Source organism: Eumetopias jubatus, unplaced genomic scaffold (genome assembly GCF_037043125.1).
Source record: "Eumetopias jubatus isolate StellerSeaLion01/CBP00866 unplaced genomic scaffold, mEumJub1_p1.0 scaffold_13, whole genome shotgun sequence".
Lineage (NCBI taxonomy): Eukaryota > Metazoa > Chordata > Mammalia > Carnivora > Otariidae > Eumetopias > Eumetopias jubatus.
In genome coordinates this window covers 28,326,749-28,470,927 of record NW_028274819.1, presented here as the reverse complement: position 1 = coordinate 28,470,927, position 144,179 = coordinate 28,326,749, and the positions used below count along the sequence as shown (strand labels likewise).

The 144,179-nt window shown below is 45.1% G+C and overlaps 1 protein-coding gene across 12 annotated transcripts; it reads right to left on the bottom strand.

Moving 5' to 3' along the window:
• Positions 1 to 75,546: 75,546 nt before the first annotated feature.
• On the bottom strand, positions 75,547 to 121,757 carry WT1 (WT1 transcription factor). Of its 12 annotated transcripts, XM_088017434.1 has the most exons (11): positions 120,946 to 121,390; positions 119,071 to 119,073; positions 115,381 to 115,503; positions 114,823 to 114,925; positions 104,588 to 104,665; positions 103,505 to 103,555; positions 85,526 to 85,622; positions 82,424 to 82,574; positions 78,874 to 78,963; positions 78,175 to 78,267; positions 75,547 to 75,668 (listed from the first exon to the last, which is right to left on the bottom strand). In XM_088017434.1, exons 1-11 carry the CDS (start codon positions 121,388 to 121,390, stop codon positions 75,547 to 75,549), a joined length of 1,356 nt encoding a protein of 451 aa, XP_087873560.1. The 12 variants fall into 12 exon arrangements, with proteins under 12 accessions (XP_087873560.1, XP_087873561.1, XP_087873562.1 ...); XM_088017435.1 differs by lacking the exon at positions 119,071 to 119,073 and having other exon boundaries at positions 120,946 to 121,757; XM_088017436.1 differs by lacking the exon at positions 119,071 to 119,073 and having other exon boundaries at positions 78,184 to 78,267; positions 120,946 to 121,603.
• Positions 121,758 to 144,179: the final 22,422 nt, after the last annotated feature.

Below are 144,179 nucleotides of genomic sequence, written 5' to 3'. Positions count from 1 at the left end.
GAAATGAAATAATCCATGTAAAAGACTAGAGGACACCTGACATGCAGTGAGTGCTCCACAATATTTAGTTTTTATTATTAGAACTAAAATATAAAATAGACTGCACTAGCCTTAGCTACCTGGCTGCCAGGTAGAACACCACTGCTGATAAGGGAGAAAAGATTCTAAGGTACAAACCACGGATTTACAATGAACTCTTTTTTTAAAAGATTTTATTTATTCATTTGAGAAAGAGAGAGAGAGAGAGATAATGAGGGGGAGAGGGGCAGAGGGAGAAGCAGACGCCCCACTGAGTGAGGGGTCGATGCAGGGCTTGATCCCAGGACTCTGAGATCATGACCTGAGCCAAAGTCAGATGCCCAACGGACTGAGCCACCCAGGCACCCCTACAATGAACTCTTGACAATTTCAGTTGTTATGAAAATAAGAAGTTACCACTGAACTCTTAATCAGCTGGCTGTTAGAAAAAGATTGCCTTTTTTAAATCAATGCCAACATGTGGGTCATGTACCAAAGACAGCGTAGCAACATGCATGATCTTTTCCTTCATCCAATGAGTCCAATGTGATCAATGCTTAAAAAAAAGAAAGCATGCCTCTCACAGCACATGTCAAAAGTTTCTTAGGTTCAGGGTGTAAGAGAACCTCGCCACCACCAACCCACACCCCAAGGGCCTACTCAGAGTCTAAGTGGCATCAGGGACCTTCATTCAGCAACTGCTAACAGCTACATTGCTAAAAGTTAGATACGTTTCTCAACACACAGCTGGGGTCAGAAAGAAGAGCATTTCTTCCATTTACCATATAGGTCAGAACTTCGCAGGGATGCAGCCAAGAGGCCCAATCCTGGTCTCATCTCAGGTGGGAAGGGGAAAGGTCAGGGTTCTTCTTGCTCAAAAATATCTCCCCCGTAATCCTATCAATTGGTTTCACTGAGTCTACCAAATTCTCCTCTTAAAAATGAATACTGCATAAAGAAGGAATCTAAGAGGAGATGCTCCATAGTATACACTAGTTTTCCCTAGGTGGTGGGATTGTGAGTGATTTGGGTTTTCTACTTTTTTATCTTTATTAAAAACGTCAGGTTTTTTTTTTTTACAGTGAACAATTAAAAGTTAATTTTGATTTTAAAAAGACTTTTCGTAGATGGATTAAATAAATTATATTTGGCAGGAATCCCCCTTAAAAAGGAAGAAAGGAAACCACAATGAGATATCACTCCACACTCATTCAAGTGGCTGTTTGTGTTACTGGAAAATAACAGGTGTTGACAAGGACAAGGAGAAACTGGAACCCTCGTATCCTGCTGGCAGGAATGTAAAATGGTGCAGTCATTTGGAAAACAGTCCAAGTTTGACATTAAGTTACCATCCAGCCCACAACACCCTACCTAGGTATATATTTAAGAGAAATGAAAACATATAACCACATAAAAATCTGTACACAAATGTTCACACAGCAGTATTCATAAGGGCCAAAAAGTGGAAACAACCCAAATGTCCACCAGTGGATAAATAGATCAATAAAATGTAGGCTAGCCATACAATGGAATATTATTTGTCCACCAAAAGCAATGAAGTGCTGTTACACACTGTTACATGGATGAACCTTGGAAACATGCTAAGTGAAAGGAGTCACAAAAGGCCACATATTCTATGACTCCGTTTACACAACACATCTAGAAAAGGCAAATCTGCTGGGACAGAAAGCAGATCAGTGGTTGCCTGGTGCTGGGAGATGTGGCAAGCGATGGAGGAATGGTAGCCAGAGGGTACAGCGTTTCTTTGAAAAGAGATGATCGCACTTATTTGTGAATATGCTAAAAACCACTGTTATCCACTTTAAATGGGTGGATTGTATGAAATGTCAGTGATACCTCAATAAAACAGTTACCCCAAAATGAAAGAAAGCAATGCAAGTAGGACTGGATTATTGACTTGTATGAGGAGGGAGCTGCTTTGGGTCAGGGGCACATGAGGGAGGTCAGAAGTCCCTGGAGAGAGGGCACCAAAGACAGGGTATGCTATGCAGACAAATGATCAACCTGCGGCAGAAATCACCCTCGGGCCTTGGTACAGGCCTGGGCTTCCTCTCCTACACACCACCCAATCAGTAACCCAGATCATTCCCTGCAGCTCACCCTGATCACTACAAAACTACTGGAAGGAGAAAGGCAGAGTCAGGAATCAGAAACCAAATCCACCATAATCACAGGACATCAGCCAACTTAGCAGTGATTGCCCAGACCTGGCTGTTCATCAGAATCACCTAGGAAGCTTGCTTGACTCTCTGCTTGTTTTGAAATATAGACCGTTGGGCCTTACAACACAGATATTCTAATTCCATAGGTCTGGCAGATACCTAGGAATCCTGTAGCTTTTAAATGTTTCCTCCATGTTTCTGACCATAAACCAGGCATAGGAACTTCTGGATGGGAGGATAACCCCTCTTAAGACATTTTTGAAGAAAATAAGAATAAACACGCTTTTAAATCTTAATAAAAGCCTTTAGCTTCCATGCAAAGGCAATACATAGAAACTGCTTAATAATATGTTTTTTTAATCCCTGGTATAGCTACAAAACAAAGTTTTAAAAGAATAAAAATATTCATGTCTCCACAACTCAGCAATTCTCAGACTGAGTGAGGTGTTCCAATCGATTCTCCTAAATTGTTCCTAAGCTACTGCTTAAACATCATAGAATTTAAAAGCTGAAGGAGATTTGGATACAGCTTCAACTTTCTCATCACAGACAAGAAGAAACATCAGCCACACAGATGAAGGATCTTTCCCACCCGGCAAACTGACCCAGATTAGAACCCAGGCAGGGGTGCTCACAGTCCTGCCCTCTCTCTGACATCGCAGGACATTCTGCAAGAATAGCTCACACTGAGGTCTGCCATTGCAGTAAAATTAGTCTCTGCAGATGTGAAGAAATGGCATTTAAGCAATAACGCAAACTATGGAATCCGAGGCGCATTCTAACGAGAAGGAACCTGCAGGTCACAGAACCAGAATCTACCAGGTACAGGTGACCCGGTTCCATAAACCACAGTGAACCAACAAGAAATGATGCTGGAGGATGCGGACTTGAGTCTGAGCCTTCTGAGAGAGATGAGTATTATACTCTCAGACCCAAACCTGATGTCCACTGTGAATTATACAGGGGATGGTTAGGGGGTATCACTGGAAATATTGTTGCCCCTGCAAAGATTGAATCACACTCCCTGTCCAAGCTGATGTCACATGTACGTTTTCCTAAGACAGCCACATTGTAGCAGCAAGAAGCCCTCCCCTGAATGCAAATACAGTGGAATATTAGGTTTGGGTTTTCAAGATTTGTCACAGGCATGATTCTAACACCCCTGCCAAAGCCCTGCTAACTTCACCCCTGTCTGCCTGCCTGCCTGCCCCTGAAACTGGGACACCAGATGTGGCCCCGCCAGTGCTCACATCAGGACGCAGGTGGCTGGTGGTGTTCTGATTCCTAAGAGTAACGACCATTCACTTACAGAAGCGAGGAGATACTCTCGGCCTAAGAGTAAACTGTGGCACGATAAGAAGCACAAGACATCAGGGTGCCTAGGTGGCTCAGTTGGTTAGGCGACTGCCTTTGGCTCAGGTCATGATCCTGGAGTCCCGGGATCGAGTCCCGCATCAGGTTCCCTGCTCGGCAGGGAGCCTGCTTCTCCCTCTGACCCTCCCCCCTCTCATTCTCTCTCTCTGTCATTCTCTCTCTCTCTCAAAAGTAAATAAAATTAAAAAAAAAAAAAAGCACAAGACTTCAATCAAAAGATTGAACCTGTGTGCTGATTCCCCTTTTATTCACTCTAGGAATTTGGCCAAATCTGTTAACTGCTCCAATTTTTGTTTACTCCCCTATACGAGGGAAGGAACAGTTGCCCTACTTACCTTCCAGCTCAGTTGAACTCTTATTTGTAAAAAACATAGAAACTTTGCTAAACTCTATACTCCATGCACATAAGCTGTTAATGGTTACTACAGGGTTCAGTGTCAGGGGAAAGGTGATCATTACCAGAAAAACAACAATGTCCGCCAGGTGATAACAAGAGCTACCAATCATGGAACACCTCCCAAGAGCTTGGCCAAGTTCTTTACATTCCCTCCACCCCAAAATCTTCTAAAGAAGGCATATTATTGTTCCGTTTGCACTGGGCCCCCCTGCAAGCAGCAGAGCCAGATTTTGCCCGAAGCAGTCCAACAAGCCTGCCAGACAGTCTTTTACTTTTTAACTCCTCAAATGGATAGACATCAAATGCAAAGCTTAAAATGAACAGTGGTGGTGGAACTCTTCTTATGTTTGGGGGTATGGGTTTTTTTTGGGTGGGGGGGCTTCTCTTTACTGCAGTTTCAAACAACTGCAAACAACACGGCAAGAGGCTGCATGCCCAGATGCTCTCTCTCCTCTCGGTAATGGAGCTAACTAGAAAGCACACGCCCGCCCCTGGGTGCCTGGCTCAGCGCTGAGTCTCCTATGCTCCAACACTGTACTTTCACCAAATTGGCAGTGGCTTCCCCAGATCTGCTTGTTAGGAAGGAACAGGCTACTAGGAACAAGCTGCTTGTCTCTAGAATGGCACTGACACGGTCTGCTCAAATTAGCTACAAAGTGAAGAATGTCTGCAAGAAGAAACAGGCCCATGGTTTTTAATCCACAGGAATAGCTCCTGAGATTATGCTTCCTTGTCCAAGCAAGAAGCTCAAAGGGAAGAGTCAGCTTTCACCAAAAAAAAGGGGGGGAGGGGGATTTGTGAATCAACATCTGAGACCACAGTGGGACCCATGCTAGGCACAGTCATTGGCCCTCCCCCTGCCTCCGGCTAGAGGGGCAAGGACATTTATCATTAGAGCCTCAAGGGGGCCTTCAAGTGACCAGATTCAGGAAAATTCCCTCACAGGAAAGGCCCCAACAGGGACTGAGCTGTTGGAGGAGGGCAAGTACATCCCAAAGCCTCCATCCTTCCCACAATTCTCCTGATCTCAAAGCTTTCTTTTTTTTTTTTAATTTTATTTATTTATTTGAGAGAGTGAGAGAGGGGTGAGGGACAGAGGGAGAAGCAGGCTCCCCAGTGAACAGGGAGCCTGATGTGGGACTCGATCCTGGGATTCTGGGATCATGACCTGAGCTGAAGGCAGACGTTTAAACGACTGAGTGACCCAGGTGCCCCTCTTTTTTTTTTTTTTTTTAAGGAAAGGTTTTTGTTTGTTCTTTTAAGACTCCATTTTTAATTAATCTCTACACCCAACGTGGGGCTCGAACTCACAACCTCGAGATCAAGAGTCACATGCTCTTCCAACTGAGCCAACCGGGCATCCCTTAACCATTGCCTGCTTATGGGGGGCAGCAGCATGAGCAAACTCTTCAGTCCTCGGCAAGGCCCCCGAAGCCCCTGCAGGAGGCCCTTGGGGAGAGAGGCCAGCTCATCAACGTCTCACTTCTTTCCCACCATCACCACTACACACTGCAGCCTGACCAAGCAACTGTCTGTCCAGATCACTTGTCACATGCCTAGCACAGAGGGGGTACCACGAGGATCGTGTGCTGGATCCGTGAGTACCTGCATTTCCCTAAATGAACCGTGTTCTTTCCCTTCTCCAGGTCTTGATTCAAGCTACCCTCTCTGACTGAGTTGTCCTTCCCATTCCTCTAACTTCCTCTCTGTTTACAAGAATCAGCTTTAGAGTTTTGCTCGCTTGGGAAATCATCATTGACCTGTCCCTGAGCCCAGTGAGGGACACCAATTACCAAAAAGCTCCTGTGTGTGATGAAGAAATGGGAACGGTTTTTACTTAAAAAGCACACCCAAATTTACATTCCAGATGAGTGCTGTCCCCTTTAAAGAAGTTATTTAGTCCACTTTAAGACATCAACTGAGTTTCTGATGTTCGTTACCCCCTCTTCAAAGGCTAAGGAATACATTACATTTCCCAGAACATCAGGCCACTAAGGCTGGCTTCACTTTTCCCACCTCTCAGGATTCTCAATGAGTCAAAAACTCAGGGCCAGGAGGTAACTTGGAGATCAACTCAACCCCTCATTTTACAGATGTGGAAACTGAGTTTCAGGGAAAGTTGAGGTCATCCCAGAGATCAAATAGGAAGTGAATGGCAGAGTTTGGACAAGACCTCAGCTTATCCAAGCACACACTCAAGACTTTCATCTTTTTCATCTCACACTCAGAAGAAAAATATCTCCCAATTCCTACTTTGAATCACATTCCATGCTTTGTTTTCCTTTTTGCTTCAAAAGTTAAAGAATAATATTATGCTGAAAATTTAAATCAAAGGTAGAATATTGTAAGAGCTCCAGATGGTTTTGCCATAAGACATATTCCGTCAAGACCGGCGGCCATCCCCAGTGAAGAAAAGCTAATCCCAAGGTTCCAACCAGTTTTTAGTCCAATGTTCTTTAAACATAACTAATTCGCATATCATTATCTCAATTTTTGTCAGATTTGACCACCACCTTTACAATTATTCACTTATTTCTTTTCTTTGACTCACTTTTCTTTAACTCACTTTTTAAAACATAAATATCTAAAGTGGCAGGATATAAAATCAATCCACAGAAAGCAGTGGCATTTCTATACACCACCAGGACAGAAGAAAGAGAAATTAAGGAGTCGATTCCATTCACAATTGCACCCAAAACCATAAGATACCTAGGAATAAATCTAACCAAAGAGACAAAGAATCTGTACTCAGAAAACTATAGAATACTCATGAAAGAAACTGAGGAAAACAGAAATGGAAAAACATTCCATGCTCATGGATTGGAAGAATAAATATTGTGAAAATGTCTATGCTACCTAGAGCAATCTATACACTTAATGCAATCCCTATCAAAATACCATCAACTTTTTTCAAAGAAATGGAATAAATAATCCCAAAATTTGTATGGAACCAGAAAAGACCCCCAAATAGCGAGAGGAATGTCAAAAAAAAAAAGCAAAGCGGGTGGCATCACAATTCTGGACTTCAAGCTCTATTACAAAGCTGTCATCATCAAGACAGTATGGTACTGGCACAAAAACAGACACATAGATCAATGGAACAGAACAGAGAGCCCAGAAATGGACCCTCAACTCTATGGTCAACTAATCTTTGACAAAACAGGAAAGAATGTCCAGTGGAAAAAAGTCTCTTCAACAAATGGTGTTGGGAAAGTTGGACAGCCACAAGCAGAAGAATGAAACTGGACCACTTTCCTACACCACACAAAAACAGACTCAAAATGGTTGAAAGACCTCAATGTGAGACAGGAGTCCATCAAAATCCTAAAGGAGAACACAGGCAGCAACCTCTTCGACCTCAGCGCAGCAACTTCTTCCTAGAAACATCACCAAAAGCAAGGGAAGCAAGGGCAAAAATGAACTATTGGGACTTCATCAAGATAAAAAGCTTTTGCACAGCAAAGGAAACAGTCACCATAACCAAAAGACAACCGACAGATTGGGGGAAGACATTTGCAAATGACATAACAGATAAAGGGCTAGTATCCAAAATCTATAAAGAAGTTATCAAACTCAACACCCAAAGAATAATCCAATCAAGAAATGAGCAGAAGACATGAACAGATATTTCTGCAAAGAAGACATCCAAATAGCCAACAGACAAATGAAGAAGTGTTCCGTATCACTCGGCATCAGGGAAATACAAATCAAAACTTCAATGAGATACAACTTCACACCAGTCAGAATGGCTAAAATTAACAAGTCAGGAAATGACAGAAGTTGGCGAGGTTGTGGAGAAAGGGGAACCCTCCTACACTGTTGGTGGGAATGCAAGCTGGTGCAGCCACTCTGGAAAACAGTATGGAGGTTCCTCAAAAAGTTGAAAATAGAGCTACCCTATGACCCAGAAACTGCACCAGTATCTGGGTATTTATCCCAAAGATACAAATGTAGTGATCTGAAGGGGCACTTGTACCCCAGTGTTTATACCCACAACAGGCAGACTATGGAAAGAGTCCAGATGTCCATCAACAGACGAATGGATAAAGAAGTGGTATATATGTGTGTGTGTGTGTGTGTGTGTGTGTGTGTGTTTACACACACACACACACACATATACACACAATGGAATATTACTCAGCCATCAAAAAAATGAAATCTTGCCATTTGCAATGATGTGGATGGAACTAGAGGGTATTAAGCTACACGAAATACGTCAGTCAGAGAAAGACAATTATGATATGATCTCACTGATATGAGAAATTTGAGAAACAAGACAGAGGATCATAGGGGAAGGGAGGGAAAAATGAAACAAGACGAAACCAGAGAGGGAGACAAACCATAAGAGACTCTCAATCTCAGGAAACAAACTGAGGATTGCTGGAGTGGAGGAGGGTGGGAGGGATGGGGCGGCTGGGTGATGGACATTGTGGAGAATATGTGCTATGGTGAGCGCTGTGAATTGTGTAAGACTGATGAATCACAGACCTGTACCCCCGAAACAAATAATAAATAACATGTTAATTTTAAAAATTAATAAAAAATATAAAGCATAAATATCTAATTAACCTCAGCCTAAGCAAAATAAATAATAAATAATCCAATAAATTATGTGTTTTATAAGTTACAGTTTTCCTAGCACATTTAAGATAAATACATAACTATTAAAAGAAAAAATATTCACGTGCCATTTAAAATTACTCTGCAAACTACCTCCAGCATGCATATAACATTATAGGAAATTTGCTCTTAACTCTAGAACACAGCTGATTCCATCCAGAGTGAAACCGCTTACTGGTATTCTCTGTAAGTTCCTATTCAGTCTTCTGTACGCACCTATTTTATCTGAAATGCCAATCAGTAGTAGCAAATGCAGATCCCAAATGAAAGCTTATCTTTACGCTAATAGCTTTTATTATCAACTGCTAGATCACTATGCCCTCCACACATTTGATCTGTCACTTTGTTTGAAATAATCCTTTACCCTAATGTTCTTCACTGACTATTAATAAATTATGAACAAATAGCAAAAATAATTACCCTTTCACCTAGGAAAACATTGGTGACTACAACTGAATGGTCTACCAGTGACATAAGGCTTTACCCAGCATAATGGATGCAAATGTGTAACAGGATATGGGTAAGTTATTTTCACACAAGCTGTCACTTGTCACACAAATTACATGGGCTTCTTAGCTGTTTAATTCACAGATTTAAAAAAAAAAAAAAGGATCCACTCACAATACCTGCATCACTCCTAAGCTCCTGGGGAGAGCAGAGCCAACCCACGAAGCCACCAAAGAATAAAAGACTATGACAGCAGGACATTGTATGTATGAAAATTCTGCTGAGTGGTGGAAGGAATGTTGGTCAGAGTCACCAAACGATTCAAAAGCCTTCAGGGGCGGAGAGGGAGACCCGTGATCAGGAGCAAAGCCCAAATCTGGTTGCCATATCACAACAGGAACTCATCGAGCCAGCCGCGTGGTTTATGGATCTGCCAAGCCTGGACAAGGTGAGGCTGGGGGTGCTGCTGGCGCCATACAAAGGCAATGTTAAGGTCGGCTGCTTTACATCATCAATCTACACCAGACAGAGCCCTCAGCACAGTGCTCTCCACGCACATTCCTGAGGAGCAGTGACTGGGGACCGAGGGCTGAGCAGTCTGTGTTGCCGGGGGCCCTGGGGCCTGAGGCTGCAGCTGTGTGGCCAGCTTCGGCTCAGGGCTCTGTTACCATTTTAGGAAACTAGCAGATGCTTTTGCAAACTGACCTGGTTTTAGTCACTACTCTTATATCTGAGAGCTGGCCCATTTTACATTTTGCCTCCTTATAACAAATAATGATATTAATAGTAGCCAATACTGGGGCACCTGGGTGGCTCAGTCGGTTAAGCAGCTGCCTTTGGCCCAGGTTGTGATTCCGGGGTCCTGGGATCAAGCCCCACCTTGGGCTCCCTGCTCGGCGGAGAGCCTGCTTCTCCCTCTACCTCTGTCTGCCGCTCTGCCTACTTGTGCTCTCTCTCTATCTCTGTTAAATAAATAAATAAATAAATAAATAAATAAATAAATAAATAAATAAATCTTTAAAAAATAATAATAGCCAATACTGATCCAGTCCTTAGCATGTACCAGGCACTGTTCTAAGCAAGTTTCCATGTATTCACACATGTAGAATCATAGAAACTTTGACCTGGAAGGAGCCTTAGCTATTGCGGGGGAAGGAGCCCTGGACCGATGCCAGGAGAAATGAGGACTTTGACACCTATTGTCCAGGAGATTTTGAGTGAGTCCTGCCTCTCCCCAGGCCTCAGTTTTCTCATCTGGTAAGGCGGTCAGAGGGATGAGAGGTGATGAATAGGTTTCTAAAGGAATGCCAATTCTGAGCCTTTTGACCTGTTTGGGACTATGGTGAGTGGGATTCTGAGCCACAATCCGTTAGCTATGTCTGCTACCATGGGCATAGGAGCAGGGAGTAAGCAAGTCATCTGTTGCCATCTCCAACAAAAGCATCTCTAAGGTCCTTTCCTGCTCAAATTACTTGAATTCGTAGTTCCAGTCCAACTGTGTCACTAAGTGCAGTCTCCTTATAAATTAAAAAGAGAAAGAATTCGCTTTGGGACCTGGATGCCTCATTTCTGTCATAGAGCATGTGACCTTTACAAGTAATTTCATCTCTGTCTCAGTTTATTCACCTACAAAGTTAAGGATAAAAATATTTAACCTGCCTCGCTGTCTCAAGGATGAAATAACGGTGTAAAGCATGCAGCACAGTACCCGCACACAGCTGATGTTCAGTGAAGTAGAAGCTACAACTGCTATTTTCCTTCTACCCCTCCTCATTCTCCTCCTCCTCATCATCAGTCTATCAGCCCCAAACTGGATTTACAACACGTTCTGACCCATGATTTGTAATTTAAGGAACATATACTTACAACAAAAACTGATTACTGTAATTTTCCTTGAGAAATAAACTTAAGCCCCTTCCCAAGGAAAAATCATTTAGATATTTCATTATGGAAAATTGCTCAAATATACAAAAATAGAAGATATTATAATGAACCCCCATGGATCATCACTAAGCTTCAAGAATTATCAATTCATGGCTACTCTTGTTTCATCTATATTCCCACCCACTCACCCCTCTTTCAGACAACCTGTATTTTTTTAAGCAGATCCCAGACATTTCATCTGTAAATATTTCCGTGTCTACCTCTAAAAAATAGAAACTGTTCATTCTTCATAATTTTAAAAGTATTTGTTAACTGAATGACATGGCAATTGCAAGGCACAATTAGGAAATTATTTTCTCACATCTCTAATAATATTCCATAAAAGTCACTAACAAGTGTATGCATTAACAAAATAATAATAAGGGGCTGGCTCACGAGGCCACGTGGGAACTGTGGTATGCATGATTTATTAGAGCTACACAAAGTGAGTTATTTCATTCTTTCAGATATTTATGACACCGCTAAAACACTGAATACATCAACATCAGAATTAATCATGAATAATATTTAATTAGTGCTTGACAAGGATCAATTTGGCAACTCTTTTTGTTCTTTCTACTTCCCCCAAATAGAAAACTAGTCATAAACTAAAGTGTTTTATTTTTTCCATCTGCTTCTGGTAAAGCGCATCCCTGAATTGCAAACTTAGTTGAGATCTCCTGAACTTTCATATACCCAGGTAATTAGACTCAGATGCTGTCCGGACTAGGATTATAAATCAAGTCTGTATATGTAAGCAGAAAACAGACTGCTCACACCAAAGTGGGTGTTGCTGTTTCTCACGGACCTGCCCGTGGAGCCAACAGGCCCCACATCTGAGCAGAGCAGAAAGACGCTTTCATGCATAGGTCCCATGTCAATGGACGACCCCTTCTCTCACCTCTGCAACCCCCAGAAAGCACTGATTATAAACTGAATTCTTTATTTACAAAAGAAAAAAATCCTTTGGGACACTCAAGCAAAAATTCTGCCAGAGCGATGCATTCGTAGATACAAGCCAAGAGACTAAGGCACACAGAAGGTACACACCATAACATCTTCCCAAACAGACTGTTAACATCCAAAGCACTTGGTGCCCCGAAGAACTTCCCAATCAGGGAGTTGTGTTCTCCTACAGAATGATTAGGAGAACTTTCAATCCATTGTTCTGTAACAACATCCGCATTCATTTAATTTTAACAGAACAGCAATATTTGTTTCAGTTGAGTTAGTATTTTAAATTGCAGAGCCAAAGGCTCCTGGGTTCTTGAAGATATCTGAAAGAAAGTATTAAATGGTTGTTTTTAATATGGGGTGGGGGTGGTGTCATTCTAACAGATCCCTTTTTCTTTATCTCTGGCTCATATCAAGTGAAACTAGGGTTGAAATGCCTAGTGGAGACAACACACGGCATCTTAGAAGACTTGGAGGATGGGAAATCGGCTAACACATGTTAGGCTCCATGTGCCAAGCACAGTACACCCTGTATCTAACAGAAGCCTCACAACAGCCCTGGGGCGGACAGACATGGTCATCAACTTATGGAGAACACCAAGGCTTGTGTGGTTAGATGAGGCTCCAGGGTAGCTAACAGTGATGAGTTAGGAGCCCAAACTCAGGCCTTTCTGACCCATAGTCCAGGGTCTGTACCATATAAACTGATCCCCTATAATGGATCTTCCAGCTTCATAATTATAATAACTCATATTACTGAGCACTACATGCTGCTAAGTGCTTTAGATGAATCACCTCATTTATTCCTCACCTGTGTTACTCTTATTCCCATTTTACAGATGAACAAAATAAGGCTTAGAAAAGATATGTGAGGTGTCCACCATCACACAGGGAAGTCATCTGACCGCAGGGTCCTCTCTCATCCATTTTGCTATATCTACCTGAAAGGCAAGCTGGGCCACAATACTGATTATATGCCAGGGACAACACTCTGAAGTTCTGAGTTCCCAGAGATTTGTAAAGACTGTGGACTGCCTGGGTAGGGTTAAGAATTCTAAGCCCTCCAACAGAGAACGCTCAACACACACACACACACACACATGCACACACACACACACACACACACACAGAGCATGAGGTCACAAACAAAAAATGGGTACAAACTACAGTTGAGTGATTTTCACAAGGGGGGGGAGTGGTAAGAAGGGAAACGGCCAGAGTTTATCATAAAAAGCTAGGCTCTAAGAAGATATGACAGAGATAAAAATTCTATCTGGTTCTACCCTCCCTGGGCCAAATGCTAAAATTCCCTCCTCCATGGCTTGGGAGATGAGGTCAGTGGATCTTGTTTCTGCTCCACTGACTTTTCCACGCGCAACCTGATAGCTTCTGGAAACAAACCAATGATTACGAGATCATTAAAGTATGTTATTTTAATTAAAGGAGGGTCCTCTGGAGAGGGGCAGTAAACCTGTTATTGGTCAACCCAAGCACCAGGTGAGCATCTACTCACCCAGGCCTATGTCGCCATCCCTCCTTCCCTGTCTACCTCCACATCACAGCCTGACTGGGCCCAGTTCTGCTTTTGTACCCACATCAAACTGGGTCAGCCCACCTAGAACCTCCCATGTGATATTCTCCAGATATGCCTCGAGAGGTGAAAAGTTAGTGCATTAAAGCAGTAATCACCGCAAGAGCTAAGACAGAGGCTTGAAATTCAATAGGGCTTTGAAAAAGAAAAAAGAATGAAAGTCTAGACTGCCAAAAAAATAAATTGGCATTGTTGTAAAATTGTGTTGCACAGCGAGAATACAAATATTATTCATGTTAAGGAAAGGGCTGACCTACGATGTGATTTATAGGCACTTCAAATGCAGTACAGGAAGTAAACGGAAAAATTAGGGTGCAAGGTCACCGAGTAGGCAAGAGTCAACTTAAGGGTAAAGTTAAAAACTTTAGGAAGAGAGCACACAGTTCAGCTTGCCATATAAATTAAGATCTGTCTTCACTTTGAAGAAATGGGGAAAATTGAATATTAAAATGGCTACGTTACTAAAGGCATTTTCTTCCCAATGCACAAGAAAACAGGAATACTTGTTAGAGTGAGAAACACTAAAGGGATATTTCATAAAGAAACAAAGAGGAGGTTGATGCAATCCCAGAACCGACCTTGTTATCCATCAGTAATGTAAACAAACAGGGCGACAAATAAAAGGGCTCTCAAGGCACTGTCCTGAGCAAGAGGAATCAAAACCAAGTTTTGTTTTCAGGGATGTGTTGCTTCATTTTTTTATTAAAACAGTCTAAATGGATTTGGACGGCTCCTAAAAGTCTTAACGGCCAGGAGTGACAATTGAAGCAGAAAGGGGTTTTCAATTCTGGAGCTGCAGGGACTCTGCTCTCTCAAGTCATCTCGCTCTCTGGCCATTCTGTTTTAAATACAGCTAGCACTAAAGGCTGTCTTTTGGGGGGGTTTTGGTGTTGTTGTTTTTTTAAAGATTGTGAATGTTTCCCAAAGAACCACTAGAGGGCAGAGCTTTGTGATGTTCCGAAATTACTAATCGCTAAACCAGCCAAGACCTCGGAAGGGCACGTATTTCTCCTGGTAGAAGAAAACAGGGCTACGGCAGGGCGGAGCTCAAAACCGCCTGATACAGAGTAGCCCAGAAGGGGGCGCTCCAAGCTGAAAGGGATCAAGACGGAGCATAGGCTCAGAGACACCCAACGGCCCGCACCGTCCACTGTCTCTTAAACAAACCGCACACTCCACCCCCGCACCTGAGGCTACTTTCACTGCAGTCCTTCCCTTGACCAAACCCCTGATATTCATTTTACTGTGATTTCACTGGCATATAAAATATTGGGTGAGGGGCGCCTGGCTGGCTCAGGCGGTAGAGCATGAGACGCTTGGTCTCAGGGTCGTGAGTTCAAGCCCCACAGCTGGCGGGGAGCCTACTTTAAAAAAAAAAAATACTGGGTGAGAAGAGGCGGCAAATCAACTCTGGGCCTAAAGCATCCCTTATTTTCAGCGCCCATTTAAAACTCTGTCTTCTGTTGGGCTGTTAGACTGCAGCAACCAGAGTCGAAGATGAAAGGTGAATCCTTAAAACTGCTGTAATGCAGAGAAAACGGGCCGGGAGAAATCCCTGGAGCAACCCTGAATCAGTCCTAGGCTGCCCCTGAGGGCTCCCACAAAACCCAGTCACTTCGGCCTCTGAGAGGCTTTCTCAGGCTGGAAGACAAGAGAATGTCTTTGCGGGGCCCTAAGTCCCTGCACAGCCCCTGTCCCGTGCCTGAGAACCCAAACACAAGCGAATTACGTCCTCATCACCCACTCCTGCAGGAAGGGTCCTCATTAACCCGTGTCCGGTGTGTCTAACGGACAGAAATCTGATCTCAGCCAAGGGTGTGGGAAGAGGCGATGGCAATTTTCTCTTTCTTTCCAACTTTGAGTTAGAGATCCATTAATAATTATTGCCATTATGAAAGCAGGTACCTGGACTACTTGTTAGTTGTCTTCGTAAAGATACTCCTAAGGAAAGAGCATGGCTTTTGAGGCTACACTAGGGCTCTGGAGTTATCAGTGGATTTCAGTAGTAATTCAGGGTGGGCTCTTTTGCTTGCTATCCATTACCCCTCACACCCCACTCCCAACAGAGAGAGAGAGAGAGAAAGGACTCTCAGAGCTTTCCATCAGAGTGGAATAAGCCTTGAAATCTATCCAACGCTGGCTCTGGCGTTTACTACCTGTATGACCGTGGGCAAATCAGTGGGACTATCAAAAGTCTACTTCAGTAGGAAGGTTGTAAAGATCAAATGGGAAAATACATGGAGAAGAAGACTTACAAATTCACAAGTACAATTACAACGCTCCCCCGCCCCGGCCACTGCACACATAAAAGCAGCCCCCAAAGAAAAGACACACTATAGGGTATTTTGTTAAGGGACAGCCTGGTGAGGGAATTGAAATAAGCCTTTTGTAAAGTAGTATGTGTTATTCATCCTAGTCCTAACTGAAATCTGGGTTTAGTGACTAATGACCACACCATTTCCCTCTTTGCAGCCTCCAACAGGCATTCACGCCAAACCTGGTCAACCGCTGGCTGTTTTTTATTGTTGTTGCTGCTGCTGTTTTAGGCCAAGTTCTCTGCTGGGATCTGCCAAGACGGAGGAAAGCCCTGGCAGTGCCCTGCTAGTGCTGCCCGGTCACGGGTTCGCTCCTGGGGGCTGAGAGCGCGCCCCGTGGAGAGGACATCAGCGGGTGAGGCCCCCCCCACGGCCAGGAATGTGGAGGAGCGTACTACCATGGCTGCTAGCACCGGCTAAACAAACCATCAGTGCTCAGATACCTAACACAGAGCAAAAAGGGTCTTGAGATTCTTCAAGATTTCCTCCCAGGGCCATCCTTACAATAACCCAGGCAGTGGTTTCTGTAAAAGCCGGATTAGATCATCTGTGCCCAGCCTTTTAAGAAGTTTTCACAACAGATGGAGGGACACAGCTTTAGAGGAAAGCCCGGCTCACATCCGTCTACATTCATTATTGGCCCTGTTCTCCGAAATGCTATATGTTATCTTGAGCCTGTTTGTTTTTATCTGTCAGAGTGGTTTATTGTTAGGGAAATGTGGTGTCAGCTGTCTCTTCCCCACCATCAAAGCCGCTTCATTAAAGTTAATAGTGTTTGACTTGCAGAGATCTCTTACTGAGGTAACCCAAGAAAGCCCCTGCTGGCTGTTATTTTTCCGGCAGTAAAGGCACCAAATGGACGCAATAACTGCATTAATCTTTTAGGAAGAAGGAGAAAAGAAAAAAAAACCTACCACATGACTCTATCTAGTAGCTGCTTAATAAATGCACCTTGAATTCATGAGGCTAATGCAACCCTTCGGTTCAGGACAGGTCGAAGAACTAAATGGCCTATGTCCTGACTCTGCCACTCAAGGCTCCGTGGCCTGGGTAGGGCTTGTCACTTCCCCAGACTGAACTTCAATTTGTTAATCTCAGAATTAAGGGGGTTAGATTATAAGGGAGTGTTTTCTTTAAATCGGGGAACCCTCTGGACAAAAGTAATCTTGCAATGAAGCCTGACGTATAAAGCAGATAAAAGCAAACTTTTTCTAGCTAAAGGAAGAGAAACCAGAAGTCCCACCTTCTCAGCATATCTACCTCCCTCCACACCGCCTCGGTCTACGCCCACCCTCATCCCTCCCCCAGGGATCCTGCCCAACCTCTGAGGGCCGCCACCCCCACCCTGGACTTCCTGGAACAGCATCTGAAATCTACTGGCCTCAAAGGAATTACCTTTAAGGTCTTATCTGCTCCAAGTCTGGATTCTGTGATTAAGCAACTGGAGTCAAACCACATGGGGACAGTTTCTAATTAATGTAATAACTTCCTGAAAGTCTCTGCTCAGCGCCACACAACACTGAACGGTTTGGCTTTGGCTTTGTTTTCTCTCTATCTTCTAATCACTGCTTTCTCTTGTGTGCTGTCAAATTTCCCTTCACCATTGGAGTAGTGGGTCTCAGGCAAGCTCGGTCACCTCTGGGTCACTGTCACTTAGTGCTAGTTAGTTCAGTTTCCAAATGTCAGTGGGACTCAATTTAAATCTCGTCACCTCCCTCCCCTGCAGGGCAGGCTGCAGCTGCGTGTGACTCTCGAGCATGCTTCCTCACCCAGTGGGCCACCCTTTTGGGCCAGAAAACCAGCAATAGAGTCAAAGCCAACAGCCCTGCACCATAGCACGCACCTGACCACAATCCACTGGCCGCCAGCCCCGCAGCCTCCTGCCATCCTTCTCAGGTCCTCTCCTCTACGAAGCAGGCCAGCGGACAAACCTGCAAGGCTGCTGCTACCCAAGCAGGTATCCAACAGGGCACCTAAAGCCAGTTTTCCCTTCTTGCAAGCAAGAGGGAATTTCTCCCCTCATTTAATTTGTTGAAGGAATTACCCCCCAGCCTCTGCCGCTCCCTCATAGAAAGCGGGGAAAATTTTGAACACTGTTGCTCCAGAAGGCTACAGCCAATAAAACTCTCCCCTCTCTTCCTTCCCCCAGAACCTCCATCAAAGGCCTTCGGGATGAGAGAGAAGGCCTGAGTCAATGACTGGAGGTAGGAGGACGTAGTAGGCTGCCTCATAGTAGGGGGAAAGGTAAGGGATGGAGAAGGGAAGGAGAAGGGGGCACGTTGTCATTGGCTTTCTTTAAAATGTTGCACCTGCAACTACACTTCTAGTACCACAGAAAGAAATGCCACCAAACATCCTGTACACATGGACCACCAGGATATCTACCAGCCTCTATTTGTATTTATACCTTTGGATGGGTACCAGCACCGTACACCTGTGTAAAACTCTGAAGAATCCCAAACCACACACACGGTTTTATTTTTTTGGCCCAAGTCTCTGCAGGAGAGAATAAAACAAGAGCAAAGAGAACCCTCCCTCCCTCCCTCCCTTCCTTCCTTCCTTCCCTCCTTCCTTCCTCTCTCCCTCCCTCCCTCCCTCCCTTCCTTCAGCTCTGTCTAGGGAGACTTTCCTTACACCAGGCAGGTGCTAGGCACTTGCTTGAGGCCATGGCAAATAAAACATGTTCCCTGCCTGGCCATGGTTACCTAGAACCACAGAAATAATTCCACTTGTATAACACTTTAGCTTTACTTTTCCAGAAGCTTTTATACCCAAGAGTTCATTAGGATCCTCACAATAATGGTTATGGTAGATATAATCACTGTTTACAACAGAGAAAATAGAAATACAGCAAAGTTAAGGGACTTGTCTAGTCCCACCACTAGTTAAGTGCATCTGACTTCTGGTCTTTGGCTCTTTCTGTTTGACCAAACCGTACCCAAATGTATCCTGTGATTTCCTTACAACCGCTATTACATTGACTATACATTCCAGATTTTCCAGGATCCTTTCAATTTTAAATATTCTGTTCCTTTGTCTTCCAAATTATGCTTATCAGACCACTTGAATTAGTTCTGAAAATACAGTCACTTATATCAATTTTAGGTTTGAAAAATATAGCCATCGTGGGCTCTCTTACTTTAAACATTCTGAAGTGAGATTTAGACCTTATAGCATTACGACTATGCAAGAGTCACCGTTTTTCAATCAAATTATCCTTTGGTGTAAAAGATTATTTCAGTACACACATTATTTAAGCTATTCTGAAAACTACTCTGACATTCTTTTTATTAATCTTTTTCCTGTTTCAAATGCTTCCATCAGGCATTTCTGTCAGGCTTCTGAAGGGTCCCATATGCACACTTCCAGTGCAGAAATGTGTTCTTTTTTGGTTCACTGGAATCTTTCAGAATGTCTGGCACTGAAACAGATTGGCTTTAATTAAAAGGCTATGATTTCTGTGAATTCCCATTAAGCTAGTGAAAGAAATCTGCATTTAAAAAATACAGTTAACACATTAAGGCACACTTATACTGAAAAATGCTTCATGTTTAAAAAACTACTTAAGCAGATGAAACTAAACTGCCTGTGATAAAAATGTGCTCATTTTTAGTAAAATCCTTCACTTCTGAAGAGAGGGGTTAGTTCAGTACATATGTGCCCAATTAGCCATAAAAACTCAACTAGACATGAACCATGCAATCCTCCAATCCACCCGTTGATGTTAAAACATAGATCCTATTAACAGGAATGTAATTTAAATGGTTAAAAAGTGATAAAGTACACAACTATAATCTGATAGGGTTTGAAATATGATACTGCTGGACACCGATGACAAACCAGTTTTGAATTATGACTCCAGCAAAGTCTAAAATAGCTCAAGCATGTTAATTAGTGATCCACAAATTCAAGAACTGCATTATATTATGTTATATATTCTATTCAGTCACACCTCTTTACCCACCAGCAAAAGCATGTCCTCTAATATTCAGAGAGGAAAGCCAGGTGAAGCTTTTTGAGTTCTAGATCCTGGATACCCTAGGAACACCTGACATAACTTTCCCTCATTCAACTTACTTATCTTTCAAATGTGATCTAACTCAAGCTAGTTTCTCAAGGAACAATATTCCAGAGGGCCCATGAAGTGCAGAGAAGTTCACGAGTTACTGGGAAAATGCATGAAGAGCAATCAGTATGATCACTTCTTGCCACATCAGTGAGCCCCGAACTGTGTAAGGGACACTCCCACATAAGCATGGGAAAGCCCGTGATGAGCAAGAACTGGGAGGAAGATATCTGAATCATTTGTTATTAGCTTTATTAGAGATACATGTGAGCTGATGTACCTTACTTTTTATTATAAAATAACACCCTATACATTTATGGGATACGCTTGAGCCTATCAAGAAGATCCTGATGGCTCACCACTGACCTGGTGTCCTTGCTTTGAGAATCACTGCACTGGGTGCTTATTAAGGCAGGATTTCTTTGATAACCATTTATAAATAAAATAAAAAGGATTATTTTGGAAGGCAAACTAAACTCCCATCATCTCGCTTGACTGTCTCACCTTTTTAAATGGCCACAAAATAGTGCACTGCAGGCCCCTTGATGGTGCAATTCGTTATCTCCAGTTATCGCCCATCCTTAGAATCAGCTCCTACGGCCTGATGCAAGCCCAGTTTGCACAGGTTCAGCGAATTCCCTCTGCTTTCATATTCATTGGAAAAGAGAAACATATTGTAACACCATTCTCCAAATACCATGCCACGATCGCAAATTTAGCAGATGGCTAGGAATAGTGCACCCTACAGAGGACCTGAGCTCTGTCAAAATTACCAAATGAGAGGCCGAATAATGTGTTCTAGCTGGTGTCCCTAAAATAACTAGTTTCTTGGAGGAGAAGGAGGAAATCAGCATGTGAACACTGGCCAATCAATCTATGAACCACTGGGTATGAAGACCTCCATTCAAAGTTCACCAAATGTTACTGTGGCTTTACATCAGTAATTAAACTCTGAAATTCAAGAAATAGATGCTGCCATTGCCACCTTCCTAACCAAGCTCAGATTCATGTCTCCTTTCCATTTTCTACTGCACTTCTTCTGAGCGGCATTTTATCTTGCCTGGACCATTGCCGTAGCCTCTCATCTTTCACACTGCTGAAAAGTTAATCTTCCAAAAGTCCAGCTCCGATAAAATTGCTCCCCTGATCAAAAAACTTGAATCATTGGTTACCATCCCTGTCAGCAGAATTAAGGTCACATTCCTTAGCCTGGGATTCGAAGCACTTGCCTCTTTCTGATGTCCTTTCCCACTTCACTCCGAGCAATCTGCAAGGCCCAGTCCTCTCTGTACAGACTCTCCCACATTTGCTCCTGCAGCTCCCCCCACCTAGGGTACTATCCCCTGCCTTCATTCCATTCCCTCATCACCCCTCTGAGTCCAAATCCTTCCCTTGGGTAAAGCCTAGAAGAGAGAAATTCCATCTTTGCTATAAAAAGTGCAAAGAACAATATCTGGCCTAAAAGCACTCATTAAACATTTTCTGTTATTATTGTAGTTACCACTGCCCCTGTGAGTGTGCCATGAAGGCCTTAATCTTCACAGACAGATTAACCCCTTGCTCCTATGGGATGTTTAACTGTAGCTCTCTTATGATGTACCTAATTACTTTTTCTTTCCTCCCATAGTTATTTAACTGTACATTTCATCTCCTATTATGGATTGTGAGTTTCTAAAATAGATCCGATTTCATTCACTTTTGTATTTTCCATGTCAGTATACAAGGCCTTACACGCAACCTTTGAAGAAAAATGTTAAATATCATGTCGAGCCACAAGGGGGCATGATTGAGCTACTGTAACAGTTGAATCCTCTTAGCAATAAATTAGGTTTTAGAATTGAGAGGCTTTTTTCCCTTGAAGGTCTATCTGTAAATCTGTTTAAAGTAAATATATATGCATTATGTATGATTAAAAATCTATTCATGTTGACATGGAAAGAAAGCTGTGATACAGTGAATTTGAAAAAGGAATAAGCAAAATAGAATGTCTATGATCCAATTTTTGTATAACATCTAATCTTAAATATACGTGAGAGAAATAAAAGTCTGGAAGAATATCCACCAAAATATTAACAGCTGTTATATCTGGGAAGCGGGGGGGGAGAAATAGGGGATGGGAACATGGAGGTTTTATTTTCTATTTTGCACCTTTCTGGATTTTCTTTAAAATAAACAATACATATTAAATTTTATAATCAGAAAAATAAAGCCATTTACTTTAAGAAATCTCCAAGCAAACTGTTTATTTTATTTCTCTTGTTACCTCACCTCCAGCCCCATGATATATTTAAAAGTAAATATTTCGGGAATTTTCTGATAAATTAAAGCAAAGAATCCCAAATTCTCTTGGTACATGGTACCCTTTAGTATCTCGGTAATTTTTTTATAGCATCCCTTGGATGAAAGAAATACTTAACAGTTCCATTTATTAAGTGTCAAAGTCCAAACAACTTAGGAAGTATTTATGTCCTAACAATTTTGTGGCCATTTGAAAGAATAATACACATAAAGTGAAAAAATTTATTTTTATTTCATTCTTAAATGGTCACAATTACTTATTAATGGACTGTGTACACCTCTCGGGCACCATACAACTTCTTAAACTTTGGAACCAGATTGGACACTGCCACTCTCATCTCCTACTCCACACTGATTTTCATTAGGTACTCAGTTTTTATCACAGCTTCCAACCACCAAAAACCCAGCTTCACAAAGATATGACACCATCGGAAGGAATGCAGCGTGACCTAATGTTGAAACTATGAGCACCTCGAGCTAGTAGTTCTTGGGCATCCCACAACTGTCAAGTACAGTTGTTTCCCTTAAAAATGTAATATATCTCACGGTACCCCTGTGTGTTTACTGCAGCACCCCTGGGCGCCATGGTGCACAATTTGGGAACCAGTAAATTCAAATGATAAAACTGATTCCCTGTAAGGCTGGCAAAGGAAGAGAAACTCATTAACCTAGACTTGAAGTTATTCCAACCTAATAACTCAGTCAAAACTATTTTGTTTTCTCTAAACCAAAGTCTTCGGGGAAGGAGAAAAGGATGGTGTGGGAAGCTGGGCTGAGCGCTGGGTTCTGGTGGTTTCCCTATACCCCCGTTCCACCAAAGTCCTCTGCCACTGATTCTGGTGCTCAAAACTAAGAACCAACAGGAGCCTCCAAAGCAGCATGTTCCTGGGAAACACCCACATTCTCTTCCGCAGTGTCTAGGATCTCCAACCACCCTACTTACTTTTCCACCCCTCCACTCCAAAGTTTGAGGCTTTACAAAAATGTAGGAGAGCACAGCAGGCCCCAACACTGAACTGCTAACTGAGTTGACCCTCATCTTTCCCTGGTGAGCTTCTGGGACCAAGCTCCCCCAGTCAAATACAGAACTGCTGCTATCTAAATCCATTTGCAGTCTGGATTTAAAAGTATTTTTTTCTCTAAAGTTTAATGAGCTCAATTTCACATCTTGATTTAGTGAGATGGCTTGTGATTTTCTATTATCAATTAAAACATAATCAAAACAGACTCAAAAGGCATCTCCAACCTGTGGGGAAGGAAGTTCCAAGCAGGGAGTGCTTAAAGAAGTTCATCAAGACCAGAGAGAGGTGGAAACAACACAAAAGTCCATATGCACATAAATGAATAGGCAACTGTGGTCTATCTATCCATACAACAGCATACTATCCCGGCCTTAAAAAGAAAGGAAATTCTGACCCATACCACAACATGGATGAACCTTGAAGACACTGGACTAAGTGAAGCAAGCTAGCCACAAAAGGACAAATACTGTGTGATTCCACTTATATGAGGTCCCTAGAGTAGTCAAATTCATAGAGAGAAAACAGAACAGTGATCACCAGGGGCTGGTGGGGAGTGAGGAATGCAGAGTTATTGTTTAGTGGGCATGGGGTTTCAGTTTGGGAAGATGAAAAAGTTCTGGAGATAGATGATGGTGAATGGTTGTACAACAATGTCAATGTACTTAAGGTCACTGAATTGTACACTTAAAAGTTAAAATGGTAAATTTTATGTGGGGTATATGATTTGATTTTTAAAAAATCACAGTAATAAGGGCACATTCTGCGTGGAGCACTGGGTGTTATGCACAAACAATGACTCATGGATCACATCAAAAACTAATGATGTAATGTATGGTGATTAACATAACAATAAAAATTATTTAAAAAATCACAGTAATGGCTTTCTGGTAAGGGAAGCCCTTGATTTAAGTGGAATTGCATCCTTCAATGTCACTTCAACAGCTTGTAGCAGACCTAGAGATAAGTCCATTTGGATGATCTGGTATTAAATGCACACATGATGTTTCAAAACCCAAGGACCTGTTCTAAAGGAAACAATGTCTAAAGGAGAGAGGTAGCAGAGCAGAGATAATGGAAAAGAGCTCCCACCTCCTCCAGGCCTTCTTCCTAAGAAAATTCAAATTTCCCCACAATTTCCCAACCCTTCAGGCACAAGTGTGAAAGCCTCACTCCTCGTCCTCTCAAGTTGATAATGCACTTTCCCTATGCTGTAAATCCAAGGCATGACGAAATAGGACCGAGAAGAACTGCTTGAAGAGATAGGCAAACGCAAACTGACCCGGGTTCCAGAACGCAGTGTCCTGGGAGCAAGGCTTCCTGCAAGATGTTCTCCTGTTATCACGTAGGACTGATGTTGCTAAAGGTCCAAGGCACTAGGCTTGCTCCTTACCTGAAGTCTGGGGAGGAGAGGGGGTTTCTGTGGAAAACCTGGGAAATGCTGGAGGATACATTCTCTCTAAAGGCTCAGAGGAGTCCTATAAGACAGAAATTTGAGTTCCGCAGATCCTCACCCATTGATCATTTTTAAAATATGCCTAGCTCCTCCCCTCTTGACTTCTCTATTTTGTAAGTGGCATCCAATCTCAAATCTTTAGTCTTTTTTATTTCTCCCTTTGTCAACACATTCCATCAGTCATCAGACTATGAATTCAGCTCCAGCCATACCTCTTCCATCAACCTGTTTTTCCTTGTCCCCTGCCATCATACTAGTTTATGTCCTGATGACTACCCCAGTAGCCTCCTCCCTGGTATTCGTATTTCTATTTTTTTCCCTCATAACAGTCAGCATCAGAAGAATGTTCCAGATCACAGCGCTGAGCATGTCACAACTATGCCTAGAACCCTTCAGTGGCTCCCCATTACCTACTGGATAAAGAAGAGCAGACCCCTGAGTCTGGCATGTGAGATTGTTTGTGGTTCTCACTCCAACCTGCCCTCCTAGCCACATCTCCCACCACAGGGAACCTAACCCTATAGTCAAAGTCAACTATTTTCCATTCCCTGAATGGACCTCAAGGTTTCCCATCACATCCAGCACTCCCTCCCCACCAGCCTCATCCTCAATCAGTTTTGAAACCACTCCTCTTCTCCTTGTCTTTTTTTAAAAAATGATTTATTTACTTATTTAAGTGGGGGTGGGGGGGGCACTCGAGAGCAGGGAGAGGAGCAGAGGGAGAGAGAGAATCTCAAACAAACAGCCGTGTGAGCACAGAGCCTGACTCGGGGCTCAATCCCACAACCCTGAGATCATAACCTGAACTGAAACCAAGAGTCCTACGCTCAACTGACTGAGCTACCCAGACACCCCTCTCCTTGTCTTTAGCCATCTTTGAAGTCTGGCTCAAATGCTGGGACTTTGTGAAATCATTGATCTTTTCTTTGAATTCTCCCAAACACTTCGATAGTAGGAATCTCATAGTTCAGCTTGGTTTAGTGTCCTAAGTTTCAAAATAGTCAATAGTATAGTTTTGACCCTTAACCAACACAGGGGTTAGGGTTACTGACCCTTGAACTGTGGAAAATCCAAGTAAGCTGTAATAGTCTATGAACACGTGTTTGGTACGGTATATGTATTACATACTGTATTCTTACATTACAACAAGCTAGAGAAAATGTTATTAAGAAAATCACAAGGAGGGGCATGCCTGGGTGGCGCAGTCCGTTGAGCATACACCTCTTGGTTTCAGCTCAGGTCATAATCTCAGTGTAGTGGGATCAAACCCAGGGCCAGGCTCTGCACTCAACGCAGAATCTGCTTGGGGTTCTCTCTCCCTCTGCCCCTCCCCGCCATCACTTGAGAGCATGCGTGCACTCTCTTGCTCAAATAAATAAACCTTTAAAAGAAATCTTAAGGAACAGAAAATACATTTACAGTACTGTATTTATCAAAAAATATCCACATTTAAGTGAACCCACACAGTTCAAACCTGTATAGTTGAAAAGTCAACTATATAATAAAGTATCCCACACTGGAGGACTACAAACAAATTTGAATATAAGACTGTGCTATCATCTCTTAGTTTCCCCAAATGCCTAACATGATGCTTTTATACATAAAAGCATTTAATAAATGTCTGTTGAATAACATTTAACACACACCATCAAATTCCTAAACCTAAATTATATCCTCACGCCAGTGATAGTATTCTTTTTTCTTTCTTGCATCACAGATGTTTTTTCTAATGAAATCTTAGATGGAATCCCAATATGTGTTTTATAGGAAGATTTTATATGTGTTCTATATACAGAGTAAAGCACATGTAAGTGGCATCTCATTTTATATACATTTATTTTAAATTAAAATTTACAGCATTTCTTATTATTAAGTGAACTATGAGAATAGGAGGCTGTTTCAGTGAATATAAAATTTGAAGCAGAGGGTTAGGAATGGTGATTTGCACTCAGCCATTTCTCTATCCAGCTTATTTCTGTGTTTTGATTGGTTTCACATGATTCAGAAAATCCTGATTCACACAACTAAGCCACAGTGTGCAATTTTATGTGAGTGCACATTGGCAGGGTAACGAATTCCATTTTTTTAAAGCTCAGATACGACCTGCTATATCTGTGACACATTAAGAAAGCCATACACAGCAATTAAGAACCCAGAGTCAGATTTAAATCCTGGCTCTCCTCTGTTTAACAATGCAGACCTTAAGCAAGTTATTCAGCCTGTTTCTGCATGTGAAAACTGGAAATGATAATAGTTCTCCCCTCATAAGAAGTCCTTCTTGTACAAGAACAAGATAGGCTGCACAAATTAATGCCTCAATAGTCTTCAGTGTGTTAAAAGGCTGTACAGGATACACTGAGGTGTGCACAGTTTTCATGTTTTATTATATACTGAACCGTTATTAAAACATTTATGTGTGTAAATGTTTAAACTGCATAAAGAATAGCAGCATAATGAAACCCATGATCCCAATTGGCAATTACTGTTGAAATCCCTAGTGTGCCCCTCCCTGACCCCGTTCCCTGTCCTCCCCCCGTGAGGACTGTTACTTTTGCCGTACTTTTTTTTTTTAAAGATTTTATTTATTTATTTGACAGAGAGAGACAGTGAGAGAGGGAACACAAGCAGGGGGAGTGGGAGAGGGAGAAGCAGGCTTCCCGCGGAGCAGGGAGCCCAATGCGGGACTCGATCCCAGGACCCTGGGACCATGACCTGAGCCAAAGGCAGACGCTGAACGACTGAGCCACCCAGGCGCCCCTGCCGTACTTTATTTTTAATTTTTGTTTAGCACTTACCCTACTACTACATAGTAGGGTAAGTTCAAAGTGCTTTCCAAAACATCCACATCTCCCCCTCCCCACAACCCCACGAAGTGGAGAGCATTATTGTCTGCATCCTACAGATGCAGAGCGTGGGGCACAGGGAACTATATAATAGCAGGCTCACAGTTTGTACACGGAGCTGCCAGGATTTGAACCCAGGCAGTAGGCCTCCAGAGTCTCTGTTCTCCGACACACCCAGGCTGGACACAGTGTGAAGGGCACTCTCACACTCCCTACGTGACTGAACACAGACTTAACAGCCACCATGTGCCAGGCACCCTGCTGGGCACTGCAGAGCTTAAGGAAAAGCTTCTTCCTTACTGGCACCTGACAGTTCCCAGAACATTGGTTCCTCCCACAGGTGCTGACTCCAGCTCTCTTACAGGCCCAGGCAGCCTATAAGGGCCTGGAGGGGCTGTGTGTGGCCTTGAGGAAAAGGCAAGCAGGCCCAGCCACTTCACCTTGGTGTTGGCCAGGGTGGTTCTCTACAACAATCAATCCCCAAGGAACCACGGGGAAATTCCAAACTTTCTGCCCCCACTCCCAGCCTCTTCCTCATCAAGGCTTCCTCTGAGAAGTGAACCACGTAGGGCTGCGCAGGAATCTGCAGCCTTTGCCAGCAAGCAGGCCAGTTGCAGCCTCATGGCCCAGCCCACAAGGAAAAGACCTCAACTTTGCGCATGTCACTCCCCTAATTATTCCCTGTGCCTGGAGTCCAACAATAACAGAGCATTTTTTCACAAGCAGCTCCCACCACGAACCTTGCAGCCTCATGCATGCAGCCGAGCACTAAGAAGTGCTAAAGGGTCAGGGGGTTTGTGTGGCCAGCAGTCCCAGGCCTCTGGGGGAGAATCCCGGCCACTTTCTAGTACAAAATCTGGCCCCAGAAAAACTGCCTGAGGCCTCAGCTGCCTCCAGGGCCTACTTCCTGGGGCTGGACTGGGTCACTGTGGGTGGGGCCCTAAAGAAGGGCCAGCAGATCAGAAAGCAGCGGCTCCCAAGCCACTAAGGGAAAGAAGCAAGGGGTGGGGGACAGGAGACTAAAGAAAGATATCTCCGGGGCGCCTGGGTGGCTGAGTCGTTAAGTGTCTGCCTTGGGTCGTGATCCCAAGGTCCTGGGATCGAGCCCCTGCATCGGGCTCCCTGCTCCGCGGGAAGCCTGCTTCTCCCTCTCCCACTCCCCCTGCTTCTGTTCCCTCTCTCGCTGTGTCTCTCTCTGTCAAATAAATAAATAAAAGCTTTAAAAAAAAGAAAGAAAGAAAGATGTTTCCTCCAGGGTCACATTCACCAACTGCTCCCAAGACTATGTCAAATATTGGTTTTTTAGTAAATTTATTTACTAAATACCAGTCCTGCAGATACTGGGATTGGGAGGTACAGTTCTGGGATATAACAGCAAGTAAAACCGCAAAGTCCCCTACATTATTGAGGTGGGGGGAGGCAGCAATAATCAAATTAATAATTCCAGATCGTGATCAGTGCTTTGAAGAAAATAAAATATCATTGTCCCATGGGGGTGGACAGGGGAATGAATATGAGCTAAGCTCTAAATAAGGAGGAGCTAGCAAAGCAAAGGCAAGGGAAAAGCATTCCAGGCAGAAAGAACAGAAGTGCAAGACCCCGAAGCCTCTGATTAAATGCTGATTAGGGGTTTAAAAAAACGTTTGATGAAAAACCAGTGCTCTCAAAATTGTACTACATGGTAGAGTTATTTCCTTAAAAGCATAAAGATCAAAGTGCTATGTTGGAAAGAAATTTGTCCTTGGCTTTAAGTGAAGATGCAAAAAGAATGTCTGTGAATATATATTTACATTTATATGTCTCACAAGGATCTTTTTAAAAAGCCTTTCATGTCCTTTATCCTTTAAACTTTTGTAATATAGGTTGAAAGCACGATACAATCTTTAACTTCCAGCTCCTCATGCACTGAAAAGATCTTTCTCCTAGAACTAATGAAGACATCCGTTCTGTCCGGATGTAATTTACCTCCCTTGTTCCAGAATTTGAAATAAGAATGCCATGTACCTCTAACTGCAACTATGTAAAAAAAAAAATTCGTGGGCACATGGACTAAGGCGATGGGAGAATAGGAAGGGGTGGCGGTTGTTTTTCAATATTCCTTTGTTGTTATTAAACCTGGGAAGAAAAGAATACATTGTGCATAACCGTGCAATTTTCTTGTCTTCAATCTTAATAAATGTGTTTTTAACTGCTGTTTCTATCCCAGTTCCACCATCACCGCCACCTCCAACCTCTCCCGGCTACAGGCTACAAATAAGTTGGAAAGTGCACGAGGTCTTCACAAACCCTGGTACAGTGAGTGCGTCGGCTCACGTACAATCCATGTGCACCCTTCTTTCTCTCTGTGGACGGAATTTCTTGGGGATCCTTCGGGATCCCGGCCACATTTCGCCCCAGGCGCTTATTAAAACCAGGTGTGCGGGAAGCGGGCGTTTTGCACAGAAAAAGGCTTCGCCTGGCCCAAAGCTCCCCCTTCCGGTGTGTTTTCTAGAAGGGAGTCGTGAGCTGAGCAAAGAGAAAGCTGGCAACTCGTCCGGGGCCGGGCAAACGGGGTGTACTTATCAAGACAGCCCCGCGGCCCGGCTGCGCCAGGGCGAAGTGTGCAAGGGCAGAAATTAAAGCCGGGGCGTAGAGAGCCGGGGACGAGGGACACTGCGCCTCCGCCCCCCAGGAGTGTGGTCCGCGCGCGGGTGAAGCCCCAGAGCCGCAGCTCGCCTCGCCGCGCCGCGGTAGCGAAGGAGCGGAAGGGCAGCCGCAGGGCCGCCGCGGATCGGCGCTGGAAAGCGGGGCGCGCGGAGGAGGCGGCAGAGCCCCCGACCCGCCGGGGTCGCGCGGCACTTACCGTCGGCGGCCGGTGGCGCTCACGTCTCCAGGGGCCCGGCGGGGACAGGGGCGCGTGACAAGCGGCGGGCCGGCGCGCTGCGAGCTGGGGTCGCGGGGCTCGGGGCAGCGCGGTGCAGGGTGACTGTGGGCCTCTCAACCCGCGACCTTTGACCCGCGGTCAGGCCTGGGCAGGCGAAGACCGCGCCCCCTCTCGAGCGCGCAGGGAAACTGGTGAGGGAGCTGGGAGAGCTTCGCCCCGCTCCGCCTGAACCCCAACTCCAAGCCCAGCCTCTGGGGTGAAGGCGTTGGCTACTTGTGGGGGTCAGAGGTTTGAGTGTGGGCGCTTTCATCAGACTCTGTAGTTGTTCAGAGCAGAGACCACGGGACTAGAAGAAAGAGGGGCATTATTGGGTTACAAACAGCTAAGGGGCAGAGAAGAGGGAACCCCAAAAATATGATTCCACCTTTTTTTAAGTTTGTTTGTTTATTTGACAGCACAAGTAGGCAGCCTGGCAGGGAGAGGGAAAAGTGGACTCCACCGAGCAGGGAGCCCGATGAGGGGCTCGATCCCCGGACCCTGGAATCATGACCTGAGCAGAAGGCAGCCACTTAGCCAACTGAGCCACCCAGGCGCCCCTGGTTCCACATTTTGAGCGGACACTTCCTATTTCTTGGATCAAACGGCAAGCCAACTTACTTTTTCCTTTTCTCTAATTACTGTTTTTAAGAGCCCTTTACGAGGCTCTGTAGAGCTTCCATCCCGGCAGCCTTGCATGAATTTTCAGTAACCCCAGGAAACAGCTGGCCAGACAAGAGGATGAGAAGGCCTCCCATCCTAAATGTTTGCCTGCACACTCAGCTCCATGAAAACCACTTCAAATTGGGCCACCCCAGCATGTCTTCTGGGCTTGGTGCCCTGTTCAATGGGAAAAAGTGTTCTCAGCCCCAACCCCAAGATCCTGTGACAGCCAACAAAGGGAATTCTAGAGATGTTTCCAGATTCAAGCAACCCTAGTAATTTCTGGCATTGTCTAGAGCCAGTTTCTCAAATCGTGGTCCAGGGACCACCTACATCAGATATCCTGGGATCCTTGGTAGAGAGATTCAGGATCTAGGGCCTACACTATAGATGATAAGTTGGATTAAGAGTGATGAGGCCCAGAAGGGGCGCCTGGGTGGTTCAGTCCTTAAGCATCTGCCTTCAGCTCAGGTCATGATCTTAGGGTCCTGGGATTGAGCCCCGCATTGGGCTCCCTGCTCCCTGGGAAGCCTGCTTCTCCCTCTCCCACTCCCCCTGCTTGTGTTCCCTTTCTCGCTGTGTCTCTGTCAAATAAATAAATAAAATCTTTGGGGAAAAAAAAAAGGATGATGAGGCCCAGAAATCTGCATTTTAACAAGCTTGCCTTGTGAGGTTTCTGCTCACTATGGTTTGAGAATTACTGGATTTGGCCCTTTATTTGACAGTGCTGATATGCTGCTTGTTTTTGCATCTGGAGCACTCCCTCAAAACTCTCAATAGTGTTAAACGTTATTTTTTTTTTTTTTTTTAGTGTAGGCTACAAAATTTGGCTTCCAAACAAACTGCCTTATTTCATGAATTTTTAAAAGAAAATTATGCCAAAGCATTACTTCCCACTGTATAGGACTCTGAGCACATCCTGATGATTAAAAAAAAAAAAGTAAGTGGATTATGCTGAGTGCCTTCTACAAACGTTGGGCTGTTTGTCATTCTGAGCCACACCTACTCCTGCCCTGCTGCTATTTACTGAATGTTTGCATCCCCCAAAATTCACATCGAGACCTCATCCCCAGTGTAATGGTATTTGGAGGTGGGGCCTTTGGAAGATGATTAGGTCACGAAGGCAGAACCTACTGGGATTAGTGACTTTATAAGATCTTGGCTTGGGAAAGTTATCCTCCTTCCATGTAAGACACAGATAGTGGATGACTGTCTGAACCAGGAAATGGGCTCTCCAGACATCAAATCTGCCAGTGTCTTGATATCCTAGCTTCCAGAACTGGGAGGAATTTCTGTTGTTTATTAGCCACCGAGTCTATGGTATTCTGTCATAGCAAGCCCAAATGGACTAAGATACCTGCTGGTTTTTCTTCTGCTTCACTCAGGCCTCCATCAGGGCAGCTTTCCTGGGTAAAATGGAAGCTGAGTCTATGATCATGGTGGTTTCCAGACTACACTGTACAACAAAATCATCTGTGGAGCTTTTTAAACTACTGACCCACACAAAATGTCAGCAATCCCAAATATACTTGCTTGCAGAAAATTTATTTCACAAAGCATCTCATGGAATTAATGAGCTATCTAAAGTGGTACTGTCAGAAGGAGCAGTGAATTGAAGTTGAGGAAATAATTAAGGGGGTAAACAGAATTTTTGCAACAAAAATGTTTAACACATTCTTGCTTGCAATATCAAGAATTTGGAAATAACCCAAATTTGTCCAGCAGTAGAAAGTTGGTAAAATAAATATGGTACATTCATATGAAAGAATACAAGACAACTATTAACATAGTTCAGAGAATATTTATTGACCTGGAGAGATGTTCTTGGTGAGTAAAATGAAAAGAGCAACATGAACAATTGCTCCCTTCTTGTTTAAAAAAAAAAAAAAATGCTTAGTGGTAACTGACAGAAGACCCACAAAAGCAAACTCCAAAGCAGGTGATAGTGAACACAGAAAAGAATCCCTATTTGAACTGCAGAACTGGGGAACAGAGCAGAAAACAGAGCTTTAGTTTGAAATGTATTGAAGAACCAATTAGATAGCCTCTCCAAGTCATTATAGCTGGGTGACTGCCCCCCACGGCTTCAAAACACTGCAGGTTTATTCTCTGGAGAGGATGAGTGCATTAAAAACAAGGGCACCTGGGTGGCTCAGTCGGTTAAGCATCTGCCTTTCCGCTCAGGTAATGATCTCCGGATTCTGGGATTGAGCCCTGCATCAGGCTCCTTGCTCAGCAGGGAGCCTGCTTCTCCCTCTCCCTCTGCCGCTCCCCCGCCTGTGCTCTCCTGCTCTCTCTCTCTCTCTGTCAAATAAATAAGTAAAATCTTAAAAAAAAAAAAAAAAAAGAGGATTCAATGAAAATTTAAATACTGCCCAAGTCCTCTTTCCCAGCAGGCTGGAAGCCTGACATACATCCTCCAGAGAGGAGATTGCAAGATTTCTTCTCTATGTCATGAAGGGCTCCTGATCAGATCCAATAAAACTGCCCTCTGGTGAAGCCCATAGTGGACAAACCCCGTCCACACACATGGAGCTTCTAATCAGCGTTTTTGTGCCCACTTGGCAGATACCAAGAATCACCAGATGTTAGAAGGAAGATTCTAATGTCTTTTTTTTTTTTTTAAAGATTTTATTTATTTGACCGAGAGAGGGAACATAAGCAGGGGGATCGGGAGAGGGAGAAGCAGGCCTCCCGCTGAGCAGGGAGCCCCATGCAAATGTCAAAGATGTGGTAAGAGCAAACAGAAAAAAACGAAGACTATGAAAAAGAAGAAGAAAAACTATTTTGTTAAAAAGATTTTATTTATTTGAGAGAGAGAGAAGAGAGCACATGAGAGGGGGGAGGGTCAGAGGGAGAACCAGACTCCCTGCTGAGCAGGGAGCCCAATGCAGGACTTGATCCCGGGACTCCGGGAGCCTGAAGGCAGTCGCTTAACCAACAGAGCCCCCAAAAATCATTTTTTAAAATTATGATTCTCAGAGAGATAAAAGAAGATACAAATCCATGAAACAAAAAGTGTGTTAAAAAAAAAAAAGGAACTAGGAAGAGACGGAGCTCTTCAACATTATATATATGAAACTATAAGGCATAAAAGACATAGGTGAAAATATATGAAAATAAAGGAAAGACCAGATCAACTAAATGATAGGTATTCCAGGGAGAAAGGACCGAAAAAAAAAAAAATAGATGGGAGGCTATCATTAAATAATTAATTAGTTGATTAATCAATAGGATTTCCACCCCCACATTGAAGGCCGTGAGTTTCCTGATTGAAAGGACCTCTTGAGTGCTCAGAAAAACGGTTTAAAATAAACCTACACAAAGGAACATCGCTATGAAATTTCAGAATATTAGTACAAATAGATTTTAACCACATCTAAAGAAAAAAAAATGAGTGATCTAGAAAGGATCAAGAATCAAAAACAGCTTCAGACTTCTCAACAACAGCACTAGAAGTTGGAAGGCAATGGTAGCTAATATTTTAGACTAGACTTTAACTCTATTGGACTACAGTAAGTGCTTTACAATTCATCCTCACCACAACCCTATGAAATAGGTGCTCTTCTTACCTCCATTTTACAGGTGAGAAATCTGAGGTACAGAGGAGCAAAGTACAAACTTGCCCAAATGCTCTAGGTAATAAATGATAAGAGCTGGGATTGAAACTAGGCAGTCTGGCTCCAGAGTCTGAGATCTAATTGGTATATCATACTGAAACAGTGCTTTCAAAATTAAACGTGAGAAGTACATCCAACGCAGAATTATATATCCAGCCAAATTATCAATAAGTGAAAAAGATATTTTTAGACATGAATATCCTCAAAAAATCTACCTTTCACATATCCTTTCTTAAGGACAAATATATGATTCCAGCTATATTAGGTACCAGGGTGTGTGGAAAGGTGAGAACAAGGAGTTGTTTAATGGGTACAGAATTTCACCTTGGGAAGATGGAAAGAGTCTTGGAGGTGGATGGTAGTCATGGTTGCACAATAATGTGACTATGCTTAATGCCATTGAATTGTACACTTAAAAATGGTTAGAATGGTAAATGTTAGGTGATGTTTACCAAAAGAAAAAAAAAAGCCACTAGAGGAGGAGGTATGCCACCCAAATGAGGGAGTGGAACAAGAAAGAGGAAAGTTGGGATACAAGAAGCAAGAAATCTAACTCAAAAGCAAGGCAAAGGGATCGCCAGGATAATGATGGAGGGAGGGCCAAGGATAACAGCTGTCCTGTAGGCGCAGAGAGCAACATTCCAGAATGGAGCAGGTCAGAAGGTTCCAGGAGTGATGTCTCCAAAAAGAGGAATCGATGAAAAACATGTCTTTTACTGAGAACATACATAGCCAACTGGGAGATAACTGGAGGCTACATTAATAATGACATGAAAACCTAAGGAAACAAACAAATAAGATGATCGTTATTTCTGGGAAAAGTTCAAATTGGCATAGAAATTAAAAAATAATCTTGGTATTCTTTTATACTGCGTGGCTCAGCAGTGAGTTGCATGCATTTCATCATGAGAATGTGACCACGAAACATTGATCAAACCAAAGCTATGACAGAATTGCCCCCAAGAAGATGGGTGGTGTGTACCAGGGCAGGCAAATGATCACGAAAGCTAAATTCTTAAGAATCAGTAGATAATGCCTACTAGAGAAAAACCAAGAAGTGGCTTAGACACATGCATTAAGTACCAAAATAAACAACTAAAAGATTTAAAAGCAGTTGTCTCTGAAGAAGCAGAAAATTGAGGAGGCGGAGTGGTTTGGAAATTGCTATTTTTTGTGATAAGCCTTGTTGAACTATTTGACTCTTCAAACCACATGGATGTGTAAGTTTGGTAAAAATGAAAACAAACAAACCAAAAAAAAGACAAACACAATTCTGAAACTCCTCCAGATGATTCAGAAAAGTCTGTTTCTATCTCCTTGTTTTCTCAAATCGAACTCACTTTTTTCCAAGCAGCAGTTTTCTGCATGACTCCTCTATTATTCTCTGCCATTGTACACACATTTTCATAAAATAAGCTTTTGTGAGCTAGCCTGGGAATTCAACCATTGCTTATATTACTTCTCCAGAGACGTGTAGCTTCTAACCAAACAACTTCCAAAAAAACTTTCAGAACTTCTGTTTATTTATTGGGGACTACATTATCCATTCCCATAAGACTTTACATTACAACTGAAAAGCCATTTGAAAAATCAGAGAATATTCTGACTGCATGAAACACCATGCAAATTGTTTGGTAGAGTCAGTGAGTGGTGTGGCTCCTGGAAAGAGTAATGGGCAGGGGGCAGTCCCTGGGGAAGTCTTCATCAAAGAGGCTCAGTTCAAGCTGAACCTGCCAAGATGGACTGTAGCTTGTGTAAATGGTGGTATCGATCAGGACTCTTGATGCGAGTGATAGATACTCAAGCCAAACTAGCTAAGCCAGAAGTAGAATGTTTTAGTCCGCCTAACCAGGACATCCCAAGAGACCTGGATCCTGGGTCCAGGAGTGGCACTAAGCTCTCTCCATCTCCATTACTCCCCCTCTGCAGCTCTAATCTTACCCTTTCAGCTTCGCAACATAGGGTGCTGATGGGATGAGTGGATAACTTTACTGGTTCTGTATCAAAATCCCAGGTTGGAAGACCCTGATTGGTCCTCCAGCAGTTCAAGTGAATGGATACTATGGTGGGCCAGGCCTGAATCAGCTGCCAGAAAAGGGAAGATGGGGAATAAAGTGCTGGGGTGCCAAAAATAAAACCTATTACATCCCTGTGTAATTGTACATACCAAATACGCTCTAGTGGAGATTTATTAGAGCTTGGGCCAATTATCAGTATAAGTAAAAATGCCTCATAAATGCTAAAACACCATGAAATGTTGGTTGCGAGTCAGTGCTAAATGTAAGTCTACATCGGCCCTGCCCAGCCAAACTGCAATTACTCCTGGATCTTTAGCTCTCTGAATGTTTTAAGTTTTTCTTTCCTCCTAGCAGATTCATTTGTCACAGCTTCCCTGAATATTGGCCTCTTTCTTCTCAGAGTCTGCTTCCAACTGCAGTGAAAAATTTGTTCATGTGATTTTTCAAAGGAAGTCAGAAGGAAAAAAAAAAATGTCCAAAGTTGGAATAGTTTGAAACTGAAAACATAATGGATGTATGTGTGTGTAATCAGATTGTTCTCAGCATCTTTCACTCTACCGTTTCCCTAATCTATCGAGTCACTTTCTTGGCCTCGTTGCTCTAGTCCTCAAATAAGCCAAAAATATTTTGCTGATACTAGCTGCAATTTATTGAGTGATAGGATATTTGTAATGTACTTTGAGACTGAGCTTGTAGCCCTGAAGATTAGGCAATTAATTAACAGAGAAATATTTTTGCCATCTAGAGAAAAAACCGGTTTCAGAATAGTTAACAGTCTATTTTGGAATTTCCAGTCTTTATAAGGCTACTTTAGACATCTGATTTTTAATTAGGTGTGAGGTGTTCATTTACTGCTGACAATGTGAAGTAGGCTGCTGCCTAAATTTGCTTCTGATAAACCTCTCAGTGATGTCAACACTTGAATACCTAAGGTTACATTGAGTTTTGTATTTGAAGGTAATATGGATGAAAGCTAACTACCTATAAGTCTGAGTCTAACTAAAAAGACCTTAAGCCAGATCCTGATAATATTCCCTATAACGGACACTAGCAGGATCTTAGGACATGGGTTTTCCTTAGTTAGCACAAAAGTATCCGAACAAAACATTATCAGATGACTACTCGAGGCCATTCTCAATCCACTTCTTCCTCACCAGCTTCCCACTACAGAGATTGAAAATTCCGGGTATTTATTTTCCAGCCTCCTCTGCAGCTCTATGGCCATATGATCCAGTTAAGGCCAGTCAGATGGAAGAGAAAGATGGTTAGGGGATTTGGGGAATGATTTTCCTATCTCAGTAAAAGACAAGACGCATGGGGAGAGGACCCTTTTGTGTCCATCCTTCCTGCTTCCTTCTTGTTTGGGTCACATTGAGAATGTAATACCTGGAGCTCTAGCAGCCATGTGTAACCATTGTTGAAACACTGAGTATAATAAAGCAGAAAAAGCCCAGGTGCCTGGGGCCATCACTGAGCCACTACACCAACTGGAATGGCTGGACTTCACATTTCATACTAAATGTGACTAATAATCTCCTATATTTCAGCCATTGGGTATTCTATCACTTTTAACCAAGGACATGATTATCTTTTTTTTTTTTTTTTTGAGAGAGAGAGAGAGAGTGAGGGGTGAGGGGCAGGCAGAGGGAGAGGAAGAGAGAGAATCTCAAGCAGGCTCCATGCCCAGCACAAAACCAAATGGGGTTCAATGCGGGGCTCAATCTCGCAACCATGAGATCATGACCTGAGTCGAAATCAAGAGTCAGATGCTTAACCAACTGAGCCATCCAGGCACCCATTATCTTTAAATAATTCAGGGATATAAATTATTTACCCACTAACCATTCTCCCCTTCCTGACTCTACCAGATTTTTATTTGGGTATCCCGTCTTCCTATGTATTTCATGTAGCCAGTGGATGCAGATTCTGCCCCTACTTCCAGAGGTGATCACCGGTTGACTTAAGTCAGTCAACAAATTCCACTCCCCTGGCTTTGAGGGTGATTGATTCAAGGATTAGCTGCAACCTAAGTTATCCAACCAGGGTGAACTTTGGATTTGTATTTGGAATGCTAGGAAAGAAGTGCTCTCTCACCTTCTCAACTACTCACATTTGAAGCCTGGAAAGCAAACAGAAGGCAGAACAGAAAGATGGAAAGAAACTGAGTCCATGATAATGTCCTTGAGGTGCTGGATCACCCTGGTTTTGCCATTACATGAGCTCATAAATCTCCTTTATTAAAGTCAGTTTGAGTTGCATTTTCTGTTCTTTGCAAGTTCAGAATGCATTCTGATTTGATACACCTCCTATCTGGACTGATGGGCAACAAAGAGGAAACACCAAATGGCGGCCTTTTAATAAGTGACAGTGAAAACATCCCTCCATCCACATTAGGTAGGTGTATGGTCATTCGTCCTTTTTTTTCAGTCACCAAAGCTGGAGAAAAATGACTCGCCAAACTGTCACACGTAATGTCACATGCCACTTACCCTGTTGGGCTTTGAGCAAGTTAATTAGCCTGTCTGTGCCTTGGCTTCTGTATACGTAAAATGGAGATGATAATTGTCTCATAAGGAGGCTCTGAGATTAAATGAGTTAATGCATGTCAAGTGCCTCTGACAGGGCCTGTTCATAGTAAAACGCTCAGTAGATGTTGGTTTTCATGATGATCCGGAATCCCCTGTCAACTAGGGATTGCACTGGGGAGACCAATATCTCCTGCCAAATATTCCCAATGATCTTTGTACAAGATATCGTCTTGTTGTTGAAGAGCTCACTCCTCTTCTTTCAGTCAAAAGAGAGCAAAATAAGATTCCTCAAGATTTCTGAACAGGCCCCACAACTCCTTAGCTCACACACAGATCTCTTATTCAAAGCTCCGTCCTGCCTTTCAGAAGGACCTGGAGCACTTAAATGCTATTGATTCTCACCCTCTGTGAAAGGGGGTTCTCCCCCTCTGTATCCTCTAACCCCAGGAATCCAGAACTAGCCCTCTTCGTGACAGCACACCAGCACCACACCCAGCATGAGAAGAAAGACCAGTTGGGGCATGTTTATATTTGGCAATTGCCACCTCACCCCTCAGTCCCCTGGGAAAGACCAGGATGGATTCGTAGACCCAGAGGGAAAGAGAGAAACCAGGAGACTGAGAAGCAGCCTCTGTAAACAGGGTTCCTGGAACAACTGCATTGGTGACTTCATCCCTGGTCAAGGATGCCATAAAAAAGAGAAATATTCAATGATCCCCATTTCATATCGCTGTAAAAGACTTAGAATCAGGGCCCAGAAAGCTTGGGTTCCAGCAACATTCTGCTTTGACAGGACCTTAAAATGCCTTCTGGAGTCAAGTCAGGGAGAAAAATTCTTAAGGTAACTGAGTGCAGCAAATAAACCAAGTATGAAGAATTTACTCTAATTGCCAAAAAGGAATATGGCCAAGGCTTCTCAGGAAAGGGGGAAAAAAGTGAAAAAGAAAGCAGAAACATTATGATAAGAAGAGAAGGGATGTTCATTTTCAAACAGGAGATAAGATATGGATTAAAGTTCATCCTCAGAATAGTGTAGGAAGAAACTTTATAGCCAAACTGACTCCCAACCGGAAAGGTCCCTGTTTCTCGGATCTCTTTGAATTATAGGGAAAACTAATTGGATCTTCATGTTTACCATGGAGGAAACCAAGTGTTACTCAGGATGTAAATCCTGGAGGTACTTTAAAAGGACAATGTTGACCTTTACAAGCCTCTAAACTTATAGATCTGTAAGGAGAAAAAAATTGATTTCCTGACCTTTGACTGGTTCCTTGTCATTTTCTTTCTTTCTTTTTTTTTTTTTCTCTGCACAGGGGCCTCTATTCCCCTAATTCTCTCCCTGGTGTTATTTTTTCTGACTGTGTCCTCTGTCCCTGGTCAGACCCAGTGGAAGGGAATAGGCCCATTTCCCAGTCCAGCCCTGGGAGAGGCCAGCATGGGCTGAGGTGTGACTCCTCTATACAATGACCCTGGGTGAAGCCTGCTGCCCCTCAGGGGCCTCCACTGTCTCCAGAAGCTGGCTCACCACTTCAGCAATCCTATGACAATAAGACTGGCTACCACCTTGGGCACCTACTGTGTGCTGAGTATCATGGTAAGACATTTTCAGCCAATATCTTAATTAATCCTCACAACAACCCTGTGCGTTTGGGCCTCTAAATGGCTACACACAGCTCTCTCATTTCACAGGTCAGGAAACTCCTGTTGTCCTCACCCCATCCTTTGTCCTTCTTCCTCCTTTCTTCAGCCCACCTTCCTGTAAGCAGAGAGGTAAGGTAAATGGAGGGCAGATCATTGGAACTCAGAATTTCAGGGCTGGTGGGATGGCTGCTGCTAAGAAAGGAAACTGAGGCCTAGAGACAGAGCAACTTGCCACACAAGGCTCATCCAGTTCCCAGGAGGCAGGCCCAGGGGCCCCCACACCAGCATTGTTTGTTTCACTATGGTACGCAGCATTTTTTTTCATTCACCTAAGCCTGATCAAGGAGGCCACAGTGAATCACCATTCTTCAATGTGAAGTAATTCCCTGTGAGTTGTCTGCCATCTTTAGTGTCAGAATCTGTAGGGAAAAGAGAGGGGAATTTGGAGGCCATCGTCGGATTGGAGGGAGAAGTGGGGAGGGAGCAGGGAAAGAGATGAGCATACCATGGGGAAGCCAGACTGTGGGAATGGCAGTATCAAGGGGCAGGGGGTGGACGATGCTAAGTGATTCATCAATTTATCCCCAATCTTCAAGCAAAGATGACTCTTCTCAAAACAGGCAAGGGGATAGGCAGTGTGATCTGAGATATGTTTACCTCAGGGACCTGCATAGGGGCCCCAGGCCATTGCGCTTTGCCATTCAAATGGTTTACAGCCACATCTCTTGCTTTTAAGGCATTTGCTTACCATCGTGAAGATTTTTGTCGTATTTGTGAACCATCTGCAATATTATTTGCTTAACAATTTAGATCTACTTTTAAAAAACAAATAGATAGGTTTTAGGGAAAAGTTTGCATCAGTAGTATAAATGTAAAGTCAGTGTCATTTGCCAAAAATAGAGGCATAATAATAAATACAATGAAAACAAAACAATGTTATTAGATGCTAGCTAGCTGGTTGTCTGTCAAAGGCTCTGAGCCTCAGCTTTGTTCTCTTTTTGTTAAAAAGAGAGATTACCAAGCGTTAGGTGTTAGGTGTTAAAGAGAGAGCCAAATGGAAATTGTCTCCTTGACCTAAACCAGAAGGATTGACAGAGAAGTTAAAAGCTGTTGAACATCATCTAAATTATCTTAGGAACTAACAGTGGTCTTCATCCCAGACTCTGGGGAGTTCTGTGGGCCCCTTTCATGTTTCTCCAAAAACCAACACAGTTGCACACAAGAATTAATCAATTCATCAGAGACCTATTATCCAACTCTGTGAGTTGGGGTGATTCACTTCTCTGGACTTCAGTTTTCCTCATCCACAAAGTGGGAGAGAGACCAGATCATGTCTCCCAGTCTTTTCCAGCTCTAGAGCCTACTTCCAGTATTATCTAAGGAAACAAATATCAGATCTAGGACACAGGACAGCGTGGATGTAACAGGCAGCCAGATGGTGGCTTGAAAGGTGATACAGAAGGGGCCTGAATGTTGGGGAAGGGGTGGGGTGTGGAAGTATCACAGATGATAGTCATCCTGTTCCCAGCCTCGCCAGGGGCCACTGAAATAACATGTTCAGCCCCAAAAATGCTCAAATCGTAAAAATGTAAAACTCTGATCTTTGCCTCTTCTACACTCGGATTTCAGAACTAAATTGCATAATTTGTAGGGAGAAAATTTATTTCATTTTCCTTTTAAAAAATCATTATCTACTTTCTGATATGAAGCAGAATAGACTGGTTTCTGTTTGCTTGAGAGGTGGTTTGGGCAGTGGTTAGAAACTTGGCCTGAATTCCTTCACTTACTAAGGGTGTAACTTGGGTAAGTAAGTCTCCATCTTAAAAGGGGGATTAATAATGATACCCACTGTGGTACCCATTTGTGGTGCATACCACTATTAAATTGCAGTGATTGGGTAAGAAAATCTGGGTAAAGTGTTTAGCACAGTGTCTAGCAAACAATAAATGTGTAAACAAAAATACTAGCTCATAGTGTTTCCTGCCCATCTTGGCCCTTCTACTTGCTGTCCCAATACAGACCCCTTCCCCGCAACGCCTGCCCCACTCTGGTCCTTCCTTCCAGTCTTGATGATCACTTTTCTCATGCTCCAGCTGGTACCTCTTGGTATGCCTGTCTCCATGTCTTTCTCCAGACGCAGTCAGCACTCAATAAATCTGTTGAATTGTGTAGAGCCCCTTTTGAAAATAATGGAAGCACCCTTTCGCAGAAAACAGGAAAGATTTTACATGGAGATTTTTATACTGCCTTCAGGTTGGCTGCTGGAAAACCTAACCCCAAAGTGTGTTATACACGAGGAATATCTGTGCAGCATAAGCAACCTTTACAGGACTTGGTTGAAACAATTCCTGGTTTGTTAAATTAAGATGGGGAAGAGAACATAATCTCCCACTTCTGTTTCATTTCACCCCAGGATCAGGAAGAGAAGAGGATGCAAGTTTCCTAACTGTCCTGGTTTTCTTCTTGGATTCATGTAAGTGTGTTTACAAAATAGACTCAGTGGATTCCTTAGTAACACACACAAGATTAGCCCCTTCTGATATCTGAAAGATATATGAATTGCTGAACTGCTGATGAGAAAGATCCGTGAAGAGTTTTTTTAATTGGTTTAGTAAGATTATTTCCAGTCAACAATTCCCTAGTTTAATGGCAGAAGATAGATCTGTTTTCCATTAAAGTTAGATGCCAAACTTTTGAATCACTCCAAATAAAAACTATTCCCTTAAAGAGCCACTTGCTATCATTTGTTTTACAGCAAAAAATAAAAGTCAGGATAGAAATTATTATCACAGAACAGCACGCTGAAGAGGCACCAGCAATGATAAGAACACAAAGAGCTCCTATACCAGTACTCAGTTTCCAACTACGGAGGCAGGATCCTCCAGGCTTTGTTGGAAACAAATAAACAAACATAAGCCAACTGGCCCTCATCTGTTTCTATCAGCTCAATAAAAACAGCTGCCTCCTACTTGAGAGTTAGAAAATGCTTTCTTGTCTAATTTTTTTTGGTCCTCAGGACATCCCTGGGAGGCAACTAGGGCGGGTAAGAGAGATAACATCGGAAACAGCCCCCATGTCCTTAGACTGAGGAATGGATAAGTACCATGTGGTATAACCATACAATGGAATATTACTGAGCAGTAAAAAAGGAGCGAAGGACTGAACTGTGCTATGATATAGCTGAACCTTGACAACATTAGACTAAGTAAAAGAAGCCAGTCACAAAGGACCGTATGTGGTATGATTTCCTTTCTATGAAATGTCCAGAATATGCACATCTATAGAGACGGGGAGTAGACAGGTGGTTGCCTAGAGCTGAGGGAGTACGATGGGGTTGGGGTGGTAGAGCGCCAAAGTGGGGGTAACGAAAATATTCCAAAACTGAGTGTGCTGATAGTTACACAACTGTGACTATACTAAAAGCCAGTGCATTTTAAACAATAAATGGACCTATTGTGTGGTTTCTTATATCTCAATAGAGCTTTTTTTAAAAAGAGAGCTAACATCACGGAGTCTATTTTTGGCATTGATGTGGGTTCCATCCCAGGTCGACCACTTAGTTCCTGTACGACTTTAGCCACATTACTTCAACTTTCTGAATCACAAGTGACCTCTCTCAGAAATAATACTGCCTCCCTTGCAGGGTGGGGCAGAGGATCCGATCCGTGCTCGCCCACAGATTGCCTGGCTGTGTGCTGAGGGTGTGCCTTGTACTCGATACATGGTGACTCTCCTTATGACCATTTTGACGTTGAGCTCACTGAGGCTCAGAGGACGAAACGCCTTGGTGATGGATGGAAAATGGGTTTGACTGGCCTCCTGACACATGGCACAGATCTGCCTTCTCGGTTACCTTCTTTGAGGCAGAACAGAATGTTTAAAAGAACATCCAGTTTGGAAGCAGACACAGCAGGCACTTACCCCCTACCATGTGCTAGCTCCGTGCTGGTAGTGAGGACGCAGTGGAGGGCTCAGTGGTCCCTGTCCTAATGGGGTTCACAGAAGAATGACTAGGAGAACCCGTTCAGGAGTTGCATTGACCAGAGGTAGACCATAGGCACTACCACTGATGGGCTTCAGAATCCTGGGCAGGTTATTCAACTTGTCTAAGATTCAATATCTGCAAGTATCAGATGAAAATCATCATAACACATAATCTCTGTGTCAGCTATATTCAAAAAAATTTTTTTCTTTTGTTGTGAAGGTGTTATTTATTTATTTTTTTATTAAGTTTTTTTTTTTTAGTCCCAGTGTTGTTAGCATATAGTGTTATATTGGTTTCATGTGTACAATATAGTGATTTAACAATTCTATACGTTACTCAGTGCTCATCATGATCAGTGTACTCTTAATCCCCTATTTAACCCCCCCAAAATTTTAATAGTAATACATAATCTATAACATCAGTATGACCATTTAATCAGATGATCTATATGAAGTATTAAATGACACATACTAAACACTAAAGAAATATCTATTATTACTATTTTATTTATTATTATCACTAAGAATAGTATTGTATCTCTGGCCAGAGGACCATCTTATTCAACTTCTATTAGCTTATTCCCTTATTTATGAACTGGAGATATTCATGATTATCTCTAGCTTTTTATGTAAGCCAGACAAGAAAATCTGTGTACAAAGTATTTTTGACTCGGGATTATTATTTAATCCCAGGAAAGTAGCACCACTCAGAACCCCGAACGAACCAAAGTAAGGCTTTGTCTTGCCTCCAACAGCAAGCCCTTCTAAATTACAGCTCTGGGAAATCAGGATGATAGTAAATTATCTGGGCCATCCCCTGGCCTGGGGGACTTCGGGTTAGGGTTCAGGTAGTAAGTCCTAGAGTAAGTGGACGTGTAGCCAGGCTGCAGATTGATGAGGGCCGAGAGGAGCTGGTTATTTGATCCCCAGGAAATGTTTCTGTGCTGGGGTCACTGTTACCAGCTTTTGAATCAATAAGGCAGCACCTTTCAGACCAGAAAGTTCAATTCTATTTATCAAGTCAAGAGAAGTGAGAGAAGCAGAGGCATTGATGAAAGCAGGGCACTGGCTAGGCTGCGGTGGAGGCCAGCCAAAACTGTACCCCTCCTAGAAAGGGCAGGACGAGGCAGAGCGTCTCCCGGGTTTGCATGGGCTTCCGGGGGCTTCCAAGGGTGGCAGGGAGGGGGTCTGCCTTCAAGAGCTCTACCACCTCTCTAACCTCTCCGGAGAAACAATCACCAGACACCAACTCATCCCAAACACCTTTATTAAACACGTACCAGGGGCCAGGCACCATTCTCGGCACAGCTAATATTCATTCGTGCGTTCGTACAACGGTAAATATTGAGCACTTACTCTGTGCCAGACACTGGGATTAAATGGAACAAGGAATGAGACATGGCCACTCACCGAGTTTCCAGTTTCGTAGGGGAGAGGAAGAAATCAGCCATTACAGAGTGATAAACAGTAGGAGCAAGGACTCAGCAGGGTGCTCTCAAAACACATAGGAGGGAAACCAGACCTAGAGGAATCTAGGGTGGCTTCCCAGAGGAGGTGACACTTCCGTCAGGCACTGAAGGATGAGTAGAAGTTACCCAAAGGAAAAGGAGGAAGAGACTGCAAGCAGAGGGAGTAGCATACCCAAAGGTCTAGATGTGAAACCCAGGGTAGTTTTGCAGAATAGAAATTGTTCCATTTGGCTGTAGTAAAAAAAGTACATGATGGAGACAGGCCAGAAACATGGCTAAAAAAGATTAACTGAAGCCACGTATCACCTACCTGCTCAAACTATTCCGTGGTGTTTCTGACCTGGCCAAAACACTCCTTAAGAATCCTGGCATGTGGCTCAAAAAACAAGGCCAAGAAGAATTGTTTGAAAGAGTAACGGTCCCTTGCCACGTGTGCCACCATCTGGGGACTGTGCAACAACAGAGGCTCCTCCCTCGATTCCCACTGCTAGCTAGCGAGGCTGCCTCCCGAGTCTGAAGTCCTGCCAGCCAGCTTCAGTCCCCCAGGCAGTATCTGTGCCCCAAAACCTAAAGCGGGCACACTGTGTAAATCATGACACAAAAAAGCAACCATCATCGAAATGTGGGTTCTCTTGGTGACCCTACGTTCATAACTTGAAACCAAAACACCCCTTCCACCCTCCCCCTACTCCCTTTTCCACTATGTTGACTTGGCCTTTGAAGTCACTAAGAACTCCCCAAAGGGAGAAACCCCTGGAGGCAGGCTGGCCCCATAGCAAGGAAATGAATCAAACTCACCCTTTTATGTTATGGCATCATATCCCTTGGGTACTTCTCCCAATTTGCATGTTACCTGGCTTCCATGGGTTCCCTCGAGTACTTGTCACCTGTGGGTCTGGGGCAAAGAGGAAGGATGTTCCCCCAAGCAAGCTACATGGCCGCCAAGGTGGGGTGATGGGCGGAGGCTCTGGTTTCCTTGGTGAAGGGAAAAAGACGGCCGCGGAAAGGAAGGACACAAGATGAGCTAACTTAAAAGGCTTTCCTTGGGAGATATACATATGTATTTATATGTGTGTTCTTGACTAAGAGTGGAGCAGCTTAGCGTTTCTCAAATTTAACGCGCATATGAATCACCTGGGGGAGTTTGTGAGCATCCACCTTCTGATTCAGTGCAGCTGGGGGGAGCCTTGAGGTCTGCATTTCTAAAAAGCTTCCAGATGATAACCACATTAGTTATCTATTGCTGCATAACAAATTGCCCCAAAATTTAGCAGTATGAAACCACAATAATTTACTGTCTCACATGGTGCCCGAGGGGCAGCCTAGCCGGAGGATTCTGGCGTGGGCTCTCTCAGGAGGTGACAAGCAGGCTGTCATTCGGGCTGCAGTCTCTGAAGGGACTGGCATCTCGGCTTCCAGGTGCACCCTGGGTGGTTACTGTTGGCAGGAGGCTCCAGTCCCTTACCGTGTGAGGCTCTCCAGAGGGCTGCTTGTGTGTGGTATTGCTTCACCTGAGATGGAAACCACAGTCTTTTTACACATAACCCCAGAAGTGACATGCCATCACATCTGCCATATTCTGTTTGTCAGAAGGCCACACAGAAGGTGAGAGGAATGACACTCCACCTCTGGCGAGGAAGAGAAGCAACCCATGGGGCCATATTTTTAAAGCCATCACGGGCCTCAGTCCACACTGAACAGTCTCTATAGGCCTGCTGCCGAGGTTGGAAAGTCACTTAACCTCTCAGTACCTCATCTGTAAAATGGACATAGTGATGGAACCCATCACATAGGGTCTTTGCCTTATGAATGAGAGGAGGCACAGAAACCGCTCAGCACAGTACCCAGTGTGTGGAAGTGCTTGATTAATGGTAACCACTGGGATTATTATCCATAATGTTGTCACTTGAGAGGCTGACTTGTCTCCCGATGCCGGGGGATTCCAGGCTCTGATCTCTTGCTCCTTGGTCCCAGTGCTGCTCAGTGCACGTTGCCTTCTGTCCCCTGAAGCAACAAGGCGAGTACTGAATTGTGCCAGAATCCCAGAGACCTTCACCCTGGCCTCCAGCCTCCTGCACAGGGGGCTGTTGGGTGGGTGGGACAGAGGGGAGCAATGCCTGGAGAGCATGAAACCAAATGGCAGGAATGCAGCACACACAGTCACAAGGTGGTCATGGGTGGATGTTAAGGGTCATCTTAGAACTCGACCCACTGAATCAGAATCTTGGGGTAACCTGCTTTTTAACACCCTCTGTAGGAGAATTCCTATGTACATTGGAGTTTGAGAGGCACTGCACACAGATGTAAGAGATTTATTTATTCACCTACCCCCCCCCCCCCCCCCCGCCAAAAGAACAGGAAGGCTTGACTGTGAGTTCCTGAGAACAATAATGAGCTGTCCTCCTGGGCCTTGTCTGAGGCCAGAGCTGGACTGGCCCTGGGGTTGACCCGGTGCAGAACTTCTGTCCTGGTGACTAATGATGCAGCACGGCCCAGCCTGACTGTGGTTTGTCTACAGGCCCCATGACAGGCCCATCCACCCAGATAACCGCAATCTTGCTTTGTGGGATCAAATACTGGCTCAGGATTTATGAGTCCAAGAAACGACAAGGCTGTGCTAGAGAGGGGGCGGCGGAGGGCAGGGGGTGGCCTCATCTCCCTCCAGAGCCTTGGCTGCCTCACTTAGCTTCGGGCTGCAGGGCAGGCCGAGAGGACAGGCTACTGAGCATCTTGGGTCGGAACAGGGTCAGGGTGCCAATGAATAGCCTAGCAGCTGCTTCATGTCTGCACTCAACCCCTTCCACCGCTGCTGGACGGTGAAATCATTGCATGGTACATGCTGGTGCATCTTGTCATCCTAAAACTGAAGATGAGGTTAAAAAGAAAAAGAAAAGCAGCATTCTCCCATTCTGGAATCAGGGAATGGAAAAGATGTTTGTCTTTGTTATCCCCTCCACAACGAGAATTAACGGCCCACTGAGTGCTGAGAGGCTGCGGGCCTGAGTTAGGAATTCCAGTAGGCATCTTTCTAGCTTGGTTCCTCCTTTAGGAGCTTGAGCGTGTGGCTCCCATGGCTTTGGAAAGTTAGGAAGTGTGGGCACACGCCAACCAGCATGTCCAGGTGTCCGGTTCTCACAGATGACAGCAGGGCAGCGTTCACGCACTGATTTATCCATTTATGCCTTCATTTGAGGGATTTGATTAAATGCTCTTTGCCAGACACTTTCTTAGGCAACTGAAGATACACCAAGACTGATGATGGAGCTTACATTCTGGGCGGTGCCAATGGAGACAGATAATAAACAAGGAAACATACGAATTAAGGTAATTCCCGCGTGTGATGAAGCAGGACTGGAGGTGGCTAGGAGCATTTCGAACAATCATTTAACCTGTGTTGCGGTTGGAGAAAGCAAAGAATTAGAAATTGACTTGCAATCTAGGCTTCCAGTTCCTTTATTGTTCCTCTTCTAAAAGGGTTACCTGACGAAGGACTGTTGTCCTCTTTCCCTCCATTTTGTTTGGCTAGAACATCGCTCAGCCTTACAGGACAGGGACCCCATTAATAGCGTGGTTGTTACTGCACAGATTTGTCCAGGTCAGATTTTATTGTTTTTGGCTTGAGGCTGCTGCAAAATTTACAGAGCAAGGAGAGGTACAATGTGGTCTACTGAGCAGGTTACTGAGTTAGAGTGAGTTTCTATGCTTGAAGGTACTTAGCATTTAAAGGCAATTTCATAAAGTCACCATTAGACTAATATATCACAATGGCAATTCAACAACGACGTCTAAGGATCATAACTGTGATTTTTGGAGCAGCCAGTACAGAAAAGCCTTGACGGTAGGATTGGGGTGATTTTGCTTAAACACTTTGGGGGTGATAGAACTCTCTGAGCCCTATGGAACACTGTGAACCCGAAAATGCACACATCTGCATTCACATAAAATTTCAGGGTCCATGAACTCTTGAAGTCCATCCAGGGATCTCCCAGGGGATCCATGGACCCTAGTTTCCTGCTCCAAAATTTATATTCAGGGAATGGTGGCCAAGATATTTTTAAGTGAAAAAAAATAAATTGCAGACAGTATATATAGCATGATTTCATTTTTCTTTTAAATGTTATATATAAATTAACATTTGATACCTGCAGGGAGTGGGATCAAGTGAAAAGTTTCCTTTTTACCTTTTATTTTACATACCTCATTTTGAAATATTTTATATAGCAAATGTATTACTTTTGTAATAATCTTCTTAAAAATTAAGCCTTAAAAAATAGAAATCATGACCATGAATCAGACAGTGCAATTATCCTTTCTGGGAAATTGATCTTGACTGAAACCAATACTTCCAGAAGGCTCTAGTGTGGATCAGAATATAAGGGGCTAAATACAAGGTTATGCGGAAGGTCTGTCTCAGGGCGCTTTAGATGTAGGGTTTTTGGACTTAAAGATTCAACTGGGTAGCAGTGGAATAATTTAGAAATGTATTTCTTTTTTTTAAAGATTGACAGAGAGAGAGAGAGAGAGAGAGAGAGAGAAAGCACAAGCAGGGAGAACAGGAGAGGGAGAAGCAGATTCCCAGCTGAACAGGGAGCCCGATGCAGGGCTTGATCCCAGGACCCTGGGATCATGACCTGAGCTGAAGGCAGACGCTTAACGGTCTGATCCATCCAGGTGCCCTAGAAATGTATTTCTGAAAGAATTTGTCTCCAATGAGGAAAGAGCAAATTAGTCTGGAACGTTCTCCTCAGATCATTTTAGGTTACCTTGGAGAGGTCTACCACATAAGGCATTAGGATTAAAGATCTCTGTTCTTAGAAATCGGTTGCCAGTCTTCTGCTGAGTCCTCATCAGAAAGGAGCAGAGCTGAAATAAGCAAGGGGAGTGATAAACTCAACTCCCACAGTTCCATACCTGGGCACGGATCACAGGGAAAGCTTACATTTGCGGGCTATTTGATCATGCACACGTGGACCCCAGTAGAGAGGTATAGAAATCCTGTCTATCATGTTTTAAATCATGACTCCCTTCCCATCTGTACTCCCTGCTAAGGGAGCAAGCAGAACATATTAAGAATACTAAGTAAGGCACTTTGCGTTCAGGAATCATTTACCACTCTAAGGGTAGATTTTTGCAAAACCATAGAGCTTAGCCCATCACATGGTATATTAAAGGTGGCTCAGCCATGCAGGGAAGAAAGAGACCAAGCCCTCCTCTGAATTAAGTCCTGGCCTGTCTCTGCTGTTTTCCTCCCCGCACGAAACCACACGCGTTGAGAACAGGCTTGGGCCAGCTCCTGCTGCATTTTCCCTGTGGCCTTGGGGAATGGAGGCCAGTTACATTTGCTGGAGTCATTCCATCTGCTGTGCCCTTGGCCAGCCCTCTTGAGCTTGTGCTGGACTGGTTAATTGCCACACCTCAAAATGGCTCTTCTAGGGGAGGTAGGAGAATGCAGTGATTATGTTAGCTATTATTAACACAGTTTTAGTGATATAATCAGAGCTACTACAAGACAGAGACTGGTCCTGCAAAGACCTACTTGGCATCTATGGGTGAAGGTGACACTTCTGTCCCACCTCCAGGGAGTAAAAGCATGTACGGGGTTGGGATCATTCTGACCCCTCCTATCTTGAGACCGAGGCCATCAGAGGGTACCAGGACAGCCCATGACATCAATAGCCCACATGACTTCATTGTTAGCCGCTGCCACTGCCATGCTCCTATATTCACAGCGTGCTTTCTGGCCATGCAACACAGCCACATGAATCAGTTATCTAGTTTGATCCTTAACGATATATCAGTGAGGCCCAGAGGAGTGACCCCCCTACAGGTTAGAAAAGTGAGGCTTGTAGCAGATAAGGAATTCTTCCCAGGTCTGCTCATCTCAATAGCAGAAGAGAAGGTGTTGGAAGCCAGGTGTTCTGACCGCAAGTCCAATGTTCTCTCCCCTCCACTAGCTGAGATTAAGCAAGTAACCACAAAGCACATTTCAGCATTGAACCAGTGAGCATCCTGGGGCGTGAGCTGTGTTTTTCTTGGACCCAGCAAAGGAAGCAATCCTTTACCCCCCAAAACAAAAATAATAATAACTAGCTACCATGTTCTTAGCCCTCACTCTATGTCAGACACTTCATAAATACTATCTCCTGATTCCCACAACAGCCCTACCTAGAAGGTACCATTATTGTTATGAATGAAGAAACCAGGGCTTGGGGGCATCCAGTGTCTTGTCCCAGACAGAAAGTGGTCACGCCAAGACTTCATCACCCAGGCTGCCACTGGGGAGGTCCGGATTCTCAGCCACCACGCTTGCCTCCTTCCCCCAGCGGGCTTGTTCCTCGATGCATTTATCAGGCACCCCACCCCAGGTCCTGACACCAGAACCTTTGCTTGGTAGCAGATTAGTTGATTGAATCAAGCCGAATACTTCCACCTCGTCTGTTAACACCCCTTCAGCGATGGCGCATTAGGGGCCTAAGAGCCCTTAAACCAGCAACACAAAATCCCCTCTTTCTGCAAAATTGCTCTTTCAGATGGCGGTCGAACTCCACGAGGACTCAGAGAACAGATTCCTCAAACAGAGTCTCACTCGGCAGCATAATTAATAAATGTCCTGAAGAGGGTCAGGGGGAAAGATTTGCTGCCGTTTTGCTGGGCATCTGGGGAGTGAAACGCAAGCAATTCAAATACATTTTTTATTTCCACTTATTGCCTTTGTCAAGAACCTCCATATTCCATAGACCAGATGGATTAGGGTGGGTTTTGTTTTTTTTTTTAAACACAGTTCCATGTTTACGTGAAATAAGTCTCCCCTCCCACCTCCGCTGAATAAAAAAGAAAAACTACATACAAAGAAAGAGAAAAGGCAAAAACCTAAGCCTCCATTGTTGACAAACGCTGGAAGAAATGTGGAAGAAAACTTTCTTTTTATGCAATTAGTGTTTTCTCATGTTTCAGCAATTCCTTTTTCTCCCCCTAAAGCAACTCAGCACAAAGTGAATACAATTTGGTGGAGAGAAACAAACTTGCAACAGATAATGTGCTGATAGTGAAGGCGGGATTGAAGATTTGGGAGGTTTGTGCCAGAAAGGGAAAGCGAGCCCCGTTGCCTGTGACCTGGAAGTCTCAGCCCATCAAGTCCCGGAGTTCAGCTTCGGGTTTTGGTGTTCTCCTCCGAGACTCCAGTTGATAGCTGGTGTCTCTGCGGATACAACTTGAACTAATTCCCAGGATAATGACCCGGCCTCCCATGATTTACTAACCTCACCGCTGTGCAGCCGCCGGACCAGGGCCTGTTAATCCTTTAATGGTCCCTGCAGTGCGTCCCAGGGCTGCTCCAAAAATTCCACAGCCCTCCCTAGAACACTGAGAGGCATTGAATGCCCTCTCTTCTCCCCTCCCCCTCTCTCCACCCCCCACCCCTTATCTTATCAGGTGGCTAATTCCCACAAATTATTGTGTGATTCAGGGGGGAAAAAATGAAATTGCTCTCAAATCATAAATTTGTCACTTTCTGGACAGCTGCTAAGTCAAGAAAATCTTGACCAAGTGGGGCTTAGTCACTGTTCTGAACAATTAAGACCTGTAAGTGCATTTGGCTCTCTCTCAAGCAATGTTTATGATGGGAAGGAAGAAAACAGTTTCTAGAGAGATTTAACATGCTATCCATTCTTAAGTGGAGTGTAATCCTTCACTGGGAGTCATGTGACTCACAACACACCGTCCCAGGCAAAATGTCTCTGTGGCCCACAGCATCCCATTCCCTGTGGTCATCCTCAGGCTCGGTATTTGCCTTAAGATGGAGAATACCCAGGCTTCCTAAATCCGGTCCTACTCAGAGCCGAGAGTAATCACAAGGGCCGTAGGAGGTATAGACCATGTGAGGTCCCATCAGCACTGAGCCTCAGAGAGGACATGGAGGCACTTTCCTTTTAAATTATATATCCAGCATCTCTCCACTTCTCACCACCTCCACCTCTACCAGCCTGTCCAAGCTGCCATCAAGCCTCAGCTGGATTATTGCAAGAACCACCACTGGTCTTTGTCCTCACCCACTTCAGCCTATTCCCATACAGCAGCCTGAAGGATCCTTCTATTTGTTTCTTTACAGAGGTAAAATTCATATAGCATAAAATCAAATATTTTAAAGTATACAATCCAGTGGCTTTTAGTCCATTCCAAAGGTTGTGTAACCACCACTTCTATCTAGATGCAAAACATTTTCATAATCCCAAAGGAAGCCGGTACCCCTTAATCATCACTGCCCACTCTCTACCTTCCCTCACCCCTGGCAACCGTGAATCTGCTTTCTGTCTCTGTGGATCTGCCCATAGACACTTCTACAATGGACTCATACAGTATGGGACCATTTTCATCTGGCTTCTCTCACTTACCATGTTTTTGTGTCTCACTCATGTTATAGCATATATCAGTACTTCATTCCTTTTTATGGCTGAATAATATTCCATTGTGTGGATATACCACATTTAATTTATCCAGTTGTCAGTTGATGGACATTTGGGTGTTTCCACCTTTTGACTATTGTGAACAGTGCTGCTATGAACATTCTCATACGCGTTTTTGTTTGAAAACCTGTTTTCAATACTTGAGGTACATACCTAGGATTGGAATTGCTGGGTCATGATCCTTTTCATCTTTAAGTCAGATCAAGTTACTTTTCTGCTCAAAACCCTCCAACGGGTTCCCACCCCAGAATAAAAACAAAAGTCTTTACCATTCCCTATAAGGTAGATCTTACAACCTCTCTGAACTCACTTATTACTTGCCTGTTGGCCCCAACACACCAGCCTCCTACCGGTCTACATGGTGATGCTCCACCTTGGGCTCCTGCACTTGACTGTTATACCTGGAATGCTTGCTCTTCCCTCCTCTGACATCCTTTGGATCTCTAACCATATAATGACCCTATTTAAAATGGAGCTCCTGTCACCTTTATCCCGGTTTATTGTTCTTCACCTGGCCTAATAAATATTCATTTGGTTTTGTTGTTATTGTTTTTGTCTGTTTCCCCCAAATGAATGGTAGCTCCATGGGAGCAGAACTTTTGTTGTTGTTTAAAGATTTATTTATTTATTTGAGAGAGCGAGAATGAGAGAGAGAGAGTACATGAGATGGGGGAGGGTTAGAGGGAGAAGCAGGCTCCTCGCTGAGCAGGGAGCCCGATGTGGGACTTGATCCCAGCACTCCAGGATCATGACCTGAGCCGAAGGCAGTCGCTTAACCAACTGAGCCACCCAGGCGCCCAGAACTTTTGTTTTATCCACTGACATTCCAGGACCTAGAACAGAGCTTGCACTGGCTAATAACGACTAGCACTTACATGAACACCTGAGCTGCCAGAGGGGTGCTTTTATAAGAAGATATCATCTCTGTTGTCTCCAATTACAGCAAGGAACATTAGTTCAATCTGTATGCATATATCAGGTTAAAAAAAAAAGTTCAACACAAAGTAAATTAGGCATCACACCCGAACAGAAGTATTCTATACATATTCATTCAAATAATCTTGACGAGAGCCTATGGGTTAACTTAACTCACAGGCTTCTTGTAAAGAGGTTAAGTGAGTTGCCCAAGGCTTATAACTAGCAAATGACCGAGCGAGGAGCTTAAACCCAGCAAAGTGCTTGCCCTGAAGCACTATACTATATGATCTTTCTATTTGAATGCATTGGATGAATGAACACACAAAAATAGAAGCCTCAAAGATCCAAATTTTCATTTCAAAAATCAAGATGGACTTAAAACACTTGCTGTGGTCTGGGTTATTAAAATATATTTTCTTCCACAGCTAAGAAAGAGATTTGAGTTGTGGCAGGACAGTTACTAAAGTAACAGAGTTGACTTTTGGGGGTATGGATACATATGGGGGTCTGAATTGCAATCCACACCCAAGAGCATGAGAACTAAGATAACTTTATTTTCCTAGAATGGAACTTAATTCCTATGTCAAAGTCCCCTGTCACTGGGGTCTAATCTTGGCTAATGTTAAAACAGCTAGTGCAAGTTTCAGGAGACTCACTGCCAAAGCCTGGAATATTGTCTTTTGGCTGTTCCAGCAATCCTTGCACACAGATACTCACTTAGACACTTCCCCTGTCTGCCTGTCCCCTTTGGGCCTGGAGGGCATTAGACATTCATCCGGGCCATTTATGGTGCCCTACCACCCTGTCTACCCAAGGCACATCACTTAGCCACCTCCCTCTGGAGTCTTGCCATCTCCTTGCCCAAGCCCCTCCTCCTGCCTAAAGGAATGTTTTACTAGTCTTCAGAAGAAATCCTTCTTTCTTTCTAAGTTGTGCTGATTTCTTTCCAGTGTCACTCCCTCCATGATTTCTTTCACTCCGTGGCAAATACAATACAAAAATACATAAAAACTCAAAGAAGGTACCAGCAGGCCATCTCCTCCTATCCTACCTACTCTGAGGAAGGAAACCCAGGGACTAGCTACTAGAGTAGGGAGAGGGAGAGCAGAATGCTGGGAGAAAAATAAGGAGGATAATATTTCCAAAGCAGTATCTCCAGCCGACATACTACTGAGCACACACTATGGGCCAGTCATTGCTCTGGGTACCAGGGATATAGAGATGAACAAAATCTACATAGAGTATGTATTAGTTTTCTATTGCTGCTATAACAAATTCCCACAAGCTTAGTGGCTTAAAATAACAAAAATGTATCATATTATAATTCTGAAGATCAGCAGTCCGAAGTGGTTCTCACTAGGCTAAAATCAAGGTATATCGTCAGAACTGCATTCCTGTGGAAGCTCTAGGGGAAAATCTGTGTTTGTCATGCTTTTTCCAGCTTCTAGAGGCTGCCACAATCCCTGGATCATGGCCCTTATAACTCTGAGCTCTGCTTCTTTATTATATCTCCTTCTCTGATTCTGACTCTCTTTTCTCTTTTCCTTGTAAGGGCCCTTATTACATTTAGGGTCCACCCTAATAATCCAAGATAATCTCCTCATTTTAAAATCCTTGATTTAATCACATCAGCAAAGTCCCTTTTGCTTTGTAAGGTAACATATTCACAGGTCCTAGGAATTGGGACATCTCTGGAAAGCCGTTATTCTGCCTGCAATAGGGGTTTAGAGTCTGGAGTTGCTGTGCTAGGTGCGATTATAGGAGAAATGTGGGGCTGTAGGAGAGGTTCCAGGGATGCCAGATTGGGAGTTCAGGAAATGCTTCTCTGTTTAGGTTGGGACCTGGAGGATGAATAAGAGAGATTTGGGAGAAATGGGAAGAGGAGGCTACAGAAGGAGGGATCCAGACAAAGTTTAGAGCAAAGGCTCAAAGATGATAGAAAATGAAGTCGATCTTTGAAGCTGTGAGTTGTTGAGCAAGGCTGCAAGGTAGGGGTCAGGTGTTCAAAGGCCTGATAACCCGCTGGGATGTCTAGGCTTTATCCTAAGGGCAAAGGGCAGTTGAGGCGAGATGACTGGCATTTTGGAGAAGTCCCTCATGGCTGCTATGCCAGTATAGATGGGAATGGGCAGGACTGGTGGTGGAGAGAACAGTTAGGAGGTGGTTACAATAATCCAGAGACAGACGATGGGGGTGGGGGCCTGCAGACAAGTGGAGAGAGTCTAGAGAGATTTAGATTTAGGACTGTCCGGGCTTGGTGATTGATTGGATGTTGGGTGAAGGCATAAGGAAGAAGCAGGAGACCAGGATGACTCCCAGGTTTCTGACTGGAACCACGAGGGGGAGAAGGAGGAGGCTTGGGGAAGAAGACTAGGGGTTCCATTTTGAACATGCTGACTTGTGGGTACCTGTGGGAGATCCAAGTGGAGATGCCTGGGAAGCAGTTGGCTACAGCTATGTTATTGGGTTCATGTGAAGATTAAATGAAATGTCCACGGAATGCATTTAGCCCAGTGGCTGGCACATAGTACATGCTTGGTAAATGTGAGGGATTAGTATTATTAACTTTATATTCAGTTCTGGGCTGTGCTTCAGTAAACCATGCCCTGAGAGCCATTGGGGGCAGAGGATGGGGACAAAAGGAAGGCAAATAAATGAGGGGAGAGCAGGGAAAATGGTGATTCTGCAGCTGCATGCACGTCCATGCTCTCATTCTGAGTCCCATTGATTAAGAGAGAAAAGGTAGACAGTTTGCCCACTGAAGTTGGGGCATCAATTAGCATTAACCAAATACAGAGAAAACAAAACTACCCTGAGCGCACAATGTTCCCTGGAGGAGTCGGGGGGGAAACTCGGGCTGAGCACTAAGATGAACTCCAGGCTGGTTGGCTTTTAATGGGAAGCTGGGTCGGGGGGAGGGACGGGGCAGGCCTTTCTCAGCAGCATCAGCAACTGCAGGAATGAGTTGATTCTTCTCTTAGCTCTGATTTCAACCTAGTATTGTCATCAAAGAGAGCTCTGTCTGCACATCTGGGCACACAGACACTTGTAAGAAGGAGACAATTTCTCCTGGTGGTTTAATATTCATACTTGCCCTTCAGAGAGAGAAATTAATTAGTACTTGCCCCTCAGGGAGAGGAATTAATTTTTCTGGGCAAAAGTACCGTTTGGTACAAGGAAAAACTATGATTTATGAGGCACCAGAGGCCATTTATTTCCTTTAAGTATAATCATTATGAACGTAGCAACTTCGTAAGGGAAAAATGGAATTCAAGGAACATTAACCTCTAAATAGTTACAGCATTTCAAATTCCTGGCCTGTCTTCATTGTCACTAGGATAACTTTGGAAGTTGTGAGCACGAGGTCAGGCAATGCAATGAGAAATATCCAGAATCCAGTTGGTTGTTGTTTTCGTGGATTTTATGTGTTGTTGGACTCCAAGACTGGAAAAATATTCAAAGAATGAAGGACTCTACTGAGTTTAAAGGTCTTTAAAACTAGAGCAGAGACATTTAAATATCTCAAGAATCAAAGAAATGCAAAATCCAGTCAAGTGAAGTAGCAGACTGGGAGGTGTGCAGACTTCTGTGAGTAGAGAGAACTGTTGGGAATTGTGACTTGGATCCAGGGCAGACTGAGATACAGGACCACAGATAGAGCTCAGCGACTCCCTTCTGTCCAGTGGACAGTTTTGTAGTCAGCATCCAGACTCCATCAGCCCTACCAAAGGTAACGCCCAAAACGCCTGGGATAATGAAATTGTTTCTTCGGAGGGAAAGTCTTCCTTAATTCTGAAACCTGGAGGATTTTTTATACAGAAGCATAGAGATGGCAAGAGAATAAAACAACAACAACAAAAAAAAATGTTAACATTTTTGTGTTAAGACATCAGTATATGTTTGAGACTTCCAGTGTAATATTTAAGAGAACTTGGTCTGTTAGAGTTGGCAGGTCGGCTTTGCAATTTTATTTTAAGGTGCTGCGTGAATAGATCTTGCCAGGGTATCCAATCCCTGTTAAACAGAGATCGTAGCAAGAGATATCTTTGTCCGCTTTCATTTTCAAGAAGAATTGCTTGGGTCCTTCTACGCTAAGGATGGTTTGGGTTTTGCATTTAATTTTTTTAGAACTTTTTATTATGGAAATTTTCAACATGCACAAAGGTAGACAGAAAAGGATACTAAATCTCCCTGTACTCAACACCCAATCTCAACAATTTTTAACATTTTTCTATTCTTGTTTTATTTACCGACTACTGCAAACATTCTTTTCTCTTCCTCGTCTTCAAGGATGATAAGGCAGACTCGAGTACTTTTTTAACTGGGGTAAAATCAATGAGATGTATAGATTTTTAAGAGAAAAATTTGATGATTTTTGATAAATGTATACAACTAAGTAATCAAAACCCCGGTCAAGATACAGAACATTTCCATCACTCTTGAAAATTCCCTTATGCCCTCTTCCAGATAATCTCCTCTCTCCATAGACAACCACTGTTCTGGTTTCTATCACCATCGAGTTATTTTGCCTTTTCTTGAACTTCATATAAAAGGAATCATTCAGTATGTTCTCTTTTGTGTCTGGTTTCTTTCATTCAAACTGCTTTTGAGATTCATCCAGATCATTGCATTGTTTAGTCATTCATTCCTTTTTATTGCTGACTAGTACTCCGTTATATGAATTTGCCACAATTTATTTATTCGTTTTCCTGCCGATGGACATTTGAGTTATTTCTAATTTTTAACTATTGTGATTATAGGTGATATAAACATTCTGGCATAATTCTTATTGATGACATGTTTTCATTTCTTTTTTTTTTAAAGATTTTTTAAAATTTTTATTATTTATTTGACAGAGAGACAGTGAGAGAAGGAACACAAGCAGGGGGAATGGGAGAAGGGAGAAGCGGGCTTCTCGCTGAGCAGAGAGCCCGATGTGGGGCCCGATCCCAGGACCCTGGGATCATGACCTGAGCCGAAGCCAGACGCTTAACGACTGAGCCACTCAGGCGTCCCTATGTTTTCATTTCCCTTAGATACTAAGGGGTGGAATTGTTGGGTCATAGGATAGGTGTATATTTGACTTTATAAGGAACTGCCAAAAAATTTTCCAAAATGACTTTACCATTTTAAACTCTACTAGCAGTGTATGAGAATTCCAGATGTTCCACATCTCTGTCAGTATTTGGCGTTGTTAGTCTTTTTCATTGTTGCCATTCTAGCAAATGTGAAATGGCATCTCAATTGTTTGAGATTAATTTGCAAGTGTAAGTATGTGAGTGAGTGTGTGTGTGTGTGTGTGAAGAAATTCTTCCTGCCAAATTTTTAAGTATGACCAAGGAAAATGATAGACTATTAAGGCAGTTGGATTTATGAAGATAATTATTTTTCCTGTTAAATAGAAAACTGTTAATAGTTTCTACAAATTACATCTTCCATTTCTAGAATAAGTTTCTTATTACCATAATGGACAATTCTTTTAATATGTGTTTATTCTAACTGCCACAACTTGATATACAGCTTTTGCATCTTTTCCCATGTAAAATTAGTTGAAATTATTTCGTGGTAGGGGGAGCAGGGTCAAGGTGGAGCTGTGTCCTTCTCAGATTTAAGGATCAAAACCAAATTCAATTCATATAATAGCCTCAGTTAACAGGTCCACCCCTAGTATTTTGGAAGAATTTGTGTAATAAAAAGGATTATTTATGGTGCCGTAGGAAGAGCAGTGACTTGGATGCAAACAGAAAACCTCCAAGTATCAGCTGGCTGCTCACCAGCCTTACGACCTGGCAAATTACGTCTCTCTCTGCTTCAGCGTCTCCCTCATCACAGAGCAAAGGGATGGATAGAGGACAGATGTCTGGTGAATTCTGATGGCAAGATTGACGACTTGAGATAAAATTTTCTGTGAAATGTGAGGAGCAACCACGGGTATACTTCAGGCTCAATATCTCCTGACACATAGAACTGCTGGACATTCATCTTTGAACACGGTATTAAGTTTCCCACAACTGAGTGGCTTAAAACAACAGAAATTTATCTCACAGTTCAGGAGGCCAGAAGTCTGAAATGAAGGTGCTGGAAGGACTGGGTCTTTCTTGAAGGCTCAGAAGGAGAATCTGTTCATGCCTCTCTCCTAGCTTCTCGTGGATGCCAGCAATGCTTGATGTCCTTTGGTTTGTCATCACTCCAATCTCTGTTGTCTTCATGTGACATTCTCCCTTGTGTCTCTCTCTCTCAGTCTCTCCATCTTTTCTTCTTTTTTTTCCTTCTCCTCTTCTTATAAGGACACAAATTCTATTGGACTAAGGACCCACCCTACTCCAGTATAACCTCATCTTAAATTTTACATCCACCATGAAGCTATTTCCAGATAAAATCACATTCTGAGGTTCCAAGGAGGACATGACTTTTGGGGGGACACTATCCAAGCCAATAACACCCCTATATTGACACATCTTTGAAAACGCAATTTCAAGTTATAAAACATAAGCCTCATTAGATGCATGCCCTTTGCAGACAGTGTGATACACTTAGAAGACCTAGATTCCAGTTACTGTCCTGCCTGGAGCTGAATGACCTAGGAAAATCTACTTTACCTTTCTGTGCCTCATCTGGAGAATGAAGTCAGGAGAGGTGCCCTCTGAAGTCTCTTTTAATGTAGCCATTCACAAGGTTTGGGGACCCAATCAAGTTGCTTGCATGTGGGGAAATGTGGGAAAGAACCATCAGGAAACCATGCCAGAGGATGGGAGAGGATAAAATGGACACAAACAGGTGGCACTGCTGGGGAACAGCCCAGCATCACCGTAAATCTTGGTGGATGGGTGGCAGGTGCAGTCCTATTCCAGGGTGCCTAGGCTGCAGGTACCCAGAAAGCAGCTCTAAAGGTGTTACCTGCTAATTCTCACCTTTCAAAGCCTCTGGCCTCTGGGATTGCTTTCGGCTGGAGCTTTTATATAGGATATTCAGGCGGTTCTTCTGAGCTGGTTTCTCATTAAACAATGGAGTTTATTACCACATAAATTAAAGACCTTGGTACACATTTTGGGAAATGTGGACTGATGCCCTCCAGCAGGAATCAAGAGAACAGATTCCATTTACTAAAAGATACCAGGCATTGTGATAAGGACCCTCCACAGCTTCTTTCATTTAGTCCCTCGAAAAACTCTTTGAACATGTGTGCCAGTGAATCAATGTATTGCCGCTTAGCTCCAAACTCACCCTTCAGTACATGCTTTGCAATGACTGACCGGACTCTGAGCATTTCTTCTTCACATCGACCACTATGTGAAGCTCCATCAGCAGAGGACAATGAAGGAGCGTGATAGCAGGAAATTTTTCTTCCTGGTTGTGGTGTGCTCTTCAGCTTCTGCTTGTTCCTGCTGCTCCATGCATTACCCCCCTCCCTGTGTGGGGAGTCATCCAGGGGTGCCCTGCTCCACCCAGTGTACCCAGTCCCTCAGCAGCCTCACAGCCCTGCCCAGAGCCCACTGACTACTTTGCTGTGTCTTTCCTGCTGCAAGCTCTTCAGGACTCCACTCAGGCTCCCTAGCTCCCCCATGCACCTGCCCTCCAGCTTTGGCTTGTCTGCACCCTGGAGGATCGTTTCTCATGGCCCTCCCAACATCAACACCACAAATCCTAGGCCAAGTGTCACCTGCCAGGAAGCAGACTCCCAACACCCTACTTCCCTTTGCCCACCCACCTGGGCTCACCTGTCCCTGGGCTGCTTCCTTCTGCCTAGCCCCTGTATACCAGCTCTAGGCCAAACAACCCAGCAAACGTCTCTGCCATCTGGTGAGCTACAACCTCCAACCATGTCTGAACCCCAGCTTCAGGGAAGGCCTCCCCACCCCAAGACTGTCCTTCCCTTGGGTACCTTCCCTCAGCTCTGGTATACCCTTTAGAATTCTCTTCACATCTTTCTAGTTATTGACTTCTCCAAGCTTAATACTTCTTTAGATTAAACCACCTCTGCTTAAATCACTGTGTGGTTTCTGCCTCCTGCTTGGACCCAGACAGATACAGGCAAGTACCACTATTATTTCCTTTTGACAGATAAGAGAATGTGATGAGCAGGGACGAAATGACTTCCTTGGATCATAGGAGGAATGCAGCAAAGCTAGACCCAAACCCAGGCCTATTGGTTCCAAAGCCTTTGATTTTCACCACTTTGCTGAACTAACTAGGGGTCGGTGTAAAGACATCACATGGGACAGAGAGAGGGGCTTCCCTCCCCCTCAGCCCTCCTTTCCCATGCTTTTAGGTCCTGGGTATTCAGATTAAAACAAGGGCCAAAACTGAAAAAAAAAAAAAAAAAAGAGGCTGGCTCCTAGAGGAAGGTTTTCAACAGTGAAGAATGTCAATGGTCATCACAAACTAATGGCCAACATAAACATGAAGAAAAAGAAAAAAGAAAAAAATTCTATTTAAAAATCACTTTCACGCATATTACATATGGTCAATATTCTGTTCCAAATGCATTTATTATGAGGCTTATATTTGATTTTTGCCAATTTCCCCAGCTTTGTCTTATCTGCTAAAATACCTCATTTTCTTAGAGAGAGAACTAAAATCCCAGTTTGGGGTCTTGCTTGTATTCATATTTGGCTCAGAGCAGTCAGATTTCAGGATGATGTATGTCCCATCAGCTCTCAGGGGCGCTGGTCCCCACTGGGGCGCTCAGAGGCAACATGTAACAGCTTCCATATTCCTGGAAATGAGGCCCCAGGCTGCTCTCACAGTTTCTCCCTTGGGGATCACAACGATGTGAGTCCTAATTAGCCTCAAAATAACAAACCCCAATATTAATGATCTTCCTTGAGGGTTGTTTTGGTCTTCCAACTTCAGTAGGGAAAAAAATGTCCAGTGGGAGGATTAACCATTTCCTGCTGATGAGACGTGGTAAACTCTGACCTGTGAGTTAGGATCCCTAGATTTGAGTCCTGGCTTTGCCACTCATTCTGTGGCCCTTTGAGTTGCTGTAAATAAGAGGACTGGATTCTAAGCTTCCTTCCAATTCTATGGTCCTTTGATCCTCAGACTCCTTTCAACTCTCTTTAGTTGTAGCAAGTGAAACCCCAGCAGCTCCCATCACTGATTGCTCACAGTGCACCTGGCAAATCGCTAAATGCCTTAAATGCATTATCTCATTTGATTCTCGCTATAAACCTATGAGGTAGGGGCACCTGGGTGGCTCAGTCGGTTAAGCATCTGCCTTTGGCTCAGGTCATGATCCCGGGGTCCTGGGACTGAGCTCCACATCGGTTTCTCTGCTCAGTGGGGAGTCTGTTTCTCCCTCTCTCTCTAATAAATAAAATCTTTAAAAATAAATAAATAAACTTATGAGGTGAACACAATTATTATCCACATTTTACAGGTTCAGAGGGATTCGAGCGTGGAAGTAATAAAGTCATAGCCACGAGTCCTCTCCCCAGATGGGTCACTGACTTTTTTCCCAACCTAATGAATATGCTCCAAATAGGGTCCAGCAGAAGAAATGTGAAGGTAGATCCATCGTTGATTAAAAAAAAAAAAAAAAAAAAGTCAGCACCAAGACTCCATTAGCTAATGGAGGATAAGGCAGTGGGAGGAAGTAGTCAGGCGGGTGGTAAGAGCTGAAGTGGAGGGAAAGAGACTAAATAGCACAGCCGGGTCCTTTACGCACATGGTCTAGTTAAATCCTTACAGCAACCATATGAAGTGAGCTTGTTGTTCCCATTATGCAGATGAAGAAAATGAGGTTCAGAGAGGTGAAGTAACTCATATACACTTGTATACACCACCAGCCAGCAGCAAAGCCGTGTTCGGAACGTGTTTTGTTTCATTCCTCTATCACCCTACAGTGGGACGATGGTTGGTAGCCAGCGATTTCAGGCCTGAGCAACCATACATAGATTTATCAAGGCCAAAGCTGTGTCAACTGACAATGAAATAACTGGTCCATTTGGTGCAAAGGAAGCAAAAAAAATGTTTCTTTAAGAAGTCAGTCCTTCCTCGACATTGGCTGAGCTGAGATCTCCTGCATCCGAGGCCCAGCACCCCTGCAGGAGCTCTTTCTGGACAAGGGCTGCTGTGCCCAGGAGGGAGGAAACAGGCCTGTGACTATCCTGGCGGGGCTGACTGTAGGTTGGGCCCCAGTGAGGCTTTAGACTAGGCTTGTGGGAGGAAGCAGAGGAATGCGGTGTGAGGCAGGCACAAGGCCTGCATACACCATGCCATCTTCAAAACAGAAGGAAGAGGAGTATTGTTCTATTTGTCTTTTGACCCCATCTTTGAAGGCCAGATGCTTATGAAGAACCAAAGCAGAGCCCTCCTGGAAAAAGGTAATAACTGACTGAGTACAAACACACTTTATGCTGGTAAGCTGGCTCTCCAGAAAACAAACGAACAAAACAGTCCTGCTTTGTAGCACTTGCCGGTTTCTATGGTATAAATACTCCCAACCCAAGCGACTCATGTTTTAACAACTGTCTTGCAAAATGTTAATCTTTATTTTTTCTTTTTTTAGTGGGCTCCGCACCCAGCATGGAGCCCAGCTTGGGGCTCAAACTCATGATCCTGAGATCAAGACCTGAGCTGAGATCAAGAGTCGGACGCTTACCCAACGGAGCCACCCAGGTGCCCCAACAAAATTCTAAATATTTAATAACCGGCTCACAAGCCAGTGGAAGCCAGCTTTATACACCCCTGGGTAACCAGATCTGAGGGTGTGCCATCTTAAGAAAGTAATCTTTTTGGATAACGGCCTAGGGCCCTCCTTCCCCACTATGGCTTTAGGTGTACTAAGATATTCCCTGTCTTTTTAATTCTGCCTGGAATGTTCTTCCCTGCTCTTCTTTCTCAGGAACTCCTATGCATCCTTCAAGACCAGGCTGAAAACCCTTCTGACTGTTAAACCTTCCCAAGGCTCTTTAAGCAAAGCTCATGCTTGTACCATCTGTTTAAGTTCCTGCTTCTCCCACTAGACTGTGAGGCTTTTGGGGGAAGGCCATGCTTGCTTCATCTCTGATCTAAGGGTCAGACACATAGAAGGCTCACAATATGTGCTTGCTAAGTGAATAAAGTTATTAACTGCGCCCCTGGTTTCAAATTCGACAGTGAGTGACGTGACTCTTCAGCCTACACAGAATGTCTGTTTCTCCAGAAGCGCCGTGAAAGCAGTCCTAACGGTAGTTAATCGGGCGTCAGTGGCTGGTAGAGTGCATCCATTCTCTGGCTGTGGGCAGGAACTGATCACTACGGGGGACAGAGCTCCTCTGGCCAATCCCACCTCTGAAGGGATGCTCCCGGAAGACCCAGACTGCTACAGTTGGCCTTAAACATTGTGGTGATCAAAAGAAAAGGTGGGGGACTTTAAGGCTGGAAGTTGATCCTCCTCTTAAGTTCCCTGCCCCCAAACCTATAAGGCTTCTATAGGGATCCACTGCAGGCAGGGAGGGTGTCATGCAGGGTGTCCCCTTGGGACCGCCACGAGAACCCCAGCATCAGAGGGCAGGGCTATCTCAGACTGACTATCTCAAACTGGGAACTTCGAACCTGCCAATGGGAGGTGGAAGGAAGGAATGAAAAGGGGAAAAGCAAGGGAGAGAGAAGATTTATAGACCAGCTAACACAGAGCTAATTCGGCAATAACTCGGGCTGATAAAAAGCAACAGGGCGTCCGACATGTAAGGAGCCCATCCACATCACTGCTTCCGTGTACATTCTGACGATGCTAGATTGTTGACACCACAACGTCCCCACGCCCCCGGGGCACCAGGAGTGGGGGCTAACCCAGGGGGGAGGCTGTGCAGGGTTGACGCTGATGAGGTTTTTTGGAAAGACAAGCTACCCTTGACTGGATGCAGATGGCCCAGTGAAAAATGGAATCTGCTAGCAGAGGCCGCCTTTATCAGCTACAGAGGTTCAGCAGGGACGAGACATCCCCATCCCTGGCCTGCCTGAACGAGCCTCCGGTTTCAGCACCATATCACAGACTGTCCTAATGAGCTCTTCTGACGGGGGGGAGCCCGCACATATCTGCTTCCAAGAGTGCATCCTGGAAGTCTGGGGCATGGTACCGAACTCGCCTGGTGTTTGCATTCCGTCTCCCGGAGCCGGCAAGGAATGCCTGCAGCAGGAAAAGGGCTCGGACTCACCGGGACTGAGTGCCCTGAGGACACCGGCCCAACTTGCCGTTATCCTGGCCCCCTTCTTAACTTCCAGCTGGGGGACAGTGCCAGGAAAAGCTGAGAGGTTTCCCCGGGCATGCCGAGCCAGACAGATACCCAGTGGGCACCCACAGTATCAAAGACAAAACAAGAGCAAACGCTGCTGTATATTAAATTCCTACTATGTGCCAAGCACCACACCGGGCACTTGGCCCCATTTAACCCACACAACTGTCCTATGAGGTCAATGCTATAGTCCCACCTTACAGATGAGCAGAGTGAGGGTTAAGTCAACCTGTCCAGAGTCACGGGGCTGGTAAGTGGCAGATCTGGGGAACGAAACCGTGTTTCATCTATTCATAGAGCCTATAATCCTAAAAGGACAAGTGTGGAGGAAAGTGGGCAAAATGAAATGAAGTTTCTGGCGATTTGGCAGAAGATGGTCAGATAAATGAGTAAATTTTTCAGTTTTATCCAGGTTTTTTTTTTTTTAAGGATTTTGCTTATTTGAGAGAGAGAGTGCGTGCACACACAAGCAGGGGAGGGGCAGAAGGAGAGGGAGAGAAAGAATCTCAAGCAGTCTCCCCACTGAGCACAGAGCCTGATGTGCGGCTCGATCCAAGGACTGCGAGATCACGAACTGAGCTGAAACCAAGAGTCAGACATTTAACCGACTGAGCCACCCAGGCGCCCCCAATTTCATCCAGGTTTAGTAGCATCATGGAAATGACCATAATTTGGAAGATGAATCTACCATTACAGATTAAACACACACACGCTATAAATTCCTTTCAGAACCCAGCACCAGAAGTTTTTAATCACTGCTGCTTTTGGTTATTTGAGCCACTGTTCTGCTCATCTGGGGCACCTAACCAAGCAATGCAGCCAGCAACTTAGAAGGCAAGGTGTCTCCAAGGCCCCAACTGGCCTGCAAACTGAGACCCACAGAGTTGCCAATTCCTTGATACTGTCCCCACTTGCCCATACACCCTGGTGGAAAAAAATAGTCCCTGTGTCAAGGCTTCTGAATACTTTTTTCCTCTCATTTGGGAAGGTCACGTGACCCAGCAGGAGGCACTTTGATGTGTTCAGAAAGGCCCTTACACAAAGGATGCCACAGGACACCTGATGAGGGTGGGTCCCAGCCAGTCCCACCTGACCACACCGTCCTCTCTGAGGTGACCGACAGGTGGGGAAGTGACCTTGCATCGCCAGTCCCTTCAACCTCCTGGGCTGGGCGGATCACGCAAGGAAAATGGAGACAATTGTGGGACAAGAGGGCTTTTAGCCGGCTTCACCCAGGGCAACCCACCTCTCTTCTGTGCAGTGGGTGGGGAGGGGAACCATAACTTGCTGGCGGGGGTGGCCAAGAGCCTGTCTGATTCACAGCCAGAGACCTGGCTGCCTTTGACTGAGGGCACGTGGGCTAAGCACCTGCAGGGCCCCTTTCCGTCTTCTGGACAAGCCCTGGAGGCACACAGTTTTGTTACGAGCGGGAGCTCTGAGGTTTGGAAGGTGTTTGATGTCTCCCAAGTGTGATGGCAGAGCCTGTGCTCTCAGTGGCTCTGTCACGTTGCTGGAATATTCCTGCGTTCTGGAGGACATGTTCACCCCATGGCCGGCTTCAACAATCCTCACTCCTCCTTTGCTCTGGGCCTTTCTGGGCTGCTCTCATCAGAGGGGCATGGCCGGATCAGCAAACAGAACCATTGTGTCTTGCCACTAGTGTTGGAAGTTACTAGAACAGTTAGGGAATGGGGGAGCCTCTCGAAATTCACATCTCTTCAGCTGCTTCTCCTGGGGCCTCGGGGGGTCCCTGTCTAAAAGTGTCTCTAGATGGCAGCATAAGGAACCTTCCACAGAATTCTCTCTGTGTTATCCACCCAGTGAACTCAAAGGGCCCTGCTTGATTATCTTCCCCCGTAAGATCTCCACACAAGCCCTGACCAAGCATCGCCATGCCCTTCCTCCCCTGCCAGGGGAGAGGTCTGCCAGGGCTAGGGCTGGAAGGGGGAGCTGTGGTCATTATGTTTTTAGACCTCAGAAAAATTGGGGATGAGAGGCATCTGTGACAGTCTCCCTGGCCCTCTTCATTTGGATAGTTAAGGACCCCATGACATCTTAGAAAAACGGAGGCTGCCTGCTGAGACGCAGGGACAGTCCTATCTACGGGACACAGACACAGGATTCACCCTCCCCCACCATCACTAGAAACAAACAGCTTCCTCCTCAGCCCCTTCCCTCTGACATTCAGCTCCTTGGGAAAGCAGGATGCTGCTTTTTAAAAGTACTCATTGACCTTGAACTTTTAAATGTGTTTCTCAATTTTCCCCTTTTATCACTGTCCGGCTAGCATTATGCTATGTCATTTCTTAAGTTCCGGTATTTAATATAAAATACTGAATGAAAACATATTTTGCAAAAGAGCTCTACAACTGGCTATGTGGGGAGAGGACAGGGGAGAATAAACAGGGTACAAGGAAGGGGTGAAGAGTCAGAGTCGGGTGAGAATCTCAACTCTGCCATATCCAAGCCGGATGACCCTGTGGGGCGTACTTCTTGGAAACTGTTTCTTCATCTGTAAAATGGGAAGATTCTCAATAGAATGCCTGGCACCGGTCCACACGCAAAGGTCCAATAAATGGCCCCCGTTATGATCACTTGCGTGTTCGCGTTTGAGCATCTCCAGCATGGGAGAGCCTGGGTGTGTGTGCACAGTGCTGGTGTCAGTTCACATGGGGGTCAGGCCCTGTCAGACAGAAGCCCCCTCTTCCTGTCAGACCTCCCTGACATCCACACTTCATCCCTCATCCGACTCATCTTTCTTCCCAGAGTTGTCTGTCTCCCTCTTTCCTTCCCTCCTTCCTCTTTCTCCCAGAGTCCAGCTGCCTCCTCAGTGGCCCTCAGAATCCTTGCTGTGTCAGGCAATCCTTCTTACCCAGTGTCAACATCCCCAATGCTCCCGGGACGCTGTGAGGGGAAAAGCTGCTTGTTTCAACCAACCCACCCTGTCCATTTATCTCAGCCCCATCTCCCCCGGACCGGCCTTCAATCCTCCCCTGCTCCATAAAAATATCTTGTTATCTCTTCAGCTCACATGTGCTGATTTGGTCTGCCTTTGCAGCTTACATCTGCAATCTCTCTGTCTAAAGCTTCCACTCATACCCGGCTGGTTTTCAGTCTGGGCCTAAAGGCACTGACTCTCCAGAGTCCTGGGTCTTGAGGAGTTTGTTCTCATGTGTCTCTGAAAACCAACCTCATTCAGGACTTGAGTACACATGGCTGTCTGCTGGCTGGGCTGGAAACCCACCAGCCCCTTCCTCTGCTGTCTGGCTCTCTCATTCCTTCTCTAGGCCAGTTCAAGAACTAACGGAATCAGGGTTTTGCATGAAAAACAGAGAAAAGCCTGGCGCCCTCCCCTAAAGCAGCTACTTTCTCAGTGCAAGAAACCAGACCAGGTGTGATCTTCATCATCATGATCATTTAAATTTACTTATTACGCTTTGCACAGATTTCAATCACTTGATACCTAACACGGTCATTAGAAGCAAAGACCTAAATGAAAAGGGCCAACACCTTCATATATTTTTAGGGATTTGTCTTCCTTCCTGTGGAAGCTTGACTTCCCTTACTGTCTTAGGTATTTACCTGTGAGAAATTCAGAGCCAGCTGTGAGGCTCTGAAGAAAAATGCCCCCAGTCAAGAACCACTGTTCACACACACACACACACACACACACACACACACACACACACCCCTCTCTCTCTGACACACCTGTTCATCCAAGACCAGAAGAGCAAACACCGGGCAAGGAGGACAGGGCTCTAGAAGCCACTGCCTTTGCCCGTTGGTACCCAAGGCACTAAGCAAGTGGTTCCTGGTAGGAGCAGGACATGGGCTGCTGGCTCACGGGGAGCAAGTTCTCTCCAAAACCGCAAAATTCCAGGTTGTGGGTGTCAGGGAGGTCGAGGCCTGCTGTGGCGATGTAGACCGAGGAAGGTACAAGGGCTGGATACACAGCACACTTAGTCTCACCCAGGGAGGCCTCTCTGCTTGGGGCGAGTCACCAAGAGAGAATGGGGAGACTGGGTTGGAAAACAAACCTCCTCATGGATGGATTCACTGGGGCTAACATGTGCCGCATGAATGTCCCCACCCACAGCTCCATGGGCCACCACAGCACAGGGCCATCTTCCCTGGCTGCTCTCTCTTGGCTAGACAGGCTCAGTGTGGCCTGTCTAGAGCAAGATCTCATTGGTCACCTTTCAGCAAGTATTTAATTGAGCCCTCTCTCCAGGTCCTTGCTATGGAAAGGGCGGTTCATGGCCCAGCTTGTGAGAAATGCAGACTCTCAGACCCTGCCCCAGAACTTCCAAATCTGAGCATGCCCCTTAGCGATTCCTCGGGTGATGCATATGGTCACTGAAGGTTGAGAAAGCCTTTCTATAAGTAACTCAGGAAAGGGAGAGACCTGCTCCTCTCTAGCAGCTCACAGTCTGGTTGGGAAGATATCATTCTGATCTGAAACAATGGAGCAGAGTGCAAGTCTACACCATCAAGCATGCTGCTGTGGATACGGAACACCAAGACCAAGTCCTGCCTCAGCTTTCTCCTTTGTAAAGTGGCAATGATACTTGCCCTGTCAAACTTACAGGTTGTCCTAGATGGGAAAGCACTATACCCACCGAAGTTACTATTTAATGTTATGTACTTAGAATGCTACACAAGGTCACACGAGGGGGCTACGGATGACTGGAACAGTCTGAGAAGATCCAGCAAGGGAGAAGGGGGCTTTCAAAGACATTGAACCATATACTGAACTAGACGCCATAGTAAAGCAAGAGGGAAAAATGCACATTTTGATACGTGCACCAAACAGAGCCCCTTGCTGGAGTGACAGAGAACTCCCACTGACCAACTGTCACCCTGACAATCGACTGATGCTCAGTTCCGTGGGTCTCAGAAGCACACACTCACTGCCACCCGGAGCTTCACAAAAGACACAGAGCAAGCCGATGTCATCTCTGTACGGATGCTGGCAAGAGCCCTATTGCTGCAAACCTCACCTCTGGTTGGGGTGTATGAAAATGGATTTGTCATTTTGCAGAGCTGACTGATGAAGATGGCTGGACACTGCTAGGGGATGTCCGGGGGGCAGAGCTAAAGGAAATTAGCACGTGAGTTCTTGGGTAATTAGTTTCCTAGGTAATGCTTATTAAGCCTTTGCTATGTCCTAGATCTTTTTTCTTTTCTCTTCTTTCCCTTCCCTTCCCTCTCTCTCTCTTTCTTTCTTTCTCAAATTTAATCTTCACAATAATCCTACCTAGCCAGGGAATCTTTTGCTCCTACCTTACAGAAGAAGAAACTAGTGATTTAGGATTTGAATCCAGGTTGGTCGGTTTACCAAAGCCCATGACCTTAACTGTCGCCTACTAAACCGCTAAGGTTGTGTGAGAATCTCTGGTCTTCCTCCTGTAGTTGAGACAATGTGGCTTTGCTTTTGTTGTGAAACCTGGCTCGCTCTGACTTGCTGACGTTGGCCATGCTTGTCCTGAGCTTCTCCAGAGAAATGCTGTCTTCTGGCAGGAAAAGATAAAACTGGCTGATACAAATGAGTCACCATACTAACTATAATTAACAGTGATGCAAGAGCCAGATGCAAACGAAGAGGGGCCCCAGGACCTGACTTTTAGGCGGCCCAAACTGAGCTGCTGAAGAGGGTCTCAGTGGCTGAGCTGCAGTCTACTCTGGATACATTGTAAATGAAGAAAGGAAACCTGGACCCATGTGCACTCCAAGCTACTGGAGCTGGGGAGGGGGGTGGAGCACCAAATCAATCTCCTTATTTACAGCTGAGAGACCACCGTACACCAGAACCAGAAAGAGAGTTCATAGTTTATACATAATGTAGACCTTTGCTTTTAGACTCTGCTGCCCTGGAAAGTCTAAGCACTTTTCAACCTGCTGAGCTTATTTATAGCAACCACAGTTGACAACTCCTTGTGCTAGGTGTTCAGCCTATGGTCTCTTGACTGCAGTATGTACCGGTGAACTTTCCAGAAAAGACCAGTCATCATTAGCATCCCTATTCTCATTTGCTGACCTGGAATAACAAGTGATGCAAGGATAGCCTGATTAAAATAAACCCTCGAATGCGCTTCCCACCAAGCCATTCCACGAACCCATCAGACCACAGCATGAGCACCATCACTTTACGACGCTGGCTGGTTCCAGGAAGGATAATTGCCTTCTGAGGTTTGACAGAAAGAAACAGAGAGTAGGCAGGATGTGGATAGACTACACTAGTGATCATCAATGCCCGGTAGCATCTTCTTACCTGCTTAAGACAGTCTCAACTGTTCTTAAGGTTTGAACACAATGTAGCTGATAAAATCTTGCCACTTTCCTTTTGAATAGACTTTAATTGAGAGTGAAGTGAAAAATGCAGGTTACATTTTTAGTGTTATCATTGATACGTTGTAAGATCAACACCAAAACAGTGATGCATCTAACATTTATACATTTCCTAAGTTTAGTTGTCAAAGAGCAAATCATTATCAGATATATATATTTACACAGTAATTTCAAGCAACAGTAAATAATAAACACCCTCCTTTAAGCACACACATGCACACACACACACACACACACACACACACACTCAACCACCGTTAAACAATGGATTTCCTCACACTAGTAAGTCTCATTCTGTCACATACACTGGTAGACTCAAAGTTACTTAACAACAGTCTTAATCAGTGGAGATCCTGGACCAGCCCAATTTTCTTCTAGAATCACTTTAATTTTTACAACTTGAAGCCACATACCCATCGTGGTCTGTACACTCTAAGGACACCCCAGATGATAAAAATGAATTCCACTTCCTTTGTGTGAGGAGATATGTACATCTCTGAAGATGCACGTGATTACAACTCAAAAAAGTCGAAAATAAACAAAACCAAAATCTCAGATCTCCAAGGACAGTTTCTCAACAGCATTGTGCTAATGTTAACATTGAATTAGTTGAACTGGAAGGTTGTTTTAGATTTTTCTGCAGAGGTACTGGTTAGTTCTGATTCTTTCTTCAGCTGCTAGAAACGCACACGTTTTTTAAGGTGCCTGGTAGCATTACATCCTGCCTTCCACGTTAGCGGCCTGCCTAACCTCCGGAATGTCGGATGGGACTCAGCCCCAGTGCCTTGCTCTCTGATTTATTTCTGGCTGTTAGTAAATGGAAACCATGGCAAAGTTTACATTAGCAGACACATACACATGCCCTGGCCTATAAATATTCTATGATGGAAAATGGTACAATGACTCCATTCCTAGTGAAAAGGAGTGTAAAAGGAGAAGAGGGGGTGGGGGGACATTATCAACAATGGCTTTTCTTACAGTGGAAAATCCAGACCAAATGGCAGAAATGGGATTTTAACTAACTGGACATTGTCAGCCACTTCTCCAGGGCCTCTGAGTCAACTAAAACAAGCCAAGCAGAGCCCAACGCCTCCGGGCAAACCTGGTAGGATCCAGTAGTACAGGCATCTTGTCTTGGAAGCTGGATGAAGAAGACCACCTGCCATTTCCTTCTCAGAGAGGTGAGTGAGGAGGAATTTTTAAGTCAGATTTGCAAGGAGTTCACACACTGTCCTGCCTGGGACACAGATGTGTTCCCCAGTCGGACCCCCTCAAAGCGCCAGCTGGAGTTTGGTCATGTTTCTCTGGTGCATGTTGTGATGGCGGACTAATTCGTCTGAGCGGGCAAACTTTTTCTGACAACTGGGCCACCGACAGCTGAAGGGCTTTTCACCTGTTGACACAATTACCAGTCAGAGACGCTTGCAGCAGAGAGACCGGGCACAAGTTCAACTATCAAATGCCCGAGTTAAATCATCCCAAGGCACCCACTCCCAATTCCCTCTAGTTCTTTCCCTAGGCTAACAAATCGGGCCCATTCCATGGGCAGCCTTGAAATGGCAGCACCTCTGCACTCTTCAGGATTAAACTACCATAAAAAGTATGAAATATTATTAAGTCAGAGGACTGGGGAAATGGCAGGGAAGGAATGAGTCTAGTTCATCAAAGCGTCTGGGCAATTTGTATGTAATCGAGGGGAAAACATTTGTTTCAACCTTTGTTGTTAGACCGTTTTGTGAATTGCATAAATGTTTCCCCTCCACTGTCTTCCCAGGGAATTGGGCTTCACTGGGCTGCAGGGGCTCAGGATCATCACACTGGATATTACTGACTGATTGCCCTCCTATAGTAGAGCTGTGACTGTAGCTTTAATATCTCTGTCTGTGGAGATGTTCTGGATGGCCTGGGCATTTTTAAATAAGTCACTGATACCAGTTTGCAGGACATTTGCTTCTTTTACCTCAAAGTGTTGCTCAGAGCATAATCCCCGTTCTAGTTGAGGCATGGTTTTAAGATTTTCTTTTTCTTTTTTAGTTTTAAGATTTTTAACGAGCTTGCCAAAAGATCGAGACCACTCCATCCAAGGAGCTCTCAGAAGTTCCTTCCAAGCCTCATTCTGGACAGGGAGGATAATCAGCATTTATGAAATGCCTAATATATGCCCAGCCATGTGCTGGGCATCATCTACATACATTATTTCATGTATTCCTTACAACAGCCCTGTAAGACAAGTATTAGTATCCCCACTCTGGAGATGAGGCTAGACGGCTAGAGAGGGCAGACCCAAGCAGGACTTAAATCCAGGTCTGTCTATTCCAAAGCCCATGCCCTTGGCAGTACCCCACCTCCCAGGCCTGGCCCTAACAGAGATCGAGCTGTGGCTTAATCCTAAGTAAAAACGCCACGGGAGCCAGTATCTGTACCATCGGGGAGATCTTCCCAGGGTATCACTGGTCCCACTTTGCCTCCTCTGAGAACTACTGGTTGGGACACACAGGGAGGAATGTCCCAGGGGAGGCACTGTCCCAGGGTCAGAACTGGGGGCTGATCAAATATAGGGTAAAACAGTCTGCCAGTGACATGGGCCATTTTGTGCATATACAGATATGCATAGGGTTGGAGGAGGAGGGGGGCAGGATACAAGGGACGATAACTTCCTCACCAAATTATGAGCTCAGGACTAAGGAAAAGAAGAAACACGAGAGGCACCTGAGTAGGGCAGAAGAGATGCCCACCCCACCAACTCTGGGGCACAGGTACCTTGACCCTGTCTATAAACGGCAGCCTATTCAGGCTGAGAATCTGCAGCTGCACGGGGGCTCATGACCTCATATTTTCCCTCACCTCCCACTCACTGTTCCTCTGCTCTTCCTGATCTGGCTCCTGGCCGTCCACTCCAACCTCCAGCCATGCTGTCAAAGGTCATCTTCCAATGGACAAAGCCCAACCCTTTCTCTTGTTGGTCTTTACTCTCCTCAGTCTCCCAATGGCACTCAGCTTTGCTGACCTTGGCTCTCTTCCTGATTCCTATCCTCCCTGGGCTGTGAGATGAACCTACGCTCTTTCACCAAGAAAGAAGGCTGTGGGATAGGGTGGGCTGGGAGCAGAAGGAATTGGGTTTGCTTCTTACTAGCTTTGGGACTGTAGACAAGTCATTTCATCACTACGTGCCTCAGTCTCCTCATCTGAAAAATGGGGATAAAACATGCCTACCTTCTTCTTCTTACAAGGAAGTATGTTGCAAAGATACAGCGAGATAACCCTAAGCCTTGGCCCTCCTTCCAAAGCTAGAAAATACACAACAAAGGTGGTGCTCTTTTCATTATGAATCACACCAAGCTTGTGGAAAAGCAAAAACTTTCAGCGACCAGTGAATAAATGTCCTGTTCTCCTCTCTATACTAGCACAAAGGAAATAATATCCATAGGCTGATATGAGTCTGGCAGAAACCATGTCTGCTCCTGGGACATTAACTTTTAGCCCAGCAAGGATTCAGGTCTCTGAAAATAGTGTCATGAAATGTGAGCTCTCCGAAGAATAAATACTTGGCTTGCGAGAATTTCTGCTGTTTGTAAAGTCGATAATCCAATCAAACTGAGTGACACAGTATAATGTAGCAAACTGGTAACAGTGGGGACCTAGCTCACCTCCTCCCTTCATTCTGGACATGCAGTAAAAGAGTGTTCTTTTCACATCTCCCTTCTGCTCTGTGGTCCCCACCCTATCCCTTCTGAAACAATGTTATTAGTTAAAGACAGCCATGCATTGTTCTTTCTCTCTTTAAACCTGCTCAGAACTTCTACACTCGTCTTTTCCAATCTCTCACATCACAAACAACTTCATTCAACAGTATTTTTAAAAAAATAATGAAAAATAAATGTGAAGAAAAGTTTACGCACTTGTTTTACCTGTATGAGTCCTGGTGTGGGTCTTCAGGTGGTCAGACCGGGAGAACTTTCGCTGACAAGTTTTACACTGGAATGGTTTCACACCTAAATGGACAGAGAAGGTCTAGCCGCAGCCCTAACAATGTGGGAGCGTAATGAGGCCCCGGGGCCAGCTTCCTGGAGGTGGCCGGACGAGCCAGGCATTTCCAGCCCCCTGGTGATGATGTCTGCCTCTCCCTCAGATGTCCCCCACGCCCCAGGCCTGGCACGAACCACCTGATTCCGCACAGTAATCCCTGATGACCTGCTTCTGTCTGGGGAACAACTATTCCTTAACCACAAACATCCAGCTTTCCACCAGAGTCTCGGCTGTGTCCAAGACTGAAAAAGTGAATCACACTCTACAAATTGGGTTGTGCTCTCCACCACCCTGTTCTTCACTGCTACTCGGTGTATCATCAGCACATGGCTAGTGGGATCCCACCGTTCTGCGGTTTGCAGGAGAAATGTGGGATGTTTCCTAGTCTTTTTTTTCCTTCAGAAAAGGAAAATCTCCGGGGGGGGGGGGGGCGGGGAGAGAACATGATGATTGGGAAAAGCTAAGCAAATGGCTAAACCTCTCACATCTACATTCAACAATAAAGAAAATCACAAAATCAGCTGCAACCCAAGAGAACATAACTGCCAGCAATGAGAAGTGAGCCTACAAACCTGTGTGTCTCCTTTGGTGTCTTTTGAGCTGGTCTGAACGAGAAAACCTTCGTTCACAGTCCTTGAAGTCACACTGGTATGGTTTCTCACCTTGGGGAAGACACATATGCCGTTTGAAAACGCTGCTGGAAATGGGGATCGCATGAAAGGCAACCTCTCCTACTGGGACTGAGGGATCCCCAAATACCTAAGGCATGCCGGTAGACCTTGTTAGCTGCTATGTGAGGTTCAAGGCCCTCCTACACACAGGCTCCTGGACAGTGAGTGTAGAATGGGGGACTGGTTGTATGAGGATGGTCCCTAACCTCTGAGTTATAAGTGGATGGGAGCTCAGGTTCTGAAGTTGCACACTAGGGTCACATCCAGCTCTGTAACGTAAAGCTCTGGGTGAGGTGCCATTTCCTTACTGAGAAAGGGGGCCAATAATCTCACAAATTCAAAGGATTTATAAACAGATTGAACCAGGCCATCCACATAAAGGGTTTCTTTGCCCAGTGCCAAGCCCAGAGGCATGCTCCAAAAATACTGGTAGAGAATCTTTAGATAAATCATAAGCCAAAGAAGTCTTAACTCTTCAACTGAGTTGGAGGCAGAATTCTGCGATGGATAGGCCTTGGAGCTGGCCCCATGTAATAAGTGCTTTATGTTTTATGGCCTGAAGATTTGGTGTTCTCTGCTACTGACTTCTCATTTCTGGATCAAGCCTAAACAGCTCCATGGTTGTGAGACACTCAAGTGAAACCAGGAACCAAAGTATTAAGAAAGGTGTCGGTATTCCTTTATCCGAGAGAGGTCAGTAGTGGGATTGCACAACCTCCTGCCTCAGAAGGGAGAAGCCCCACCCTTGTCCTTGCTAGAGAAAGTTCAGCCAAACACTGGGAACGAAGCTCCATGAGTGCACTGAGACACCTTGGGCCTTCCCAACTTCTAATGAGAATTCTGAGTCACCGGTATTCTGGGATAGAGAGGAAGCCATCCCGGGGCCAGCTGTTCTTTCTGTTGCAGGGCCTGCCCTCGTTGTCTTTCCGGCCTCGTAGCCTCCTCTGTTCCCCTGATTAATCTGTATTCCTGCTATACCAGAGCTCACCATTCCCAAAATCTGCCTTGCGCTTTGCTCACACCAAATGCCCTTTGTCCCTATCTCCACATTCATTCCTCCCCGTCAAAAAGTCAACTGTACGTCCCTCACCAATGCCACCTGCTTCCTCAGCAATGCTTCTTGGAAATTTCATGTTCAGATTAAAAGCCCTTCTCTTCCTCAGTACAGAGTGTATTACAGAACATCTAACATGGTAGGCTGTGTCCAGAGCTACCTTCCTCCAGGGGCTGGAAAATCCCGAGGGTAGGAGCCTTTCCTTCACTTTGTATTTGTATCTAGCCCAGTGCCTTATACTTAAACAGCCCTACTCAGTCGAATTTCTTTTCCCTGCCTTTCTGCTTCTGCTCCTTCTTTACCTTCCTCTACCGTACCCTACCGACCCTTTGATGGTTAGCCCAAGTGCTTCCTCCTTCTGGGATGACTTTAGCTCAAATCAGCAACTCTTCTCAGCTCCTCCAGCCTCTGCTTTAGTGCATTGTCATATACTCTCTTAATCTGTCTTCATTTGTGTGTATCCTAGCTCCAAAACAGACCATCAACTCTTTGAGAAGGGGGTTTGTGACTTGGAGTTGAAAGCCATGAGCGTGGGTCCTGCTTCCACTATATCCTACCCACCTGATAACCGGTCAATGTGTGGGGATTAAGTGGAATAATGCATGTAGAGAGTCTGGCACATAAAAAATATTTAATATAAAAGTACTTAATATAACAATTGTACTATTGTCATACGTAGATAAGAAAAGACTGCATTCTTTCAAGAAAAGGGCTGCAGGACTGTCAAATACCGGGCCACTCTCCTTGTCCTCCGCAAAGAAGAGCTTCTTAAAGCCTCCGGTGGATCTGGGGGTCATGGGTTACCACGCCCACAGCTTCCGCTTCACACAGACATCTCCCCCTCACTTCTTGCTAAGGGTCTCTTCCCCAGTCAAGCTTTCTACAACCATATTGCCTTCAGCGTATTCCCTTGCATTTCTCCGGCCACAATTTTACTTTATCGTTTTTCTTTATAACCTTCACAGATACTTTTCAAACGATCCCATTTGAAGAAACATGTGAAAATATACCAGGCCCTTAGTTCTCTCATCTTTAGCCTCGGAGCATGAGGTCTACTGAGTGCAAACTCAGGTTTGTTCTAGAACTGCATCCTCCAAACACAACTTAGCAAAGTCCAATGATCTGAAGAGATGTGAATGCAGCTCGTTCTCTTCTTCAACTCCCCCAAAGCAAGATAAGCAGTAATAACAAAATAGTAAGGGTAATTCCAACAGTGAAACTGTCTTTCCAGTTACAGGGGGGAAAAAACCCCACCGGCTCCCCTATGGGAAAGCCTGTATTTCTCACTGCTTCCCTGCAATGGAGACCCAACCACACTCCCATCCAGGGCCCACAGGCCAAGAGCAAACATTTGTGAAATGGCTGTTCACACTCAACGTGGCCAACAACCAGACGAGGCCAATTCTTTCCCAGGGGAAGGTAGATCCCTTGACCTGTGGGAAAATCCAATTTTCCTTGACACATCATCAAAAATCATTTTTTTAAGATTGAAAACAAAAATTAAATCTACAAATCCATTTTCCCATTCCTATCTGGTTGGTTATTACTAACCCACACAGCTCACTTCTTCTTTGGACCATCTCTCCTTAAGTCTTATTGACCTTGCCCATCAATCTCTCAAAACAATCTGATTACCAAACTCCCAGAATAGGTCCTCTCTCTTCAGAGATGCTAACAGTTTTCTGATAGTTACACTATTGTTTATTCAGACTTATTGACATAAGGTAATATACTAGGTGCTTCATATCTAATGCCTTGCATTTAACTTGATTTAAAGTTAATCTAGACTCGGGGCGCCTGGATGCCTCTGTCAGTTATGCATCTGACTCTTTAATTCCAGCTCAGGTCATGGTCTCAGGTCATGAGATCAAGCCCCACATTGGGCTCCATCCTCAGCATGGAGTTGGCTTGAGATTGTCTCTCCCTCTGCCTCTCCCCTGCTTGTTCTCTCTCTTTCTCAAAAAAAAGTGAATCTAGTCTTAACACTGGAATAAGATATGCATTACCAACTCCATTTTCCATGAGACAAAATTAAGTTCAAAGACAGGTTAAGTAACTGCTCAAGGTCTCACCACTTGGTTGTGAAGCCAGAATTCAAATACGAGTTAAGTCTCTTTAGTTCAGTGGAATTCTTTTTCTACCACTCTGCTCTGCCCTCCTGAAGACAGTTACTGAATTCTTTATTAAAGGATGGACAATCGGGGTACAAAATGCCCCTGCAGCCTTTCTTTTTTTTTTTTTTTTTTATCACCTTGGCCAGACCTTTCAAAGCACTGCCTACTGTCAATCCAAGAAATTTCCTGTGTCCTTAGCAGTGTGACAGGCAGGAACAGGAGCTCTCGAACTACCCTTGCCCATAAGCCACGGGAAACAAGGCTGGACAGGGGACACACTTACCAGTGTGCTTCCGGCTGTGCATCTGTAAGTGTGACAACTTAAAATATCTCTTATTGCAGCCCGGATAAGCACACATGAAGGGGCGTTTCTCACTGGTCTCAGATGCCGACCGGACAAGAGTCGGGGCAACTCCGGGCACACGTCGCACATCCTATGAGCAGAGTGTAAGAGAAATAGAGGCTTTAAGCCACATGTGAACATTCATGTCAGTCCCGAGGGGAAGTGAGCTTTAGAAAATACCCAAAGAAGGGATGACAGATATAAGACCTAAAACCACTCCCATCCATACCCCAGATGCCCACAGCAGACATCACTAATGGATGACAGATCAGGACATGCTACAGTGCATCATGCCAACATCATTACTACTGATCAACCAGAACTGGTACTTCACTGAAGTTTGTTTGGGGTTGCTGATCCAGACGATCTAGAAAAGAAGTGCTGGTGACTGCAAGAGCTCCCAATCCATCCTGCCTCTCAGCTTTTCCACTTGAGGCAGTGAGGTCTGGAAATCCAAAGTCCCAGGATCTATTTCCTCCCACTTGGACACACGGCCACATGACCTCAGGCCCAGTCGGCCATGTATGGGGGGGAGTCCTTATTAGAGAAAAACATGGGATACTGAATGAACCCCAAACTGACCAGGCTTTCCAGGTGGGAGTAAGTGACAAGGAAGGAAGAGCCCCTGAGAATTGGGGGTTCTCTCTGTGAAGGGGCTGAAACCATCAGAGTCCAATAGTGTAGCCAGTGTAACCACTTAACAGAAAGACCAGAAAACACTGTGTCTGCCTTCCGGACACTTTCTATGTCCTTCACTGTTGATTCCCTTCACCTTGTGGGAATGGGTACGTGTATGGTCAGTTCTCCATGACAAGGTGCTAAGGGGACACAGAAACAAATTCTCCTTCCGGCTCTCAGGATCAATGACTCATGGACAGGAGAAGTGGGAGTGCCCCAGAGGCCACTGAATCCTCCTCATTCCCTTACAGATGTGCAACTCAAGACCAAAGTGCACATCCATGTTTTCTGTTAAGACCCAGAACTGCCTCTGAGCTTAACCCATCCTGTGCTCTGTGCATCTTCCACACCATGCTTATAGTCTAGATTCTATTTCGCACTGCCTTGCACTGTGAGATCTTTTTTGAAGGAGAAGTACTGTGGTGACATACAAATTTGCTGTTGATAGGCCAGAGGGTCTCAAGGTCAAAGGGTGGCGTAAATTTAAATGGCGAGCCAGCTGCGTCTGACTATCAGACTCTAGGAGAAAACGAGTCGGTGGTGAAACAACACCTGTGAGGTCTGGAGTCTATCAGCAGCCATGACAGTGAGTCTCACAAACTGGGCTTTGTGGAAAGGAAGGCAAAAGGGGCTTCTTCATTTCTTTTGGTTCAATCTAGATGCAGCACACACACCAACAGGATACAAAGTCGCGTTGTCAAGGTCAGTCAAGGACCCTGGTGGAGGATGCCAGGAGGAGAGACTGGGATGACTTCCTGTACCTCCATCAGATTTTGGCTTTTTGTCACCCTCACCTTTATTGTCACCCTTGGAAGGTTTGGGCAGAGGGAGCATGCTGTCCTATCACCATGATGCTCCTGGAAACATAAACCAGAACATCTCAGAGCTACCTGCGCCACACCTCATGTGGGGACCCGGCTCGCACACAACTTACTTCTAGAGTACTGACTATTCTCGTGAAAGTATCACTGCTGTCACTCATAAGTGAAAGTCACAAATGCAGACCCTTGGTAACCATGTCCGGTTCTGACCTCCCCAAAGAGGCTCTGCTGAGGTGGTCTGCCATGGACTTTCCCAAATTCTCCAAAACGTTTCCCTTTTTACTTTACTTCCCTCACTCTCCTTGGAGACCCCTCCCCCCACAAACTGTTCACGGCCCTCTGTCTCCCTAAGAAGCAATGCAACACGGTGCTTAAAAACAGGGGTCCCGGAATCAGACAAGACTCATGTCATGACTAGCTATGTGACTGTGGACAAGTCACGCATCTTCTCTGGACTTCAGTTTCCTCATCCGTAAAATGGACGTAACGGTACCCACCTATAAAGGCACACTGAGGACTAAATGGAAAAATAAAATACAGACAAGGAAGAACCTTAAATGCATATTGCTAAGTGACAGAGGTCAGTCTGAAGAGGCCACAGACTGTATGATTCCAACCGTACAACATTCTGGAAAAAGGCAAAACTATAGAGACAGTAAAAAGATCAGTGGTTGTCGGGGAGGAGAGAAAGAGCGGAGAGATGAATAGGTGGAACACAGGCATTTTTATTTTTAGACAGTGAAACTATTCTGTACTATAATGTAATGGTAGATGCGTGGCATTATGCATTTAAGAAAACCCATGGAGCCCCATGGCACAAAAAGCCAACCCTGATGTAAACTATGGACTTTTGTTAACAGTAATGTTTCAAAAAAATAATAATGTATCAATACTGGCTCATCAACTGTAACAAGCGTATCATACTGAGGCAAGATGTTAATAATAGGGAGGAGGGGGAAGAGGGAGGATCCAGGAACTCTCTGTACTTTCTGCACAATTTTTCCTTAAACCTAAAACTGCTCTAAAAAATTAAGTCTTTGAAGACAGAAAGCCCGTATATAAAATTCAGCACACTGCCTGGCATATAGAACGCATCCGGCACCCACACGGTGGTGCTGTTATTGTCATTATTTACTGTTATTAGAAGAACACTTGGCAAGAGAAGAGTCAGCTTCAGGCATTGGACAATGCAGACCAAGTCGAGGGTCTGACTTGGAAGCCAAGGGTCCAGGTCATTCGTTGCAAGAGCTGCACAGCCCACCTGGAAAGGTGAATTAACCAGTCAAGGGGAGAGGGATGGGGTTCTGCCAGAAGCATCTTGGACTGAGTCAGGAACAAGGCCGTGGTCACAAGGACCTGTGGAGAGGAGGCTGTCCTCTCTGCCCTAGTGGAAGTGGAGAGGTCCCTATTGTCAGAGGAGCCTGTAATTAGGACCAGACTTGCCATGGCCACATGGCCATCAGCAGGGAAGAGAAAGGCTGTTGAGAAGGGAAAGAGGCATACAAGTCCCCTTCCAGCGAGGCCCCCCCCCCCGAGTTCTCACCTGAATGCCCCTGAAGACGCCGTGGGTGTGTATTCTGTACTGGGCGCCGCAGAGGATGGGCGTCGTGTGGTTATCACTCTCATACCCTGTGCCATGGCTGCAAACACAAAGAAAGGACAAGGCTCAGGTCGGTCCACAGGTACCATCTGGAAGTGCGCATCTGCAGCAGAAGGAAGGTTTTTAAAAAGCTCGCAGGACAAGGACAGTTGGCTTTTGCGTCCCTCCACTGGGGCTACTCTGGAAACAGGCCTCTGTGAAGGGCGGGGCTGCTCAACCCTCGAGTCCCCACCACGAAGCCCTCCCTCATGCTCAGGTTCTCACAGGCTGGTCGTCTGGGTCTATGCCTCTCAGACAAGCTGGGAAAAGTCACAGTGGCAGGATTTCATCCCCAGCAAGTTGTTTACCATCTAGCCAGCAGGACTGACAGCTGGGAATATCTCAGGAATGAGCAGATACCTCAAGTTCCACATTAAGTGCAATGGATTTTTGTCGGCACATCATGACTCAGTTTTTACCAGATAGCACCAAGAAAGTGATGACAAAGAAGAAATGGCACATTCTCAGAAGTGGGGATTACACATCTGTGGCCCTGCTGCACTTAACCTACAGATCAGTTTTCCAGATCAACTTAACTCTTTGCAGGCAACCCGTGGTGTCAGTGGACGCTGGATAATCCTACCCAGCATTAGACTGGCTAGTCCTCTAGTTGGGGCTCAGGTTCATCTTGGGCTGCCAGCGAGAGCAGAGGGCTGTGGAATGCTGAGAAGAACAACTTGGAAGAAGTGAAGACTCAACAAGTATTCTCTCCTTTAGGTAAAAGCTGGTATCTATTCTGCTGCGCTTTTACTTCCAAATGAGGCAGAGTAAGGATTCTTAGCTACATGGGAAGCACGTTATAATCACATCTAGAATCAGCACAGGGAGCTTTTATGAAATGCCTCTGTAAAATGGTGCAGCTGCTTTGGAAAATGTCTGGCAGCTCCTCAAAAGATTAGACCTAAAGTTACAATATGACCCAGAAATTCTACTTCTAGGTATATTCCCAGGAGAAATGAAAACATGTATCTACAGATAAACTTGTACACATTGTTTATTAGCAGCATTACTCATAACAGCCGAAAAGTGGAATCAACCCAAAGGTCCATCAGCTGATGAAGGGATGAAGGAATTATAGTATCTTCATAAAAGGGAATATTATTTAGCAATAAAAATGTAGGAAGTACTGATACATGATAATGTGGACAAACCCTGAAAACAGGCTATGGGAAGAAGTTGGCCACAAAGGACACACCTACTGTGTGATTCCGTTTACACAGAATGTCCAGAACAGGCAAACTCTGTAGAGACAGAAAGTGGATTTGTAACTGGCTGCCTAGGCCTGGGGAAGTTGGGGGGAATGGGGAGTGACTGCTGAAAATGTCCTAAAATTGTGGGAATGGCATGCAACCCTCTGAATACACTAGAAACCATTTATTTGTATACTCCAAATGGGTGAACTATTCGGTATGTGGAATTTATAAAGCTGCTTTACAAAATTAACTCTGGGGAGTCATGGGGTCCATGTACTGTTTCCCCTCCCCTCAAGCCTCCAGGTGTAATTAACTTGCTGTCAGGGCTGAGAACCTCCGCCCTCTGCCTCTGTTACTCTAGAGACGCCACGGGTCCCAGTGTAGAAGGCAGGTAGCTTGGCCGATCGGCCCACTCCAGCTGAGGGTGTGCAGAAACCCTGGGGCTGGCTCCCCTCCACTTCTCCAGGGGAGAGAATCCCAGCAGGGGAAGGGTGTCTGCCAGGATGACTGACTTGTCCACACGTCCCACAGCCACAGCAGCTGTGGGGTTTCACACTGAATTCTGGCTCCAAGCATTTTAGAAACAACTGCCTGTCTGCCTTGCAGAGAGCAATGATAGCCGTTTGGGGAACTGAGTGGCAGTTCTGCTCGACTGAACTTACTACACTTTGTCTCCATATCCTCCAGGTGATTTCTGACATATCTGGGGGTAGGGGGAAATGTCCCGAAGAACTAAACCGGGGTTAAACATGCAAGAATTGGAAAGAAATGCCAAATCCAGATAACATCTGCCTCTCTGAACCTTAAAATGTAGTTGCCAAGAAAGAGGCCTTGTCTGCTTTCCTTACAATCATGCTCTATAGACCGTGAGGACGCCAAGAGCTGATGACAGTGGCCATGTGGTAGCAGAGAGAGGACAGGACAAGAAGGATGCTGCCAGAACATTCTGCCTTGAAGGCTGTGAAGAGATGCTGCCTCTGCTCAGTTTAGTCTCTGCATGGAGCCAAAGGTGACACATTTTCTAAGGCTGAGGGATCTCTAAGGGACACGACAGAAATCTGAATTACTTTAAAGTTGTGCTATCAAAGGGTAAGAATTAGGAATCTCTTATTTTGGCAGCTAATAGCTGGATGTGATGTTATTTGGGTTCCTGGCAGGCATAGGAAATAGGCTTCCCTCAAAATACTTGTCCCAGGAAAGGAAGTGCTGCCCCACTCACCGGTAATGACATGATCCTCAGAGCCAGATGCAGCCAACACACAAAAGAAGCAACCAGAAACAAGACTGTACCTGCCAAATACGCCCTTTGCTTCTTCTCCCAGGTCCATGAATAAAAACTACAGCTGGGCCCTGCCTGCCGGCGTTGGCGATTCCAGAAGACAGACGACACATCAGTGCAATTCCACACTCGGAAACCCTGCAAACCAACACCCTTCCCCGTGTGGTCTGCCCAAAATGCTGAGTACAACCCACAAGCATTTCATATGGTGACCACTCTCTCTGGGTAAGTGAAGGAAAGCAGGTTGGTGGTCTTGGGACCATACACTAACAGAGGGAGAAAAGTCATCTACTGCAACCCTCATTCCAAACTCCTGTAGCTTGTCGTCAACAGCTGGAAATACAACTGCTGGCAAGTTTTTAAGGCAGCCCATTCCATTGGGGGAGGGCTTTAATCGTGAGGAAATGAGGAAAGGCCTTTCTAAGCCCAGCTAAAGTCGGTCTCTTCCCTTCTGTCTTCTGGAGAACCGCAGAGACTGTGTGCTTTACAGCCATCTCTGTGGGTCCCCTCTGCTCTGCGGTAAACTCGGCCTCGGAGACAGAGACCAACTTGCTCCTCTCTGTATCCTCTCAGCCCGGTGACTGAAGGCACGTAGTCTATAAATGTTCCACGAGAAGGACTGCATCTAACTCCTCTTCCACATGACAGTCCTTCAGGTATTGGACCAGGTAGAGAGCTGTGGTTCTCTCAGTGATTATGACATAAACTGGTGTCTGATTCCTTTCCTATCTGCATCACCCTCTTCTTGACCCCCTTCCTTTGTTAATTCTCTCTCAACATGTGGGCTCGAAATGGACCCCAGTGCCCCCAGGAGAGTGCTACTATAAGGGAGCGGGGGGAGGAGGACCATCCGTAAACACAAAAACCTTAAGAATTGGGGGTGTACCATAAATGCCTTCCCCAAAGGGATTCCACTGCCAATTTTTCAAAATCCGTATGCTAGTCAAACACAATGCATTAGGCTCACAGGCTGTCAGGACTCGATGAACACATCTAAGGGCACATCACTTCTTATCACTCAGGTCACGATGGTCCTCAGTCAAATAGAATCCTCAATGTCCAAGCATGAACCACCGTTAAGGCACGTATCTCCAACCTTGAGCTTGAAGATACGATTTCTTTAACTGCAGTTCAAGACTACACATTTATCCTTCAAATTCCATTTTATTTCTTTTAGCAAGTCATCCCCAACTGTTGAAATCTTTTTTACTCAATTTGGCTTCCAAAACATTTGCTTTCCATCCCATTTCATATTATCTCTACCTTTGAAAATCACCTTTTCGGTGATTTCATTTTTAAAAAAGGGAGGGGGAGAATATTCCTTGCTGTTGTGGGGAACTATTATATTTACAATGCACATAATCATTTGCTAGTATCAGGAAGTGATAGGATTCTAAAAGTTCTCTCTGTGAGGCAACCTGGGGGAAGCCATCATAGAGAATCTAGTCATTTGGATGGACAACTGTTATCAGCAGGACTTAATCTGAGACAGATTGGCTCAGAATGATGGTGGCTGCCATTGGAACAACAGACCCAGCTACTAGCTTAGATGGTCAAGTAAAGCCAAGCTTTTCCTCCAAGAGAATTAGTCTTAAAAAGTTCCACTGACTATGCTGTAGATGAACCAAATAGGAGTGAAGGCAGAATTTTTAGAGGTCTGGGGCCATAAAGCCTTCTAAGAAGGGCAAGGAGCTACCACCCAGTGAAGAGATTTCTGGAGCCAAAGATGCACTTTCCAAATAAAGCAATCACAAAGCTCTGGACAGTTGTGGGGTAAAAATTTATCATGACCCAGAGACAAGGTGTTATTATTCATGGAGCAGCCCTAGGATGGAGTGTGAATCCCACCAGACTGAGCAATCAAGAGACCCAAACCTCCGTAGGGTAGAAATGTTTACAGTGGCTAGATCTACCTTCCTACAGAGATAATGAGGAGGAAAGTAAGTACTCAGCTCTTTCAGCCATGGACCGGCAATTATATGAACCAGGTGTTGCCAGATCTTTCCATTTTCCAGAAAAGTCAGAAATCAAGATTTTTATATGGGATCACTTCAGCTATAAATTCTGGCAAATGGGGCGCCTGAGTGGCTCAGTCGGTTAAGTGTGGTTAAGTGTCCAGCTCTTGATTTTGGCTCAAGTCATGGTCTCAGAGTCATGAGATCAAGCCCCACATCAGGCTCCATGCTCAGCAGGGAGTCTGCTGGAGATTCTCTCCCTCTTCCCCCCGCCCCTGCTCTCTTTCAAATAATCAACCAAAAATTCTGGCAAATAACTGAGATTTTATAGAATCACTGTCAGATCAGACAAAATATCTCTGGCCTGAGGGCCACCAGATTGCAGCCTCAGGTTTAAAGGTTGTGCAAAGAAGTTTAAGCTACAAACTGGAAAATTCCATCTTGGTTTTGTTGCCTCCTTCCACACGGCAACAAAGTAGAGGTGGGGAAGCACCTGATGCTTTGAAAACTGAATATCAGAACCTTCTAAACTCTTGAAAGCTTAAAAAGAAGCTACTTGTACAGCAGACATGGCCAATGCCATGAGGACAAAATCCAGAAGCACTTATCATCTGCAAGTATCAGTGGTTCGCTCTAAATTTCATTGGCCCACTTGCAAGTAGGTTTAAACATTGAAGCTATAGGCAGAAAAGTGTGAATTCCAGCAAATCAGTTTCCTACAGCTGCTGTAACAAATTACTACAAATCTGATGGCTTAAAACACAAATTTATTCCCTTACAATTCTGGAGATCAGAAGTCTAAAATCAGCCTCCCTGTCCTAAAGTCAAGGTGTGGACAGGGCTATTTTCTTCTGGAGGCTGAGGGGAAAAGCTCTTTCCTTGTCTTTCCCAATTTCTAGAACTTGCCTGCATCCCTTGGTCCCTTCTTCACATTATTCTAACCTCTTGCTTCCTTCATCACATCCCCTACAACTCCTCTGTAGTCAAATCTCCCCGTGTCTTCTTCTTATAAGGACACTTATTACATTTAGGGCCCACCCAGATGATTCAGGATGATCTCCCCATCTCAAGATCCTTAACTTAATCACACCCGCACAGTCCTTTGTGCTATATAACGCATCATTCACAGGTTCCAGGAATTAGGACTTTGATATCATTGGGGGTCATTATTCAACCTCCCATACCAAGAGAACCAGACTTACTCAGTTTCTTGCAGATACATTTGAAAGAGTTAAATTAATCTGGATCCTTTATCTCCAGATTAACCTAGAAGATTAGTCCAAAAGAGAAATAGCAACTCCCCATCGGACCATTATAGCATCAAATGAGACTAGGTTAGTAAAGCACACTGCTCGGCACATGACAGGCCCTCAATAAATGTTCACTGGGACTTAATAGTAAGACCTGCATTTTACAGCAAAGAATATTAAGATTTAAGAAGACACTGAGTTATCTGCCCAAAGTCAGAGAGAAGGCAAGTGGCAGAGATGGGGTTTGAGTCCAGGTCAGCGCGGCTCTCTTCCTTCCAAACTAGCTAGGCAATTCTGGTGGAATAAGCCCATCCTGGGTTCACTTCTACCATCAAGACCCTTGACTAATCCCCAGCTCTTTTTTCTAGTGGCATGAATGAAATTCGGCTTGCTGAAGGTTTAAAATGTCGTGGGAGTGGGTAGGATAAGAAAAGGCGAGCAGTCAGGAGGAACAAGTCAAGATACTCTTCAGGACACTCAAGCTTCTACTCTGAGGCATAACATTCATTCTGGTATAAGGAAAGCACAAAGCTAGCTGATGGAAATGGCCTACTTTCATGCGACAGAGCAACAATCAAAACTGAGCACAATTTTTACAAAAAAAAAAAATTCTTTCCACCTAACAGGGAAAATAAGCTGAGCAGAAACAGTTATCAGTAGAGCCTATGCCGCGTCATCCCTGGTGGCGGTGTGGGCTGTCCATTTTCCTAAACAGCTTTAGGATGCATAAAAATGTATCCTGAGAAAGTTCGCTTTTCCTAGACAGCTTTAAAATACATAAACACATGTCCTTCGAGTTTGCAAAAAAGAGAAGAATGTCCCTTATATAACACAAATTATGAGCCCTCTTCATGCTAAAAACTTGTACATCGAGGTCTGGCCCAGAAAAAAACTTGATGTTAGAAGAGTAGCTTCTCTAGAAATGATTAATTTTGATATTCCACAGGCACAACAAGATTAATAAGAAGGAATTGAGGTTTTACAGATGAGGAAAACCAGAGCTGCCCTGAAATCCCTTATCAACAGAAGAGGAAGAAAAAGAAAGAAGGAAAGAAAGAAAGAAAGAAAGAAAGAAAGAAAGAAGAAAGAAAGAAAGAAAGAAAGAAAGAAAGAAAGAAAGAAAGAAAGAAAGAAAGAAAGAAAGAAAGAAAGAAAGGGAGAAAGAGAGAAAGAAAGGGAGAAAGAGAGAAAGAGAGAAAGAAAAAGAAAGAGAGAAAGAAGGTAATTAGCATTTGATACAAATATTCAAAAAGGGGAAACCTCCACCTGTGACTTCTCTCTCCCACCTCTAGTCCTTGGCCAGGTGAGCATCCCCCCCATCTTCACCTCTGTCTTCTCACCTCTGCAGAGTTAAGCAGGTTGAAGGAAAGCACCTGGGAAAACTTCAAACTCTTGCATATCCAGAAAATGGAATTTACCCATCAACCCCTCTTCTCTGTCCATCCTTGATACTCAGGCTATATCTATGAGATGCTTAAATGCTTGATTCCTTTTGGTATTGGAAATAACACTTTGCTGCAAGCCTTGAGAACCATCACCCCTGTCTAGTGGGCCACTTTTGAGGGAAAAGGGTATTGGAACCATGTTCAAAGAGTGTGCATCCTTAAAGGTCAAACACAAGAGAGGAGGCTAAACACACCACTCTTGCTAAAAAAAAAGAAAAGAAAAAAAAAGAACCCAAATCTAAGCAAGCCTCCAGATCTAACTACCTATTTATAGGCAATACAGGGGATGGAAACCTGAAGTTAAAAGGCTGTAAGAGCAATCTGCTGAATCCAGATTGGAAGATACTCCACTGGCCAAACAACTTGCTGTCTCCAACTTATCAGTAGCATGAGAAAAAAAAAAAAAAAGAGGAGTTAGGGGTTAGAAGGACAGTTATAGCATAAAAGAGACTTAAGAGAGGACAACCAACAAAATAAAACCAAGCCCAATGAAACAATAAGCCTCTGCACAAACGCTCAGCATTCACAAAGATGCACCATGCATAGAGATAGTTGGACTTGAACTAGAGGACTTGGGGTCAAAAGAACAGGAACTTCCCCCAGGAAGCCTTAGTGGTCACACCAGAATTCGTAGGTTGAAAAGCTTTACTGAATGAAAATCTAATTTCCCTGTAGCCAGAGTATTTTCAGAACTCACTTTCATATCCACTTAGAAGATCTGACTTGGGAAAATGAATATATATTAAATTCTCTTTCTGCACAAAATCAGAGGTGGTGGCAACCTAGCACAATCACCTCTAGCTCAACATGAATGCTATTTTTATTCTCTGCCTGAATGTGACATGCTAAGGGCGATATTTAAATAAAATTCTGCACAGACATCATCAGCAAGGCCTTCTAGCCATTCTCTTTTCTTTGTGTAATTTCATTGTTTATAGTGGGAATATAACAAATCAATGGGAATATATAAAAGCCAAAGGATTATTCTGTTCCTGAGAATATACAAATGATGGCAGTTTCTTTTATGAATCCAGCACAGAACCTAGAACTTAAAAATGAATCAACCAAGTTAAATTTGATTGAACTTAAAAAACAAAAACAAAAATATAAGGAATGTCTGCAGTCTGCTAGTTCATGGTATAAAATTCCTCCAGAAGTATAGTCTACAGAAAACAACCAGCTATTTTTTTACTCAAAAAATCTGAGTCTTCCTCCTCCCCTCAGGTGTTTCATTTCAGTTCAGATCTCAAGAAAAAGATGCATTTTTGACTTTTAACAAAAACCTAATCTATCTGGTGTCACTTTTAACTAAAAAGTATACTATGACAACTCTAACTATTGTATCTTTTAATGAGTGCTTTTCTCATGAACATTAGAAAGAAGGCTCCATCCTTCATTTATTCTCTCTCCAGGTATCATACATCCCTATAGGCAAATAGCTCTGAAGTTATCTGGAGGGGAAAAGGGCTCATGCCACTTTTACTTTTACTAACTTTGATTTATTTATTTATTTTTAAAGATATTTATTTATTTACTTACTTACTTATTTGAGAGAGAGAGAGAGTAAGCGGGAGGGAGAGGGAGAGAGAATCCGAAGCAGACTCCACACTGAGCAACACAGAGCCTGATGTGGGGCTGGATCCCGCAAGTGCAAGATCATGACCTAAGCTGAAACCAAGAGCCAGACACCTAATGGACTGAGCCACCTGGGCGGCCCCTAACTTTGGCTGTTTTAATTCTCTATTGAGTATTTCTTGTTCTGCCCACTCCACATCCATCCCACCTTCCTCTGGAAACAGGGCCCTTTTCCTTTCCACTTTTCTTCCTCAGATTCCAGGGGTAAGGACATGCTCAGGACCTGGCCAATCAGATCACTGAATTCTCCAGCCACATGACCCAACCCGGGCCAGTCAGAGCCTTCCCTGGGTCTTTTGTTGAAGAACCAATAGAGAGGTATTCTTGTCAGGCCCAAGAATGTAGATGCCCAAAACCAGAGCTATTTTTGTTACAATGGAGAGAGCCTGTCTGGGAAGGCAGCCAGCACAGAAAACAGGAGAGACAAGAGACAATGAAACTGTTCTAATGACATCGTCTGAGCCCCTGAATCCAGACATGGGGTTTTAAAATACAATACAGTTGAGATACTAAATTTAAATTTCCCCTTTGACCTATGCCAGTTCAACTGGGATTCTACCACCTGCTATAGAAAAAGTCTTGATCCATACCTAACCTAGCAATTACCCAAAAGTCACTGGATTTATTTCTTCAGGGAATTTCTCAAAACATGGTATCTATAAATGATTACTGGTCCCTTCAAAGTATTACCTTCTGGAAGATGCCTACTGGTTCTAACAATGCTATCATTACCAAAACCTAGTTTGTATTCCTCTTTTGAAAGTTTCTTTATAGTCATGGCTCCTTTGTCTTCACTTCACTTCTCATGCAACCTGGTCATCAGCTGCTGTTTAACAGGGGACACGAGCTGCATGGGTAACAGCCTGACAACAACGCTTGTATAAATCAGCCCTTATGAACCACTGAGACTTCCTCACCACTCGAAACAGTACACAAACCTCCTCCAAGTGACATTTTCCCTCCTATTTAACATTCAGAGCAGAGCTAAGGGATATTTTAAATATTTAAATCCAGTTTCTTAGGGCACCTGGGTGGCTCAGTCGTTAGGCATCTGCCTTCGGCTCAGGTCATGATCCCAGGGTCCTGGGATCGAGCCCCCATGTCCATGTCAGGTTCTCTGCTCAGCAGGAAGCCTCCTTCTCCCTCTCCCACTCCCCCTTCTTGTGTTTCCTCTCTAGCTGTGTTTCTGTCAAATAAATAAATAAGACCTTTAAAAAAATAAATCCAGTTTCTCACAACAGTTTTGGAGAGAACACAGTCCAAAAACTCTACAATTTTACTGGCCCCTACCACTCGGAAGATGATTTTTCAGCATGACTTTCATTCCTGCTTCAACACACACACACACACACACACACACACACACACACACACACACAGGAACTGTATTTTCATAGACCATCTCAATCAGACCATATAAGAAATCTCTGGATCTCTCCTTACATGTGTCTGGTCTTGAGGTGATGGTTTATCAGAATCCCAATTTCATCTAACTCACTGGGTTCGCTGTTCTCACAGACTTGGCTCTCTGGCCGGAAACTGCTGCTAGATACCAAGAACATCTGTCGAGATCCACATGAGACAAGCCCTGCCCAGGAAAGATGGAGCAGGTGCTTTGCAGCCTGGATTCCTAAAGGCTCCTACCCAGCTTGCTTGTACACTCTTGAATCTGAAAAAGTTTACTCAACTATGCTCAATTACATAAAAAAAACTGTCCTCCCTAAAACACCAGGATCAAGCACGGGGGCTCTTAAGATTAAGATGTCCCCTGCTTCTCCAGTTGAAACGGAGGCTTGCAGGTGTGAAGGCTGTGTGCCTAATTATCTTTTCCACAGGTCCCACCCTCCAAACGAATGTTAGTAACACCACAGAGTATTTCAAGGTGAAGACACAAAGGAAAATCCTTGTAACATATTCATGGAATCACACTCATTCTCAAAGAAATTTTGAAGCCAGAGGCATTACTGCTAAAAAGTTCTGAAAAGGAAGAAATTCAAAATGGAGACATCTGACACAAAACAAGACTTGAAAAAAATGTTGAGGAATGCCATCCACGTTCTTTTAATTTTTTTAAGATTTACTTATTTATTTTAGAGAGAGTAGGGGGAAGGGCAGAGGGAGAGGGAGAAAGAAACCCAAGCACTCTTGGCACTGAGCCCAGGGCCTCATGCGGAGCTCGATCTCATGACCCTGAGATCAGACTTGAGCTGAAACCGAGAGTTGGATGCTTAACTGACTGCACCACCCAGGCACCCCTGCTATCCACATTCTTGAAGAAAGGGTTAGCTCTTTTTTCCAAAAGTCAATCTTCTCCAAAATTAATTTTTAAACCTGGTGCAATCCACTCAAAATTCTAATTGAGACTTAAAAAATAAACTTGTTGTTTTAGAATTATTTAGATTTACAGAAAAATTTCTAAGATAATATAGACAGTTACCATATATCTCATTACCAGGTTCCTCTCTTACTCACATCTTACAAACAAATGCACAAATAAGTGCATTTGTCACAATTAACAAACCAATATTGACAAAGACTTTCTTTTTTCTTTTATTTTGTTTTTAGAGAGAGAGTGCCTGTGCATGAGCAAGGGAGGGAAGGAGCAGAAGGAGAGGGAGAGAGAGAATCTTAAGCAGGCTCCACGCCCAGTGTGAAGCCAGATGGTGCTGAAATCATGACCTGAACCAAAATCAAGTCAGACGCTTAACCAACTGAGCCACCCAAGCACGCCAATAAAGACTTTTTTTTTTTGAAATTAACAAGATGAACCTAAAATTCATCTTGAAGAATAAACAAGAGATAATAGCCAGAATTAGTTTGAAAAAAGAAATACAATGCTAGGAAAGTTTTCGATCAGATATTTAAATAGTCTATAAAATTATAGCTAAGAAAATAGTCTGATACTTGGCAAAAAGAATCAGACTGATCAAAAGAAGAGGGTAAAGCATCTAGAAATGGACCCAAGGAATTTGACAGGTTCCAAGGATTGATAAAGAAAATATTTGAAGTTAATGACAAAAGACTGGATTGTTCAAAATAGTTTGGGGATACTGGCTAGTCCTCTAGAAACAAATCAAGGTGGAATCAAATTGCCAAATAAATTCAAGATGAACTAAATGTTTAAATATAAAAAGTAAATTTAAAAAAATACCAAGGAATACCAATAAATAAGAAATTTTTTTTTAAATCTTGGGAAAATCCTTTTAGACATGACACTAAAGCCAAAAACTTGAAACCATAAAACAAAACTGATCACTTTTACTATAAAAGTAGAAATTTCTGACAGGAAAAAACAAAACCATTAAGAGACAAAATAAAATCAGAGAAAATACTTGCAGTACATAGGACAACCAAAGGGTTAATATCCTTTTAAAAAGAGCCCTTGCAGATCAACAGTTATTGGATGACCTATCCCAGCTCTTAGCTACCCAGTGGCCAGTTACCCATCCATGGAGCCTCTTCTCTCTCAAGGACAGTGTTCCAGCATATTCTATCCTCTCCCACCAAGTTTTTCCCTTCTTGATCATTCTCATCAGTAAACAAAAAGGCAGGTACTTCTCTCTAAATATAAATAAATAAAGCAAGACACTAACCAACCACCTTCTCCTGACATTTATCCTCATTGAGCTAGAACCCCATTTCTTTGCTCCTTTTTGCAGCAAAACTCCATGCAAGCGTCTTTGTACAAGTGTCTCCGGTTTATCCCCTCCTAGGATGTCTTAAACCCATCTCTATCAGGCTTTCCACCTCTCCCTCTAATCTTCCCAGAGACAACTACAGTCACTAGTTCAGTAAATGTTTCCAGGAGTTTCTCTCTGCAGATATAAACACATCCTAATAAAAATTAGTGATCACTGGGTGGTAAAATAACAGATACCTCTTTTCCTTTATGATGTTTTGGTACTGGTTTTATGTTTTAAATACATAATAAGCCTGTGTTACTCTTATAATTAAGGGGTAAGACTTGTTTTCATTTTGATCAAGTCACCATCTGAGCCTTAGGAACATTATATGTGTGGCTTTGCTTTTAAAATAAAAAGTTAGAGGGCACCCGGGTGGCTCAGTCGGTTAAGTGTCTGCCTTCGGCTCAGGTCATGATCCCGGGGTCCTGGGATGGAGTCGGGCATTGGGTTCCCTGCTCAGTGGGGAGTCTGCTTCTCCCTCTCCCTCTACCCCTCCCCCCTGCTTGTGTTCTCTCTCAAATAAAAAAAATTCTTTAAAAAAAATAAAAATAAAGAGTTAAAAATAAAGCTAGAGTAAATGAACCTTTTTAATTTAGTAAGAAAAAAAACTACTCAAATATGCAACAGACCCTCAATTCAGAGAAGTGTTTAGACAGATGACTTTTTACTAGTGTAGCTTCCATGTCAATATTTTCCTAGCTGGAGGTTATGATTTTTTTCTTGGGTAAATAACAGGAAGAAGGATTCATGGTGAGTAGAGGGTCTCAGAAGGGTACAAGAGGGAATCACAGACATGAGAGGTACAAAATATTCCTTTAGGTCATGAAAGACATCCTCCACACATCTATTATACTTCTCCCCCTCCAACACACACACACACACACACACACACACACACACACACACACACACACACACAGACACCTTTATCGACAGGCTAGAATCCTACTTCATCTTTCTGTGCTGAGTCCATCATCTTCCTCACATCCATCTTGGACCCTTCACCACCACTTTCCTCTACTTGGTCTCTTTGTTCTTCTGATCTGAACAAACCTGTCATTTCCCCTCACCTTTACAAGATGAAAATGATTCCTTGCTTAAAAATAGAGACATAGTGTGGAGATGATGTCTATAAAGCCCAATGTAGTTTTTTAAATGAAATAGTTTTTAACAAGTTAAGAATATTTTCAAAACACTCTCTTGATAGTTGAAATATAGAACTTGGCAATGGCTTACAGAAGTTGAAGCCCAATCATTTGCTATAGAAAAGAAAAGGACACAGATGTGTATGTCCGCATAGAAAAAGGTCTAGGGGCCCCTGGGTGACTCAGCTGGTTAAGTGTCCAACTCCTGATTTTGGCTCAGGTCCTGATATCAGATTATGATATCTGTGAGACGGAGCCCTGCTTTGGGTGCTGGTGTGGAGCCTGCTTTGGATTCTCTCTCTCCCTCTGTCCCTCACCATGCCCCACCCCAAAAAAGAAAAAAGTCTAAGTGCATGCAACATAATATTAACAGTAATTTCGTCTGAACTACTGGGGGAGGGGGCAATTTCCTTCCCTGTATAGTTGTATTTTCTAGGTATTCTATAATTTATATGCATTACTTAAATAACTTAAAAAGTTACATATATTAGTTGAATACATGCCCAAAGAGAAAGGTGAACAGCCAAGGAGAGTTGAAACAAGTAGCGTGGAAGTGAGAATTGAGGGCAAAGAAATTAAGTCCAATCCAGGTGTGAGGAACAGGAGACACAACTCAAAATCAGTCTCCATCCCCACCCTGCCAACCCAGGAGTCCCGTGTTTGTCTTGGCAGTATGGCTAACAGATCCAAGTGGAATCCAAGGGAAGACCAAGAACCACTTTCCTGGCATAAAGGTAACCATTTTTAAAAAGAGAAATTAACAAAATTTGCTGGGGGTGGAGCTGGAGGATTTCACTCAGGAATGCTGATATTCACAGAACTATTTCTCTCCACCTTTGCTCTGCATCCCAAGCTCCAGGAGCCACTTAAAAGCAGGCTATCTATTTTCAAGAAGTAAATCTTTTGGATGAATACCTTATGTTTATGAGCTGGAATGGGAAGGTGCTGGGCTGTGTATCGGAACTCCCAGCCAGAGAAGACAGTTATCTCTTTTGGCACAGGTTCTCAGGGATGAGACCATGTCTAGCAGGGATTTTCTCCAGATTCGACAGCCTTGGCCCTACCAAAACGCATGTCTTTGTTTTCACCATACATCAGTCATCGTGAGTCTTTCGTTTTTCCCTTCAACCATCCACAGGTCAAATACTGTGTGTTCCCAACAGTCTGTGAACTTCTTGGACCAGCAAAGGGACATTCATTCTGCTCAGCACTCCTTTAACATTTCTATTGTGTTCGATTTCCCACTCCCCCTGCCCAACTCCCCAGAGAATAACTTCTTCCTTGTTTTAATAACTTGGACCACAGTCAAGGTTGATGTGTTACTCCATTTTGCAGGATATTTTCTTCAGAAGAGACAAAACAGAGACTAACAGAGTAGCTGTGGCTTGTGAGCAGCTTTAGTAAATCAGTGGCCGTTAAGAACACACGGGAAAGGCTTTTAGAGAAGTAAAAATCAGGCAACGAATGCAAACGCACCATAAACAGAATTATTCATAAAGGTGGACTAATGCTTAGAAGGAATCCCTGGCAATTTTCTCTCCCAGTGACCCACTTAAAAAATCTAGTTTCATTTGTGAGTGATGAAAAGAGTCAGAGTTAAGAAAGTGGGTTCATAAAGTACCTTCTCTGAATTAAACTGAAATATAATACTCTCCCATTTGAGGTCATAAAAGTAGTTCTGATCCCAATGGGCACACAGAGATCAGAAAATGAATAGAGGAGGAGAGAGGAGTAAATCAGGGGCTAAAGTATCTCCTCCTCCCCATTATATCATGTTTTCATCTCATCTTGCCCATGCTCTCCCTAAAAATCCCATCCCCACCCATTGTAATAACACCGCTCTCTGACATCTAATGAAAGATGTCTCCAAGGACTTGCTTAGGACACAAAGAAAAAACCTGATCCTTTTTTAAGTAAAATATTCGAGGAAAAAAGACATGAACAAATATTTAATGGGGGTTTATCTGAAGTTCATGATCTTTTTAATAAAAAAAATTGGGATAATGTCTCATTTTTATGAATGATATGGAAATTATCTTTTTTCTCCAAAACATGAGGCAAACCTCCAGTTTTTCTGTTCTATATCTACTGGGTCACCATGATTCTTCTTACCATTGACTTCAAAGTGTCAAGACACTAGCTATGGATTTAAGTTAAAAAAAAAAAGCTATCTTTCTTCATGGAATATTTTTACTCAAATATATTTTCCATATTAACAGCGTTTTCATACCATGACAAAAGGAAGTGAATATGGCATCAGAGAGAAGGATGACGCCTACCCAGATTGTGTCTCCCCTGGAGAAAAGCCCAATTTTCTACTGGAAAAACAGATTCAACTGAATTCAGTTCTCAGAAGTTCAGGAGCTTGGAGGAAAGAGCTAAGGATTAGCCATTTTTAAGAGCCATAAGAGAGGCAGACTGTGGGTCATGACACATCAGTGTGTTGTAATGTCAATCTCCACATCACAACAAGCATTTTATAGTTCACACTGGCTCAGTGAAGAGCCTGCTTCTCCCTCTCCCTCTGCTGCTCTCCCTGCTTATACACTCACGTGCTCTCTCTCTCTGTCAAATGAATAAATAAAATCTTTAAAAATAAATAAATTAAAAATAAAGTTCACAATGCTATGTGAACTTGGATTAGGTGGCTTAGTCTCTCCACCCTCCTCATCTGAAAGGTGGACATCCCCTAGTATCCTAGGATTGTCATGAGGTCAAAGGAGAAAACATACATAAAGCCCCTTACATGGGGCCCAATAATGTTAGCATCCACCCTTAGATAAATTGTCAAATCATAAATGGAAGCAGACATTAGTTGACTTACAATAGATTCTAAAGGGATAAATCTGCAGCATGAGAGAAGACGTTAGTAAATTACACAATCGCAACCTTGTTCTCCAAAGAGTTGCTCTTCTGTAGGACTACCTATTGGAGACATTTTATCCTTTTCACTCAGCTTTCTGAATAAAAATAGTGTTCAAAAAATACAGTTTGGTTTCAGAAATCCTTTTCCAAAATGTAAGCATCAGACTAATAAAAACTCTTCTAGTTTCTTTCTTCCTTAAGGTGGATTGAACAAAACAAACTATTCACATTTTGTGCTTTATCTTCACAATATAACTTCTGATTTCTCAGCAAGTGACTAATATCATGTATCTAAAGACCTTAAAAGGTATCAAAATTATCTCAACTATGGAAAGACCCAGAATCAAACACATGCCAAGATGCCCTATCTGTAATTTTTGTAATTAAGCAAACAAACCTTGTACTCCAGCATGAAGAAATTTTAAAAATCGAAACATACTACTCACTTCACAATCAAGTTATATCTGCTCTTGGCATTAAATGTGGAGACAGTGTCTGAATTCTGAGAAGAAGAGAGAGAAGAAAAGGAAGGGATCCAGAAAGAAAGGGTAAAAGCAAGAAGCCAAGAAACATCGGACAAGTTGAGAGTAAGTAGAAAGACAAAATGCTGAAATTGCCAGCAGTCCTTTGGACGCAAGTGTGGAGAGAAAAAATTCAAATCAACAGGCTTCTTTTGGGTCTAAAGAGAGGAAGTTGAGATTTGGATAAAATAGCAGAAAAAAATGGGGGCTGGGGGTGGAAAGAAGGATCTAACAGTAAGTCCTGGAAGATTGAAAAACAACTCTGCTGATCGCTGAAGGATGATACAAAAGCCAGGACTGAGCCAACAAAAGAAAGAAGGATGAAAAGAAGGAGACCAATTCTGGTGTTCACGCAGAAAAAATAAAGTCAAAAGAAACGGCTACAGAAGTGTCCCAGGGTGCAGCCTATAGGGCTGGGGAAGGCACAGATGTTTGAGAACAAAAACAAAAAAAAAAAAAGTTTTTCTAAGAATTCTGTCTACAGACTTGAGGTAAAAATTAAGTTCTCCCTAAGAGATTTAAAAGCAAATAGAGAAAAAGCAAGTTATATATGCCTGAAAGATTTGACTGATCTAACAGGAAGATGTATAATACCACAAATTTAGTGTTTGGTAAAACATTCCAGAGGAAATGAGCAGAACTCCTAGTGCATCGTTGTAAAAGCGGTTTTCTAGGAGTACGTTGATGAGAAATGTCACCACCTCCATTTTTGCCCACAATATGTCTACAACAAATAAGAGGGAGAGAGGGGGAGAGAGAGAGAGAGAGAGAGAGAGGGAGAGAGAGATCCTTCCCATCCCATTGCACCAACTGCTACTCTGATTACCCACTGTCAATGCTAACTCCTGCATCGCCCCAGGCGTCAACAAGGCCTACATCATTGGCTTTGCCATCATGGTATTGTCCACTCACTTGCTCTGCCCTTCTGTCCATTTCACTGAGCTGGAGCTCCCAGCAGCAACTCTAGAAGAGAAGAAGAGGTGGGGAATGGGGAATGGAGCATGCGTGGCTCTCGCAAGCTCCCAGATCCCAGAATCCAATGAGAAGCCACTAACACACAGAGATGTGAAGCTAGTTGTCTCGTCCAGAGTGTTGGACTTAAGTCTCCAGTGCCACTGGATGGAAGGCACCATAGGGAGGCTGGAAAGAGCCTCTGCTTTGGAATTAGATTCAGGCTTGGAATCCCACCTCTACCACTTAATATGATGTGAACTTGGGAAGTTACTTAACTTTCTGAGTTTGATTTGCTTATTTGGAAAACAGGGTAACCATACCTAAGCCTTACAGTGTTGTTAGGAAAAGTAAGTGAGGGGACTGAGAAAAGCACCTGCTACATTACGGGGATGTCACTGGAGTCATAGCCTAATGCCCACTGACTCAGACTTGAGAAAGCGAACAGTGAGTTCTTGTACTGTTGAAAGCAAGTCCCACCTGTTTGCCTTTTAAAATTTCCAGGCGCAAAGAATCTCCACTGCCTATGTTGTGTGTTCTCCTCATTGTGACTGTCTACAGAGCATGAAGAAAACCCGTTGGTACAATCAGGTATGAGCACATCTGACTCAAAAGTGTCCCAATCATCAGCACTCAAATACGAATTTGGATCCTGGGCATTATAAACTGAAAGTATTTCTCGACAAGATAATGTAATAGTTAACATCTGTGATGTCAGTAGCAAAACGAACATTAAATGAGGTTGAACTAACACAATTTTGAAGAACTCTAAAACACTCAATAAGTAAAGGCCAGATTACTTTTTCTCAATAGTCTCAACTCCCTTGTTGCGGACACACACAAAAATCCCCTATTTATATTCCTGAAAATTTAATACTGAACGCAACCCACCAACTGGGGGAGGGAGGAAAGCAGCTTAAATCTACAGAGAGCCATGACTATTTTTCTAAAACTGCATTTTCTTCGTGAGTTATAAGCGCCTTTAAAATGGTTCAAACAGGTGTATGTTTTTGTTGAAGGGCAATGGAACAGAGAAAACCTTACCCCTTTAAAGTGGCTCCTAAGTTCATCTGATTCCAGGTCATGCATTCAAGCTGGGAGGTCATTTGGTATAAATTGTCACTGTTAGAAAAACATCCAGAATTAGAAACAAATAACTACAAAGAAATATACAATCATTTCTTCAAAAAGCAATGGCGTTTTACCTTTTCTTTGCAGCGAAAGCCTCCGTGTTTTCCAAAATGACAGAATATTGAGTCTGAAATGATTTTCATTTCATCCCACTGATTCCTGCACAGTTAGTTATTCACTTCACACAGAGCAGGAAGGACGTGAGAGTAATCTGGAAGCCTTTAAAAAGCCTTAGTATAGCAAACACTGAAGTTTCTGAAAAGGTATTAAACCTTTCAGGGGAAGAGGCTAAAGGGAGTGGAACCCTTGAAAGGCAACACAGGTTGGGTAACTCAACATTAAAGTTAAAAGCCTGGAGCTGAAAGTAGAAAGATGGCAGATTAATTATTCGTGAAAAGGCCATTAAGTTGTTTTAATCGAAAGGACATGTATCATGTAGATTATGAGGGTCTGAAAAGTCAAAGAGTGATGGGTGGTGGATGGTCTAATACTCAAGGATGTGACAAGCAAAAGAAAGTGGATGGTAAAGTCTATGCACAACTGAAGGAATTCCTCTTTAGAAATTGTATAATCCTGGTACAAGTTGAATGTAGTTTAAAAAAAAAAAAAAAAGCCCCAGCCCCAGTTCTATCAAGCTCTAAGAAGGAAAAATAATGGATGATCATTTACATTAAGACCCCAAAGGAGAAAGTACACTACATGTAAACCAACCAAAAGTTGTTCTCTCCTCTCCTCATATTTATCTCATTCCTAGAAAAGCAGCACATAAATCAATTAGCAGAAAACTCCTTAATTACCAAGCTCTATGGGGAAGACATTCAGTCTTGAACTGAAATGGTTAATTATGAAATTTGAGACCCAAGAGATGAATGGGCTGTCTTCAAACCCTTGGTCTAAACACATTACGGAGGAATACCTTTCCTCTGCCTTCATGGAAGCAGAGAAAGAGAGTATCTTTCAGTGTCTAACGTGTGGTATCAGACCCCAAACCTAGAAATCTCCATCTTGTGGTGGCATGCCTTCAGATTGCTTCCTCGGGCAGAGGCAACACCCAATTTTAATTAAGAGAAGGTTTTGTCAGGCCAGCCAAACTGGGAACTTGTGGAGAGGTCAAGGAAATCACGGCAACTCGGGATAAATGGATGCTGTGCTCCCTCTAGGCATAGCTTGATAAATCATGGCAGAGTGCCTCTGCCATTCGTATAATCACTCTGAAAATGATTTGGAACTCCTTCGTGGCGGGCACACAGGATAAGGGGAAAATCAGATTCCAGGAGGGAATTTTACGTATGAAATGTGAAGTGACTTCAAGCTCAAAGTATGGTGTCCTTTCATTAGTCAGTGTGTATCTGGACCCCATCATTCATCCTCAGATCTGACTGGCTATTATGCTACTACAATATCCTACATATCAATGAAAAAAAATGATTAGTTTCTCCTGCAGCTTCTCTATTTGCACTAGCGGCCCGTGCTGGTCTGTGCCACTACGTTTCGCAATTCCACAAATTCTTGCTGTAAGGCCGATGTAATTAATTTCTGAAGGACCCCCAATTTTTATTAGAAGTGCCAGCCCTGCTGCATTTAACACAGAAGAGTTTCTTGAACTTTCTTTGGGCTGACAGCTCATTAATAAGCAGCCTCCTCCACAATCTCTACTGGTTTTTGTTCTCTCGCGCCTTTTCATCAAGCAATCCATTTATTAATCTTGCCATTAATCTCAGCCAACAGGCATTGTATTCCCCAGGCAGCTCTGTATTTTTGTCACTGATTTTTAAAAAATTGTTCACCAACTAAAATCACTCAGCTCCGGTTGACAATTTTCCTAGGCCCTATTGAGATGTGGGATCTTTCTGAAATGATTTCATCCTTGCATAAGACTAAGATCATAATTTTCAACACGGTCAATGAGAAGCAAGATGAGGGACAGAAGCTTGTGCACATGGGTTAGTGAGTGCCAAATATCTAACTTTATGATTCAGGAATTTTCTCACAGACTTAAAGAATAGTCCAGTAGATTCCTAAGGGTCTCTATAAGGAAGTACCCCAAAGAAAAAATATTTTTAAAGCCATTTTCTCAGCCCCCAGGAAGCAAACTTTCTCAAATATACTGTCTATGTCTTACATACGTGTGTCTTCCTAGTGTGTTCTTAACAAATATTCTATACTGCACAGTATGAGAGCTACTGCTCAGAAACAGTTATTGAGCACTTGAAATATGGCTAGTGCCATACACTGAAATAAGATTTTGACTATTTTTTAAAAGATTTTATGTATTTATTTGACAGAAAGAGAGAGGACGAGCTGGGGGAGGGGCAGAGAAGCAGACTCCCCACTGAGCACAGAGATGAACACGGGTTTTGATGCCAGGACCCTGAGATCATGACCTGAGCCAAAGTCAGATGCTTAACCGACTGAGCCACCTAGGCACCCCAAAATTTTGACTATTTAAAAATAGAATATTTTAAAAATTAATTTCACGGTCTTATTTTTTTTAATGCAGCTACTAACAAATTCCGAACTATATATATATAGGCTTACGTTGGTTTTATTGGATAGTACTGCTCTATAAGTTTTAGGACCTTGAGCCAATCAGTTCAGTTCTCTGTACCTCAGTTTTCTCATCTGCCAAATGGAAATCTTTTTTTTTTAAAGATTTTATTTATTTATTGACAGAGAGAGACACAGCGAGAGAGGGAACACAAGCAGGGGGAAAGGGAAAGGGAGAAGCAGGCTTCCCACTGAGCAGGGAGCCCGATGCGGGGCTCGATCCCAGGACCCTGAGATCATGACCTGAGCTGAAGGCAGATGCTTAACGACTGAGCCACCCAGGCGCCCCTGCCAAATGGAAATCTTAATCTCAATTGGTCTAACTTTACAGGGTTGTTGTAAAGCCCTAAAAGTAGCTCTTTGATAATACAATATCAGATAATACATTTTAGATATATATCAGATAATACATTTTAATTTTTTCTAATCAAATTTTGCACAGTACTTTTCACGCATCCTCAGTATGCCCCACAACTTTGCGAGGCAGGTATAGTAATGATCCCCATTTATCAGAGGATGACTGGGGCTCAGAGAAGTGCTTGGCGCCGGCTTGCCTGATGCCCCCACCCCACCTGCCGCACCCCTCTGAAGGCATCCTGGCATCATTTGGCCTCCCAGCTCATCCTCTACCACTTAAAGAACAGTAGTCATAACGTAACAATAATACAGACAAGTCTGGAGGTGGAAGAGAACACGCTCCAGGAAGCAAGGTGACCTTCTCTGTCTCCAGAAAGTTCTAAGATGCAAGATGCCTGACACATCCTTTTCAGCTAAGAATAGTATGCCAAGATCGCAGGAGGAGCTCCACTTCTTGTTTTAGGGTCCTGATAGCTCAGCTTGCAAATCCTCGTGAGGGGAGAGAAGATGGGAAGGGTGATAGGGAAGACGGACTTTTGGAAAATCTCCAAGCTACGAATAGGTTTCCTGAGTCCCGTGATAGGATCGGCGCACCATTTTAACCACATCCTGCCTTCTGCTGGCTGGGGTTCTTCGGGGGCCCAGTCAGTCAGCTTGGCTGGCACAACCTCTTCACTGGAAGTCAGTGACAGCATGACAGCAACTGCTGTCGGGGAGGAGACAGAATGTGAACCCGAGCTAAAAATACTGGGCCCGAGCACGCTCCAGCTCTGATCGCTTTGGGCAATCGGTCAACACCCAGCTTTCATCACAAAAACCCACAAAAAGAGGCAGCACTGGTCCAGGAATATATGGCCTCTGACAAATAAAGCATCTAATTATTAAGTAAGCACTGTAGGTGTCGACCATTTCATTCCCAGAGGAGATCAGATAAGCAGGTGGTTTGGCTCAAAGCAAACCACAGTGGTCACGTAGGCATTTCAGCTCCCCGTCTAACTCCGTCTGTTCGGAAGTGAACTCTGAAATCGCAGACTGCCAAAATATATTCCAAAAGTCATGGTATCCTTTCTATTTTTTAAGTTAGATTTTTTTTTAAGGCCCCTTGTTTCTTATGTAAGAAATGTTTGAAGTTGGAAGCAAGGGAGAGAGGAAAGAAACTTCTATAACTGGGATTAATGCAAGTTGGAGTAAAATAAAAGGAAGTCAGTCCTAGCAAAAAGAGGAACTTAAAAGGAAATTGGTAGTAGATCATATAGAGTTTGTTTTGGCCTGGACTGCAGTATTACTGAGTTCTTGACCTCCACACAAAAATAAAGGAGGGGGGAAAAAAGCCCTCAGCTATTATCTGGGCTGGGACTCCCCCACTCTTCAAATGCATGTGTAATTCAAGTACATTTTCATCTTTGAGTATGTTTACTATATTCAGCAGAACAAGGTAGAAAAGTTCATGTCACCACCGGCACAGAGCTGTTGAATCTGGTTGAGGTTGGGGTTACCTCTGCCAGATAGTGGTTGGCTGGCAAAGGAGCACTTTGGTGGACGTCAAGAGTTTCCCCCATGAGATCGAAGGAAAAAAAAAGAAAGAATGAGAAAAGAAAATGCCGACCAACAAAAATGCAGATATAGCTGGCACCTGTGATCAGAATTCATGATGGCCAACTTTTGCTTCAACAGCTCTGCCCCACACCAACAGAGAGGCCTCTGTGGGTTCCCCCCCACCTGATAACCAGGGCTCAGGCACCGAGGCTGCAGCCAGACCTTTTCCTGCGTTCTTCCCTCCAAGGCGCCATGGAGGCTGCCTGTTGAGAAATTTCTGCCCAGCAGGCCATGGTGAATAATTATTTTACAGTCAATCTCTTGGTATTGTTATTTCTCTCAAGCTCACCAGTTAACCAAAGAAAACCCCACTGGGGATTCAACTTCTATTAATAAACACTTGGTCAGCACAAAAGTTGCAGGAATATTTGAAACTAGATTTTTCCCCCTCCCTGGAGACAAGTCCATTTCAAGCCTTTGGTTGTGATAACACTGTCCACCCCTGGAAACCACTTCAGACTTTCTGCCTTCGTGCCTCCCAATGTGGGAAACAAATACCAGTATTGTCTTAAGGGAAACTTTACACCATGTAAAGTGTACGTAGATACACAAGTGGAAAAAAGGCATTCTCAATTGTCATTTTATTTCCTTGGGCATGAGCTGTTCCTCTGATTCATGTCTAAGTGGAAGGCCAACCTCAATGGTAGATAATGTACTTCCCACTGACCTGGATTCCCCAGAAACTCTAGGGCTGCTACGGAAGTCTCTTTCATATGAAAAACGTCCACTGTCAACCAAAAAGCCTCCACTGTCAACCGCATCATTTGTGAATCATCAACATTCAATTAAGAATATTTGAATCAGCAGTTACTGCTTCCCAAGGTGGAGCAGTTTTACCTACTAGGGGGCTAAAGGAAGTAGGCTCGTTTAAATTGGTAGCACATTGGGGCGCCTGGGTGGCTCAGTTGGTTAGGCGACTGCCTTCGGCTCGGGTCATGATCCTGGAGTCCCGGGATCGAGTCCCACATCGGGCTCCCTGCTCAGCAGGGAGTCTGCTTCTCCCTCTGACTCTCCCCCCCCCCATGCTCTCTCTCTCTCATTCTCTCTCTCAAAATAAATAAATCAATAAAATCTTAAAAAAAAATAAAATAAATTGGTAGCACATTTGCTAAAGAAGGATGCACAAACCTAATAAAAGAGACTAAGAAGAAAAGGAAAGGACTACAATATCTAAAAAAAATAATAATAACGTGTGGGGAATATTTTTTAAACACAGGGCACAGAACTCCTTTTCAAAGTAGCTGTGAATATCAACGCATGAACTGGGCAGAGTCAGGGATGGGGGGCTCCGAGGAGGTCCGCAAGAAGAGAAGGCAAAGGGCTTTGTGAAAAAAGATTCAAAGGAAGTGAGCAGGGAAGACACCGCTAGCTGCCTGTTCTAGGTAGAAATCAGGACAAATCTGTGCCTAGTGAGAGTGGATTTACTACTCTCTCCCCTCAGGAGAGCGGGAGGTCCAACCTCCCTGGAACCTTGCCTCTGAGCACAATCACGGTGGCCCCAGAAGCAGTCGTTCTTCCTGGGTCTGGACGGATGGGGAGAAAAGTCTTCAGGTGTCTGGACTGAACTCTACCCCCAGTAGTTCACACCCAGTGGTTAAGGCAAAGCTAGAGGAGTCTGAAGTCTGAAGGACAGACAGCTGCTTTGTGAGTGAGGGCTTCAGGAGAAAGCTCAAGTTGCTTCTGACAATACTCACCAGGAAGAATACTGCCCCAATCCATTAAGGGCTTTCTTGAAAGTTTTGGATAAAACTAATGGATAATGGGATTTCTTTCATAACTGGGAAATAAAGACCTTTCTCTAGTGAGACCCCAGACAGACGTCACCTTTGGAAAGAAAATGGCATTTCTTTATCAAGAGAGGGGGCAGGATGAAGTGGGTAAGAGGGATTCTGAAACCTCACGACCTGAACTCAAACGCCAGCTCTGTCCCTTCCTGGGTCATACTGGGCAAAGTCACCTCCCAGGGCCTCCTCTGTAAAATGGAGATGATAATCTATTGCCTGCCTCCAAGAGTCATGTGGATTAAAGAAGTCAATACTTGTAAAGTGCCTAGAATGGTGTGCGGATGAAGTAAGTATATAAGCATTTGCTCTGCATATTTATCAGCAACAGTACTGGTACAGACCGTATAAGGGGAACATTCCAGGCGGGGGTTGCTGAGGGGCCTGGAATCCCTTCATGATTCAGAGCACAGATGGGTTTTGAAGTCAGAGAGACTGAGGATCAAGTCCTGGTCTTGATTCTGACTTGCTGTGTGACTTAAGCAAGTTATTTCGACTCTCTGAAACTATTTCCTCTTCAGTAGAGTGGAGATTGGAGTACCTACTTCACAAAGTAATCAGAAGAATTAAATGAATGAACTGAGTGAAGTACTTAGCACCGTGTCCAGCACGTAGTCAGCATGCAATAAATCCTCATTGTTTACTCATGTTTCACCCAGCTATGATCACTGGATCCCCTAGGAGCTGAAATCTGGTTTCTGAAACCTCAGTGACCTTTAGACAAAACTCTATCCACCTTCAAAATGGAGGATGGCAGAGAGGATGGGGAAAACCATCTCCTATCACTTCCTATAAGTTGATTGGGGACATTTTCTATTCACTGTTGTTCATATCTACACACAAATGTGCACAGCTGTAACTCCTCAGATCTGTTACCTGAGAGAGGAGAGAGAATCACTGGACAGTTCTCTTCTAACACGGAGAGAATTTTGAGAATTTCCTCAAAGCAAATTCACATTGTGCACTGCTTATTTAATATCAGTATATGTACCATTACCTTTATTTCATGCTGGGAAGGAAGACTAAATTCAAGATTGAAGAGACAGAAGCTTTGGAAGGGCAGCAGGGAAGAGGCTGGGCAGGCTGCCCCAGGGGGTCAAGTGTAACAAGGCAAACGAAATAAATACAAGCAAGTCTTTCCCAGGAGGTCCCAATTTTAGACAGAAGGGAATGGAGCCAGGGACCAAAGAAGCACCACTGAATATCTAAAACCCAAATGTTAAGCCATTAAGTGATTAAAATTTAGTCTTGTTTCCTATGCTTTTTCAAACATTGCATTCATAAAAGCATTTCAATACCCTTTCAAACTTTTTTCATGAATAAGAAAGAAAGAAATGACATAACTGCAGTAATGTCAATGCATAGAACCAATTTTAAAACATCCCTATACCTGTTCATTCATCATTACTGCAGGGGAAGTACCTGACCTTTGAAAACTGATTAGAAATGTTATGAATTGAGGGTGAGTGGAATTTCAAAGACAGTACAAACTTCAAGGGAGCAAACTCTTTTCCTACAGGAGTCACAAATTCTTGCTTAGATGTTATTGCTTAGAAATTTTCTCTAACAGAAGAAAACGCTATTTTTGTGACAAATATAAAAATTGAGAAGCAAAAAAAAAGTTCCAATTATGTAGAAAGAAGAAGGGGATAAGCAAATATTTCCAAAAGATGAACATGACAAAATTGCTTTATGTAGTGGACAATCAGAAGCTGGATTAGAAATGTGAGAATTTTACCTATAAAATGCAATCCAAGTGACTTTTCCTACTTCCGTGGCAACCACAAATCCAGCCCTAGGGCAAAATCCACCACAGGGACTCAGTTTCAGAACTGCTGTTAAACCAGTGGCTGTGATCACTTTATCCCCACCCCCTCTTTCTAGGCTGCTCAGCCCCTCTGACGGCCCCTTCCTAGTGTGGCTTGAGGCTTGGGAGAGAGGAGAGTAAGAAATGTGTGTATCTGTGTCCCTTTTGAACTAGACTCCAATGCCTCCCAGATCCCAACCCCCAAGGAGATATCCCAGCACATCTAAACAGCACCCACTCCAGCGTCAAGGTGTTCCTTTCTACCTGGGGTAAGGCTCCAATCAGGACTAAAGAGGGAGGAGTGGGCCAAAGTCATCCCATGGGGAACCATCCCAACTACACCCCCAATGGCTACTCCAATAACAGCAATGGCATTCTGGCAATGGCAGGAAGAGTTCCTCAAGAATGGCAATGGTCCTGCCACCAGTTTTGCTGGGTGGGAGTGTTCACAGCAGAGAATGGTTGTGGGTTCTGCACCCATTCCAGTGATGGGACCCACCAAGGGGAAGCCCAGAGACTGTGGGCTTGGGACAGGGCACTGGGACTGAGGTGCCAAAGAATAGAACTGGATTCTAGCTAGTGACAAAGAAAAGGAAGATGAGGAGGTGTGATCATTCTACCTCTCTCTCTCTCTGCAACCTTCATGCATTTCTTTGTTCCTTCTCGCTCAAAGAAAGAAAGGAAGGAAGGGGAAGGGAGAAGGAAGGGGAAGGGGAGAAAGGAAGGGAAGGAGAGTGACCTCGAATCCAAGATCCAATTAGATATGCCGGATTTTCCCATCAGAGGGAAAGGCTTCCGAACTCCGTGTGCCTCAGGCGTACAGAACTCGAAGGGGCTCGACCCTGTACTTCCCCCGGATAGGGAGAATCAGACCAGTCCCAGGCTCAATTTCATAAGCACACCGAGACTTTGGGATGCGCCGCCGCCCGCTGGGGAGCGAAGACTCCTTCCCCTCCTCCACCTGTGGGACTGGAGGTCCCCCAGGCGCAGCCATTGCCCCCACCCAATCTTCCAGGGCAGGCGCTTTTCCTTCCTTCATTACCTCACTACCTCCTTCCCTTGACGTCAGCCCCGGGTCCTCGAGCGGAGGGGGGAGGATGGAGATGAGTTTGGGGGCAGGCGGTATCAGGATCCCCGCAGCACCGGGGTGGAGGTTAGGGGCGGAATATGAGGTAATGCTCGCCCAATCCCCCGCCTCAAAGGCCGAGAGCCGCCACTTCCCTCCCCCCGCCCCACCTTCCAGCCCCGCGCGCGCCGGTGTGTGCACCAGTTACTAGGCAACCCTATCGGAGAAGCGGGATGCCGGCCAAGTTCACCCAAAGTTGAAGAATAAATTTGGGGGAGAGAAGGTTGAGGGTGGAGCGAGAGCCGGGAGAACACACAAGGGACAGGAAAAAAAAGCTTGGAAGGAAAAGAAGCTGGTCTTCTGCCTCCCTGGAACGGGAAGGAGGGCCGACGCGGGCTGGAGCAGTGTCCCCGGGGGCCACCGCTGCGACCCGACCGCCGATCGGCCGGCAGTCCGGGTCCGGTTCCGCGGGGGGGCCCGGAGCTGGGAGCCACGCCCACCGAGCGCCGCCGCAGCCAAAGACTCTGGAGCACCTGGGTGGGGAGGAGGCTGTGGTCCGAGCGTACGCGCCCTCGAATTACTACCAGAGAAGGCCGGCCCGTGCAGCCAGTGGGCGAGGAGGGGTCTGAGAAGCGAGAAGAACGGAGTGGGAGTGCACTCCATGTTTAGTCTTTGGTCCCGAGAAACCTAAGGGCTCCTTAATGAGCCCTTACAAAAATAACTTCTCGAAGCGCCACTCTTCTTTAGCTCTAACAGTAACCAACCTCGTTTATATTAAAAACAAGAGCGCCAGGAGACGAGGAAACCTACTTCTTGCAAATCAGAGCCAGGAGATCTGCTTTAGTTTGCTTTAAGTAGCTAAAGGCGTCCTTTGCCTCCGGACCCTACATGCCCGCGGTCCCGGCTGCCCGCGTCGGACGTTCCGGCTCCAGCCGGTTCGCGCGCCCCCTCCGGGGTCCCGGGAACCCAGACACCGTTCTGAGCGCCTTCCTACCTGCTGTAGGGCGTCCTCAGCAGCAGGGCCTGGCTGCCTGTGCAGCTGTCGGTAGGGGTGTGGCAGCCATAGACTGGGGGCGGCACAGAGTACTGCTGCTCGCCTGCGGAGAGCCGAGGAGAGCCCAGTGAGCGCGCCCCAAAGGCTGGGGCGGGGGGAGGGTGCGAGGACGCGGGCAGGGTCTGGGACAGAGAGCATCCCCAGCCAGGCTCGGAGGCTAAGCTGGGGGCAACGGGCCTGGATGTCGGGGCGTGCCGAGAGAAGGCGTCCAGATCCTAAGGAGCTAATCTACTTCTCACTTCACATTCCCTTAGCAGTCACTTCCTAGTACACCGAAGAGACCTTCGAGACGTTCGTAGACTCGCTTGAGTAGAGCTGTCCCCAACATACTTGGGGTGGGGGCTAAACTCAATCTTTTCTTTTAAATTAGGTGAGACTGGGCTGATTATTTCTAACAATCCCTTCTTTCACAATTTGCGGTGGGTTGGAAATTCCGGGGACGGGGGATTTGGCACGAAAGAAGGGGAGAAGGACCCCACATCATTCCCTCCTGCTTACCCAGAGAGCCCTGCTGGCCCATGGGGTCCTCGTGCTTGAAAGAGTGGTTGGGGAACTGCGCTGCGTGGTGCGAGGGCGTGTGACCGTAGCTGGGCGTCCCGTCGAAGGTGACTGTACTGTATCCTGCGAGCAGAGCGGAAAGAGAAGCACAACGTCAGCGGGGGTAGCCCGGTCGGGTGGGTCTACCAAACCAGAACCCGGGGCGAGGAGCACGCGGCCTCCTCACCCCCCGAACTCGAAACCCCAGCGGAGGATTATGCCACCCCACCGGCCTCCAGAACTTTCGGGGGGGGGGGGAAGCCGGGGCAAACCCCAAAGGTGTGACCTCGGGGCCGGGGGTCCGCCCTTTCCCAAGGAAAACCTTGACCTCCCCGCCGGTTCCCGATTCATGTACGCCCCTCATCTCCCACGGTGTTTGCCGCTCCTGAACCGAACCTCAGGCAAGTGAAGTATGAAGACCGCCAACCGCTCGCCAGAGAAAGTTCTTCACCTCCGAAGAGAAACACCGTGGCTCTTGCTCAGGGGTTAGCGCGGGCGAGCGAAATGAATCTGTTCCGCTGACCCCGAGCTGACTCGGAGCCGTAAATCAGGGCACCGCGCACCAACTTTCATTAATTACTTGGAGCCCGTTAACCGGCATGGGCCTTAGATGGGGAGAGTAGTTACTGAGTAATGTTATCTGAGGCTGTGCGACCCTACACGACGACACCCAAGGCCCTCAGGAAAGCTGGTGAAGGTTAAAAGAAGGGGCCCTTTCAGTTGGGCCCGCCGGCATCGGCCCGCAGCCCTCCTCCTTACCCTCTTGGACCCAACTCGCATCCAGTGCGTCCTTACTCTGACCACCACCGTGGGGTTCCTCGCGCCCCAGGTTGGGGAGCGTGCCTGTTTTAGAATGTAGGTAACACCGTAGCTCCCTTTCCCTCCATGGCAGTGCACGGGTCCCCTGCCAGTTTCCCTACCGAGAAACCAATGGCAAGATGGACCGTGTTCTTCCCCAACTCTCCGAAGGCTGAGTAACAGAATGTGGTGTCTTGATTGAAAACCGTGGTCTCCTTCTGTGATTATTGTTATTAAATTGCTTTAAACATATACCCCACCAGCTTCTGGAAAACTGTTGCCACCTCTGGGGAAAAAGTATCCTCCAGCTACGATGAAGGTCAGTCCCGGGGCCCTGAAGGGAATGGTGGGATTCCCTCCTTTTATGCGCAGGCCCCAGCGCCTCCGGCCTGAGGTCCAGGCCAGGAGGCGAATGAGATCGGCTCGGAAGCTCACAAAGGCTTCCCGCAGGGCCACGGTGCCGACCCATCCCCCACTCATTCTCCCAGCTCCCGCCCAGCCATTGCGCTGGATCTCCAAACTCCACTCAGTTTTTGGGAGTGGGCTGGGTCAAACACCCCCACTCTTGCCCCAGGCTTGACAGAGGCTCTGCAACAAGTGTCTGCAAAGACTTAGGATGGACAGAGGAAGGAGACCGTTACTCCATCTTTGAAACATACCCCCCCAAACAGAAACAAAAACGGAGCTTCTCCTGCCCGCTTCAGGCAGTGCGGTGTGTCGGAGTGGGAGAGAGGGTCGGGGCAGGTCGTAAATACCGGATCGTACCAGGCAGGCAAAATCTAACAGGTTGACAATTTAAAAAGCCACCAGCTTTTACAACTTGCATGATTCCAGAGTCCTACATTTCTCGCCTACTAAGTAGCTGTCAGGCGTCGGTGAGCAGCTTGAGCTTCCTTTTGGGAGCGAAGGCTCGACCCTGTTTGAGGCCTACCTGTCAGCTTACAAACGAAATTTGGCTCTCAGTACCCAATTTTGCAGAGAGAAGGCCGAATTTTGAAAAGATATTTTTTAAATAGAGAGAAGAAATAGAAACCACAAAGAAATTGTCTCTAGACGAACCCTTCTCCATTCCTGAGCAGATGCGTAGGCAGTGGCCCAGAGCACGTGCTGTCCTTGGAGGCGGGCTCCGCAATTGTAGGGTTGCGGGCTGCAGCGCCCGAACCCGCCACGTAGCCTCCGCGCCCCGCGAGGCTCCCAAGGGCCCCTCCCGGGCAGGACACGCAGACGGGCGCGGGGGGGGGGGCGCAGGGGCCAGCCTCCAACCCCTCCCTCACGACCGTCGGGAAGGGCCGTGTTGAAAGCGCCTGCGGAGGGGACAGAGGGCTCTTTTAATTAGAAGCTTATCGGACCCGGGACTGATTAGATCGCGCTGTGCTGGGGCCGCGAGCTGGGCCCCGCGCGGAGAGCGCGGGGGCGGGGGCCCAGGGAGGAACAGTTGCCGGCGAAAAGGGGCAGCGTGTTCAAAGGCTCCTTGTACAGGCCTTCGAGAGAGAGGCTCTAAGCGTCCAAAGTAGCGCTTTTCCCACGGTTAGTCTCTGCCCGGGAAGGGAGTGCAACCTTGACCGCGCGGAGAGGCGAGACACGCTCTGCGCCTCCCTCCTCCGCGCGCGGCAGCGGAGGAACCCGGGAACCGCCTGGCCGGGCCTGGCCTCCCAAAAGCTGGGGGGTAGAGTGGACAGCAGGCTCAGTCAAGGAGGGGGGCAGAAGGCTGAAAATGATGACTCCATTGCTGTGGCAGAATAAGGAAAAATCTGTCCCCCAACGAAATACCCTCTCCAACGTGACCCAAAGGGGGGCGCCCTTCGCCCTTGGGTAAGAGCCGGTCTCTATACCTGACCCTAGGGTGGCCTGGTGATGCCAAGGCCGCCTCCTGCCCTAGGATTCAGAGCGCCCTCGGGACTGGGGGAATCAGAGGCTGACGAGCAATCTTTTTTTTCCCCTCCTTAAATCCCGCCTTAAGTCTGGGGCTACCCAAGTCCTCACCCCATTTCTGCCCTGACAAACCATCTAACCCTCACACACACACTACAGTCGGTTCAGTGCCCATCCAACAGGTCAAAGGAAATCTGTCTCAACAGAGGGGCCAAGATCCCTGGAAAAGGAGGTAGAAATAGCCTAGTATGGTCTGGGTTTGAGTCCCAGCTGTGCCACAGAGGGACCTGTTGCACACCTAATCTCTTAAAGCCTAGATTTTCTCATCCAGAAATAAGGAAATCCTCTAATGTCAGACTCCATAACTCCAATGTGCAAAGATGCACACTGCCTTAATGCTCAATCTCCAGTGCCTTGCACAGAGTAGATGCTCAATAAATGAATTAATGTTTAGAAGATTAGGACACCACCTATACTGTTTAAGAAATGGGAAAGGGAGGGAGATGGCGTGATGCCTGGGGGTGCCAACTGTCCTCTCCTGTGGGCCAGGGTTAGGCTGCTTTGCCTAGGGACAGGGATTCAGAGTCTTGATTCCTCTCTGCTGGAGCTTGTCCTGGGTCTGCTGATGGCCATTCTCATACTCTGGGGAAGGAGCTGATGCCCTTGCTTCCCCCAACACAAGCCTCCTGCCAGACCTTACATTCCTGGGGGAGCCACAGGAACCCCAGAAATCAAGAGAATCAATCCAGAATCTCCAGGCCTCAGGGTTATCAAGGCCAGGGCTGAGGCTGGAGCAGCTTCTGACATCTCACCCCAGCTTCCCAGTAAGTCCCAACAGCGAGGCAAGCATGACCCACTCACATTTTCAATGCAAGAAAAACCTAAACCCACAGACGGGACCTGCCTTACAGGTTGTGGCATGCATCTGGGGCCGACTCTCCACTGGGCTTTTCCCCGGGATTGGGAGGAGAACTCCTTCACCTGCTAGTCCTGGTCCCCAACTCCCAAGCCTTTTATCTCTGACAACCACCTTCATGCTGAACTGAGGGGACCCCAGGCACTAGATCTGCCTATAGAAGAGACCCAAACAAAGTAAATCCCCACAGAACCTAGATGGACTCAAATAAATGATAACAGCACAGTAGTATCTTGAGCCCCAGAAACAGACCAAATGGCTTCTCAGGCCCCTCCAAAGAGCACACATCCACACACAGATTCACTCACATCACACACCTGCCTGCCAGTCTTGCCCTTTCTGGTCCAGTCAACTTTAGGTGGTCTGCTGCCTTCTGAATTTAGAGCCCCAAGCCAGGGGAAAGTCGGGCTTCTGCTCCAGTGGCATAGAACTTCAAGCGGTGCCAGACCCCCAAGTTGCTCATCTCAGCTCTCCTCTTACAGACGGAGAAACTGAGACCTGGTGATTTGTAAAAGGTAACAACAGCTTGCTAATTAGAGGTGACACTATCAGAGAACGCAAGCCTCTGAATCGACACTGAGTTGTTCCAACATCCCTTGAGTGGGAAACACTAACTTCCATTTAAGAAACACCTAGAATGGAGGGACCCCGGGTGCTGCTTGAGGTTCCTCCACAGAACACGGATCTCGGATTCCCTAAACGAAGAGGGGAGGGTGGTTTCGATTTCACTGGGGCTTCTGGTGAGCCAGGTGCTCCAGGCTGGTTTCAGCTAGGGACCACCTGAATATACTCGTTTAGAAGGTGTTGGCATCGACCATGGACCAGCAGCATTGAGCACTTCTGCGCCTTGGGAGCCCTGGCACCTCCTGCAAACGGTACATGCTCTGCTTCTCCCGCCCCAGCATCCCAGAAACATCCCAGTCCCTTAGGCCCGCATGAAATTTTGCTCCAGCAAAAGCATCCGCCATTGCGTTTGTAAGGCGTTTCCTAAAATACTGAATCAACCCGAATTGGTTTAGATTCTCAAAGAGCACAGAAGTCCAATTAGAGTAAAATTAGAAAACAAACTACAGGGGCCTGGCACGATTGGTTCAGCGCTAAGCCCTGATAAAGGTAAGTAGGTGTGCGGGAGCCAGAGCGGGAGAAGGCACCAAGGCGCGCTGAAGGCAGGCCGATGCTTGGGCCTCGTTCCACGGCCTCTCGGAGGACCCGGTCCCACAGGGCTTGGAATGGGATGAACAGAGTTCTCTTCCAGCCCTGGAGCCCTCGCGGACGCCGCCTGAGCTGGAACCCAGGAGACATCTGCTATTATATATACTACCAGACGCGAACACCGACACGGTTCCAGGAAAGCCACTGTTTAGTTGCTAGCCCGTTCATTTACTCGTTCTTTGCTCATACTTCTCGGCGTCTAACGTGTGCCGTCACCGTAGTACAGGCTGGAGCGGCTCCTGACGTTTTGGCGCAGCGTAGGAACACGGGCTGCTCCCCCGGTGCTGGTCCCACAGTCTAAAAGCTAAAAAAGTCCAGTGCCTCCTAACAGTTCGGTGGGGCCTTGAGCTACAGAGCACCTTCCTGAGACAGAGCCAGACGCTGCACCGGTTCCCACTTCCCACTCCCACAGAGACTAGCAGTCCTGGAAGCTCCCGGGGTCCGAGGGGCCCCAGATGACCTCCCGGCTCATGCGAACCAGTCGGGCTCCCGGCTCTGCAGGATGTCAGGGGCCTCTGCCGGCACGTACTCCCTCTCCCGGGCCTCCTCTCCCCTAGCCGCTGCTTCCGCTACCCGCACACTCCTTGGCCGGGGGGGGGGGGGGGGGGCGAGGGGGGCAGCCGGTTAAGAGCCGGGGTCAGGGAAGGGATAGGACAGGGGAATGCGAGAGCGCGGCCGCAGCCCCGGCGCCACCCCGCGTGTAGGGGGCGCTCCCCCGGCCGGCTTACCCTGGTTGCGAATAGCGGGCTGGCTCTCGAGGCAGCTAGGCAGGTAGGGCGCGTTGGGGAACATCCTGGCCTGGCCGGAGGACGGCTGGCTGGGCGGAGGAGGGCCGAAGGGACCGTAGCGACAGGCTCCAGCTGTGCCGGTGAACTGGCCGGAGAAATGCACGGTGAAGGCGCTCAAGCACTGCTCCTCGTGCGGCTCCGCGCCGCCCCAGGTCGGCTCCTGTTTGATGAAGGAGTGAGGCGGCGGCGGCGGCGGGGGTGGCGGCGGAGCAGGCGGCGGCGCAGGACCGCCCAGCGAACCGTAAGCCGAGGCGCCCGGGGGTGCAAAATCCAGCACGGGCGCCCACTGCGCGGCGCCGCTCACGGGCAGGGCGCAGCCACCGCCGCCACCAAGCGAGGGTACCGCCGGCAGCAGTGCATTCAGGTCCCGCACGTCAGAGCCCATTTGCTGCGGCTCAGCCCCGGACGCCCCGCGGCTTCTTCGGCCTTGCAGACGCTCGGCGCTGGACTCGGCCGCACCTAATTTGGTCCAGAAGCCACCTGGGCCCCGGAGCCCTGGCTGCTCGGGCTGCTGAAGGCACCCAGACCCGGAGCGGAGCGAGTGAGAAGACGCCGGCTCCGGGGCACACGTGGAAGCCGGCTCCTGCGGCAAGAGGAAGTCCAGGATCGCGGCAAGGAGGCGGCGGGGCCCCGGCTCCTGGGCTGCCGTCCCGGCTCTGGGTGGGTGGGTGAGTGAATGAGTGGGAGGGCGGGTGGGAAGGGGGGAGCGGACAGACGGTCGGGTTGCGGAGAGCCCCCGGGTGTAGGCGCTGCCTTGAACTCCTTACCCCAGCTGCCTGGCTGCCCCCAGCTTCCCAAAGCTCAAATAAGAGGGGCTGGCGGCGGGGGAGGAGGAGGAGCCAGGAGCCTCGGCCGCTCCATTCACACCGCAGCCTAAGCCCAGCCAGGCAGCGCGCGCGGCTCGGAGGGGGCGCCCTCGCCGCGGGGGTAGGGGGGCGGGCCCGAGGGAGCGTACCTCTGGGAGACACCCTCCTCTCCTACCCGCCACGCGCTCTCAGCTGGTCTGCGGGACCCAGCCCACCCCCCCACCTCCCCTTCTCGGCCTTCGCAAGTGTGGGCGCCCCTGGGCCCTGGCGAGTCTCTCCAGGTGAGCAGCGAATGTCCCCACATCCCTGTGTGATGGGGGGGGCGGATGGGGTTGTTAAGCTGAGGGGGCGGGTTCAAGGGAGGGGCAGGTGAGCTCCACGAGGGCGGGAACTTAAGGAAAGCCCTGAAAACTTTCCCGGGCTTCAAAGAGGAGAATTCCTTTGCTCTGAGCCCGAAAGTCCGGCTCTTGCTTCTAGAGCCGCCTGGCAGGACTGGTGGGCGTAATCTCAGGTTCACTGGGATGGGGGTGACACTTTATGGGTTCCAGGGGCCAGACTCAGGGTGAACGTGGGTGACCTGGGGGGCGCGGTGCATCAGCTGTGATAAACGGCGTATTTCGATCGTCTGGTAGTTGGTTACTTGATGAGGTTTGTGTCCAAACGAGGGCAGTTGTCGCCTGCCTAAAAATTGGTGTCAGCCGCACTTAATCTCCTTTTCTAGCGAGGGATATTTAACTCTTCTTCGGTGAAGCCGGGAAAACAGCGGCTAATTTGGGAGGGAAGGAAACCTTTAGGGGAACACCCAGAGCCTGCACACATTCCAACTGAAGAATCCTGGAGCCCAGGTTGGAGGGTGAGAGGCGTGGAGGATTCGAAGTCCAAGCCCCCGGGGAGAAGTTTGGCTCCTGCAGCCAATCCCGCCGAGCTCGGCCTCGGACCCTCCGCTCATGGTCGAGAATACCGTTCTGGATAAGCAGTAACTGATAAGGGGACGCAAACCAGTTAGGGGGACCACGAAGGAAAGCCCTCCGTGGCCCACGGTCCAGGGCAGTGTTCGCTCCATTGGGAGCTCGGAGCGCCAGGCTTCGCCACATCGGACTCCTCTCTCTACCTAGTCATTCTTTGGGGCGCCGCACCTCAGGGCAGGTGTTTGAGGTTTTGTTTTGTGTTTTGGTTCTTCCACAGTAGTCAGGATTTAGGGCGATGCGGATCCTAGGCAAGGAGAAGCGCTGGGAACCCGGGTTCTAATGCGTTTCGGGGCGCGTGGAAACGCCCAGGAGAGCCAGGGGGCAGCGGCGGGTAGTGGCCGATGGCCGCCAGGCCTCTTAGTCCAGGCTGGCCGCGGAAGGGCCCGCAGCTCTCCGCCAAGCCCTTGCGAAGCGACAACCATGGTAGTTGCAGTTGTACAAAGAAACGGAACGTTTGAAAAGCCTTGGCGTACTCTTCATTTTCTTGCGCTTTGGTTTTAGTTCATTTGCACTGAGTAAATGAAATAGACCCGAGTTCCGGCTGCGAACCCGAGTCGTTGGCGGGCTCAGAACCTACACGCCAAATAAAATTCCCTCCTCTTGGGGTCGCTAGTCCTAGAGGCGCAGGAGACCGTGAGGGCAAAGGTCGGGAACACTCGCTCCCCGCTCGTTCCCCGGGCCACCTACGAGATCCTGCACCGCTCTTTGCGCTACTTTGGTGCTTGGGTGTGCTTGTCTCCACTCAGAAGCTTTATCTTTTTTTTAAAGAAATGAAAAGGTTCTGGAGGCCAGCTCCTTCTCCCCCCGACACTCTGTGAGCTGCCCAATACGCTCCCACAAGTGCAGTCTGGAAACTCGGGGCTGGGCTGGAGAGCTGGGCAGGGGCACGCGCGTTGGGTCCTTTTGGTGCAGAAAGGCCGCGGGAGACGAAACTTCTCAGGCCAAGTTGCCCCTAGAACGCCGCAGACCCCTGTCTCACACCCACCACTTTTATTTCGACGTCGTAGGAGTTTTTCTTAACTAGGATTCACTCAAGCGCCACGAGGGATGGAAAGCCCTTTATGAAAAGTCAGGGATTTGTATTTGCCAACGAAAAGCTCGATATTGCTTCTCTTTTATCCTCCTTTGCAAAGTTTTTTTGGGGGGTCTTTGGAGGGAGGTGACTTGAACGTGAGCTTTTGTGGTTTTGAATCCCAGATAGGGCAGAGGTGCTTAATTTTGCGCCTTTACGTTTAAAAAAAAGTTTTTGTTAAGGGGCGGGGTGGGGTGGATTGAGAGGAAAGGGGGGCCGAGAAAATTTAAGACTCCTCTCCTCTCCGCCATTTGTTGCCTGAGAATCCTAGAGGGAGGAAAGAGCAGTAGTGCGATCCCCGCTTCAGCCCTGGGGTGCCTCCCCGCTCCGACTTCGTAGTCCGAAACGGTGGGAGGAGTTCCCTGCAACCCGCGGGGCCGGGAAGTGAGTGCGGCGCGTCCGCAGACTCTGGAAGTCGGAAGGCCGCAGCCCAGAGGTCCCCGAATGCCGCCACCCATCCCCATCCCTGGAAGCCCAGGAGCGCCTAGCCCAACGCTGGGAAACCCGCACACTGAGGTCCGCCTTCTTCCCTCGGGTAACGTTCTCTGCGGGAGCTCGGCGGTTACCCAGGCAGACGCGCCCGCTACCCTGGCCTCGGCGCCCTGAGCCTGCCAGGCGGAGGGACAGAAAATCGGGCGGGGAGGAAGTCTGCCCGCCTCGGCAGGTGGGCGCTCGCCTGCCCCTCCGCAGCTCCAGGCCCAAGGAAATGAGGGCGGCCGAGACCTGGCTGCCCCTTCTCTCATTCACCCTTCCACTGCCGTCAGCGCTGAGACTTGTGGCACAGAAGATGTGGTCTGAATCACCGTTTGGCAGAGATGGAAATTGAACTCCCCGTCTACAGAGAAGGAAACTGAGGCCCAGGCAGAGGGAAGAAAGGCAGCTGTAGAGTTCAGTGGTTAAGAGGATGGAATTGGTGGTCAGAGAACAGAATCTCGGGTCCACCAGGTAACAGCTGTGTAATCCTAGAGGACTTCCATAGCCTCTCTGAGCCTCAGTTTCCTTACTAATCAGACAGGATAATGCAATACTAGCGTCCACTTCATGGGGTCGTGGGGAGTAGACCGGAGGATAGTGTTGGTTTACGCATTCAATAAACGTCACAACTGTCACTATTATTAAGGATACATAGCAAAATAGTGGCAAAGCCAAGCTGAAACCTTGGTCTCTGAACGTCTAGCTCGGGGCTTTACCCCCGCTACCCTTCTGCCGCTATAGAGCTAATGGAATGGGGTGTAAAGAAAAGAGGGAAAGAGAGACGTTAAAAACCCATGTGGCTCTGATACATTGGTAAAAGGCATCCTGGTCTGGAAGGTGCTTAATTATTGCGAGATCAAAAAATCGCCGCTGAGTGGTAGAGGGTACTGAGGACCTCTAACCGCCACCCCCCCCCCCCCGCCCCTTTGACCCGGGCGCTGTCAACTGCATTTGACCAAGAGCCGAGCCCGGCCCTGCAGCCGCGGCCCCAGGGAGCAGCGCGTACTCCCAGGCTGCGCTCCGGGCGTCACCCCGCGGCCGCCGACAACTGAATAAACACTCCGAAGCGCTGCGATCTGTCAAGGGCTGGGGCCGAAGACGCAGAAGAGGAGTGGCTCCACCGCCAGCCGCCCAGGAGGAACCGGCGCTCGATTAGCACCTCGTGCAGGGGCTAGAGTCCGGAGCTCCACGCGCAGGACCAGCAGCCTAATCAGGGCTCCTCCCCTCCCTGCCCATTCCAACTCTTGAGTATCTATCTGCTTACCCGAGCCTCTGGGCAGGCGCTTAGGCCGGTTTCCAGGCCCGTACTGGCAATAGAAACTCCAGCTTCATTTCTTTAAATTAAAAAAAAAAAAAAAAAGTACGGGAGGGACTTTTGTTAGAGCGTACCCCTGTTTTGTCCCCCTACCCTGGCTTCCTCTGCTCATTTGAAAAATAACTCGATCTTTTTGAACAACCTCTCATCTACAGTACAAACTCCGTTCTCTGGCCCAGTCTGGGGGTTCAGGACCGGTGAGCACCGCCGCCTGGGCGCTGCAAAATTTTCGCCTCTGCCCCAGCTTGCAGTGCCTGGAACCGCCAGAGTTTACCCGTCTGTTCTGATGCCACCTTGAGATGGTCCCCAAGCTCCCAGAGAGTCCCCGTTGAAAGAATTCCGCAGCGCTGCCTCTATTATTATACCGTAAATCTTTTTAAATTCTGGAACTAATTATATAGAGGATATGTCTCAATTTGTTCTGCATTAATGCCACAGTGGGGATGGAGGCCGGGCCGTGGCCAGAGCAGATACGTAGGCCCATGAAATTGATGAACTGAGAGTTGCTCCCAGTCCTAAGCGCACCATCTGGAATTCCAGTCTGAGGTTACAATTAGAACTCCTGACCCCAGATTCAACTTTGCAAACAACGGGAAAAAATGGGGAAAAGAAAAAAAAAAACCAAGAGAAAAAAAAAACCCAACTTATATTCTGCACCTGTAAAAAAAAAAAAAAGAATCCTTACACAATCTTAAAATCTTTCCATCTTACAAGATTCTTTCCAAGTATTCTTTTGTGTTTCTTTAACCTATAAAAAAGATAACGGAATATATTTTATAGACTGGATTTTATCTTACCCCTTTCCCTCTCCCGACTGCACTGTTTAATAGTTGTCAGTTTTTTCTCAGTGTTTTTTTCTTAAGCATTGGATTATAATTCTATGGGACCAAAATATTCCTTAGTAAATTAGCTTGCTAAATATTTTGTCATTTTGCGATTCTGCTTTTGAGAAACCGCTTAATTACAGAAATCTGTCTGGATCTAGGAACTTCTTTTTGTTGCTCCAGCTTAACTGTAATCAGAGATTTTACTTGTTGTAATTTTATTTGTGTTCTAAATTGGTTAGGCCATTTCTTCCTCCTTTCTTTAGTAACACACTGCTTTATTTTCCTCTCGCTTTGACCCTCTGAAGAAAACGAAGGACCAGGCAGTACTGGGGAAATCTGTTAAATTTATTAGCATAAATGCTTAGACAAAATGAGATATAAATCATTCAGATGTATTAAGCCATAAAGTATCCCAATGAAGTCAGTGCTTCGCAAGGGTCCTGGTGTATAAATGTTCATGTAAAACAAGGTATCAGTATTATCTTTCAAACTGAATATACGTTGTAAAAATATCCAAATGTTGAATTAGGAATATGGGGGCGTTGGCAGGGCAGGAAGGGTATATTCCTTAGAGCAGCCTGTTAGCAATTTGGTGGCTCAAAAAGCATGGCAGAAGAAAAGTCTCCACAGTTTGCATTAGGAATATTCAGTAGACAATTTTTTTGAAGAAAGGTATACAGGTTATATTTGATGAGAAGTAAAGAAATAAGGAAAGAAGAAATGAATAGAGAGCAAAACATTGCTTTCTGTGGAACACTTTTTTCCCCCAAAAGGTCAATTTAGCTTCAAAAAAAAAAAAAAAACTACTCAGAAAAGGCACTGGCTCTTCATACAGATAACGGATGAGCCATTAGTAAAGAGCCACCTGGGCCTTCGTCTGCGAACCCGGATATGCAGCTGGTCGGCAGAAGGATGTGAATTCACTAGAGGTGGACGGGGAGAAGAGGGGTGGGGGAGTGAGGAAGGGGAGTTGCCAGAATTCCTAGCAGAGGTTTACCAAGACAAAAAATCAGACAAAATGTTTAAGGAGCAATGGCTCGCAAAGTTCATAATCACAGCTCTCTGTAAATGTTGGCAAATCAAGGCATTCTTCACCTTTTAGTGTGATTGTTCCAAAGCCTTCCCCGCCCCCTGCCCCCCCCCCCGCCTTAATCAAGGAATTTACCAGAGAAAAGGCAATAGTCCCCCTTTTCTTTATCAGGGGCATCCTCAGATTTTGGTTTCATCAGTTCATTCACCATTGGGGCAACTATTTCTTGGCACTTCCTTTGTGCCAAGCATTGTGGCAGGGACTGGAAATACAGGTGTAGGAGCACAGGCCCCACCCTGCTCTCACGGAGCTTACAGTCCAGGAGGAACGACAGACAAATTACAAGCAAACAAGGCAGATACTTTCAGTTAAGGGTAACTGCTACAAAGAAACAAGGAGATTTGGTAGAGGAGAGGCCTAAAGGTAAGACAGGGACAGGAGCAAATAGGCATGCACTGCTCTGTCTTAATGTGTTTGTAAGTATCCCACCTTACTGTTGTGTGGCAGGAAGGATTTGAAGGATTTGGAACGTTCAGTCTGGACAGATCTCTGCCCACAAGGGGGCTGGACTTTATGGACTCAGGAGGATAAGCTGTTTAGATAGGGCTGGATTAAAATCGCCACCACCAGGGACACCTGGGTGGCTCAGTCGGTTAAGCGGCTGCCTTCAGCTCAGGTCATGATCCCAGGGTCCTGGGCTTGAGTCCCAAATCAAGCTCCTTGCTCAGCAGGGAGCCTGCTTTTCCCCCTGCCTGCAGCTCCCCCTGCTTGTGCACTCTCTCTCTCTCTCTGAAACATAAATAATACATTCTTAAAAAAATAAAATAAAATCGCCACCACTGGCTGAGTGATGTGAAAGTTACTTAACCTCCAAAACATTCCATTTTCTCCTCTGGATAAAAACAACAGCACCTATTGAAGTTGAGAGAACTAGATGAGGAAAGGCATGTACCATTTCTTAGCCCAAAGGGAGCCCTCATAAATGGTGACTATTATCTATATTCATATAGATTCTGTATTCTTTGCTTCTAATTAATTGATAAGTTATAGACTTAATATTAATATTGGTGTGAGTTAAGAAAATCTTCACTGTTGTTGGATTAGGGAGAAGGGCAGGAAGAGAAGCCCTTTGTCAACAATGCTAACCTTAAGCAGGGTTTCTTGCTGCCTTGAAGTGCATTGAAATCATTCTGTCCTACACACAGGCCTGAAACAGAAAACACGTGGCTTCTGCTTGAAAATCAAGCTTAGATTCTTCCGTTTCAGTACAGAAGGCTATAGGTTAATGTCAGCTTGAAAGGTTTAGGATGGCATTGTTCCTTACAGCCACATTTCAGATTATGTAGCCTAGTCTAGAATAAAGAATCCTGGGCTAGGTATAAAAAAATTTGGGCTCAAATCCTGTTTCTGACAATGCCCATGGCCTTGGGGAAATAACTTAAGCTCTTCATTTTTCAATACCCTTATCTGTAAAACAAGAATGATAATAAGGATGAAATAAAGCAAACCATGATTTGAAAACTGCACAATGCTAGGCAATGCTTGCAGAGGGCCATCAGGACCATCATTAACATGGGAACTAACCCGGGAAAGAAATGCTGTGAGCATTTCTCCTGCATGTTTCTTCCTTTGAAAAGTGGGCATAGTACGTTTCTCATGGGGCTGTCGTGAGAAGGACATGAGACGTGTGTATAACCTTTCTGAACACCACCTGGAATAGAGTGCTTGCTACCTAAGTGTGGCTGCCGCCTTTGTTGTTAGCCTTCTCTGGCCATGCTCCCAGAGCTGAGCTTCACCTTTTCACACTGATTGTTTTGTTTTTTGCTCCGACAGGACGAAATAGTATATAAAGAGCAGGACTTAGGGATCAGATGTCTGGGGTTTAAATCCTCCTCTGTTCCTTATTTTCTGTATGACTTTGGGTGATTTCCTTATTTTCTCTGAGCCTTAAGGTTCATAACTGTAAAAATGGGAGCTAAGGATACCTTCACTCACAGAGTTGTTTTGAGAACAGATTAACACAACACATGTAAAGTTCCTACATGGGGCCTGGCATGTAGTCAGAAATCAATAAATGGTAGTTATTAAGTTTTCAATTTGTCTAATCAGAGAATATTAATTTACTTCAAAAAACTGATCAGCCACCAAGAACTTCAATTACAGCATGATTCTGAGCAGACACAGAAACAAATTCCCATCTTCTAAATTCACCTGTGCCAATAAATAAATTAATTAACTAGTTAATTAATTAATTCACCTGTGCCACATCGAAATCTTACTCCTTCATATAGGAAAGACTTTGCAGTCAAAGCATTGACAATGACTTTCCTTTTTGACTATTGGTCCATTAGGTTGTAAGTTAGAATCCCATTTATTTTCACTGAGTTTCTTTGCAGAATATCCAGCATATATCAAGGACTTTGGTAATCTCATATTTTTCAAAATAAGCAGAAAACTTTTCAGCCAATTGAGAGAAAAAAACCGTTTGACTCTCTTCCTGGAGTTGCCACATAGCATTTATTAATAGCTCTGTAAACAGGCTTGAACATAGTATCAGCTGGCTGCTCAAGATATTACAAAAGTTTATGAGAAGTTGCTCAGGAAAAACAAGATAGAGTCATTAGAAATCTGATGCTGGTCAATAGTGCCTTTATCCTGAGTCTCCATAAATCACAAACAAATGAAACTTCTATTGTGATCACTGTTCCAGGTCTAAAGGATCTCCCTCTCCCTTTTAGTAGAAATTAAATAACATTTAAGAAAGCCCAAGATTTTTTTTCTCTACTGATACAGAGACTAATTACAAAATTTCCCAAGAGGTAATAAATATCAAACTCTAATCAACAGATGTGACATACAATAAATAAGAAGCACATAACTTTGATTCTCTATTTAGGGCACATGTTTATCTTTAATTATCCCCAACCTGAGAATGGAATAACTGTTGTTATCTGTTATATTTATTATTTGTTTCTAGAGTGACACCACATTTTTATCTTGCCCAGAACAGTCGCAGTTTAACCTGTTGTCCCAGCTTAATTATTAATTGCTCTCCTTTTACTTCCCAAAGTGTTTTGGTATTGATGGTAAATGATAAGGACTCCACTTGCTTAAAATTTTATTTTCTAAAAAAGACAGATTCAAGAAAGCCATTAGAACAAAAGCGAAAAACAAGAGTTAATTATGGCTAATGAGAAGAGGAAAAGATTGGATTAATATTAGAAATCAAAGGATGAGGGGGTGCCTGGGTAGCTTGGTCAGTTAAGCATCTGCCTTTGGTTCAAGTCATGATCTCAGGGTGCTGGGATTGAGCCCTTTTCAGGCTCCCTGCTCATCAGGGAGTCTGCTTCTCCCTCTCCCTCTGTCCCTATCCCCCTCACCCACTTGATCTCTCTCTCTCTCTCTCTCTCTCTCTCATAAATCAATAAAATATTTTTTAAAAAGAAATCCAAGAATAATTACTGTAATTGAGCATAAAACTTAGTTCTGAGCTTCCTGACAGCCATGTCAAAAAGGGAAAATAAAACTTGTTACATTATCTCTCATTATGCAATAGAGAGAAGAAATCCAGTTTTTTCAGAAGAGACAAACTTTTCTAGTACTAAACTCTAACAGAAACTTATCTCACTGGCCTTCCTCTAAGGACCATCAGACAATGGTTAGTGACTTCAACAATAAAGTTTCAAAACATGCGGAGATATTCTCTGACTGGTGGCTTCTCATTTAAACCCAACAGTGTAGTATTAAAATTATAGTTCTTTTTCTAAAAAACAAAAACAAAACAAAACAAAAACAAAAAAAACCCCAAACTTTTTCTAAAAGGGAAGAGGCAGTAATATAATCCCTTTTTATAGTTTTCTGGGAGTCTGACCTGATTCAAATTAACCTAATGTGTTAATTTTCAGAAACTGCCAACTGATAATTTTTATTTTTTTGTTTTTTAAAGATTTTATTTATTTATTTGACAGAGAAAGAGAGTGTGAGAGGGAACACAAGCAGGGGGAGTGGGAGAGGGGAGAAGCAGGCTCCCTGATGAGCAGGGAGCCCGACGCAGGGCTCTATCTCAGGACCCTGGGATCATGACCCTAGCGGAAGGCAGACGTTTAACGACTGAGGCATCCAGGTGCCCCCAACTGATAATTTTTAAAAATATCTTTTATTTGGGGCAGCTGGGTGGCTCAGTCGTTAAGCATCTGCCTTCGGTTCAGGTCATGATCCCAGGGTCCTGGGATGGAGCCCCGCATCGGGCTCCCTGCTCGGCGGGAAGCCTGCTTCTCCCTCTCCCACTCCCCCTGCTTGTGTTCCCTCTCTCACTGTGTCTCTCTCTGTCAAATAAATAAATAAAACCTTTAAATAGATATATATCTTTTATTCATTAATCATCAGACAACTTTGAATATGAACCAAAACACTGCTAGGGACCTAACACTTGTTCTCCAGAATTTGTGATCTGATTTGGGGAGAGCCCTAGGGTAGTAGTAGTTCTTAACTGAGGTGATTTCCTACACCGAGCGTCTGGCAATGTCTAGAGACATTTGTGATCGTCACAGCTTGGTCTGGGTAGGAAAGTGGATGCTACTGGCATCTAGTGGGTAGAGGCCAGGGATGCTGCTAATCTTTCTTTAATGCGCAGGGCAGTCCCCCCACAGCAAAGAATTATCCTGCCTAAAATGTCAACAATTCTGAGGTTCAGAAACCCTGCCTTAGGGTACTGTCACTAGAAGAGATCATTTCTAGCTGGGGTAAAAAGAAGCTTCCTGGAGGAGGGGTCCTGGAGCTAGGTCCTCCCACCGCACCCCAGTGGAGCTGGAGGATTCTTCTCCCCAGGTTCAAGAAAAGGTGGGAACAGAAATAGGCAGGTGAGAAGAGGCAAGACTTACTGTAGGGATGCTGTCCACAAAGGGAATTGTGGGTAAACTGAGCTAGAAAAGAGAGAGAATCTATGTGAAGCAATAAGAGAGAAAGCCAGAGAGTACACGTGAATTTAGGGCAAAGAGTTTCTGCTCTGATGTTATGTTCCAAGATCCCTAAACATTGCTAGTGTTTTTTTTGTTGTTGTTGTTAAACCACACAAATCAAAAGCAGCATAAACTTTTATGTTCACAAAGATCATCTTTGAATACCAGCTTGTGCTGTATATATATGGATAGACAGATATTTTCTCCCACTCCTCTACATCATTTTTCACCACTTACATAGTAGGGATTCCTTGGAACTCAGTTTTATATCACATTAAATTTTTAAAAATGGGTGCCTACTTAAAAATATGACATATCAAGGCACAGAAAATTCTGAACCACTGCTGTAATTAATAGAACATTGTAGGAATCACCATTAAGAAATATTATTCTGACCTAGTTCGCCGTGTCACGCTGCAGATTGTCCTTTTCTTGAATCGTGGAATGCTTTGTGAGAAAGGACTACAAAGATGGGTCCCTCGATATTAGCCATCTCACCCCTCAAAGTTCAGCCAGAAGTGGGACAAAACCCTCCTCACCATGTTGACATGTTTACTTCTGGCGTAGGAAAATATTGCTGTTGCCCAATTTGGTTTTCCAGCCCCATTCACTTGCCTGGAAACATATGTTTTATTCTTTCCTTTGATGATTTACAAATAAATTAGCATAATCCACTAAGGTCTGCCAACATACATGTGTTACTGGAGAAATCTGAGATGTTGAAAAATGATTGTGATTTATTGTATCCCGATACTTTCTTCTGAAGGACCAAATAAATAGCATCAGTTAGTTTATATACCTGACATATTTATTGCAGAATTCCCACTGAGCACTTCCCATTGTCATGTGTTCTCACACATTGTTTCACAAATTGTGTTTTGAAAGAAATCGAGGGAAATTCAGGCCAGAGAAACAAGATGTTATCTTTTGGAAAGGATGAACCCACTCTAATGAAAGAGGATAATCCATTCAGAGGTTTGCAAAGCCAATGTCCTCCAGTGGGTGTGATAAATCCACAGGATCAGAATCCAGGATTTTGTACTGGGACCTTGAAGTCAGCAGGAACAATTTAGTTGTGCTCCAAATAAACACAGTGTATCATTATTATTTTTGGATAAGCATGAACATCTGTTAGGTCAATTTTGTCCTATTTCCTTAAGGCAACTGCATTCACCAAACACAGTTCTAATTATGTCTATCACAAATGGATCTAAGATGAGTGCATAATGCCAAAGCTGCTCCTTGATCATCTCTGTGTTTGAAAACCAGATTTAAAAAAGAGAAAAATTCACCTGCTCATCTCAGATGGGTCACATGCTTGGAGGACCCCTGTAGAGATTCTAATTCTCTCCTAAATTCCATCAACAGGACCACTTTCAAAAGATGAGAATATTTGAGACAGCTGGCCTTCTTCACTTTCGGATACATGTTGTACATGTTTTAAGTAATTTGGGGGGGCAAGAGAAATCTAAATATTATTTTCTAAGAAATTCTTCATCATCGCCTTTTCCTAACTCAGTCTGGTACCTTCCTAGGTGTCATTCAGTTCACGCAGGATATTAAGACAATTTTTCTCCGGGTTGAAACAGCTGTTTGCAGCAGGTTACAGCTGCAAGGGACTTCAAAGAGCGTCTAGTTCTACCCCTCATTTTTCAGATAAAACATGATAGGACTTGTCCCAGGTTACCTGGCTAGTTAGTGCCCGAGCTCTCCCTAAGGCCCAGCCTATGGGAGGGGAGATCTGTCTTTCTTTAACTGCATTCACTCATTACACTTACTGAGTACATATCACAGGCCCAATAATCGAACAGGAGACACACAGTCCTTGCTCTCAACGTGCTCTGTCTGGCTATGCTATATAGGACTTGGTCACAATCAAAGCAGGAGTGGAAGTTCTGCTAGAAGAAGTATCCTTGTAACGGCCGTCCCTTGCTTACACCAGGTCTGAGAATTCCCTTCAGTTCTTCCCTACGGTAATCAGGGAGACCAAAGGCCACTTCATTAAGTTTTAGAGAGAGGGCCTCTGGTGGGCTTGTCAATAATTAGTGAATCTCAATATTGTTAAAAATAGAAAAGCATCATTATAACTTACAGAGGACCCGACCGACAGAGATGCCTCACACACTGACATCTTTTTTGCTTGAATTAGTCAATGATACCTCCCTGAGGTTTAGCAACGAGGATACCCCAAGGGGGAGCTCTTCTGGTTTGGAACTGAATTGCAGTGAGTGGCAGATCAAACCCAAAGCACAAGGAGCCTTTCAGAGCCGCATTTAGTAGCATAGTCAAAGGAAGATAACCAGAAAGCCACAAAGAAACCGTTAATCCTCTCCTCCCTGTGTTTTTGTTGCCTATTTAAAGCTGATGAAATCCTGACAGTATTGGTTGGGCCGGGGGGGGGGGGGGGGGGGAGTGTTACACAATGTGCAAACCTCGCAGACATTTACCAAAGATCAAGTTCCAAGATGTAAAACAAAATAAAACAAAGATTTTCTCCTAATTTGACTCCCAGCGGACCTGAAAAGCATTTCAAACGTGTCCAGTAAAGCATTAAAAATAATGATCCCGGAGAGTCATCAGTCCCTTGGTTGTTTTAATATATTTTTGTCTACAAACGAGAAGTTTTCTAAACTGCTCCCTTGGCTTCCTTTGAAAGGTCTCTAGAACAAAAGTACTTTGGGTGACCCCGGGATACCTGGCAACAGTAACCAAGGATGTGGATGAGGCTGAGAAAGATAAAAACAGACGATGCACTTTTTGACGTCAGACCTAAAATATTGTATACTTAAAACAGAAGAAAATGCTGAAGCTTAGAAACAAAGAATGACACCATCAGGAAAATTAGCAAGCTTATTGAAGAGAATGTTAAATAAGACTTCAAGTGTACTGTAAAATCACTCCTATGCTACCCAGATGGCCCTGTGGAGTGGCTTCTTTATGTAATTAGAATTGGCTTTCCTCCTCCTCCTTCTCTTCTTTTCGTAATAATAGTTATTAGTCATCATTTACTGAGCGGCTGGGCTCTCCCATACATTCTCTCTACTTCTCCTAACAACCGCTTTAATGAACGGTTATGACCACCGTTTCTGAGGCGAGGGAATCGATGCCAGGAGGTTTGGACTGTTAACGGCGAACACAGTCAGCCAGAGCAGTAGCCATCGCTCTGGAAGGCAAGGCGTCAGAAGTCTGGAAGGAAGTGAAGTAGGTGAACGTTGGGGATCCACTTCCGTAGCAGCCCTTGGCATAGCTTATTCTCAGAATCAGACTTAACGGTCTATTACGGTCCAGCCCAATTATGACAGGATCCCTAGGCCAAAGTAAAATTCAATGGCTTTTGCCACAGAATCTGTTTCTACCACACACTGTCAACTGAACTCTGACCCACCCACTTCCTGTTTGTACCAAATTCTGGCATACCCTCCTTCCTACAATGGCTATTTCCCTGAAATTAGATTGTGTTTTTTTTTTTTTGTTAAGTACAGTGAATAACAGTGACAATGCACTGTGGGGGAGTTACAGAAAGAATTTGCTATTTCAGGGAATCCTAAGGCGATTTTTTCCCCCTTCTAAATGATTCCCCTCTCTCTCTCCCTCTCTCTGCTTCTCTTCAAACCTGGATTTTCATATGCCGGGATTGAATAGAGAGGAAAGATGGAATGTACAAGCACACTAATATCGTGTCTAAACATAGCAGGAGGAAGCTCTATTGAAGGGTCCACTCAGGTTTTCACAAAGTGGCTCTCAAAAGATCTCAGAGTTAGGCCATTTCTGATGGTCGCAGGAAGAAGAAAATGCACCTTTATAAACCGAAAGCTCAGATGTATGTATAGATGTTCACACGCGCATGCACATGTTCCTGATGTTTACTGAGCTGAGCCTTCTCACTTTTACTTCTCCCCACAAGAGCAACTTCTGTTTACATCTCTCTCCCTTCCTCACCCCCACTCGCACAAACAATCCTGAAGCCGTGAGCTAAAGGAATATTGTCAATTTAAAAAGGAAAGTGGCTTCTTAGGGGCAAAGTGGCACCTTCCAGTTACATGAAAAGACAGGACTCCATCAAGGTTGACTTTCTAGAGCTTTTCGTACAGTTGGTAGGAGAGAGGGGTTAAATATCCCAGGCAGGGAGTCATGTGCCCAAAAGCCGAGACAGCTCTGGCTGGCTAAGTGCCTTAGGAAGACAGCCATGGATCCTCAGTCAGGTATTTGGGATCCCAACTCTTCTCAGAAATGCATCTTGGTTCCAGTTTCCCCTTTATCTCTGGCAAAGAGCACCGTGAACATGAACTGAGGACTGTGGGTGGAACTTGGAGCCAGCTGCCAGAGGATGCCCCACCCTCCGGGGGTCCAACCCAAAAACCAGGAGCAGCACTCTCAGCCTAAGCCATGCTTCAGGGGCTGGGTACTAAGCTTTCCCACTTGGCTGAGGTTTTTGTTTTTTCAGGGTTTTCTGCAACCCTTCAGGATTCAGAAGTGAAGCTCTGAGGCTTATAAGGGTGGCATTCCTGCCATTTGAGTCATTTGGCTTTTTTGCAGAGTGGATAGGTCTTGGCAGGCTAGCCATGGCACAAAGATGATAATAATAATAATAATGATGGCCACCTTTTATTGGGTGTTTGTTGAATGACAGGCATTGTGATACATAGTTTCTTAGATTATTTCATTTTATCCTTACAGAAACTCTGGAAGAAAAGTCATATAAACGTCCCCATTGTATATATGAGTCATAGAGAGCTTGCCATTTGTCCTAAGTCCCACAGGTAGAAAATGACAGACTCCCTCCAAACCCTGCCAGTATATTCCCATTGGCCAAATCCTACCAGAAGTGGGAGGCAAGGGAGCCCATTGAGGCAATCTATATAGGTCAGCCTTCGGCAGCCCAGAGCAGGGTAAAGAAAGGCAGAGGTGCACTTGGAGGGGGCTTGTAGGTCTGAAAATGACTTTATCCTAACCTTCGCTTGATTGATATTTAGCTGGCTATATAATTATAAATTGGAAATCATTTTCTCTTGGAATTTTGAAGACATTGCTCTTTGCCTTTTATCTTCCAGCATTACTTTTGAGAAATCCAAAGCCATTCTGATTTCTGAGACCATATATGAACTAGCTTTTTCTTCCTGGAAGTTTGTAGGATCTTCAGGAGTCCCCTGAACTGCCCCATTCAATTCCCAATAATCCTTGTTAAAAAGAATTAATCTATTAAATAAAGTGTCCCAACAACTAAAAATTGTCATTCTATAGAGACAGAAAAAAGAATTACCTATCCATTTTTCTCCCTTAAGCAACATTTAGAGCCCAATCTAATAGAGGCATTAAATTTTAAAATCTGTTTAAAATACATTTTTTGGGAAAATCACATTAAACATGGAGAGAAAAAAATCATGATAGTGGGACTATCCAAAATTATAGTATTTCTATTCAGCATCTAAAAATGTCTGTTATCCTATCCTCACATGAAATTGTTGTTGAATAAGAACAACCTAGGTTAGCACTAAACAACGTGTGTCTTTTCAATAACTTGGGGCCACGGACTCTTCCAAAAGTGGACTTAATAAACATTTCTCTTAGAAAAATGGCATGCTTCGTTAAGCGTCATGGTCCCAGCGTCCAGGGATCGAGCCCCGCATCGGGCTCCCTCTCCCACTCCCCCTGCTTGTATACCCTCTCTGGCTGTGTCTCTCTCTGTCAAATTAATTAATTAATTAATTAATTAATTAATCTTTAGGAAAAAAAGAAAGAAAAATGACATGGTTTATTTTTAATGAGCTTATTATTTTACATGAAGGTATCATAACTGGGAGATTACCCTGTTGTAGAAACCAGCATCCAATAAGTTGTTGCCCCAGCACAGAACAATGAGTGACAGAAATTCTTCTGTGGGTTATAGTCTCCTGATGGAGCCAAAGTTGGTTGGCCCGAGATGATTTCCATGGTCTGTTGAGCACAAAAGTGGAGGTTGGCACTTGGCCACAAACTAGGCGGCCCAGTCAGTAAGACCTGCTTCCATCAACCCAAGGCTACACTGACTTCTGATTTTTTTAAACAATAGAAATGAAACTGCCACAGGGAAGAGAAAGAACAATGGTGTTTTGACAAATGGAACAAAGATACAGCTTGACTGATAATTCAGGTCAGAAAGAAAATGAAGGCACAGGAAGACTGATGTTGGTCTGCCTTATTGCCATGAAGCAAACACTCTGTGGAAGGGTTTCCACTGACATGACAAACTGGCTCAACAGTGGCCATTTGGATTCAGCAATTTTGTTGGATGTTTTCTGGCAAAAGGGCACTTTCTCTAGGACTTCAAGTGTAATTAGAGTAATATTACACAATATTAACACATATGGAGCACCTGGGTGGCTCAGTCAGTTAAGCTTCTGCCTTCAGCTCAGGTCATGATCCCGGAGTCCTGGGATCGAGCCCCGCGTTTGTCAGCAAGGAGTCTGCTTCTCCAGCGCCCTCTGCCCCTCCCCCTCCCCCCCCCCCCGGCTCATGTGTTCTCTTTCGCTCTATTCTCTCTCTCTCTCAAATAAATAAAATCTTTTTATTTTTGTTTAAAGATTTTATTTATTTATTTATTCATGAGAGAGAGAGAGAGGCAGAGGGAGAAGCAGGCTCCTAAGGAGCAGGAAGTCCCAATGCGGGACTCCATCCCAGGACGCTGGGATCATGACCTGAGCCGAAGGCAGACGCTTAACCATCTGAGCCACCCAGGCGCCCTAAATAAAATCTTTTTAAAACAATTAACACATATAGCCATAGTATCTTTGAAATCAAAGGAAGAACCAGTGAGAGCTTGTGAGACTCACTGAAAAATGTTATTGTCCTGTTTCTTTGGTGATAGCATTCTGGCCTGTGGAAGGGGCTAGGCTAAGAAACCTCTAGTTGCCCTTTCTAGACTTGCAATCCTCTAAAAATGGAAATTAGGAAGCATTCATTCATGACCTTGAAAAAAATGTTTATAAAAGTATATTATAGTATATTATAATGTATCAGTAAAACGAGCTGGGAAGAGGGTTTATGTGAAAGTTCATGTGAGAAATGCAGCTATTAGCACGCATGCCATTCCCCACCTTGACCCCAGCAGGAATGTGTAAATTGTAACATATGGAATGTAAGCGTCTGTTGAGATGTTTCATAAATCTGCCTGGCAATGAGCATCACAAGGTCCTGTGTGAGAACAGGCCCCAGAAAGGGAGAGATGGTGAATGTCACATCGACTTTAGGCTGTTAATCGGCCCAGAATCTGACCATCAAAAATTTGCAGACAATGTTTTTTAATAATAGCGACTACTTTCTGACAAGGTGACACTTCGTTGTGGGACCCAGCCCAGGAATAAGTAATATGTTCATCCATTCGTTCAAGAAATGTCTATGGAGAGCCTGTAACATGGCAGGCAGTGTGCTAGGCACTGCAAGGACAGGGGAGAATAAGAAAGACGCTGCCTTGTCGTCATATAACCTACAGCATGTCGAAAAACAGATGTTAAACGAATAATAATAACAAAAATAATTTTATAATTACGATTTGGATAAAGGCTAGAAAGGAAAATACTAGCTTATACTAATAGTACAGGCACTCTTCCAAACTCTCTACATGGATTATCTCATTTAATCTTCATATAATCCTCTGCGGTAGATGCTATTATTAGCCCCATTTTAAAGATGAAGAAATAAAGGTGTGAAAGTCTACCTGTCTTGCTCAAGGCCACACAGCTAATGAGGGGTGGGCTCAGAATACAGTGTCAAGCAGGGTGAGTCCAGGCCCCGAGTTCCTGATTCTGTGCCACTTTTTTTAAAACCTGAGTGGGGAAAGACCATGGATTTAGATTTCCAGGTTAAAGAAAATGTCTGGCAGGGTATGATTTTAGGCCAAGCCCAGGGATAAGTAGGAATAATTTGGGCAAAAGAAGGTAACAAGAGTATTCCAAAATTGGGGAAATAGCATGTCCAAAGGTCCTGAGGCAGAAGGAGTTGGCTCTGGAGGCTGGCGTGACTGAGGTGTGGGGGGGTGAAGGCAAGGCTGGAGAGTAGGCAAGGGTCAGAGCAGGTGCGACCTTGTAAATCCTACTAAGAATCTTGAGCTAAATCCTGAGCAGAGTGGGAGCTCCTGGAAGACTGGACTTTGTCTGGGGCTCAGTAGAGTTGCTCCAAACATGACTGTTACAGCCAGGAGAGGAGAGGTGTTCTCCCCATGGAGGATGGAGGCTGCTGCTGAGCTCGCAACTCACCCCTCCTTCCCACCTCTTCTGTAGAAGAAAGAGGATTCTACATAGTTCTGTTCTTACCAGACCTCTGCTTTCTGCTGCAGTTAGAAGATGGTGGTGTCAAGACTGATATTACAGACCGAATGTTTGTGTTCCCCCTCCCCCCAATTCATATGTTGAAATCTTGATCCCCAGTGTGATGGTATTAGGAGGTGGGGACTTTGGGGGGAATCAGGTCCAGAGGGCAGAGCTCTCCCAGATGGAATTAGTGCCCTTACACGAAGACACAGAGACCTAGCTCCCTATGAGGATACTATGGGAAGTTGGCCAGTTGCAAGCTGAAGGGGGCTCTCCCAGAATCTGACCATGCTGGCACCCTGATCTTACACTTCCAGCCACCCGGTCTATGGTAATTAGTGATAGCAGCCCAGATGGATGAAGACAACTGGCAAACCAAAAATTCATTTAGCACTGCTTATTATTAACCTCAGGCACCAGCATTAATTTTGGCATTGCCCAAACTGTGAGAATTAAGATTAAGAAAATGATTCCCCCCAGATTTCCATGTTAAAAATGGCAGCATTTCCTTACACTCTTGAGACAGATACTCTATTATTCTGGGGTGTTTGTTTTAATCAATTCTTTCATTTATTCACTCATCAAAGATTGGCATACCTATTGTGTGGTAGACATGAAAGATAGAAAAGCAAGTCAGACTCAAGTCCCTGTGGAAGGCAGAATAATGGCATCCCCGAAATGTCCACATCCTAATCTCCGGGGCCTGTGGACACATTACCTTACATGGCAAAAGAGACTTTGCAGATGTGTGTAAGTTAAGGCTCTTGAGATGGGGAGATTATCCTGGATTATCCGGGAGGTAATCAGAAGAGTCCATTTAAGAGTGAAAGATGGAGGCAGGAGGGTCGGAGTCAGTGAAGGAGATGGAAGGACCGAAGCAGAGTGAGCAGTGCCACTCCTGGGTTGGGGCCACAAGCCAAGGAAGGAGGGCAGCGGCCTCTGCAGCCTGGAAAAGCTGAGGAATGGGTCCTCCCCCAGAGCTGCCAGAAAGGAACGCAGCCCTGCCAGTACTTTGGTTTTAGCCCAAAAAGACCCACTTGGTACTTCTGATCCTCATAAGATAATAATACAATATAGATAAGATAATAATACAAATTGTTTCAGACCCCTAAATTTGTGATCATCTTTACACCAGCGTTAGGGAAAAAATGCCCTCCCCACTCTAGCCAGGACCTGTCCCAGGACAGACGTCTTTAATCCCTCAGTTTCCCACTAGGGCCCACACTCTTTCTCAACCCAGCAGTCCTGGCAGCAGTCCCCAGTCAGCCAGTGAGATGCAACTCACTTTGCCTCCTGCGAGGTCCCTGCAACAACTGACATGTGAGTGCGACCCTGCCGGCATCACTGTAAATGTAAATATTAATTACACAGGTATTTCTTAATAATTCTTCTAGATTTGCGTTCCTAAGTTGGTCCTGCCCCATAATTGCTGTGTCTCCTCGGGCAAATTACACACATCCCCAGGCTTCAGTTTCTTTATCTTTAAGATAATAATATCTACCTCCAAGATCGTGAAGCATAAGTGACTTGGGTATTAAAGCATGAAAAATCATGCCTGGCACACAGGAAGTGCTCAAATTTGAACAATGTTGATGATGACTGCTATTCTTATTCCCTACAGCGTTTAGCATGAGGTTTAAAAGTCCTTTGGGGGCCTTCTGTCTACCGTGTGGGACACACACCAGACAGGTAAGGGTAGGAGCAAGTGGACGGGATCCACCTGGGACAAGACTGAATCAGGGTGGAGATGGTCAAAATGGAACAAAGTGGGTGGACCTGGCAGTGCTGCAGAAGTGAAATCAACAGGCTTGTCAGTGAATTGCCTAAGGGGGTAAAGATGTGTCAACGATGACAGAGTCCAAAACTTTATGATGACATGCTAATTACAGCATGAAATAAACCCTTATTTTGCTTGTGGCGTCTCCTGCCCCATACCTTTTCCTAGAGTGGTACTCTTTCCTTTCTGTAACAAACACCATTAAAAACAAAAAACCAGGGGCGCCTGGGTGGCTCAGTCGTTAAGCATCTGCCTTCGGCTCGGGTCGTAATCCCAGCGTCCTGGGATCGAGCCCCGTATCGGGCTCCTTGCTCACCGGGAGGCCTGCTTCTCCCTCTCCCACTCCCCCTGCTTGTGTTCCCTCTCTCGCTGTGTCTCTCTCTGTCAAATAAATAAATAAAATATTAAAAAAAACAAACAAAACAAAACGAAGAAAACAAGAGCCAAAGGAGGCACCAGGTATAGAGGCATAAACTATTAGGCAATGTGTAACAAAAAAACCAGGAGACTTTTTCTACCTGAATTTTGGCTTTTTGTTGACACGATGTGAAGAAGGCATCATAACTGGGCAGAAAGAGGGAGTGTAAGACAACAGAGGAAGAAAAAAATAAATAGAATTAAAAGGCCTGAATTAATTTTTGGAAAAATAAATAAATGAATAGCATTAAAAAGTCATTTTTAGTTTTTAATGTCTCTAATGAAGTTGGGCTGGGGGTTAGGCAGCAGGTGGAGAAGAGAGAACGAGGCCCTTTGTGGCTGTGCAGGGTACGGGAGGGGGCAGGGACTGGCCAATGGGCAAGAGGGAGACATTCTGGAGATAGTTGGGAGATATGGTTTCCAGGCCCCCGTCTTGCCACCAATGAGCATTTGAGCATGGAGCTTAAACCCAAGGATTCCACGAGATAGCTCTTGTGTTCATGGGTCTATAAAGTTGCCGGGAGCCGAAGGGAGGTCTACGGTCCTCAGGAGGAGCCCATCTTGCTGGCATGTGAGTTGCCTCGAGCATCTCATGGGGCCTCACCGGCTGGAGGGTAGCTAAAGGGAGCTACCTTCCCTCAAAAGGATCTTCATGCCCTTCTGCCTCTGTCCTCCCAAAGTGACTCCTGCTAAAGGTGGAATATTTCTGAGCTGGTCCATCAGGAGTTGCTAAACGATAGAGTTTATTTCTGCGTGAAACAAAACACCTATTTTTTTCTTCCTTCTGCCTAGGTCCATGATTTGGCTGTGTTTAGCAGAAGAAAGGCAGGAAAGGCAGACTTTGAAATTGTAGCAAGCATTTGAGCAGATTGAATTTAATTTTGGATACAAATGTTGAGGAAAATCTCCCTTCACTCCTGCTCTTTGTTCACGGAGGTGCAACGCTCCACCGGAAGGCCTGCTGATCTAAGCTGGTGCCGGCTGTTAATGACAAAGGGTGGAAGCGAGGGGCAGCCAGCTGAGTCCAAGGAAGGATGCCCTTCCCCAGGATGCTTCCAGACACTCTGCTCAGCTCCACCGTGCATGGTGGGGCAGAGGGCAAAAACCTAAAAGCTGCTCAAGTCCCAGCTTGGTCACAAACACGCTGCATGGCCTTTCCCCACAGCTTAGGTTTGGTTTTCCTGGTCCAGGAGATAAAAGGCCTGGAATAGATGAGCCATAAGATCTTTTCTTTCTGATGTTTTA

What these genes read in the sequence shown, in the direction of transcription:
- WT1 (XM_088017434.1), bottom strand. Translation starts at nt 121,390, where the DNA reads ATGGGCTCTGACGTGCGGGACCTGAATGCACTGCTGCCGGCGGTACCC. An exon ending in TGGACAGAAGGGCAGAGCAA is followed by an intron (nt 85,623 to 103,504) that starts GTGAGTGGACAA and finishes TTGTGTTTGCAG; the next exon opens with CCATGGCACAGGGTATGAGA. An exon ending in GACTCATACAGGTAAAACAA is followed by an intron (nt 75,669 to 78,174) that starts GTGCGTAAACTT and finishes TTGTGTCAACAG; the next exon opens with GTGAAAAGCCCTTCAGCTGT.